General features: G+C 50.8%; 4 protein-coding genes and 1 pseudogene across 7 annotated transcripts; 3 read left to right on the forward strand and 2 right to left on the reverse strand.

Moving 5' to 3' along the window:
- The first annotated feature begins 3,149 nt into the window (after positions 1 to 3,149).
- On the forward strand, positions 3,150 to 14,254 carry ACKR2 (atypical chemokine receptor 2). Of its 4 annotated transcripts, XM_090284602.1 has the most exons (3): positions 3,150 to 3,444; positions 5,498 to 5,584; positions 12,455 to 14,254. In XM_090284602.1, exon 3 carries the CDS (start codon positions 12,484 to 12,486, stop codon positions 13,732 to 13,734), a length of 1,251 nt encoding a protein of 416 aa, XP_090140728.1. In that variant the 5' UTR covers positions 3,150 to 3,444; positions 5,498 to 5,584; positions 12,455 to 12,483; the 3' UTR covers positions 13,735 to 14,254. The 4 variants fall into 4 exon arrangements, with proteins under 4 accessions (XP_090140728.1, XP_090140727.1, XP_090140729.1 ...); XM_090284601.1 differs by lacking the exon at positions 5,498 to 5,584; XM_090284603.1 differs by lacking the exons at positions 3,150 to 3,444; positions 5,498 to 5,584 and adding an exon at positions 6,757 to 6,986.
- Positions 14,255 to 17,785: 3,531 nt separating this feature from the next.
- CYP8B1 (cytochrome P450 family 8 subfamily B member 1) lies at positions 17,786 to 19,809 on the reverse strand. Its single transcript, XM_090284599.1, has one exon. The coding sequence runs from the start codon at positions 19,344 to 19,346 to the stop codon at positions 17,841 to 17,843; it is 1,506 nt and encodes a 501-aa protein (XP_090140725.1). The 5' UTR covers positions 19,347 to 19,809; the 3' UTR covers positions 17,786 to 17,840.
- A 3,427-nt stretch (positions 19,810 to 23,236) lies between these two features.
- ZNF662 (zinc finger protein 662) lies at positions 23,237 to 33,472 on the forward strand (annotated as a pseudogene).
- Positions 33,473 to 39,864: 6,392 nt separating this feature from the next.
- Positions 39,865 to 74,997, forward strand: GASK1A (golgi associated kinase 1A). Its single transcript, XM_090284954.1, has 5 exons — positions 39,865 to 39,930; positions 40,181 to 40,339; positions 65,126 to 66,358; positions 72,734 to 72,856; positions 74,585 to 74,997. Exons 1-5 carry the CDS (start codon positions 39,865 to 39,867, stop codon positions 74,690 to 74,692), a joined length of 1,689 nt encoding a protein of 562 aa, XP_090141080.1. The 3' UTR covers positions 74,693 to 74,997.
- Positions 74,998 to 85,553: 10,556 nt separating this feature from the next.
- POMGNT2 (protein O-linked mannose N-acetylglucosaminyltransferase 2 (beta 1,4-)) lies at positions 85,554 to 93,428 on the reverse strand. Its single transcript, XM_090284589.1, has 2 exons — positions 93,161 to 93,428; positions 85,554 to 87,457 (listed from the first exon to the last, which is right to left on the reverse strand). Exon 2 carries the CDS (start codon positions 87,359 to 87,361, stop codon positions 85,619 to 85,621), a length of 1,743 nt encoding a protein of 580 aa, XP_090140715.1. The 5' UTR covers positions 87,362 to 87,457; positions 93,161 to 93,428; the 3' UTR covers positions 85,554 to 85,618.
- Between the last annotated feature and the right edge of the window lie 47,864 nt (positions 93,429 to 141,292).

Consider the following 141,292-nt stretch of genomic DNA (forward strand, 5'->3'; position numbering starts at 1 on the left):
ACAGTGGAAAATCCTGGCAACAGACAGACACCACTTTACCAAGTAGATCAAAGTTAACATTGTCACTCCTGTTAACATTGTCACTCCTGAGCCATACCGAAATTGTGTGCCTCTGGCATGATGTACTGAGGACACAGCATCACTTCTGGGGAGTCCCTGCCTGAATGCACAACCTCGATCTAATTATGAAGAAGCATCAGACCAAAATTTAAGGACATTCTACAGTTCTCTTCAAAACTGTCATCGTTATGAAAGACAAAGCAAGGCTGAGGGACTGTGTCATAGGGTGGACAGAGTCAGGAGCTACTACAACCAAATGCAACATGAGAGTCTGCTTTAGGTCCTGGACCAGAGAAAGGACATAAGTAGGACAGTTGGTGACATTTAAATAAGGTCTATAGGATAGTGAATCATTGTGTCAATGTTAATTTCCTGGCTTAGAGTATTGTACTGGGAGTTGTAAGCTGGCTGACAGGTGGGCAGAAATTACGTGCACTATTTTTTTGCAAGTCTAAAAATTAGTTTGGAATAGAAGTTTAAAAAGGGAGAGAGGGTATGAGGCAAGAGCCCAGGTTCTAGAACTTAACTGTTCTCCAGGATGGAACCAGGACTGTGGATTTTGTTGGGCAGCTTCCTGGGCCTTATTCTCCCTATTGGTGACTAGCGTTTGAACGAGAGACTTGCAGACCCACCCACTTCGAAGGTTCCCCTCCTCCCCTCTGTTGGAGTGAGAACCCATCAGAGGCTTGGTATCCATTCTAGGTGGCCTGTGGATCCCAGGGAAAGGCAAATGTCTAGGTGCCTGTGCACCTCTCTGGGAACATGCAGCTTTCACCACGCCTGTCTGAGGAAGGCACCAACATCACCACCAATATGGTCTGAAAACCAAGGCTCAGAGAGGTAAAGCCACCATCTCTAGGTGACACAGAAGGTACACACAGAGCCAGATTCAAGCCCCACTCTGTGTACCCCAATGCCAGTGCCTGTAACTACCTGGTATTATTCGATTACTGCTCAGTTCAGGGAGAGGCAATGGGCATTCACCAAGCACCTGCTGTGTGTCAGGTGAAGGTGGCTGAGACATTGACCGTGGACCCCAGAAGCTGTCCTGGCGGAGAGGTACCCTCATCCTGCCAAATACATAGTGGGTACTGTGTCCCCCACACACATTCATTCCTTCAGGCTCTGCTCCTGCCCAGACCTGAGCTCAGGCTGGGCCAGATATAGTCCTAATCCTGGGAGCTCCTGACCCAGCAGAGGAGCAGACAAGTAATCATGCAGCTAGATATACAGAGATATATGCTGTATTGGGGATGGCAGGGAGAGAAGAACGGGGAAAGAGGGGAAATGGTTTAGAAAGTCTAGGAGATGAGAAGACTGCTGACACACTGTGGGTGAAGCAGGCACTGCACTGCTTGAGGAGAGTTAAAGTTGAAGAAGAGCTGGTACAGGTGGAGGTAGGAGCCTGCTGGGGAGGTGTCAAGGATGAGTGGAGCTGGAGGTTGGGAAGGCTGCCCAGATTGGGTGTTACCCAACTCAAGGGCTTCGCCACTTGGGGTGTTCTGTTCAAGGAGGCAAGGTAGTTTAATTTACTTGCAGCAAATAAAGGAGACAGGATTTATAGCCAAAGCTCTGCCTGGGCAAAGAGAGGCTTAGCTATTCCTTATATACACTATTTGGTCAATTACATGTTGATTTCTTTGCAGTTGGCTGCACTCATCAGACTGAGTTCCTGTCAAGCTCATAGTATTTACAGCTGCATCTGCAAAATAATGTGCTACATTTTAACACTTGGCAAGAATATATTTAGTAAGAACTGCCCAGACTTTGAGACCCTTGTCCTACCTAACAATTCCTGAGACTTGTCACTTCTCATTCTTTGAGGGACTGGAGACAAGTGTCACACTTCTGTAACTGCTTCCTGCTGAACATGGGTGGAGTATGTCTTTGAGTTAGAGGAGTGAAATTCTCTGGCTGCCTGCTTATCAAAGTCTTGGGGTCCCTTAGGTTCTGGAATGCCTTAGAACAGGGGTGTATAAAGAGAGCACTCCTCTTAAGAGGAGACATGTGTCATAAGAGGCAAGGCAGAAATGGGGGAAAAAACAAAAGGGACCCAAGACTCTGCCTCTCAAACACACAAAGATACCAGAAATGGAGAAATGGGAAGGTGCTGTCATATTTGAATCTTCTTCTCGTGTGATGCAGGACACCGAGCCATAATTTTTATTCAGGAATCACTTATGGAGCTGCTAGGTCTATCCAGGACTTTGAAGGACAGGTAGGATCTGGGCAGGAAGTGACTATGTAGAAAGGGTGAGCTCAGTGGTTTAAACAGCAATCCCAAAGGGGGAAGAGGTACCAGCTATGACCGTTCTACACAATGTCCAGTCGGTGTCCCCTGGTTTCTCAGGCACGGTGATGCTTGTCATGTGGCTGAGTGAAGAGCTGCACCCCATAGGGCACCTTAACCTGGGGAGGGAGGACAGCTCAGGAGGAAGTCCAGACACAACCCTCTGCACCCGCTCTTTTGGGACAGTGCACCATAGAAGAGCCCCCTGTGATGGCAGGAGGCACTCCGGGAGTTACAAACGTGTGTGTGTGTGTGTGCACGCACACACACACAAAGGAGGAGGATAAGGCCGAGCCCACAAGGCCACGTTGTTCAGGCCCACACAGCACAAGGCCCTCTAGGATCAGACATTCTGTTGAGCCAGCTGCACAGCTTCAGCTAAGAGACCAAAGCCCTTCCAAAAATCGGCGTACAGGGCGGAAGTACCACTCACTTGCAATCTCTCAAACCCACTGCCAAGGAGGCGCTGGGATGAGCTTTGAGAGGGGGCAGGTCACCAGGTCTGTGTAACCCACAGGTTCCGTCCTTCACAGAATGTGGCTCCTCCACCCCCTGTCCCCAGTTTGGAACTGCTGGGGATCTTCCAGAGAGGTGTGGTTCGCGATACATGTTTTCCAAATTAGACTATTTGAGGGGGGTGGATGTTCCTTCCGGGGAAGGTTGAGGGGACTGTCATTTGAGCTTGACTCATTTTTTAATTTTTTTATTTATTGATTTTAAAGAGAGAGAGGAAGGAAGAGATGGAGGGAGAGAGAAACATTTACTGTAAGTGCCCTGACCAGGGAATCAAAACTGCAACCTAGGATTATAGGGATGACACGCTAACCAACTGAGCTGCCCGGCCAGGGCCAAGCTTGCCTTATCTTCAGTGAGAGAAATAGCTTGTGGCTGTGCAGCAAGGTGGGGCCAGGGCAGGCACAAAGGGGTGCCTTTCAGCCTTCAGTCAGGATGTATAAAGGATGTCATCCGGGGAGGGGAAGAGCTTAGGAAGAAGAGCACACCCTCTGCACTTCCCTGAGGAAGGAGGACCCGGACGCTGCTGCTCTCCTCCTGGGCACTGGGTGGACATTCCCAGGCAAGTGGATCTGGCTCGGGTACGTTCTGGCCACTTTCAGAGTGGGGTGGGCCCTGCCCAGGGGCCACAGGGAGAGACTGAATCCAGTGGCCTGGAACATGGGGGAATGTATGGGGAGAGGGAGGTGTCAACGGGTCACTGTGGAGCTTTCTCTCGAGGGCAACTGTTGGAGCAATTGCCCCAGCAGCTGGGGAGTCTAGTGGTCTGCTGGCCCTTTCCCCTGCTCTGAGAATCTGCTTTGTGGATTCTGAAGATCCCTGAGAGCTGGTATAAGATGTGGCCGGGTTACCTCCGGGCATTTGGTTTCCTCTTTGGACCTCTGTTTCTCCAGTTGTACTATGACCGGGACAGATAAGATGGTCTTTAAGGGTCCCCCTCCCAAGGCTAAAGATCCCCAGCTCTGTGATCTTCTGCATACGTCCACAATCTTTCCTTGTGCTTTCCATCCTTTCATGACTGCCCCCCCCCCAAGTTCTCAGCCTCTCCTTCTACCCCAAACAGTCCCAGGATTCCCCCGTATCCATGCCAGACTGAGCCAAGTGTCATTTTTAGGGCCTGGAAGGGAAACCAATAGTTATTGACCATGTACTCATTTCTTATAAAAACTCCATGAAGGAGGCATTTTATAGGTGAGAAAACTAAGGCTCAGAGAGCTTAAGTAATTTTCCCAAGGTTACTCAGCCGTTAAGAAGTGGACCATCTATGCTCTCTATTCTTCCATGCTGTACCATGATGCTGAGTGTACCACCCTCCCTGAAGCTGTTGGTTGTTTCATTTTGAGCCAGCATAACGCTGGAATACAAATGGAAGGAGCTTCAGAGGTAGAATTTCAGGCAACAGTGACAGAGGCTAAAAAGCAAGAACAATTTGGGAAAGATGTGAAAATCTCAGTTTCTTTTGCTGCTGGAGCTCCTTGAAGAGTCAGGCTCTAAAACTGCTTAGTTTTTATTTACTGAAATCAGCTTTGGGAGGAGGGGTTGCCTTGTGATGATTTACGACTGTCACAAACATCTGCATTTCCTGATAAGAGCCAGGAAAGTACTGAGTAATGTGAGGTCCCAGGGAGTGTAGGGAGCAGGAGGACCTCCCATCTTCCAGGGAGCGGGAGGTGCATGTTAATCAAGGAGACAGACTCCTGCCCTGCTGGAGACTGGGCAAGGCCACTCTCATCCAGCAAGACTCTGATTCTACACCTCTCCGGAGGTTTAGGGCAGCAGACAGGGCTCTGAGCATGAAAACAAAACATGATATGCCCAAATGGTCCCCATGGTTATTCTGGGATGAGGGTGAGTGGGAAGGGAGTGTAGGATTATGGGGTGTTTTTTTAGCCTCTCTTCTATTTTTTTCTTGTATTTGCATATTTTACATTGAGCATATGTTGCTATTGTGATCAGGAAAAATACATGTTAAAAAGGGAAAGAGAAAGAAAGTGTGTATTCAGTGGTCCAGGACTCGGTCAGTGGCCAGGGCTCTAGGGTCAACTCTGCCTAGCTTGTGGTGGGGCTCTGGGCTTCTTGTGGAACCAGGGAAGTGACACCTACTGCCTCTTCACAAGGGAGCCAGGAAAACTGGCAAGGACTGGGATGTACAAGAACACCAGGGAGTACAGAGCCCCATATAAATTTCAGGACTACTTACTGTTGTTCTCCTTGTGCGTTTTACATCGTACTGAATCCAATGCAGCGATCCACATGGTGGACCATGCAGAGAGCAGCTGTCATCCTGTGAGTCTAAGGAAAGGGCTCAGCCTCATGGTGTGGTTCAGGATACAGGCTCTGGAGCCAGCTGTAGGAACTTGATTTCCAGTCTTGAATCTACTTGCTGTGTGTCCTTGGGCACATGACTCCCCCTCTCTGAGCCTCATTTCCTTGTTTGTAAAATAGGAATAATAGTGCTGGTCCCATAAGGCTGTAATGAGCAGTAAGAACATTAATACACACAGATTTGGAAGACAGGACCACAGCTGACTTCTTTCTTTATTTTTTTCTTAATTTATTGATTTGAGAGAGAGAGATTTGTTGTTCCACTTATTTATGCATTCATTGTTTGCTTCTTGTATGTGCGCTGACCAGGGATCGAACCCACAACCTTGGTGTATCAGACGACGATCTAACCAACTGAGCTAACTGGCCGGGGCCGCTTGTTATTTCCTTTGAGAGGTAATGTAACTTAGTGTTTAAGAGCATGGACTCTGGCTTTCAGTTCATGCCTCTACTGCTCACTCTGTGACGCTGGGCCAGTTCCCTAACCTCTCCGTGCCTGTGTCCTCAGCTGTAAGATAGGGCTAATAATAGTGTGTAACCTCCACAAGCTCCCTGGCTGTATTTGTTTCATGGGTGAGAAAAGAGGCTGGCGGAAGTCAGGGGCTCCAGGACGGAAGTCCTGACTGTGAAGCATGGACCCCGCTCTGCCCCCAGTTGGTCATTCACGAGTTCTCTCCCTGCGGCCATTCCTGTGGCACTGGACTTCTTCCCTCTTATCTTCTCACGTGGCTGTCAGTTCCTTTTCCTGTTTTCCATTCACACACCATCAGCCTCCCCACCAGCCTTCTCTCTCGTCCTAAACGATAGCAGCCTGGTCTCCTGTCACTCCGGCATTGCTAGTCCCCATCCTTCACCCCTATTTTTTAACGAGTTAGCCCAGACTCTGGGCCTGGTTTCAAATCTCAGCTCTGCTGCTTACTAGCTGTGTGGCCTTGGAGAAGTTCCTTAGCCTCTCTGCGGCTATTTCCTCCCATGTAAAAGGGAGATAGGAACAGTACCTGCCTTGGAGTGTCATTGCAAGGGTGACATGAACTGATGCTTGGAAAGTCCTAAGAACAGAGCCGGGCCACAGTCAGCGCCATGTAAGGGGTGGGCATTATTATTGATGTTGTTGTCACTTACACAGTAGAGTTCAATATCTGGTGTTTTTCCAATCCCGGAAGGAGGAAAATAGAGATCCCAACACTGTCACCAGTCCCCGCAAAGGCAGGTTTTCTGCCACACGTACCCCAGCACCAGAGCGCTCTCTGTCACAGACTCCGGCCAGCAGTGTCCACAGCTTTGCGGATGAGACAGAACAAATTCACAAAGACTATGGATCCTGTGGAGAAAAGGGACAGAGGGACCACTCTCTAGATGAGGGAGGCGGCGACCCTTGCCTAAACAGGCTTTTGTTCCTTTCTCCTCGGGTTACATCCAAGAAAGTCATAAATTATCATACTAAAGATGCTTTAAATGGTTACTGCTTACCGATAAAAGAAGAGAATGTTGTGCGTGCAAGGGAATGATAAGGCTGGGTGAGCTGACCACATCTTGTCCTTGAAACAGCTCAGAATAGACCTGGAGAAGTTACTTCAAGGTTAGACGCTAAACATCTGTTGTTCTCAGCTCAGGGTGAGAGAGTTTTAGCAAAAGCAAGCTTTCAAACAGCCTAGACACAATGCAGGCCTGGTTCCCACGGGAAAGCCGATCTGCGGGCGTCGTTCCTGTCGTGTTCCGAACCAGCGCTGAGCTACATTCGCCACTGCCACACGGACCGGTCCCCTCTAGCTCTCTGCAGCCAGACGCTGTGGTCAGTGTGAGTTACTTCGCAAATCCTGCCTCAGCTTTTCAGCCACAGGCAGGCGGGGAGTGCCTGATGGGAATCCCAGAGGTACAGGTAGAGGTGGGCTGGTGTTCAGGCCTTGGGACTCCATTCCGCCTATTTTCCTGAGTGGCAGGGGGGCCTGAAGGAAGGAGTTGGGGTGGCCACAGGGCACATTCCATGACACTGGTCCAGGGAGGCTGAGTGAGCTGGAAGTGGCATTTGAACATGACTCAAGTCATGACTCAATCGGGGGCTCTGGGCGGTCACCCTGCACGGTCACGGGCTCCCAAGGCTGCTGGGGCAGAGCTGGCTCAGGCTGAGAAAACAACCTTCAGGAGGGTCTTGGCTCAGCTGCGTCCCGGGTACCAGCGGGGGAGGCAGAAAACCAAGGGAAAAGGAGGCAAAGGAGGGAGGAAGAGGTGGCTGTGCAGCCAAATTCCATGACTGTTTGATGAGTGCATCTCGGATGCCAGCCCCCTGCTGGTGCGTGCCAGCTCTGGGAGATGCCAGTCCATCACAGGGAGCCAGCGAACCCTTAAAAGGCGACTCTGCTGCCAGGAGGTCGATGCCGAAGCCGACAAGTGACCCTCTGTGAGTGCTTGGGGGACTGAGGCAGGGCTTGCACTGGGCCAGTGGCCCCGGCAGGCTTCCGGGAAGGGAGGGTTCAGGTTACATTTTAAAGGGTATGAGTTTTAAATTGTAAGGACGCCAGCACAAACGAGTTTCACTAGATGTGATCTCAAATGTTATTCTTGGTTTTATATTTTGAAAGCTGGTGTGGCCTTTTAGGGTCACGTTCGATATTGTTTATTTGCTCACTGGACTCAGCTGCACTGTGGCCAGGACTCTTTGCATGGGTGTGCTGAGGACACCTGAGAGGGGACCTACAGGTGACCCTGTCCTCAAGAGCTCTTGGCTCAGGAGAAGGGCAGCTGTGGGAGAGGAAATGTGGTAGGAGACAGAGAGGGTTTGGTCCACCTCCCTGGGGTCCTGGAAAGGTTTGTGCTTGTACGGGTTTAATGACCAGCTCTCAGTGGTTGCGGGCGGGGTGTGTGTGTGGGGGGGTACGGGGCACACACAGGAGAGAGGGGAAGCTCCAATTTGTAGCATATGCCATGGTGTAAATGTTCCCACCGTGGCCAATTGCAAGCTGCCAGCTTACCGTCACTGAATGCAGGATTGGTTAATTCCGTGAGTGTTGGCCAAACACCTCCCAGGCAGTGCGCAGTTGGCTCTCACAAGCCTGTCGGAACCGGCTCCAGGTCATGACCGATTTTGAATCTTCTCTGCCACTCGTTGCTGAGGCCAGAAGTCCCACTCTCAGAGGCTCATCCTTCAAATCCAAGTTTGGTCCATGTTGAAAGGGGAGCTGGGAAGGAAGGGTCACCAGATCTACCTTGTATTGTTCGGGCCATCTGATTCTGGGCCCATCATTGGCTGATGCAAAGTTGTGGACAATGGAGCGTCACCTCTCTAAGGGTCAAGTTTCCTCATCTGGAAAATGGGGAGCATAACAGTACTACTCCCCAGAACCATGGTGAGGATTCAGTGAGAAGTTGCAGTGCGTGTGCGGCTCACAGGAAGAGCTCGGCTGCCATGGCTGCCTTCCTGTCTGGATGGATGTAGCATTATCCTGTCTCTTGTGGTCTCGACTGAGACTTCTCTGAGAGGCCTTGAGATCCCCGGGAGGAGACTTGACTCTCTTGTCAGAGATTCTGGCCAAGTCAAAGCTGGAGCCAGCCCAGGCCAGCAGCGTCCGGAAGCCATCAAGAGAATGATGTTGTTGCATACAGACAAGCTGTGGTTTGCCTCTATTCCTTTGGCTTCCTTGGAGGGCTCAGCTGACCTTGCCCTTGCTATCCCTCCTTTTTAAAGCCTCCCTCTCCAGCCTGTCTATAGTTCTCTGGAGTCCCCCAAAGTTCCACTACAGAGCTTCGTCTGAGATTGCCTTACTGCTTGCTAATTCATACTCGGATGCAAATAACTGACACCTCCTTTCATCCCTCTTTAGGTGTTGCCGGATAAACTAAATGGATTCGGGCAATTTTCAGGCAATTAGAAAAAGTGAAAACAAGAAGAGGAAAAACCAGAATGGGGCTGGGGGGACAGTTCAGGGTGGGGTAACAGAGACCTAAAGGGCAGGCAGGAACACGGGGCTTGTGGCTCGGTCCAGCCACTGACTGCTCGCTGTGTGCTTTGTACAAGGTGTTCCCCTTCTCTGAGTCTTAGTTCCCCCACATGTGAGTTGAAGGAAGTGGACACAATGTACTCTTACTCCCTCAGTCTGAGATTCCTTAGTATATTACCTATTGCCACTGTCTCAGACACCATGAAATCAGTGGCTTCAAACAACACAGATTTCTTACCTTAAAGTTCTAGAGGCCAGAGGTCTGCAGTGGGTCAGCAGGGCTGCATCCCTCCAGAGGCTCGGGAAATGTCTGTGCCCTGCCTCTTTCTGCCCTGAGAGAATCATCGTCTTTACCTGCATCATTCTAACTTCTGGCTCTGTTGTCACATCTTCCCTGATTCAGATGCTCCCACCTCCTTCCTAGAAAGACCCTCGTGCTTCCATCGGATAATCTAGGAGACCCTCCCCGTCCCAAGGTCCTTAACTTAATCACGCCTGTGAAGCCCCTGTTGACACATAGGTGACACGTTCGCAGGTTGCGGGGATGAGGTTGTGGACATCTTTGGGAGGCCGATACCTGTGGACCGTAGGGAGGCTGCATTTTGCAAGAAGGCTCAGTAAAGCCTTTGGGGGCGTCTATGGTGGCATCTACAGAGGCTGTCCTGGCCAGCCAAGACCTCCTGAACCCAAATACACCTCTCTCAGATGGCCCCTTTTGGTAAGCTGGCGAGGTCAGACAGAGGCCAAGGGTGAGATGGGACTGGGGACAAGACACGGTTCCTGGGGTCTGAAGACCCAGGATTCTGCTGCAGCTCAGCCAGCGAGTTCCCATGTGATTGTGGGAAAGTTGCTTTGCCCCTGAGTGAAAAGGTGCTGCCAGTCTCTGCCTGGTTTGCCTCGTTGGACTGCTGCAGTGGGCATGAGGGTGCCTGGTCAGCTCCCATGTGTGTGCGGGGGTGTGGTTGCTGGTGTTGATGAAAGTGATGGGAGGGGCCGGTGGCCTCAGTCCCAGAGTGAAAGACAGGCAGGCCCAGAGAGGGAAGGGAACAGAGTGTTCTAGGTGCTGTGGCCCAACCCAGGGCCTGCTGACCCCGGTATCTAGCTTTGAGCAAAGCAATCATCAGAGTTGGTCGTTTGTTAAAGCAAAAGCCAAGGACTCTGAGAAACATGTCAGGATCAAGCCCAGTGCTGACAGACCAGAACAGCTCGTGTCTCATTAGCCACACTCCTGACTAATACGTTTTAATCAGGCCCGAGGGCTGAAGAACACTTTCTCCTTCCAACATCTGCAGCTCACGGACGCCCAGCACAAGCCATGTGTTGAGGGTGTCTCCTTCCTGCTGCCCAGAAAAGGGAGAGGCTCAGGGACAGGAGACACAAGCGGAACCAAAGACCAGGAATGTTCCTGAGGCCAGGCAGGAGCAGAGAAAGCCACCCACTCAGAGCTCCTGGCGTGGCGACAGGGTGCGTGTGTGATTTTTCCTGGACATCTGGCCCAGATGCCATGTGACAGGAGCCCAAGGGTGGAACAAGGAGTAGGAGGACTTTAGGGTTCCCCTGGGAGAGGTCCCGCCTCAACGGAGTTGGATATTGGCGTCAGCTGTGAGGTCACAGTGTCAAGGAAACCAGAAATGTCAACATTTATTTCAAAATTCTACCTGGAAAAAAAAAAAAAAAGACAAAACTTCTATCAGAAAGGACTGGGGAACGTGTTTATAACATCTATGTGAAAAGCTAAAGTTCTTACTATATAAAACCTTCTGTAAAAAGAGAATCCCACCCATTAAAACAAGAAATCATTCACAGAAATACAAATTGGCCTTGAACATATTCAAAATGCAATCTCATTTGAATCAAAGAATGAAAAATAAAATGCAGAGGAGCAGGTGGAGTTGGCTTGTGTTTCTCGGTTGGTGGCCCATTGTCATCCGCAGCCTACAGGTCCCACGCTGTGGCTGCACATGGTTGCCTGCTTGGGCCACGCGTTCCGTTTTCTCTCCTTGTTTCTCCTTCCCCTTTGGTGAACAGTCTCGTGTATTGCACATGATGTCTTTCTCTTCTGGAACACAGAACAGGATTGAACATCATCCTTGGTTCATGACAATCTCTTATCACTGGTTCATGTGAGGCACTCTTTCAAAAGTTACTTTTAATAGTGTAATCAAAGCTTGGGAAACCATTGCCCAAGAGGGAACATGACCGTGGACCATGACCTGCCCCTGTACTATGCCTCTCACTTCTCCTGCCCAAGCAGCTGCCATCTTGAATCCTGTGCCTGTTATTCCCTGGCTTTCCTTTTCATCTCTTTCAGCACCTATTTGTATAGAACATTTGTCTTAATTAAAAGAATATCATGTATATATTTTTGTGGGACTTAGAGATGGTAGACGTATTCCAAAGGCAGTAGGGTGCTGGTAAGGGGAGTGAGGAAGGAATCTGAGATGCCTCCCACATAGACGCAGGAGAGGGAGAGAGGCTGGTGGGAAGGTGATGGACTCAGCTCTGGGTAAAGCAATAATTTAGACTAACATTTATTGAATGCCTGCTATATTCTGGGCACTCTTCGTAGGGCTTGAAGTGCTTCACGTGAATATTTAAGCCTCACAAGAACCCCATGAGTAGGCACTATTATTATTATCGTTTTAAAGATGGGGAAACCAAGGAATGAAAAAGTTCAGTTGTTCTGAGTCTATTGACGTGATAGATCACACCTTTCTGCTGCAAACCTAAAAATTCTGGATAAAATAAAATATCAAATATAAAATAAAACATTGATCTAAAACAATATTTATAACTGAAATACTTTAAATAAGAGCAAGGGAAATTCTCAGGAGATGGAAGTAAAGAAGGCTCAAAGCCAGAGTGGGCACAACAGACATTGATAGATAAAACAAGCCCCACTGAAGAGAAGCTCTCATTTAAAAAAAAAAAAAAAAATCATAAGCTACACAAAGAATAGCTAAAAGCCACACACGGGGCAGAGTATGGAGACACCGTAAATAGGTGAATTGGTAGGCCAAAATACGAAGGACAAATCAGAAAGACAGTACCAGTCTTTTTAAATGATGAGGGAGAAGAGTAAAGAGAAACCATAATGTAAGAAGTGGATGCTATCACAGCACGTGAGGCTAGGTCACTTACCCAGCTGGCATAAATGGTCAGCGATAGACCTGGGCTTCCCACACTCGTGCCCATCCTTGCTGGGCTGCAGGTACTGATGGAGATGTGAGAAGGCTGTTGGACACCCCAGAGCAGGAGGAATTGGGTGTAAAGAGAGGAGGGGATTGCCTGGCTCTACCTGATTTCTCTCACACTACTCTCTGGTCTGCAGAGCTCCAGGACCAGGTGCATCTTCCCGGCATGGCGACCACTCCCTCCCCTCCGCTGCTGCTCACCACCAAGGTCGCCAGTTCTGAGAACAGCAGTTCCTTCTATGACTATGAGTACTACCTGGACCTGGGGGCCTTCATGCTCTGCAGGAAGGATGAGGTGCTGGCCTTCGGCAGAGTCTTCCTGCCGGTCTTCTACAGCCTGGTCTTCGTGCTGGGTCTGGGTGGGAACCTCCTCCTCCTAGTGGTCTTGCTCCGGTACGTGCCTCGCAGGCGGATGACAGAGGTCTATCTGCTGAACCTGGCTATCTCCAACCTCCTGTTTGTGGTGACCCTGCCCTTCTGGATCATCTCCGTGGCCTGGCATTGGGTCTTCGGGAATGTTTTGTGCAAGGTGATAAGCGCTCTCTATACCATCAACCTCTACAGTGGCATCTTCTTCATTAGCTGCATGAGCCTGGGCAAGTACCTGGAGATCGTCCATGCTCAGGCCCAACACAGGCTGAGGACTTGGGCCAAGCGCTGGCTCCTTGCTGTCACGGTGTGGGCTATGGCCCTGGCTGTCTCCATCCCTGATATGATCTTTGTGCAGACTCATGAAAACCCCAAGGGTGTGTGGAACTGCTATCCAGATTTTGGGGGGCACGGGACCTTCTGGAAGCTCCTACTCCGCTTCCAGCAGAACATCCTGGGGTTTCTCATTCCACTCCTCGCCATGATCTTTTTCTACTCCCGCATTGGCTCTGTCCTGGTCAGGCTAAGGCCCCCAGGCAGGGGCCGGGCCCTGAAGATAGCTGTAGCCCTTGTGGTGGCCTTCTTCGTGCTGTGGTTCCCGTACAATGTCACCTTGTTTCTACACTCGCTGATGGACCTGAAAGTCTTCGGGGACTGCAAGGCCAGCAAGTACCTGGATTACGCGCTGCAGGTAACAGAGAGCATCGCCTTCCTTCACTGCTGCTTCACCCCCATCCTCTACGCCTTCTCCGCCCGCTGCTTCTGCCAGTACCTGAAGGCTTCCCTGGCCACTGTGTTTGGACGGCACCAGGCACCTTGCCCTGCCCAGGCCCCGCTGTCCAGCTGTTGTGAGAGCAGCAGCCTCACTGTTCAAGAAGAAATGACCAGCATAAATGACCTTGGGGAGAGGCAGGCTGAGGACTCCCCCAACAAGGGGGATGTGAGGGAAAGTGAAGCCCAAGTGGCCATGCCACAGTCCAGTGGGAGCGGATGGGACCCAGCTCAGTTGGGCATCCACCCAGAGTCTTCTCTGCAAGGGCCTCAGTGACCGTGTTGCTCAGTGGTCACTTCTCAGTTCTCAACCATCAGCAGCATCCGCTCGCTCCTTCCAGGACATCGTACCCCTGAACTGCTGCAATAGTTGCCCAGCGGACCTCCGCTTCCTATCATCGTGTTCTTCTAGCATCTACTGGGTTGGCCAAAAAGTTTGTTTGTTTTTTCCCTTATCATGGCTCTAGTAATGCTTAGTTATCTTCAACTTCATTTGAAACAATTTTGTTAGAATATATAGACAGCTATCATATCAGTGTGCATTAAAAAAAAAAAAAACTTATTAAAATTGATGAATTTTCACCCTGGCTGGGGTGGCTCAGTGGATTGAGTGCTGGCCTGTGAACCAAAGGGTCACTGGTTCATTTCCCAGTCAGGGCACATGCGTGGGTTGTGGGCCAGGTTTCCCAGGTGAGAGAGGCAACTGGTTGATGTATCTCACACATTGATGTTTGTCTCCTGCTCTTTCTCCCTCCCTTCCCATCTCTCTAAAAACAAATAAATAAAAATCTTTACAATTGGTATATTTTTGTGCAGTCAGTTAAATATTGAAGATGGAAGAAAATACGCAACATTTCCAGCAAATTATGCTTTATTATTTCAAGAAAGGTAAAAACGCAAATGAAATGCAAAAAAAGATGTGTGCCGTGTATGGAGAAGATCCCATGACTGATGGAACATGTAAAAAGTGGTTTGCAAAGTTTCTTGTACTACTGACATTTTGGCCAAATAATTCTTTGCTGTGAGGCTGTCTTGCGCATTAGAGGATGTTTAGCAGCAGCCCTGGCCTCTACCCACTAGAAGCCAATAGCGGGAGACAGCTGACGTACTCAAAATATCCAGATCAATACATTTATTGGTGAAAATGGAAACCATGTCTTTTATTTTATGGGGAAAAAATGAACGGACATTTCGGCCAACCCAATACGCAGCACCCAACAGCCAGAGTGATCACAGCATCTTCAGCCTTCACTCCCATTTCCCTCAGAGAAACCCAAGGGCTCCCACCTGCCCGCTGCTCCTGTCCCTCTAGTTCAGCCAGGGAAATATTGTTATTTTCTTTACTATCGCAGCCTTGGTGGTGGCTGCAGGGTCTGGCGGAACTGCCTGGGGAACTGCCTAGGATGAAGGTCAGGCGCAGCTCTGCCTGGGAGCAGGGCTGCCCATCCCCCACCCTGTCATGGTGTGGGCTGTGGCCCTGCCTGTCTCCTGGCTCTTTCCCTGACGTGATCTTTGTACAGGTGCATGAAAACCCCAAGGGTGTGTGGAACTGCTATCCGGATTTTGGGGTGCACGGGGCCTTCTTACTCTGCTTCCAGCAGAACATCCTGGGATTTCTCATTCCACTCCTTGCCATGATTTTTTTCTACTCCTGCATTGGCTCTGTCCTGGTCAGGCTGAGGCCCCCAGGCCGGGGCTGGGCTTTGAAGAGAGCTGTAGCGCTTGTGGCCCAGTGAGAGCATTCAGGGCCACTGCCTGGGAAAATGTCTCTTTTTTTCCCCAGCTGCCTGGGATTCCACCATCGGCAGGTCATCCCTGCTTGCTTTGTTGTAAGCTAGCCTCAGAGAATAGACGTGGTGGGCTTTTCTCTGAGGGAGAAAAATATGGTTCAGAAATGGGAAATTGGGGACAGAACAGCTGGGTCAGGACAGGAAGTGACTGGATGCATCCCTGGGGGTCTCAGTCTTCCCACTGCCTGGAGGCCTCTGCCAAGGAAGGAAAGGTGGCCTTGTGGAGGGTGTCTCCAGCAGTCCCCAGGCAAGGGCGCTGGAACCACAAATGCCAGTGGTGGGAATTGGCCTCTGTGTGCTCACACCAATTCTGGGTGCTCACTGCTTCCTGGGAGGCCTGTTGTTATGGTGGACATCCTTGGCTGCAGGATGGGGCACCTGCACTCGCCCCACACCTGACCCACCAAGGCTTCCCTGGGTCCCAGGCACACCCTCCAACAGATCACAGGCTCCAGGAAGTTTGCTCTCGGTTGACGCCTCTTGGCCCTGACTCAGTGGATTTGGGCCTCCGGCTCACCCCTGCAGCCTGTCCATAGGCCAGTCTCCTGGTTCGTATTCCTTTGGGTGTAGGGGAAAGGATGGGATGCAGCACCTAGGTCTGGGCAGGGGCCAGGGGGCATGGGAAGGCCTCACCACTTTGCTCCGTCCCACACCCGCTCTGGCATAAGGCCCGGCTAAGTGGGGAGGTGGTCGGGCACCTCCCCATGGATGACTTCCAGCCTCCCAGACCCCTTCTCCCTCTCGTGTGCTCCCCACTAACTCCTCGCTGCGCTCCTGGCCCCTTGCGGAATAGGAGGGGTCACCCTGTGTTCTCCTAACCAGTCAAAGCTCTATCAGGCTCCAGGCAGATGCCTGGGCAGATGTCCCCACCCCAGGTCTGTTATCCTGGCAAAACTCAGGGCAGAACAGACAACCTCAACACAAAGGAAGAGGCCAGTCAGAGATGGGGGTTAAGAGTAGCAGAGAGAAAGCCTCACTGGGTGGTCCTTGCAGGGGGTCTGTGCTTCCGGGACCCCTATACCAGGCCCCCCAGTCACAGCCCCAGCCAGGGCCCTGCCATCAGCCAGCTGAGCTCTGGCAGCAGCAACCCTCACCCCCACACTCCCCCAGCCCCGGGAAGCATGCCTGGCAATGGGGGTTACCTCTAGTTCATATGCCTGAAAGCTGAGGGCAGACAGGGAGGGGAAGGAAATGATTTGAAGACATACAGTAAATTAGCCAGGACTGGAAGTCTGGTTTTTATAATTCAATCTACATCTGGGGAATTGAGGGGTCAGAGGTGAAGGAATAAGATTCCAAAGCCCTGTGGATTCCAGTGGTGGGGAAGGAGCGGGAGGAGAAAACCAGGACAGAGAGCAAGGACACATCACAAGGACACAGACAGACGGCACTAGGGGAGCCCCAGGAGTGGGAGCCCCAGGAGCAGGAGCCCCAGGAGCGGGAGACCAGGGGGTGGAATGGGCCAGGTCTAAAAAGGCTGTGGGGTTGGCAGTAAAAGCAAGCAACTGTGTTTAACAGTCAGTTCCACTAGGGAAAGCGGGAAACTGCGAACTGCCCTGCGTGGAAAATTTGAGGACCAGCTGTGGCAACACTTAAATGTCAGGTGTGTGAAGGGAATGGGAAGCCAGGAAATAAAGTAGTGACAAGCAGAGATGCTTTTGGAGAAAGGTCTCTGGCTCACAGGCCCAGCGTGGAAAGAAATACCTGAATAGCTCCTACGTGAAAGACCGCCTTTCTCCAGACCCGCTGTCCCCTGTGCGGTCACCACTGGCTGTCGAGCACTTGACCTGCGGCTGGCTGAGCCAAGATGTTCCGCAAGGGTAAAAAGTATGTACCAGACTTTTGAACACACAATACCCTGTACCGATGATGTATTATAGAATTGTACACCCGGAATCTGTATAATTGTATTAACCAATGTCACCCCAATAAATTCAATTTTTTAAAAAAGTACATACCAGATTTGAAGGCAATACTAAAAAGGAAATGTAAAATATCTTTTATATGGATTACACATTGAAATGTTAATCTTTTGGCCAAGTGGGGGGAAGTAAAATATATTAGAAAAATTAATTTTACTTGTTTCTTTTACTTAAAAAAGAAAATGTGTCCACTAGGAAACTAATTAAAAAGTACACATGCTGCTTGCCTTGTATTGCTATTGGATGACACTGTTTTAGAATACGACTTCCAGAAGACGTGGAATAGAACTGAGAAAAAACAAAATTGGGTCAGTGGGGGCTCACATTTGCGAGATGCTGCGCTCCTTGCAGTCCCAGCTTCTGCACTGCAGGAAAGGATGAGACATCCCAAACTGAGCTGCCGACACACAGTTCCCCTTCCTTCCCCTGGATTTCCTGTGAAAGGAGGATTCTGCTGAACCCACGGTGAGAGTTTTAAAGAGAGAATGACCAGCCTGCGAGGTGCTAGAAGGAGGCCAGAGAGCAAGGAGGACCGCTAGGACAGGGGTAGAGGGTGCCACAGAGCCACAGGGAATGGTCGTCGGTAGGGGTCGGGGGCTTCAGAGGGGCGAGAGGAGGCAGAGACCCCGCTGGTGCCCCTCTGGCCAGGCTGGCAGCCCCCTTGGCCACGCTCACTCAGGAGACCGCAGGCGGTATCGGAAGCGCACGTCGTGGCTGGGCTGCGTGGTGCCAAAGCCCCAGCGCTGGGGGTCCACAGGTGGCATAGGGGTGTCGGGGTCTACCAGCTCCAGGTCGAAGTGCGTGATCATGAGCAGGACAAAGAGTTTCATCTCGCTGAGGGCCAAGAACCGCCCGGGGCACATGGAGACACCCGAGCCCCAGGGCATGGTATAGTGGTGGATCTTTTTGCCTGCCTTGTAGAAGTCCACTTTTCGGCTGCCATCGGGGTTGAGGAAGCGGTCGTACTTGAAGGCGGCGGGCTCGGGGTGGATGTCAGGGTCCATGTGCACTGAGAGGTAAGGGAAGAGGGCCACGATGTCCCCACCGCGGAGCTGGTACTCCTCCCCACTGGCCATCTTCAGGGTGTGGTCACCATTCACCACCCTGAGCAGGGTGGGTGCGGCCCGCAGGCGCAGGGTCTCCTCCATCACGCTGTCCAGCACTGGGGTGCGGTTCAGGGCACTGACCTGGATGTCAAAAGACTGCCCAGCCTCCTGCCTGGCCTCCCCCAGCACCTGGGCAGCCTCCTCTCTCAACGCCTGCATGGCTTCCGGGTGCTTCAGGAGGAACAAGAGAGTCCAGAAAGAGGTAGGCCCCGTGTTCCCCTGGGAGGCCCAGAGCATCATGAAGTTGAACTTGTCCTGCATGGCCGGGGCGACTCCCTGCTCCCTCAGAAACTGAAGCATGTAGGCGATCCAGTTGCTTATGCCATCCTTCTCCAGGTTCTGTTTCACAGAGAGGGTCTTGTGGAAGAGGCGCTGGAGCCGGCCCACTTCTAGCCACTCCCGGGGCCCCAGCAAGGAGTAAACAAACCTGGGGAACAGGCGGTCATATTTGCGGAACTGCACAAATAACTCCTCTGCCTGGAGCAGGTCCTGCTCCGTGTCCTTTGTGTAGCCAAACAAGCTCAGGTAGCCAGCCTTGAACAAGACGTTGTAGCAGAAGTGAAAGAGGCCATCCTCATGCCAGCTCCTGGCATTGGGACGCTGGCCCATGGGCCCCAGGATGACCAAGGACAGGCTGTCGCGCATGGTTTTGTTGAGATCCTCCAAGCCATCGCCCATGAGATGCTTGGTGCTGGCCGAGTGTATCATCCGGTGGTCTCCGGGCCCTGAGTGGTATCCAAATACCTTGAGTACCAGTTTTTCTGCATACTCCACAAAGTCAAGTTTTCTCTTCACATCCTTGAGGATGGGGCCAAAGGAGAGGGGGTCCATGAGAAAGGTGAAGTATTGGCCCCCTAGCTGCACGGTGAACACATCCCCGTGCTTGGCCCGCATGTGCTTCAGGAATTCAAGCATGTTCTTCCGGAAAGCCATGGCATGGCCCAGCCAGGGCACGGAGCCCTTATCCAGGGGGGGCTCCTGGGGCCTGCGCTGCCGGAGCAGCCCCAGCAGGCACACGTACCCCACAATGGCCACCAGCAGGGCTCCCAGCACCGGACCCCAGAGCGCCATGGCTGCGCTGTCCCAGGTTAAGATCCGCACACGCTGCTCTCTGAGTGCTGGATAGCTGTAGGGAGGCCTTGACAAGTTGGAATGAAAGATCAGTCCACCCAGACTTTGCCCTCTGGCTGCAAGTTAAAATAAATAACCCTGGCGAGACAGTACGTGGGAGTGGAATTCGCCTGTGTTAGAGCCTGATCACATGGGCTGAGGAGGTTGGACCAGGAGGAAGCCTCTGGCTTAGGTCACAGCTTCCTTCACAGCTTCAGGCTTTGCTCTGACGTTTTCACCTCAGCTTCAGCATCTCCCCTACAAAGCCTCCGTTGACCCTACTCCCACCCCCACAGCTTACTGACCATGCACAACTTTACTTACTCATGTGCAATGAATAAAGTAGTTATTAATTAATTTGCTATCTCGTTCAGCAGCAATGCACCAAGCAGTAAATTTCACATCCACCCTTTCTTCGTCTGACTTCAGTCTCTGAGCCTCTGGTCTGGGGCCACTGGCCCAAACAGCTTGCACACTTCTCTAACAGACTGGAAATCTTGAAATTATGAAATGCCAGAGTTAAGCAATAGCTTTATTTCACAATGAGGTTCTAGTGTAATAGGGACTTTGACAGCTGCCCTGGCTGGGTAAGGTGAGTTGACTGTTGACTTGGGGCCTCTGTGAGATGTCAGGTCAGGTCCCAAGGAGAAAGCTGTGCCATTGGCTCTGAGGCTTTAGTCAAGCAGCCTAGCCCATCGTTGCAATAGGTGAAGTTCAGACTCAGTTCAACCACTTCTGATACCCACCCCCCAAGTGACTGTAACATTCTAAATGACCAGCAAACAGGGACTCTGTCTCCCCAGATAACCATAGGATTTCCACATGCCCTCTTGAATGAGTTCCCTTTGCCTTGTGCAGCTCCCCTCCACAGGAGCTGGAAATATTGACACTGCCTCCAGGAAGTCCTCTTTGATTGCTTAGAGCATAGCATGTACTCAGCACCATTAACTCTCTCCAGCCTTAGAATCCAGTCAGAAACTATGGGCCAATTCCAATGAGCTAAACTTTGTCCCCCAGTTTTTAATGGGTGGCAGCACCACCTTACATTCATTCTTATTTTTATTCATCCACTTACTCGTACCTAATCATTCATTCATTCCCTTCTTCCTTGGAACAATCCCATCTATCCATTCAACAGATATTTACTGGCCACTTACTGCCAGAAATTTTGCTACAACCTGAATGAGACAGACACAGCCCCTGCCCTCTTAGAGTTTATGGCCTAAGGAAGGGGAAAAGATATTAAATCATTACCCAAAGAAATACATAATTCCAATTGCGTTAAGCGCTGCAGAGAAGAGCAGAGCGCGAATGGGGTGGGGAGTCAGGAAGGCTCCAGCAATCAGGTGGTAATAAAGTAAAGGCCTAGAGGATGCCAAGGCCAGGTCAATGGCTGTTGTGTGTGGTGGTGGTGGTGCTACAGGTGGGGTGTGCGGCTCAAAGCATGCGGCAGGGTTGTCCTGAGGTACGAGGTGCACACCATCTCTGGGGCCAGTCTGGCTGCAGAGCTGGCCTGCCCCCGGAAATCGACCCACCCGGCTGCCCCACCAGCCCTCCCGAGGAGTGGACTGGGGCCAGAGATCCAGAGCGAACAGGTGAAGCCGCGACATGCTTCTCTCTTCCATCCTTCCGCTGAGGCTGCACGGAAGGGTGGGGACGACATTACGAAGAAGGGGAACAGGGATCAACGACATGCGGGGGCTGGGTGGGGGGAGGCTCCGGGCGTGCTAGAGGGCCGCGGGCCCAAGGACAGGAGGCGCGGTGACGCCCGCGCGCCTGCGTCTCTGGGCTAGCGCTGGGCGCTCTCTGTTGGTCCTCTGGGATTTACACCAGCGCACTGTGTACCTGTCAGTTTGTCTGCAGAGCAATCAACAAGGGAGCGGGGTTGGGGCGGGGCAAGGACTGGCACAAGGGGTGCCTCCTTCCCTCCCATCACCTCTGTTTCTAATATGCGCATTGAGCGGAGCCACCACTGGGAGTTCTCATCTCATACGCCCCGCCCCCCGGGGGGGGGGACTTCTTTGTTTTTCGTCTCATTTGCACCTTCCATGGTGAGGAGTGGGGTGGGCTGAGTTCTCTAGACCGGGGACAAGGGGTCTCTGGTCCCCTCTGATCTCGTCTTCTCAGTCCATACGTGGCTCAGAACTCGGAGCAACTGGGCACCGACCAGAGAGTTCCGTTTACCTGCTGTGGTTCCTGTAGTGGGGTTCCCTGTAGTCAGTCCAGCTGCACCACCTGTACCCCAGTCTTGTCTGCCCTGTGTTCCGATTCTAGATTGTATTGACTGCTCCTCCAATGCCTGCCACTTCCCGCCCATTGCCTGACCCCCAGGATGAAATAAACGGAGATGCAGGGGAGAAATTATTTCACTCTGCCTTTCGATCAGGTAATAGTGTCACTTAACTTGGGGGGTGGGCTTATTTGTGGTTCCTTTCCCTTCCTAATTCTCAAGGTTCCTTCTTTTTTCCAGGAACTCCTTCAGGGCAGCTGGGTCCTTGCCAATCTGGCCCAAGGTTAACTGTTTCCTAGTAAGCATCACATACACCTGTGTTAACCTAAAAATAAAAGCCAAAGTGGGAGGCAGCTAGTGTTTATTTGGGATCAGACAATAGCTATTTGGGAAGCACTGATTCAGGCAGAAACCCAAACGGTGTTCCAAGTATGGGGTCAAGCAAAGGGGAATCATTACGTGAATAGAAGTGACTGAATGTACCAATGGATAATGGCCAGAACATACAGAAAAATAGAACTCTGACCTTCAATCTTCAGCAACCAGTCTAGGAAACCAATATAAACCCTGTACCCCCTAAAAGCCGGAATTTGACTAACACGCTCCCTCAGCCAATTACATAAGAGCCAGTTACATAAGATGTTTTGCTCCTAGGGTAACCCTCATGTCAACAATCTCCAATGAGACCATTCCTGAAGCCTTCCCCCATTTTTTTTTTTTTTTTTTTTTTTTTTTACAGATTTTATTTATTTTTAGAGAGAGGGAAAGAGAGGGAAAGAAACATTCATTGGTTGCTTCTCTCCTGCCTCCAACCAGGGACCTGGCCTGCAGCCCAGGCATGTGCCATGCCCAGGAATCCAACCTTTTGGTTTGCAGGCCGGCGCTCAATCCACTGAACCACACCAGCCAGAGCTGAAGCCTTCTCTTTTTTCCACTATAAATTTTTCCCACTTCTCTGCCTACTTTGAGTCTGTGCCAAATGTAAGTGACTTGGCTATAATAAACTCTGAATAAATATAGTGTTTGCTTCTTCTCCTACGGGTGGTCTCTCTTTATTCCCACAACTCTGTTTTAAAAGTTTAACTTCCTGATGTGCTGTGTGATGCCTAGGTAAGCCATTTCCTCTTTTGGGGCCTTACTTTCTTCAACTGAAAAACTGGTTCAACATTTGTTTTATTCAACAAATATTCCTTGGCATTTAAAGAATTTGGGTCCTAAGAGGTGCTGGACGTTGGGTGGATGTTAGAGGCACACAGATGAACATACCAAGGAAGAAGTCTGTTCTCTGGGAATGGAAAACCTAGTAAAGGAAGGCAGGTGCATGAACGGGCGTAGTCAAGTGAAGCATGTACTGCTCTATATCAGCATCCACCCTACGAGGGTGCAGGGAAGTGGATAAGGGTGGTCAGTGGGAAGAGGGACAGGAAAGGATTCCCAGAGGAAGCCTCTCCTCCGATGCCAGCTCACGCCTGGGCGCGAGGCCGCTATGTCAGGCCCGCCCCGGTCCGGAGCATCCCTTACTGACCCTGGGTAGACCCCAGGAGGGCCCGACGCATGTTCACTTCCCCAGTGGGTGGCCGAGGCCAGGGTGAGCCAGGCACATTGGGGCCCTGCACTCAAGATGCTGCCGGGACAGCCCTCGCCGGCCCGGATGCGCCGGGTGAGTGCGGGGCCGGCACCACAAAGCTGGCTCGGTTCTGCTGGGGCTCTAGGCCCAGATAAGAGGCGGAAAGGAGGCAGTGCGGCGACCGGGAAATTGGGGTACATCCCAGAGTGCAGGGTCCAGAGGAACAGGCAGGGGCAGAGTGTATTTCACAGCCCGCAGGCTGACGCCTAGGGGAAGCACACGTGCAGCGGCAGAGGTGTTCACAGCGCTGCGCGCGGTGACGAATGCCCAGAATTTGACACTGGCTTGAAGAGTTGGTTATGTTTGAGGTGGGTCTTGAAATGAACCTGAGTTTGCAGGCTCCGGAGGGAGGAACGGGGTCTTCAGGCAGGGAGGGGAGCTGCAGGCCCAAGGGCACAGATCTGGGCAAAGAAACGGTTTGGCTTCCTAGCAGGATAGTGACGGGATAAAGGATAAGGGTAGTGGCTCAGGAGATGATCCTTCCCAGGTAAACTGGGCCCCTGAATAGCGAATGGAATTGTTTACGGAGCCTAGGATTGGGACTTTTTTAGGCAGGCAAAGGTGAGCCAGCCTAAGCCTTTGAGCCCCAGAGTGCAGGGTGGGTTGTTGTGGGGACTTTATAGGGCATGGACTGACATGAAATGGACCAGGACAGATGCCCCCATAGTATGGAGATTGTGATCCTGATTGAGGCAGTGGTTGGGAATTAGAAGGAATTTTGGTGGCTTTAAGTTAGTGCTGTTGTGCTTCCTAAGAGGGTGAGAGAGAAAGGCAAGAAAAAGTGCAGGAGCTCTCGCTCCCAGAGATACAGAAAACCAGGGCATTGAGGCTGGCATTGGAGAAGAAAAAGCGGGGTGGGACATCTTAAAGTGGGGGGGGGGGGTGCAGAGAGTGAAGTCAGTGTTTGAGTCTGCCCTGTTCAGTAGTTTCCAGAGCAACCTGAGTCTGTCCTGTTGAGTAGTTTCCATAGCAACCTGAGTGTTCTGAGGAGCCCTTAGCTGCCTCTTTGGCTGGTGGCAGTGACTTGGAGGGAAGGAAGGAAAAGGGTCCTACCTAGGGGCAGAAGGGGTGGCAGGGGTGAGCACAGAACGCAGTGTGGCACAGTAGGCGGGAGCCAGGGAGCCAGACAGGCTGGAGTTCTGCCTCAGTTCTGCATCTTGGAGAGAAGTGAACCTCTGAGCCTTGGTTTCCTCTTCCATAAAATGGATCTAAGAGCCTCACAGGTCGTGAGAATCACACAAAGTAATGATGTGACGTGCTTGGTGCAGGCGAGGGTTGGTGACCTCTGAAGGAGGGCCCGTTGTGGAGAAAGGATGGCACCCACAGCACAGACCGTTGTTTCCGGGATAGAGGTGAGAAGGCAAAGCCTGCAGGGACTCCTGAAAAGGATGAGAGGAGGTTTGCTGGCGTAACCACGAAGAGACATGAGCATATCGATGGCTGATCGCTTTTATCTTGGTAAGTAGGGGGCAAAAGCTGCTGACAGTCCCTTTAGACATTCAGCATCCCTCACCCAGTGCCGCTTCGTGCCTGCTCTAAGCCTTGCTCCAGGCTCAGTTGGTTGGAGCATCGTCCCATAACCAAAAGGCTGCGGGTGCAATTCATGGTCAGGGCACGTACCTAGGTTGCTGGTTCGATCCCCAGTCAGTGTGGACCATACATGTGGCTCTCTGGTCCGGGAGGGTCTGGGAGGCAACCAATCAATGCTTCTCTCTCACATAGATGTTTCTCTCTCCCTTCCTCTCTTTCTAAAAGCAATGAAAAGCCCTGGCTGGTGTGGCTCAGTGGATTGAGTGCTGGCTTGTGAATCAAAAGATTGCTGATTTGATTCCCAGTCAGGGCACATGCCTGGGTTTGAGGGCCAGGTCCCCGGCTGGGGGCCCATGAGAGGCAACCACACACTGATGTTTCTCTCGCACATCGATGTTTCTCTACCTCTCTCCCTTTCACTCTCTCTAAAAATAAATGAATAAAATCTTAAAAAAAAAAAAAAAAAAGCAATGAAAAAATGCCCTCTAGTGAGGATAAAAAGAAGAAGGAGAAGACGTTTCAATAACCCTGAATCGAATAATTACTATTCCTCAGGGATTTCTGGTGGGGAACCCTGGCAATCCTTTAGGCCCAGTACAGAGCTCTGCTGCTCCCAGTTTCTTAGCAAGAACTCTGCCCCCTTATTGCCTCACTGGTCCCGTTCCATCTTCTTCCCACAGGGACATTTTTGTGGTCATGGTGGGACTCAAACTCTGTCCTCAGCTTTTCCATCCTCACAGTTCCTTGCTAAGGCTGTCAGTCTTTCCATGTTAAGAAACTCCCAGTTCAAACTGGCTTAAACAGTAAAGAGGAATTTATTGTTTCCTGTAACTGGGTTAGTTGCCAGGGATCAGAAAAAGTAATATATGGCCCTTATCCCAGAAGGGCTCACAGTCTAATCATAGGACATTATATGGACATGTCTAATTACAATAAAATGTGATGCTATAAAAGAAATGTAAGATTCTATGAGAACAAAGAGGAGACAGTCTGCACAGCTCTGCCTGAAGTAGTTTGGGGAAACACTTTTCGTGGCAGCCCTGGGATTGGATTGGATGAAAAGACTGCGCTTCCTTTTTGTGTTGAAAAGTATGAGGTAGATTCTCCTCGCTACTCTCCTCTGTGTGTAACGAGCTCAGGTTCTGCAGGTGTACCACAAAGCATCCTGGATTTCTGACCAGGTCTTCTGCCCCGAATCCGGGTGTGTTCTTCTTGTGTTATAATGTGGACCACCTGGAAGGAATCCTGACTTGTCCTCTTTAGATTTAATTGAATTACTTCCGGAGAGCACCCCTCCCCTCATGCTTGGTCTGATGCTGGGATTCACAGTCCTCGGGAACTCTATGTCTAGTTGATGCCTTTTGCTTTTGGTGGCTTATTGTATGTTAGCTCTGTGTTGTCATTTCAGCCAGGCCAGGGTCTCTGAGACACAGGGGTGGCACTTAGAAATGGATACCACTTAGTGACTTTAGTCGCTCTGTCATGGGTAATGATGACATCTGCAGCTCTGATTTCTTCTTTCAGAAGGTGTGTTGAAGAGTGGGGAGAAAGAAGATTTTATTCTGAAGGAGGAAATTTTTGAGGAGCCATGGGATCACATGGTGCTATCAAGAGGACCCCGGTGGTATGGCTCCCAAGGATTCAGGTTTGGAAAAACCTGTGAAGAGGAGGAAAGCAGCTTAGGAAGATGGTGTGCCTGCCCCAATGGGGGAAGTGTGGAGAACACTGCAAGCGATATTGTTGAAGTGATTGTCAAAGATGAAATGATCTCAGTAGAAGAGAGTTCTCCTGTTAACACCCACCTTGTTCTGCATCAGAAAATTCTAAGTGAGCAGGTATTCTGTATATGTGAAGAATGTGGTATATGTTTTGATCAAAATGAAGACTTTGATCAACATCAGAGAACTCATAATCGAGAGAAGGTGTATGGATGTAAGGGATGTGGGAAGACTTCCAGCTTTAGATCACATTGCATTGCACATTAGAGAATTCACACTGGGGTGAAACCCTATGTATGTCAAGAATGTGTTAAAGCCTTTATTTGGAAGTCAAACCTGATTCGGCACCAGAGAATACACACAGGAGAGAAACCCTTTGGATGTAAGGAATGCAGAAAGGGTTTTCGTCAGAGCACCAGCCTCATACAGCATCAGTGAATCCGTACCGGGGAGAAACCACATACATGTAAGGAACGTGGGAAAAGCTTTACTCGGAAACCAGCCCATCTTCGACGCCATTGAATGCACACTGGGGAGAAGCCTTACGAGTGTAAGGATTGTGGGGAAGGCTTCATGTGGAACTCGGAGTTCAACACCAGAGGGTTCACACTGGGGAATAGCCTTGTGAATGTAATGACTGTGGAAAAAGTTTCATTTGCAAGCCACACTTTATTCAACATCAGAGAATCCACACTGGGGAGAGACCCTATAAATGCAATTGTAACAGAACCCCTGGGCTGCTCCGATTGAAACAGAACCCATGGACTGTTAAGTTAGGGGCCCGATTGCCCGTCGCCAGAATCATAACTCTGAATACCAGAGTTTGGTGAAAAGAAAAAGAATTGTTTATTCACACATAGTCCTGCCTCCCCCTCCCAGACCTGGCCAGTCTTAGGAAAGTCAGAAACACCATTTCCTACTTTCTAGGCACAGTTCAGCTTTACCAGTAGCTGCCAATCACTCAGTTCTGATTGGGGAGGTCCGTTCTGTGCTGTGGTGCCCTCCAGCTCTCAATGCAGGACCACCTGGATTCTCAGCCTCCTTGTAAACCGCCTTCTTCCTGCAAACCGCATGGATCTCCTCTCCTTCTCAAAACCGCATGGCGAGAGCCTCTTAAAGCAGCCTGGAGGCCTCCTCCTCCAAGCCACCTGGAGGGAGCGCTTCTTAAAGCAGCCTAGAGGCCTCCCTTAAAGCAGCCTGGAGAGACCCGCTCCTCCAAGTCACCTGGAGGGAGCGCACACTAAAATGTCCGCAGCTGCTTATCTATCCCTGAAGAGACCCTGTCCTCTAGCAAGGCTGGTCCCCCTGTTACAGAAAAAGGGGGGTCCAAAAACAAACCCCAGAGTTTGCAGCTGAGAGATAGGGAAAAGGAAGCAGCTTTCAGGATGACTGCATGCCTGGGGCTAGTGGCTGGAAACTTTGTTGCACAAAGATCCGCTTTGAAACTTCCAAGGCTCAGGAAGATGGGAGGGGTCTTGGACTGTGGGCTGGTACGGAAGGAGCCTACAGAGCCTGCGTAGGGTTCTGTGAATGGTCAGAACTGCTTGCAACACCCACTGTGGCAGAGGACAGACGCAGTCAGGGATATATATGCGGCTGCGGACATTTTAGCTCTCTGGCTCTCGGATCCTCCCTCCATGTGGCTTGGAGAAGCGGGTCTCTCTAGGCTGCTTTAAGGGAGGCCTCCAGGCTGCTTTAAGAAGCGCTCCCTCCAGGTGGCTTGGAGGAGGAGGCCTCCAGGCTGCTTTGAGGAGAGGAGATCCACACAATTTGCAGGAAGAAGGCGGTTTACAAGGAGGCTGAGAATCCAAGCGGTCCTGCATTGAGAGCTGGAGGGCACCACGGCACAGAAAGGACCTCCCCAATCAGAACTGAGTGATTGGCAGCTACTGGTAAAGCTGAACTGTGCTTAGGAAGTAGGGAAACGGTGTTTCTGACTTTCCTAGGACTGGCCAGGTCTGGGAGGGGGAGGCAGAACTATGTGCAAATAAACAATTCTTTTTCTTTTCACCAGACTCTGGTATTGAGAGTTAAAATTCTGGCGGCAGGCAATCGGGCCCCTAACTAAACAGCCCGTGGGTTCTGTTTCATTCGGAGCAGCCCAGGGGTTCTGTTACACCCCTGTTCAACCAGGTTCATACTAGGCAACATTTAGTTGAGCACCTACTGTGTGCTAACCATTTTACACACATTCTCTAATTTTTCTTTCTTTTTTCATGGGTTTATTTTATTTTACGGTTTTTATAGTACAGTAGTCCCATTTTTCCCCCTTTAATTTTTCTTAATCTGATTAAGATAGATACTCTGATTCCCATTTTACAAATGAGAAATCCGAGGTTGAAAGAGGCTATAAAACTCATTCGGGCCTATCTGACTCCAGAGTCTACTGTTTATTTGTGCACATTTCTGCTTCTACCCCTTTTTATTTGCTCAGGTTTCCTGGGTTAAAGTTTTCCTTCCTCATCTAAGACCCAGCTCCTTGAGCAGAACGCACCTCTCTTCCTTTTCTATATGCTTGTAAGCAGTACCACCCAATGTGGTATTTAAAAACGTGCTGTCTTACATTTTCCTAATGGCCTCATGTCTGTTAGTTCAGCTAAATGGCTCTTTGAGGACCAACACTTTCTTTCTTTTATGTTTCCAAATACGTTTCAACTCCTTTATTTTAGACTAGATATAACATGTCCATGATAAGAAAAAAAAAATGGCAGTTGCATTGCCAACTCCAGGGCCACCTCTTCCTCGAGAAGTTGCGGGTCCCCCTGAGGTCACCAAGGTAACCTCAGGAAAGTAGCAGAGGGCAGCCTGCGCCATCTTGGGAAACCTGACTGCCCTGGTAAGAGAGTTCTCTGGGGCCAGGAAAATGTACACCCGATGGGAGATGAAAAGCTGTAACTGAGCTCCGCGTGGGGCATCATGGCGGCCTGCGCAGGAACGAAACCAAGAGGACATCCAGCAGTGTGGACAAGGGACGTCCGCTGGCCCGGCCGGGACAGTCTGCGAACGGTGTGCGAGGCTGCGTGGCAGGCTGCTGCTGGGGTCTGGCCTCGCGGCCGCTGACGCTTCCTCATTCGTGGTGGCTCTAAGAAGGGCCACAAAAAGGCACTGCCGTTTTGACGTCCTGGGGTGTTCTTGGGTATAGAGCAAGATGGCGGCTGTATTGCTCGGCTTCCATTCATTCAGCATTTCGGAGGCTCCTCTGGGCCGAGGCCTCCGCCCCGGCCAGTGCACGCCAGCCCCGCAGCCCTGTTCAGCTCTCCCGCCAGGTTCCCGACTCTTCTTCCAGGTCCCGAAGGCCAGGACCGCCCAGCGCGTGGGAGACCCGTCGTGGGGCGGCGGCTGGGCCTGTCCGGGCAGGGATTGGGCTCCCGCCTCCAAGGGGAGGGGGCACCTCCGCGGGTGCTGCTCTGGACTGACAGCTCCGCTTCCGGCTCCTGCCTGAGACTTCGCCCCCTTTTGAGGGAGGTCACGTGGACCAGCGAGGTGGGGACCCCTGGCTGCTGACCCCGGCGGCTGGGGAGGAACACAGCCACTCATCTCGTCCGCCCGTCCTCTTCCCGAGGCTCCTCTCGCGGGAAGGAGAAGGAGGAACCACCGAGACGTGGGGTCCTCCAAAAGTACTAGAGAGAGTTTCAGGGGCCGTGACCGTTGGCCGGTCCGTGGGCGGAAGTACTTCCGGCGCCGCCGTTGTTCTCACGTGACGGTTTGGGGGCGGAGCCCAGGGTCTCGTGCAGAACCGCCGTCGGTTGGGAGGCTGCGGAGGCCGGTCAGAGCCCACGGTGAGCGCGTCTGACTCGGTGCGAGAAGGACGGGGAGGGCCGCCGGGGTGACGAGGGTGGCCACGGCTGCTGCTGGGGTCCCCATCCCAAGCCCCGGGCTCGACTCTGGCGCTGAGAGGGGGCGCTGGCAGGCCCCGGACGCCAGTTCGTTTTGGTACCGACGCACGTTCGCGTGGGTGGGCCCCGAGCTTCTTCGAAAGTGTTAACCGCACCCCGGGACAGGCCTGCCGTGGGCAGCACGCCCCTCGGTCGCCACAGCCGCGCTCGTCCCGGCCGTGGCGACCCCAGCCCGGCCCTGCGGCCAGTGTCCAGCCTCGGGCTCTTCCTCCCTGTTCAGGGGTCCCCGGAAGTCGCCCGTGACCTCTGTGTGTACCCACCCGGCCCGGCGTCAACCGCATCTGGAGGCTGTTGGTGGCGCCGGAGCAGTCAGAGCCTTGAAAGCACCGAAATAGTTGTTTTTTCCCCTCCAGGATGGAGGCCACTTAGTTCACAGGTCGGAGGCTGGAGCCCTGGGTTCGGAATGGCCCCTGTGAATGTTTAATCTAAAAAAAAATCTCCTGGGGCGGCACGTCCACCAAACACCCGATTTACATCTCGTGTTTGGTGTGCAGTCGCCTGCGTCCGGTGTCGGAGAGCGGGAAGGCGTTGTTGACCAAGTTGCGCTCACATCCTCTGTTTCTTCTCGTCATTACGTTCCTTTAACCTTGGCTCAGCGTCAAGACCTAATTCTTAGGGTTCCTGATCCATCGGATTCGACACGGGGCCGCTCGCATTAGTGGGGTGTGTTTCGTGGCGATTGGCTCCCCCTGGACTTGTAGTTATGCTGCAGCTGTGCTTCTCCCCGTGGAAGAGAGTGTGTGTGTATGTGTGTGTTGGGGGGCAGGGGGGTTGGTTCTGTAGGGTGGGCTGTGCTGCCCTCCTTTCAGGTGGCTGGCCTTTCACCGATCGGCTGTGCAGGTCGGACCTTTCTGCCTTTGTCTACTATGTCAGTAATACTAAGAACCCACTGTAAGGTGGGCGATGACAAAGGTGATGACAATTTCACGATTTCAGAGAACCGGAGTCCACAGCTACAAGGGGTACCCGCTTAGGATGAATCACTGCTCTGGTCACCCCCGGACGGAAACCGCTGGGGAGTTTAGCAGCATGTCTGCCCTCTCGCCACTGGGAGAGGAGTCGCTGATACAGGACGACGACTCAGGAATAGCAGTTCACGTGGTCGCGAAACAGGATGGGTCCGATGTTGTGTGTGGGAGTTGCGGTCGGCAGAGTTGCTGTTACTAACGCTGCTTTCTTTACCTTCAGCTCCTGAGACTCCCCTTTTCCCAAGACCAGAATAAAAGAGGTCAGATCATGACAGCGAGGCCCCAGGTGAGCCGGGTTTCCTCTGCCTCTGCACGTATACATGTGTACATACACGTGTACTTATATATGCACGAATACTTAGTATATACCCATGTAAACATACGTTTTTATATATAAACATATAACACACATGTATGTAAGTTTACTTTCTCATTGAGGTGTAACTTACGAGTATTTATAATACAAACCTGAACTGTATAGCTCACTCTTGAGAAATGAGACACCTGTATGACCATCACGTATATGAAGATGTAGAATAGTATCAGGACTTCCACAAGCTCCCTCAGGTGGCATTCCAAACAGTCCCCCCTAAAGTTGACCATTATTCTGTCCTCTGCCACCATAGCTTAGTTTTTTTTTATTCTTGAACTTCATATAAATGGAATCATTCAACGAGTACCCTTTTGTATTTGCCTCCCTTTGTTCACCATTATGTTTATGAATTTTACCCATATTGTTACACATAGCAGCTCTTTTTCAATGCTGGATAGTTTCCCATTATATGATGATGTTTTATTTATTCATTCTTATGTAGGTAGACATGTTGATTGATTTCAATTTTTAACTACTTGGAATAAAAACTCTGAAAGTTCTCGCAGAGGCATTTTGGTGGACACATGCACTCATGTCTCTTGGGTGTATCTTTAGAAGTCAAGTTGCTGGGCCATAGGTTATACATTTGGTTCGTTTTGGTAGACGCTGCCCAACAGTTTTCTGAGATGGTTGTTCCAGTTTATATTTTTACCAGCAGCATATGAGACTCACAGTTGCTCCACATCCTTGCCAGCACTGGTTGTCATTCGTTATTGTTATCTCATTGGAGTTTTTAAAATTTCCTTTTCCCAGATAAGCAGTGATGTGGAGTACCATTCCGTATGTTTATTGGCTCCGTGGATCTCTTACATGAAGTCCTTGTTTAGATATTTTGCCCATTTTTTATTGCATTGGGTGTCATTTTTTCCTCCAAGCTGTAGTTCTTTATTATGGATAGGAGCCCTTTGTCAGATATGTGTATTACGAAATATCTTCTCCCGGTGTTTGGCCTTCTACTTCACTCGCTTAGTGATGTCCTTTGATAAGCAGATTTTCCTCTAGCTTATCCCAGGTAAGCAGTGTTTTCTCGTTGGGTCTCTCTAACCTCACTCCTTCTGCAGTGACAAATCAGAGCTTTGTGCCTGGGGTAGAGGACAAGGAGGCGAGAATGAGGGAGGAACTGGGATGAAAGGAGAATAGGGAAATGACAGGAAAATGAGCAGCCCAAGAAGTCACCCAGCTGTATCACATGGGGGGGAGGGGCTCAGAGCTAAGTGTCAGCTGTATCACCTATGTTAGTTCCCCTTTTACGTATGTAATTTCATGCCCAGGCCCAAGCCCAGCTCCGGTATAGTAGTCTTTTCGGAGGTCACATGTGTTTGGAAGCTCAGTAGAGATGTATGTGGTTCTAACCGGCTGGCTGGCTGCCTTTAATTTGCATCCTCTTCCTCCACACCCTTCGTGTTTCACACAAAAGCTCGTCAGGCACACGAGAAACCCAGCACTAAATGCTTTCCATCGTAGCTGCCCCTCGCAGGCCTCTCCTTGACAGTTTTGACCGTCACCCAAATCCTGAGGTCTGGAAGAGTGGGAACCTGTCGTTTCAGGACCCAGTGGCCTTTGACGACGTGGCCGTGTACTTCTCTGCGGAGGAATGGGCCAGCCTGGACCCTGCGCAGAGGGCCCTGTACAGGGACGTGATGCTGGAGACGTACACAAACGTGGCTGCCCTGGGTAAGGCCTCTGCCCCTGGTCTCTGCCTGGGCCCTCCGAAGTTCAAGGGCTCGCCTACACCTCTTAGCTGACCCCAAATGGCAACGTGAAGAGTTGCCAGGTACAGAGAACCCTGGAGTCTCTCTAACCTACAAGAGGGCTTTCCTTCTTTTTCTACCATAAAAGCTGCCCTCCCTTCCTGTCTGCCTTAGAGAGGTGCCCTCACCCTGGCATTGAGCCTGCAGATTATCGTGAGAGAGCTCAGCCCCTTAGGCTCCCTGTGGGACTTGCTCCTAGGAGCCATGTGTCTGTTGTCCCACAGCGGGAGTTTTCCATCTAAGCAAGACGGTAAGAACTTTTGTTTCCCTTTCAATAGAAACGTGCCTCCCAGAGGGTCTCAGGCTTCCTTGGGAGCGACCCCTCCTGTCCCTCGTCAGTGTACCTCTAGCTCAGAGGAACTCTGTGACTCCCATCCTTGTGTTTGCCTTCTTCCATTCAAGCTCCAAGGCCCACTTTCAAACCAGCTCTGATCTCTCAGCTGGAACAAGGGAAAGAGCCGTGTTTCCTGGAGCCACCGGGAGCCCTGGCCAGGTCAGCAGACCCTGCAGGTGAGTTAAGCAAGGGGCACCCTTTCCAGCTTTGTGTCTGCCTTTGCTTTTATTTCATCACAATGAGATGTGTGACCTCTGTGCCCAGCGTCATGGAGCCCATTGGGGTCCCTGATCACACTCTTTCTGACTGGTCTGTTTTTCACTGCTTCCCATCCCTTTTCACGCCCTGGGATACTTTGCTCCCCTGGGCCGAGGGTGGTGGGGGGTGGGGGGCGTGGGATGGAGGTTGGGCAGTGGGGGTAGGGGGTAGAAACAGTTTCTAAATACTTTACTGTTTATGTATGATCACCTTTTTCCAGTTTCCCCCAGTTTTACAAAATTGGTAAACTGTGTGATGTTATCTTGTCTGCTAATCAACAGAACAAAATTTTATTTTTGCTTTTCATGATAATTAATATACTAAAATTTAAGATCATTTTTATGTTAAAATACTTTAAGGTAGCTTACAGGTATTATGATTTTTCTCCCCTTCAGGCTACTGCTCAAAAGTAAGAAGTTGTATCTACTTAGCTAAAATGATATCACAAGCAATCAGGTTACAGATTCTTCAAAATCGTCACCTCTGGGAAGACAGGGGAAAGGCTTAATTACCTTTACCAGTTTTCAAAGTAAGGAGTTGATTTAAGAGGCATCTTAAATGATGTAAAATATGCATTTTCTTTTTCTGCTAACACATGGCTTTGCAAAGTATTAATGTTTTTTTTGTTCATTAAAATTATTCATACTGATATACAAAGCTTGCTTTCGTGTGCTTTTTAAAAACTTTATTGCGGTATAACTCACAGACGATTCGATTCACCCCTTTAAGGATACAATTCAGGGGTAGTAAGCATATCCACAGGCTGTGTGAGCATTACCACAATCTACTTTTAGAGCATTTTTTGTCACCGAAAAAAGAAGCCCCGTGTCCATTAGCAGTCACTCTCCGTTCCTCTCTCCCCCACACTCAGGTTCAGGCATTCACTTAATTTACTTTCTCTTTCTATAGATTTGCCTGTTGTGGATGTTCAATACTGATGGAATTATACGATATGTGGTTATTTCCAGCTGGCTTTCACTTAGCATGTTTTCAGGGTTCTTCCTCTGATATCATGAATAGCGGTAATGATAACAGATGTTGTTGCCTCATTTCCATTCTCAATAATTTCATTATTAAGTATGATCTTTACCTAAAATTTTGTAGATAGTCTTTATAAGATGAAGGGAGATTCTTTTGTTTCTGATTTTGGTAAGTTTTTCCCCTTAATTATGAATTAAGAAATAGAAGAAGGTTGAATTTTATCAAATGCTGTTTCTAAGTCTATTGAGATGGTCATATGCTTTTTCTCCTTTAATTTGTTAATGTGGCCAATTACATTGATATGTTAATTCAACCATGTATTCTTGAAATAAACTCATTTTTGTCATAATAACCCCCCTTCCCCTTTTTATACATTTCTATATTTGATTTACTAATATTTTATATAGGATTTTAGCATCCATATTTATGAATGAACTGGATTGTAAATTTTTTTCTGTTCTCATCAGGTTTTGCTATCAAGGTTGTGATAGCCTCATACAATGACTTAAAATATACCTTTTCCTTCTGTTTTCTGGAAGACTGTGTAAAATTGACATTGTCTCTTCCATGTTTATTTGATAGAACCCTTACTGAAGGCATCTAGGGCTAGAGAATTCTTTGTAGGAAGATTTTAATTAAGATTCAGCCTATTTAATAGGACTATTTTAGATTTTCTTTTTTTGTTTTCATTTTGGTAAGTTGTATTTTTCTGAAAAAAGTTCCCTTATCCTGTTAAAATTTCAAATTTACTGGCATAAACTTATAATATTTTCTTTTTAATTGCATAATATTTTTCATTTGTGATACAGGTTATTTACAACTTCTCATGTTTCTTGGATCAGTCTTATTAGACATTTAACAATTTTATTTTTCAAGGGACCAACTTTATACTTTTAATCTTATTATATGTTTTCTATTTTATTTCTCCTATCATTTTTACTATTTTATTCTTTCTATCCTTTGTTTTTTCTTTTTGGGTGCCTACTGGTTGAGCCTAGTGCTTAAACTCATTAGTTTTCTAGCCTTTTAGTTTTTCATATATGAATTTATAAGTTTCCTGGGATGTACTACTTTATATCTTCAGGTTTTATTATTTTTATCATTATTCAGTTCAAAATACTTTGTAATTTACATTGTGATATATTCTTTGGCCCATGAATTATTTAAAGGTATATTCCTTAATTTCTAAACACATGAGGATTTTCTAGTTACCTTCTGTTACTGATTTCTAGCTTGGTTGAATAATTATCAAAGAATATATTTTATATGACTTCAGTACGTTGAAGTATGTTGAGATTGCACAATATAGGCTCCATATTTGGGAAGGTCCCTTAATTAAAAAAATATATATTTTGTAAGAAAAAGGACTCAAGAACATGGACAACAGTGTGGTGATTGCAGGGGGGATGGGTAGAGGGGAAGAGGGTATAAAGGGGATAAATGGATATCAGAAAAATACAATAAAAAGTTAGAAAAAATAAAATATCTTGTAATTGTTGGATGCAGCAATCTAGATAGATCGAGTACACCAACTTTGTAGTTTGCTGATTTGTCTAGTTACCGAGGTTATGTTCTAAAATCTCATTCTGTGCTTCTGGATTTGTCCATTTTTCCTGTGTGCTTAGGAACCTTGAGGCTGTACTTCCGGTTGTGTATAGGGCCTGGTGGGCATGGGCAGGCATGACCGATGTGTGGGTGGGTGGTGGGCAGACCCCATGCCACTGTCTGTGGTCCTGAAATATTGTGCTCTAGGTCCTTTTTTTTCCCCTTTTAACATGGACTAATGAGACTTACTGTTGACCTTTGCAGGGATTCCCAGAGTAGGAGGGGAAGCTACAAGTGCGGGAGAGAGGGGGAGAGAAACAGGAGAGGTCAAGAAGGCAATGCTGCTAAAGGAGGAAGAAAAGAGGCTGTTGCATTGACTGTTTTCAAATATTCCCAGTTGCCAAGAAAGAAAGAACTTGGGAAGGAAGGTTTGAGGGCTTTTTCTGTCCTCTCCCTGCCGAGCCTCCAGCTGGGCCTTTTGTGTCCTTGGGCCCAACAGGAAGTGTAGCTTCCTGCTCCGCACACCTGCTTCCTCCTCCTCCAGGTGTCAAGGGCCACCTGCTCCTTCCTCCCTGATAGCTCGAGTCACATCACTTGTTCCCACACTTTCTCTCACCTGGCGATCGTTGTGGGCAGGGGACTGTGTTAGTCATCTTTATCACCCTAGCCCCTTACATGGTGCTTGGCACATCAGAGACGCTGGATGTTGAATCAAGAAGTGAGCAAAGTGATTTCTGCAATCAGTCGATACAAATATATTGTACAGTTCCATCACTAACGTATTTAAGTTTATTCTCTTGAGTCAGGCATCGTGATAGGTGCCAAGATTATGTCTGTGACTAAGTGAGTCATGGCACCTCCTTGTATTGCTCAGGAAAACCTACAAGAAGAGAGGCAGCCGTGTGCAGTGGAAAGCAAGGACTTTAGCAAGAAACTGTTTCATGAATCCTACCCACATGGGAAGAGCAGCTGGTGGTCAGCAGAAGTGGGGCAGGCCTTTGCTCCAGGTTAAGGTCTATAAAATGCCCCTGGCGAGAGGGCTGAATCAGAGCCTGTCAGGAAGTTAGGAGGCTCTGAAGGCACAGTGGGCACATAGTCAAAGATTTTTTTGCCGAGGGACAGATGGTGGGATCAGCTCTACTGACCGCCCTGTCTTAGTTCTGTCTCCACCCTTGTGAAGCTGGGACTGACACAGAGCTGGGAAAATCCCAAGACTGAATCAAAGCCTTCGACAGCTTCCCTGCGCAGTGCTGGCCACGCGGGGGTGCTGTTTACTTGCATTCCTCGTTACTGCAAGCATTTCTCTGTACCCTTGGTTCTGCCACCGGTTCTGCCACCAGCCTGGATGCGCGTCAAATCCTGCCTGCCGGCCCTGAAGCCCAGTGCGTTTCCTCCCCTGTATGCCTTCTGAGGAGACTGCTTTTCATGTCCGTGACAGCCGTTCAGGATGCCCATCACCCGAGTTCTCAGGATGCACCTTCAGATCTTAAATGATGGAGTCAGCTGAATGGTGTCTGCTGACCTTGAGAGGCAGTGACTGGCATGCTGAGCTGGTACTGGCCTGCCTTCCTCCTCTAGAGTGCTGCCAGGGTGCAGGAGCAGGGAAGGGGACCGCCACTGCTTTATCGAGGGCTCTGTGGGCAAGGCTGTGGTCAGGGTGCAAGAGAAGAGCTGCCATTTGAGGAGCACCTGTGAGGTGTTAAGCTCCTTAACATTCATTGTCTATTTAAACCTTTGTGACATTTCACAAGGTAGGCATTAGTCCCGTTTAATAGATGAAACTGAGGCTGGAGGGGCACGTTATTTGTCTCAGGTTATACAGCCCAAAGTGGTGAGATTCAGTTTTATACCCGGGTTTGCCTTTCCACAGCTCCCAAGTTCTCTTTCTTCGTGTGATTTGTAAGATGGGGCCCCTCCTTTGTAGCATTTATAACTAACTTAGGGAGACAAGAGTCCTAAGTATGTTTAACTTTAGAAAAGTCATGGAACTTAAAGGGGATGGAAGAGGGCTACTTTTATTGACATGGAAAATGGTCACAATGTGTTGCTACGTGAGGAGAAGCAAGCTTGAGAATCGCAGGTTAGCCTTCAGTGGAGGCAAACATGCCCCCTGCCCAGGTCACCGGGGCACGGGAGGCTTCCCCTGCTTCCTACCAGTCGCCCTCCTTCCAAGGGTGCACCGCTTCTATCAGATACTATAGGGCCATCTGTTCTGCATGCAAAGAAAATAGTTCAGTATGTACACTTTGATGTTTAGGTGCTTTCGCCACACTTCGTCTGAGACCCATGTTGTTGCATGTAGCAAAGTCCCTTTAAATTTGCTGGTTGTTGTTCCACTGTGAATGTACTGCTGGCTGATGGGCATGTGGGTGATTTCAGGTTGGGGCCGTTGGGAATGGAGTGACTGAACACCCTTTTACATGTCTCTTGGCTGACGTTTCCACTCCTCTCCGGAGTATTTGCGTTGTTTCCAGTTCGGGACCACCGCCCATCATGCTGCCATGAGCATTCCTGTACCTGGCTTCGGTGCACGCCTGTAGGCCGTTCTGTTGGGGGCGGGTCTGGGTCACAGAGCATGTGGGTATTTAGTTTCAGGAGATAGGGTGTTTCCAGCCCCGTGGCATGTCTTGCCTGTTGATGACATTCAGCACCGAACACAGGGTGTGGGGCAATCGTTCCCTGGATGAAAACGGAGAGGGCAGGAGCAGGGGGACCGGGACTGAGACAGTACATGACACAGGTGGTCAGCGTTGTAGACGTGTTGAGTCAGAGTCACAGGCACAGCTAATAAGGATTCTCGTTACTTTGAATCTCGGAAGGTAATATTTCAGCCTGGTTCCCAGGTTCTCCCAGGGAGCCCTACTGCTGACCGCTTGGCTGCTTAGGGACACTGGTCTCTAAGAGGTCCAGGCCCTGGGTAAGGTCCCTGAGCTGTTAACAGCAGAGCCAGCCCCCAGTCCAGAGCTGTGGGGTCCACGCCCTGTCCTCTCTGCAACGAGGAGCATGCAGACTCTTAGGTCCTGGGGACATTGTGCACAGCCCACCCTTAGGTGATTCGGGGGACACGAGGCACTGTCTGTGCTTCCAATAACGGAGGGGTCGGTGTCAGCCGTTGACCCCAGCTCCCTAAAGGGGCCGCGGGATGCCGGTAAAAAGGGCTTGTTTCTGAGGGTTTGTCGGGGAGAACGGTGGTTTGGGCGACACTCAGATCCCTCCGAATCGCCTCGGACTCAGCGCACCCGCACTCCGTGGCGGCGGGATCCGGGCGATGCGCCGAGCCCTGCGCGCGCCGCAGGCCGCCTCCCGGGCTCATCGGCGCGCGGCGGGCAGGACGGTGCCCTCCCAGCACCTGGGCCCCTTTCGCGGCTGCGGCTGGGCCGCCCGGGCCGGGCAGGGCTTTTATTGTGAAAGGAGCTCCCCCCTTCCGTGCTTTCGGGGAAGCGGGGAGGCCGGGCCGGGAGGAGCGGCTGGGACTTTTGCAAACTCTGCACAAGTCCCTGGCTGATCCAGGTGGCTCGGGGCTTCCGGGGGGCTCCGGCAGACCCGCAGACCCCGTGTGCAATCACCCAGATCTCCTCTAACAGTTCCACCCACGGAACATCCCCGAGCACAGTGCATGTCCAGGAGTTGTCGTGGGGCCACCCGGCCGCTGGGGAGCTGTGGACCTTCTGTCCGGGAGATTCACGTCCAGGGAAGCCTGGCGAGCCGCGGTGCCAGGGGCCCCGGTGCGGCAGGATGAGCTGGTGAGCGGACTGAGCACCGAGGAGCAGGTCCAGCCACACCGTGGGGGACATGGTAGGAACGGCTGGAGGGGAAGCGCTGTGGAAAGGTAGGGTGGGCACCCAGACAGGTGGCTGCGGGCAGGGCAGCACCCATTGTGGGTACATGTAGCCTGCAGGACCTCTGGGGCCAGAATTGTTCCCCGACATTTCCATGGGAGCGGTGGCGGCCTTCATTTCTGCATACAGGCCAGGAGCAGTCAGCTGTGCTGCTTCCCGGGGCGGGCTGTCATTATGGACCCGCACACCCTGGTTTCACCGTAGCCCCCTTTCAGCTCTGCACGAACTCCGTCCAATCCACAGGGCAGGAGGAGAGGATTCTGGGGGGCACTCAAGGCTGCCTCTGATGGGTGTGGCACCTTGGAGTCACTTTGTTCCACTGGAAAATGCATGTGACTTATATTGTCTTCTATAACTTAGCCGTGTTTGAATATTAAAAAGCAATGCCCTGCATTCATTACCAAAGAATCACATCGGCCCTAGTAAGGTTCCAAAGCCTGGCTCCCAGTGCTCCGCCCCATTTGCCTCCCTCTGCCTCCAGGACTGCAGAGCAGGGGTGGAAGCGCTGGTCAGTCTGGGACGTCTTTCATGAAGCTGGGGACCTTGTGAAAATAGCTCTTCCACTGATGGAGCTCGCAGACACCAACAAGCAGAAAAGATAGATATTTTGAGAATGTGACGCAGATAGCCAGGCACTGGCTGGAACCAGCAAAGGAAGAGGCAAGGGGCTGGAGTCCTTTGGAGGAACTTCAGTTTCCTCCTCTGTAAAATGAGACATTGGACCAGATGTCCATGAAGGCTCCATTTAGCCCCAAAATTAGGTGGTGAGAATAACGCTGAAGTTGAACTCCAACCCTGGCAGTGACCTCTTCTTAGCATGGACAACTTAGAGGGTGTGAGGAAGGAGGGGTTCTCAGCTCTGGTTCTGACTACTCCCCAGATGAAATCTGGGGGTAGGGGTGCAGACCATGGAATTTTTTAAAGGCTCCCCAGATGATCGCAGTGTGCAGGCAGGACTGAGAACCACAGGCCTAGAAGGCTGAGGGAACAGGGAAGGCTGGGGCTCAAAACCGCACCTCCCCAGGGATCCCAGCCTCTGTAGAGTGGCTACTCCTTGGTCTCAAGTCCTAAAATGGAAGGCTTTGGTGAACTTCATCTGGGAGATGATGCACGCTACATGCACCTCTTGGGGAATCCTTCCATAGAGAAACCTCTTTAAACTCATTAAAACTGAGATGTGAACTTCGCCAACTTGTATGAATACGGAAGTCTTTGTCCAGTAATTCCTGAACACTGTTGTATTGTGGATCCAAGGTACATAAGATGGGAAAGCCTGAGTCAGAAATATAAAGGTGCCCTAGCTGGTGTGGCTCAGTGATTTGAGTGTCCGCCTGCAGGCCGAAAGGTTGCGGGTTTGATTCCTGGGCAGGGCACATGCTTGGGTTTCGGACCAGGTCCCCAGTCAGGGGCATGTGGGAGGCGACCTACTGATATATCTCTCTCACACATCAATGTTTCTCTCCCTTTATTTCTCCCTCCCTTCCCCTCTCTCTAAAAATAAATGAATACAATCTTTAAAAAAAAAAAACATATAAAGCTAAAAGTCTGGAATCCTTCAAGGACTTTTTGCAAAAGTCAACCCTGAGCTGCAGGACTTGAGGGCATTTCTGATCATCCTGAAGCAGGTGTGGGTCTCTGCCAGGCTTGGTATGTAGATTTCTAAAGCTAAGATCGGACATTCACTGCTTTTCCTTACAGTGACGGTGGGAGACTTGATGCATGCCAAAGACTCTGAGCTTGGAAGAAAAATATTGATAGAACTTAAGGCTATTACTGCCAAATAATAAAAAAAAAGTTTTCTTCCTGATTCTTGGGGCAAAATATAATTGATAGCCATCCAGCCAACCTCTTTCTTCAGGTAACCATGGTTACCATTGTGATGCATCTCCTACTCTTTGAGGAGTGTTTTAAAGAGTGGAAATCATACTGAATGTGCAGATGTACAGCCTGATTTGTTTTATTCACCTTTTATCAAAGCGTGTTTCCATGACGACATCTCTAAAAAGAATCTGCGTGACCATATTTTTAATGCTCAGTACCAGGATTTTGATACTCATCTCCCTTCTGTGGACTTCCCACTTTGGGGCTGTTTTCAGTGGCATGTGGCCAGCTTCTGGTTATCCACGGACATGGGGGTCTGAGGGCCTGGCCCCGAGGGAAGCAGGCAAGCTCACAGGAACAAATTGCTTCAGCCTCTTCATCAAAGATTTCACTGCAGCCAGCCACCCTCAAGCACCCAGAGTGTGGGAGGCGTCAGTCTCCAGTCTGGGCTGTGGGCATGTCATTAGGCAGGTGCCATGAGGAGAAAGAGGGTCCCAGGAGAGCCCGACCAGAGAACCAAGAGCTGAAATCCCTGCAGGTTAGCTCGGGGGAGAGTCTCCGGGTGAAGGAGCTGAGTCCTGGGAAGGAATGTGACCTCAAGGTCCCCAAGAGCCGCCTAGAGCCTCGTTCTTCCTCTCCCCCGACCACCAGCATTCGGGTCCCATCACCCACACAGTGGCCACTTCACATACTTGAGACATTTGGTGCAGCTTGGAGTGGTGGAGAAGAGGCCCGGCTTTGAAAGCAGACGGGGTGTGTGCCAGGCTGCTTCTCAGGCTCCTTAGCTGTAAAGTGGGGTGTTAATAATGGGTTGCTACAAGGAGCAAATGGGATCACAGAGGTGAAAGCACTCAGAGCCCCCAAGGTGCTGTAACAATGAGGGTTTTCAGAGGACCCACAAAAATAGGTTTCCTTTTCGCCAGGCCCGGAAGCAAACAGGAGGGAAGTCACTGTGCCAGTCCAGGGACTCTTCTCTAGGTGTGGACCTAGTGCAAACAGTTCCTGTTCTAAAGTCGTGTTCTTGCTGCTCTAAATGTCTCTTTTCCCCAGGCAGGAAATACCCAGTCTGCAGGGGAACGTTTGCCCAGTCTTTGTTCCCTGGGCCTCCTTGCTGGAAGAGGAGGCAGCCCCCACTCAGCCGCAGCCCCTGGGGTCTAATTACCCCGCACAGGTCGGTTGAGTCCCTCAGGAAGTTAAACCGGTTTTAGCATCAGAACTGGGAATCCAGGCTTCCCTGCGGTGGGCCTGTGGGAACCCGACACCCCCTCTGTCGTGGTCACGCCCCTCACCTGCAGCTCCTGCTGTGGACGCACCGAGCCAGGTGAGCACAGGGCAGGCTGTGCGCAGAGGGTTTTAAACAACGCACTGACCCCAACCACACCAGGCAGGAGCTGGTCCGGAAACAGTGGGTTAGAAGTGGGGGTGCAGTGGGGGTTGGCCTCACAAAGAAATGAGTTCCTCAGCTGTTTCAGGGGCCAGCGGAAGAAATGTGCTTCAGATGGGCCTCAAAGATGCTGACAACCCTCTCACAAGAGGCCAGGGAGGTCCAGTCCTTTCTCTGCGTCCAAGGTACCAACATGGAAACAGACTGCCTCAGGTTTCCTTGAGGCCCCGGTGCTATGAGCGACCCGAGCTGCCTTTGCTTGGAGGGCTTTTTGATGTGATTGCTAAAGTGTTTCCATCTGGGGCATCTGGGGTACAATCCCTGTATTGTCGGGATGTGTTCATACCGGCCGGTGTCTTAACAGCCTGACAGTGAGGATGCAGCAGTGGTTTGGGGGTGACCCCAGACTGCCCTTCTCTGTGTGGACCCCTGTGTCCCCCCTACAAACACAGACACATATTCCTGGAAGTGGCTGGGGGTCTGGCTGTATTCCCGAGGGCCTGGCGCTCCAGACTGGTCGCTGATAGGAAGCTGGAAGGTGCTTTAAGGTAGCAGCAGCTGGCGAATGCAGGGGGACGGAGGTGAGAGAGAAAGGGAGGGAGAGGGGATGTGGAGGGTGAGGAAAAGCGGGCTGCCTGCTGGTCTCCAGGCCTTGATGGTTCCAATGACCATGTGTCTCCTTCAGGCAGGGCTCTGGAATTCTTGAGAGGCACGTCTAGAATGCCACGAAAGGGGATTTCACAATCCACGCACCAGTGTGTTTTAGTGCTCCCTCTCTTCCTGCTGCCTTGCCATTCAGCCATTCATTCAGCCATTCATTCAGAAAATGCCTGCTTTAAGCCAGACACTGTGCCAGGGCAGAAGGAACAACAATAAATAACTCAGGCCTGTCCCCAAGGAGTATGCAGTCTAGGGATTCTGCTTGTGTGCACCTGCGTGGGTGCGTATGTGGGGCGGAGCGGGTAGTAGGTTCAGGGGACAGGGAAGCACAAAGAACTGTTTCTTTCTTCTGAGCTAAATGCTCAGATGAGGATGCAGAGAAGGGGGAATCCTCATGCTGGATGCCCCCAGCCTGAGGAGGGAAGGGGCGTGGGGGGCCCAGGACAGGAACAGCGGGTGTCTAAGGATAGCCGGGATTTTGTCAGACGAAGAGAAGAGAAGCCACAACACATCTGTGGTAGTAACTAAAACACAGAACACCCTGACAGTATCAAGAGTGACTTCACTTTCTTGTTCAGGCAGCGAGATAGACAGGCCTCCCTTGCCCGCCTGCCTCCCTCCTCTCTCCTCATCTTCACTTCTGTTTCTCTTATGTGTCCCTCAGTCGCACTTAGGAGTAGTCATGATATAGAAGTAACTTATTAAAAAATGATATCAGTCATTTTAATTCTATCAAACAGATAATTATGTTCTGTTCTTAAGAGCAATGCTGACATTTTGACATTTCCCCCTTAACCCTCTGAATTGGTTTTGCCTTGATAATAGTAGAGATAGGATTGGTAGAGCCACATGCTGAATGAGGACAATGCTGTTTATGCCGCTTTGCCACCTGGCCCTCGGTCCTCCGTGCCCTCTGCCAGCCGCGCAGCCACGCCGGGCCCTGTCCTCCTGGCCACAGGCCCGGCTGCCCGCCCTGCTGGAGGGTGGGGAGGGCTGCGGTGCCCCCTCTCACCCAGCCCAGCTTCCCCAACAGCCGTGGGCTTGGGTTTCTGCTAAGTGGCGGTGGGAAGGGGCTGTATCACATGCTGTTTACTTGTGGGCAGTTTTTGTTTGGCTTTCGAGGGTGTTTGCTTACAATGAGCAAACAGCCTCTTCAGAACCATCTGGAGAATTCAAATCCTCCTATCTTGGCTTGGGCGGCAGGTTCGTGGTTCCACAGTTAGGAGCCAAGTCGGGTAGGGATTTTTCCAGAAACACCATCAGCCAAAAAGCTGGTCAAAGGCAGCAGAGGGGATAGGGCTAGAAGAGAGGAAGGAAGAGGAAAAAGCGACCGCTCAGCCAGGGCGGTGTGCATGGGAGATGGGGAGAAAGAGGCTGAGATGAAGGCGCTGGCCTGTGGAGGGCCTCCCACCTATGGGCGCCGCGCTGGAGCAGACCGACAGGAGCGTGGGAGCGTGTCCGCGGGGGCCCGGGCTGCGCTGCGCTGCATTATGAGTGGGGTCTCAGCAGGGCGCTGCCCTCCAGAAGAGCCCGGCTGGCAAGGGCTGACCGCCACTGCCTGTCTGCACGCCCCCAGCCCAGGTCAGCGCTGTGCTCCGGCCGGGGGAGCATGGGCAGCCGGACAAATGGCTCGTCCAGCAGCGGGCCTTGCCCCTGCCCAGGCTGGTTTTGCACCAGTGCCGGGAGGTGACTTCTGGTGCACCTGGCACTGGCAATTCTCACAGTACTTGTCAAGGTTTTCGAAAGTGGCCTTAGTACTTTTAAATGCTTGGGAATGTGTTTTAGTGGGAAGGGAAGGCCCAAATATAGTCAAACCTGTGCCATCAGAGGGTCACAATTACAGAAAGGGCCGTGTCCACAAACCCCTTCATCCTTTTTCTTAGAGGAGATGAATGAAGTCCAGCCTCCGGGATGGTTTGGTGGTGCCCAGGGCAGCTGCAAGGGTGGACCACAGCACCCTGCTCTGAAGCAGGGGTGTTTGGTGGGGGGAAGGGCTGGAGCCAGACCCCAGCTGTGCCCGGGCCGGGTGGGGGCGTGGGGTCGCACTGCCTGGGACACCTGGGTCCTGGGGAGGTGGAGGCTGCAGCCGGTTGGAGGACTGGAGGCTGGGATGGCCAGTGAATGGGCCATGTGGACGTCCATCCCTGTGCTGGGAGGTGGGTAGGGGGGACACGTGGGCCTCTTTCTCGGGGACAGAGTGGCTCTGTCGTCTGTCCACACAGAAGCCCAATGTGCACCTCTGGGGGGACCTGGACCCTGGCTCAGGAACTGGCCGTTGGCAGTGGGTGGCCTCCTGGACAGCACAGCATTCCCTCCTGGCCGCCCGCACCCCCGGCCACTGTCTGCAGGTCCTGGTCTGAGTTAGCTCACTGAGTTCTCTCTACCCCCCCCTCACTACCCCAACTGTCCCCCCTTCTCCCAGTGCCCCAGAGATCCTGTTGCAACTACAAAGCTGCTATTGTATTTGCTCCTGCAACTCTAGTCAAAATCCCTTTGGGGAGGGGGCGTGGCTGGCTGGCTGGGCAGTGCCCCCCTCTTTAGCGGCTTTGCTGGCAGTCAGGAAAGGCTGCTGGCTCCTCGTTCACACGCACTCATCTCCCTGGCAGGGGCCCACAGCTCGGCACTTGGTCCATCCCTGTGCTGGGAGGCGAGGGGGCGGGACACACGGGCCTGAGGCGCTGAGAGGGTGAGGGGTCATCCGAACTGAATTCAAACTCTGCTTAGCGCCTTGGGCAGGTCAGAGAGCGTTGTACCTCTCAGCCTCAGTTTCCCCAGGAGGGTAACACTGCCGCCTCGTGGGTTTGTGTGTTCCGTGTTGCAATGAGCATAAAGCACACAATAGCCATTGTCACAGCAATGCGCTCAATTAGCGGGAGCTGTGATTACATTGTCCCTGGACTGCAGCGGGGGCTGGAGGTGCAGCAAGGCCTGGGCCCCAGGGCAGTTAGTAGGATCCTGCTGGGGAGCTTTAGGGGGAGCGTGAGTTGGGGGGCAGCCTTGGACCCTAGCTCCCACGAAAAGGGGATCTGGATTGGAGGATATGTGCTATGAATGGTCAGCTTGTGGATCCATCCCTGTAACCGTGAGCTAGAGAAAGATGGAATCAAATGGTTGATGTAAAAGTGCACCTAATTCGAGGTTCTTTTTAAAAAAAAAATTAGTTTATTTTCCAGTTCCATTTGACATGCAATGTGATAGTAGCAGCCGTTGTGCAACATAGTGATTAGGCATTTACATACCTTACGAAGTGATCTCCCCAAGAAGGGTAGTTAGTATTTAAGGTTTCTTGAACTTTACTGCAGAAAGGATCCATCTTTGTGTTCACTAATCTCTGCCTGAAATGCAGCATTTCCTCAATAACGCGTGTAGGCGCTCGCCACGGGGCCTGTGACTGACAGTCACCAAGAGGAATCAGATATTTTCCGTCATGGGCATGGGAACAGATACTTTGAAATATAGTCTTTACTCCTCACTACTTTGAAAGAGCCTCTGCTATCAGATGTCAGCACATCTTGTTACTTAATGTGCTAGTCAAGAAGCACGGGTAATATTACATCGCAGATTTTGTTTTTAGAATATTTTGATAACTATATTTCAATATAATTGGTTGCCTTTGTAACCCTATGGCTTTTATTTTATCCGTTAAGAGAAGGAGCAGCAGCCTCTGGCACTAGAAAGATTCAGAACCCTGCTTCTGTGCATTCATCTGCGTGACCTGATCCTCGGGGCATGCTGAGAGCCCCCCCTCTTTGCCTAAAAGGGTCTTTCCCCAGGCTCTAGTCCAGGATCATTAACAAAAAAACCTTTAACAAACCTCTACTGTGTGCTGAGCGTTGGAAGATAATTTCCCCTCAATGCTAATAACAACATAGGTTTGCGTTGGGCTTTGTAGCTTTCTTATCCATTATCTCGCTGAATCCTTAGTCCTTCCCATGTTAAGGCTGGTGCCATTAGGCCCGTTTTAGAGGCCAATCCATAGGGCAATTTAGAGTTCAGGGTTCATGAACGTGAAAGACGTCAAGGTGGCCCCTGCAACCACACGTGGGATGCTCTGTCCACTCAATCCACCCGAAAATGCTCCCCCTTAGATGTAGCCCTTTCATTTTGATAGCTAGTCTTTGGAAATTAACGTTAAAAGTCAATAACCTTGGAAATCCATTTCTTGTCTAGAATGTTGCCCTGTGCGCCTGGGTCCTAGGAGTATCTTGTTTAGATCTGGGAGTGGAAAAGGCATGCAGCCGAATTGGGAAGATCTGCATCAGGGGAGCCCTGGGCAGAGGGCAGCCTCGGGGCCATGAGGGCAGGGGGTACAGGCAGTCAGGTGTGTTGGAGCCAGGTGTGGAGGGATCAGGAAGGCCAGAGTTTGGAGGGAGAGCCCAACTTGACTCTCTTTTAAAAAAATGTGTCAAAAGATTTTATTTACTTAATTTTAGAGAGAGGGGAAGGGGGGGTTAAAGAATGGGGAAGAAACATCGATGTATGAGAAATATATCAATCAGTTGCTTCTTGCATGCCCCCAACTGGGAACCTGACTCGCAACCCAGGCATGTGCCCTGACTGGGAATTGAACCAGAGACCTTTTGGTTCACAGGCCAGTGCTCAATTCACTGAGCCACACAGCCAGGGCCCAAGTTGAGTCTTTTTGCATTCCACTTGGGGGAGTCTCCAACACATAGGGCTGAGCCCCAGGCATCTCACAGCACCTCCATGAGGAGCTGGGGTGTCCCCGTATCTGGAAGCCCCGGACAAGACTGCCTGGGACTGTGCCAAGAGGGCACATGATGGATAAGCAGGCATTTTCTTTGTATCGCAAAAGCAGAGACCTGCTTCTCCTCTCTGACTGGGAGAGGGTCCCCATGGCACGGCGGGGCACTCCTGTTGTCTTGTCTTTAGCTGCAGCTCCTCCTTGGGGAGACGTGGCGCGCCCTGCAGCACCCAGGGCGGAAAGGACGCAGAGGGTTGCTCACGAGCCGTCTCATGGTGGGTCGCCTCCCATGTTTTATATCTAAATCTCTGCAGAGCCGCCCACTGCGGCCTTCTGAGATGACGCAGGTGTTCTCTTCTGTGCTGCGCACCGCGGCACTCCCTACGCACAGGGGGCTGCTGAGTACTGGAAATGGGACTGGTGCGACCAGGGGTGGGCGGTTTTAATTGCGCGTAATTGAAGTGCAAACAGTCGCATGTGGCTCTCACATGGGACAGGGCAGCTCTGGGCCAAGAAGCTTAAACGGGAGAGCGGCTGGGGCCCAGGCCGTGACACGCGTGATGGAAGAGAGCTCAGCGTCATGAAGGAAGTCAGGCTGTTGTTTTCTCAAGTTTTACTGAGTTGTGCTCAAAGAAGGTTCATCTTCTGTGGAAAACAGTAAAGCAAGTGAGGTCCCAGAGGCAGCCCTCCTCCAGGCCTTATGTGAAGAAGTCCACTCGACCTGCTGTGACCGGGTGGATGTAAAGCTAAGGCTGAGGTGGCTTCTTGTCTACGTGTCCTTAACGGGCTCAGTCTCCCTGTTGTCACGAGTTTGGTCAGGAAAGGGAAGTGTGTCTGGAAGATACGGACTTGCCCCCCTCCCACTCTTGTCTGGGGCTGTGTTCTGGCCTCTGAGGGGCCAGAGAGTAGAAATCTCTGGAAGGCTGGGCAGCCCAGAGAGAATGTGCTTAATCTTTCTCAGCTGTCCCCACTCCCTCCCGACCCCTGCCTGAGAGCAAAATGTATGGCCGTTAAATACAAAGGCAGCCAGAGAAAAATTCCAGCAAATGACAGGGTCTCCAAAATTCCGTCTCTCTGCGGTGTCCCACACTGGTCTCTTGTGAGCTGGAACAAAATGGTAATTCAGTGACGGGAGTGGAGAGGGCTCTGGCGACCAACAGGGTCACCCCAACGCCTAACCAGCATAGAGACCGGAGCCCTGCCACCAGCAAGCGGAGGCAGAGAGAAAGGACACGATGCTCGACTCCCTTCCATCTGGGAGAAGAGGGTCCACGGCCACTTGTAGGGCTTGCGTTCTCCACACGGGCTCAGGAGCCCCTGCCACAGAGGTTACCCGTGGGCATTGTCAGAAAACGATCACCATAGTAGTAGGAACAGTGACCCTGACTGACCCCGACTCTACACCAGGCTCTGTTTTGAACACTGTGCCTACAGCAGCTCGTAAAACCCTTGCGGTGCTTAGTGGAGTGATTTTGTATTCCCGAGTGACAAGTCACATTCTTTTCCCACCAGAATGTCACCTTCATAAGGGGAGTGACTTTTGTGTTTTGTGCTTGATGTATCTCTCCTGTCAGGAGCAGCGCCTGGCTCAGGAATGGCTGCTCAGTGAGCTGAGGAATGGACCCCACTTTGAGGGAGGTATTATTCTTATCGCCATTGTACAGATGAGGAAACTGAGGCCCGACGTCCCACAGCAAGGATGCCATGGAGCTGAAATCAGCATCCAGTCTGGCTCTGAGCTCAGCGTTAATGGGCTGGTGGTGGTAGGAAAGCCTGGTGAGCTGCCCCCTCCTCTGGGTCTGAAAATGAAACTTGGTAACCAGCTTGGGGGCTGGAGAAAGGTCGTGGTGAGCAGGGTTGTCCTGGGGGCTCATCTTTCAGTTGGGGACCTAGTGGGTCCCTCCAGGACTGTTGGGGTGTTAGGTGCTCAGTCCCTTGCTGAGCCTACGCCTGTAGGCTGTGGGCCATCCCCACTGAGCCTGAGGACCTGTGGCCTCCCTGGAGAATGTGCGCAAACTCCAAGAGGCTGTTAGTCTTTCTGATGACAAGTAGGTTACTCTGTCCCTGGAGCAGAGGGCGGGCGGCTGCCTGCGCCAGGGACCTCGTGCAGAAGCGCACATTCCACACTCCCTGCGTGTGCTGAGCGGTGAGTCAGAGCTGGGCTGGCACATGGGCTGGAATACTGTTCCCTCTGCGGCGGGGCCGCGCGCCCCGTGATGGGCGGCCCCACAGGCCAGGGGTCCTTGCTTGGTGCACGTGGTGCCGAAGTTTTTCTTCCTGCCCCCTCTCCACCCTGTGTGACCTGCACCGTGGATGACACCTGCAGCTGCCTGAGCAGAGGCACAGGAAGGTAGTTCTGTGTGTGACTCTGTCTGGGGATTAGCAAAGGATCCTGGGACCCAGCTGCCGGGTCTGAGGGTGGGCAGGCCCTCAGCAGGCCCTGTTGGCCCCTCTGCTGGCCTCCGCTCCCTGCTCGGCAGGGCTCCCTCGTGGCCTGACTATTCTGCTTTTCAAGCGGCGGGTATTATGTGTGCAGGCTGCTGTTTTCTTGAGAGAGTAGGGGAAGGTGGGATTGATAGACAGATATGGGGTTCACAGACATGGGGAGAATCTTCAGACTGGAAAACAAGACATTCTTTTCAAAAATGCACTCAGGGGCAGCTCCGACCCAGGGGCAGCTCTGGGCCTCACTGTGCAGATGCTTCTCCCAGCTGCCCGTCACACGAGTCCACGCAGGGCCGGCTCCTCCTTCCGGCTGACATTCATGCATCTACTGTGAATCTGGGATAATTGTCAGCATTTGACAGTTATCTAGTCTACGTTGCATAACCACCCTGTAAGCTCGGGTCTTAGGTTGGCTTGCCCCAGAAGCAGACCTTCCGACAAGGATTCTAGTGCAGGTAGTTGATGTGGGTTGGGGTGAAACCTGTTTGGAAGGCAGTGTGCCTGCTGCTACATTTTCAGGACCACGCACCTCCCTGCCAACATGCCCCTCTGTGTTCTGGGCCAACCTGGTGCACACGGGTGCCTCTCCACAGCCAGCCCCCTGCACCCCCAGCCGACCCCAGGGTGTCAGAGGGTGGACACCTCCTTGGTCTCTTTCTAGCGTGCCCTTAACACTTCTGGGTAGCTGAGGTTGTGAGGACCGCAAACAGGAAAGCCCGTGCGTGCTTTGTAGATACTTTCCTTATGTTTGTTGTCTTAGGGCGCCACGCCCAGGCAGTGAGCTGTCAGATCATCCGACAAGCGCCGGAGTTCTGGACAATCTAGTTTTCATTGTATTTGGGGGCAGGATGTGGCGTGGAAGACACTGAAGGCTAATTTCTCCTACTTGTTAGTTTTGCCCTTTGAAGTCTCGCCCTGGACCCATTTCCTGAACTACAGTGCACATTTTCTTGAAGACAGGGAAAGCCTCCTGCTTTGGGACCCCATGACATCACTGCGCACTGGTGAGGTACCCAGGAGAGGCCTGTCACGGGAGGAAGATGGAGTGGGGCCCATGTTCTCGGGCCAGGAGGTCTCTCTCCTCGGCTCCGCGTCCCCTTTCCACCTCTGCCCCTCGATGGCCGACCCCCGTACCACCCTCAGCCCAGCAGATACTCCACTCCAGATGCCCCGGCATCAGACCTGCACCTTGGCAGAACTCTGTCGAACCAGGCTCTGGCGTTGGGAACCAGTCCAGAAAGCCTGCCCTGGGTCAAGTGCTGGACCAAGTTTCACTTCACGACCCAGAGGAGCCAAGTGTAACCCTTCCAGTTCCTCTCCTTGGTGGGACTTGGGGGTCCGCAGTCCAGGGAAAGGGACTCTTCCTTTTAACACTGGATGCAACTTAATCGCAACAGCATGTGGTCCCATCCAGCGTGGACTGGGCTTGGCCCAGCCAGACCAGGGCGGGAGGCCAGGATGGAGGAAATGGAGCCTGAGCTATGAAATATTGGTCTGTCTCAGTGTGGCTTGCGCAGCCCTTACCAAGTATGTGGCCAGGGAGGCAGGGCCTGTGTATTTACTCAAGGACACGAAGCTGAGACAGGGAGACGCTGACTTCACCCCTTTCGAAAGAGGAGCGCTGAGGTTCAAGGTAGGGGCCACTGCTCACTTCCAGGAACACCTCGTTTCTCCTGGAGCCTCAGTGAGAAATTAGAGGAGAGGAAGGTGGGGAGATCCCGGCATCGGGGGGACCCCGGGACGCCAGTGCCTTTTCTGTTTATGTGGCCAGTGAGAGGCGGTCCGGCTTGCTTTGGAGGCAGAATTTCTGAGGGCTGGTTGGATCCTCGGCTGGCTGCTGCCGCCCGTGGGCCCTGGGGGTCTGGTCTGCTCCCTCCAGCGCCCGCCCTTCCCCCTGAGATTGTGTGTTTCTTCTCAAGGCTTCCTCTGCGCAGCTCCCTGACCTTCTCTACAGTCACTCACGCCCTCCTTTCCTCTCCGGCTTCTTCTAGAAAGGACACCACGTAGAAACTTGGTTGGTGGGAAATCTGGTGTTGATCACCAGACTGGGTGATCGGTGGGTCTGTTCCAACCTCCTGTTCCGCAACCCCCGTTAGACGGTCTGGCGTATTTCTCAAGGCGGGTGGTCTCAGAGAACGAGTGGGCTACTGGAATTTTCCAGCTCTGTGGTTTTATTTTGTTGAGACAAAAGACTCAGCATCTGTTCTAACGTAGGAGGAAACGTGGAGAGTGTGTCAATTTTTTTTTCCTTATGGGATTTTCAAGGGTAATTTCAATCGGGACTTAATTTTTGCCTGATTTGCTCTATTAGAAGCTAACAGTCCCGTGAGCTGGAGCCCCGTGGTGCTGCAATTTTACACTCACCGTTGCGTTTGACTTCACAGTTGTGTTGGTCCAAGGGATCTGGCACAGTTGAGGTTTTAATACAGCATTTCTCAAACACTCTGTGGTCTCCTCCAGTTCCAAGGTCCTCTCTGTCCCCAGTTCAGAGCTGTGCAGTTCAATGTGGCCGCCAGCAGCCAGCAGCCATGGGCTAAAAGGTGGCTGCCCTGAACTGAGATGTGCCGTACGTGTAAAATCCACATCCAATTTCAAATATGTATTAAAAAACACTGTCAGTAAAGGGGAAAAAATTGGAACTACTGTAACAACATAATCAATAAAATATACTTAAAAAAAAAAACACTGTCAACTTTCTCATTACTAATTTTTATATTGATAACATGTTGAGATGATAATATTTTGGATACATTTAGCTAAGTAAAAACATTATTAAAATCAATTTCATCTGTCTCCCCACCCACCGTTTAAATGTGGCTGATGGGACATTTAAAATTTTATGTGAGGTCAAGATCATGTTTTTATTAGTCAGGGTGGAGGCAGGTAGACAGTGGTACACAGCAGAATCTCATTCTTCAATGCTTTTATTCTTTTTTATTTTTAAGTATATTTTAGTGATTATGCTGTTACAGTTGTCCCAATTCTTTTCCCTTTGCTCCCCTCCGCCTGGTACCCACCTCCCCTGCAGCAATCCCACCCCCCTTTAGTTCATGTCCATGGGCCGTGCATATAAGTTCTTTGGTTCACCCTTTCCTATATTATTCTTAACTTCCCCCTGTCTATTTTGTACCAACCAATTATGCTTCTTAGTCCCTGCACCATTTCTGCATTTCTCCCCCTCCCCACTCCCAGCTGATAACCCTCCAAATGATCCCCACACCTATGATTCTGTTCCTGTTCTGGTTGTTTGCTTAGGTTATTGTTTTTTAGATTCAGTTGTTGATAGTTGTGAGTTTGTTGTCATTTTAATGTTGATAGTGTTGATCTTCTTTTTCTTAAATAAGTCCTTTTGACATTTCATATAATAATGGCTTGGTGATGATGAACTCCTTTAGCTTTACCTTGTGTGGGAAGCACTTTATCTGCCCTTCCATTCTAAATAATAGCTTTGCTGGATAGAGTAATCTTGGTTGTAGGGCCTTGCTTTTCATCATATTGAATACTTCTTGCCAGTCCTTTTTTGCCTGCAAAGTTTCTTTTGAGAAATCAGCTGATAGTCTTATAGGTACCCCTTTGTAGGTAACTCTGCTTTTCTCTTGCTGCTTTTAAGATTCTCTTTTTATCTTGAACCTTTGGCATTTTAATTATGATGTGTCTTGGTGTGGTCCTCTTTGGGTCTAGTTTCTTTGGAACTCTCTGCTTCTTGAAATTGTATGTCTATTTCCTTTTCCAGATTAGGAAAGTTTTTCTTCATTATTTTTTCACATAAACTTTTGATTTCTTGCTCTTCCTCTTCTCCTTCTGGCGCCCCTATGATTTGGATGTTGCTATGTTTAAGGTTCTCCCAGAGGTTCCTAAGTCTCTCATTTTTTTCAATTCTTGTTTCCTCATTCTGTACTGGTTGACTGTTTTTTTCTTCCTTATGTTTCAAATAATTGATTTGAACCCTGGTGTCCTTCCCTTCACCATTGGTTTTGTATGGATTTTCCTTCGTTTCATTTAGCATAGCCTTCACTTCTTTCCTTATGTGTCTACCATACTTAAGCATATCTGTCAAGCCTGTGAGCATCTTTATCACCAGTGTTCTGAACTCTGCATCTATTAGGTTGGCTATCTCCTCATTTGTTAGGTTGGCTATCTCCTCGTCACTTAGTTCTCCCACTGGAACCTTGATCTGTTCCTTCTTTTGGGCCATACTTCTCTGTCTCCTCATCTTGACAGGCTCCTGTGTTTGTTTGCCTCTGTGTCTTAGGTAGAGCTGTTGTACCTGTTACATTGTAAGGGACAGAGCCTTAGGTATTTGTCAGTACAGGCAACCCGTTTCACCATGTTGTGGCACTGTGTGTGGGGGAGGGGTCAGAGAGGGAACAATGCCGCTTGCTTAGCACTCACCCCTTTTCCAGGCACTTCTCCCACTTCTGTATGGGACTGGCACCTCTCTAGCTGTTGCCTTGGCTGTTGTTCCAAGAGTGTGTGGGTTTGCAGATGTTCTAGGACCATGGGGGCCCTTTAAACAAGTGGAATCTGCTGAGAGACCAGCAGTTTCTTCCTCCACCCCAACCCCCACTGGTTTGCACAGTGAGAAGCAAAGAAACTTTATTTTCCCCGGCCCTAGGACCGTGAGCTGTGAGGTCTTGTCTGATGCTGGGAGCACTCCCCAGGTGTCCCTCCTGACTTTTTAAAAATGTGTGACTGTGCCTTCTGCTGGCCTGCCACTACCGCCGCTGTTGCCGCCACCACACCGCGTCCTCTCCACCCCGGCTCTGCCCCTCCTACCTGTTTGGATGAGTATTTCTTCTTTTTATCTTTGCTTGTTGGACTTCCATGCAGCTCCATTTTCTGGAACTTCTGGTTGTCTCTAGTTTTGAGGTTGCTGTATTTCTTCTTAGTTATGGAGGGGGATGCAGTGTGTCTGTCTAGGCCTCCATCTTGGCCAGAAGCCATTCCAATGCTTTTATTCTTGAAGGTCACACTTAACAATCCCCCCGCTCCTTGTTTCCTGATCCTGTTCTCTCATTTTCATCTCTAAACATTTGAGAACTATAGGTGTTCACGAGACCCTGATTTTATTTGTTTCATGTGTTTCTGAGAAGACACTCTAGGCTCTGGACCTCAGTCTTGGTGCTTCTCCTGATTTACACAAGAAAATGTTTAGTTTATTTGGTACCATAACCTCTTCAAATTACCTTTAGTTCACCGAGGGAAAGTATGCATAAAAAAAAAAAAAAAATAGGTGAACACGGTCAAGCTCAAATCACTCCAGGCCACAATCATCTTGCGAGTGAAGAAGGCAGACTGCTTCTGGGTCACAGGTCTCCAGAGTGGGGCTCCCTCACCTCAGCAGGCACGCTAGAGAATCTATCAGGATACGATATGAAAAATTAGAGCTTCTGGTTACACTTATGTTACCTAATCCTTTTACGATTTTTATTTCTTGTTCATGTTTGATAATGAATATATTTACATAGCGCTACCTGCTTATGATTCATAAATACTGGGAAAAATAATTTGTAAAAATTGGTATGTCATCAGCAGGTTTTGACATCTCTGGTTCAAAGAAAGTGACTTCACCCCATAGTGGTAATTTAACCCCAGCACGGTATCCGTTTGGAATATGTGCACTTCATTCATTCATTCACTCACTCATACATTTATTGAGGACCTACTAGGTAGTTGCTTTGGTGATATTTGGTGGCAGTTGTTTTGGACTCTGAATTGGTTGTTTTCTCTGCCTGCCTCATGGAGGTCTGTCTCTCTGCTTGGGCTTGGCAAGGTGGCTTTAGTGCTTAGCATGCCTTCTCTGAAGAGAGATGTCTGGGTCAGGCTGTGGGGAATAAACTTGATGATTTCAAGTGAGAGCTGCCCAGGTGGCCCCGAAGAGGGTTAGCTGCTCAGAGCGAGGGCTCATTGCTCCTCACTTTGAGGTGATACCAGGAGGCTGAGCACATACTCTTTACCCACAGTCCCCTCAGGCATCTGGATTCACCTGTCCAAGGTTCCTTTGATTAATTAAGTCACAAGACGTAAATCACACAAGAGCCCACACCCGGTTGTCCTCTTCCTTCAAGATGATAATTCATTGGATCACTAACCATAGCTTCTCTGAGTTGCTTTCTCCTCATCTATAAAACATGAGAGTGCCTCTCAAAGCATTTTCAGCTTTGATCATTGTTCATTAATTTTTTCTAGGGAAGACGAGGACTTGAGTCTTTTCCCACCTCCACCACACACACACACACACACACACACACTTCTCATCATTCATCTTCCCAATATAAGTAGATGGTAATTTTGGTTAGATCAGTGTTTACACAATTATGACTAACAAATTGCCACAAACTTGATGGCTTAAAACAACCCAGATTTCTTCTTGTTTAGTTCTTGATTCCGGAAGTCTGAAATGAATCTTCCGGAGCTAGGCTCAAGGGTACTTCTGCTCAGCTCCTCCCTGGTCCTCTTCAGCCCTGGCCTCCTGCTGGAAGGAGCTCTGTGTTCTAATCCCCAGATGTAAAAGTACCTCATAGCATTTTATGTTCCAAATAAAATACAGCCAAATAGGCTGAGTTAAAATGTCCGTTTCGATTACTGTTTTTGAAAAATCACTTTTCTTTTGGCTCAGTCTTTGCCAAAGCAATTTCTTGAACTGCTTTTCTTATTTCCATGAGGGTGTGGAGCGTTCATTTGGGTCATAGATTCCTGTCATCTCCAAATGTGACATCCCTCTCCTTATTGTTTTCATAACTGGTTTTTTCTCGGGCTCTTCTCCCTGTTCCCTTTCTTCCTCTGACTGAGAGCCGTCACTCTCTAAGATGTCCTTGGGATTTTCTTTTTTTTTAAAGAATTATTTATTTTTAGAGAGAGTGGGAGAGAGAAAGAGAGGGAGAGAAACATCAATGTGTGGTTGCCTCTGGCACGTCCCCAACTGGGGACCTGGCCTATATCCCAGGCCTGTGCCCTGACTGGGAATTGAACCGGCGACCCTTTGGTTCACAGGCTGGCATTTAATCCACTGAGCCACACCAGCCAGGAGATGTCCTGGGTCTCCATCTCCATCGCAGCTCCCGAGATGGCCATTTGTCCAACTGGAAGGTCCCCACCATGTCCCCAGGTCACTGCATCCCTGAAGTTAGGGAAGCGGCAGAACCTGGGCAGACAGCCAGGGACTCCATTGCTTGGGGAACCTGGGATTCAAATCTGAGCCTCAGGAGGACTTGCCATAACCCCTGGCCCTGGGTCTTCAGCCCCCTCTGTGCTATGTATCTCCGAGTGCCTTTGTCTGTTCAAAATGCTTTTCTTTCCCTGTGCCAAGGAGAGCATTCACAGGGGGCAGTTAAGGAAGGGTGAGGAGGAGATGAAAAGAGAGTTTTACTTTCAATGACTTTTTTCTGTCCCGAAGAACCCGCTGTGGACCACCGCTTACAAGCCTGGGCTGCCCTCTCCACTTTGCACTCACTGATGCTGCAGGTCAAGACTCTGGAGCCCCAGGAAGGTGTTGAGAGAGGCAGCAGAACCCCAGGATCCTTTCCCACACTTTGCCCCCTCCCTAAACTCCCCTCTGTCTCCACAGTTCTTGAATCTTCCTTCCTCATCCTGTGCTAGAGGAATGCGCTCTGGGGAGAATTCACATGCTGTACTGCCTGGCGTGGACTCTAAATCTTAATCTCTATGGTTGTAAAATCGCCACCTTTGTACACACCTTGCAGGGTTGTCAGAGTGCCTGGCACGTGGTATGTGCTCGGTAAGTGGCCGTTGTTAATAGGATCTGCGGTATTCATCTCTCAGGTCAGACCTGTTCCGTTTCCTGGCCGCAGCCTTGAGAACGCCGGAGCTGAAAGGCAGTTGGGCACCGTCTGGTTCTGGAAGGAGCGGGAGGCATAGAAACCTGCCTGGTTTTGAGATCAGGCCTGAGACCTGTTTCAGGAAAACAGATCATTGGAAACCTGCTTCTGATGTTGCCTCTCAAGATGCCCAGAGCTGAGCGCATCCCATGGTGGCGTTTTCTCATTGACATCCTTCTATTTAATAAGGCAGGACTGGAGATGCGACAACGGTTGTTTTTGTTTTGGGAGAAAATACAATGTAGCCTGAAAACATGCTTCTTTTCCCTCGACTTGTGCAAACAAGGTTCCGCCTGCTCTGATGCCATCCAAGCATCATTTTACAGATGACCTGCCCAGTCCCAAAGAGGTGACCCTGCTTGGAAAGCAGGGCCCACCCCTGAGACCCAGTGTACGGCTGGGGCAGCCCCTTCCCAGGGCTGCACAGCCATTAGCTCACCGGCTCTGGGGCCAGACTGCCTGGGTTCACGTCCTGCTGGCGCCCTTGCTAGCTCTGGGAGCTTTGGGTCACGCCGATTCTCCGTGCCTTGCTTTTCTCACCTGTAAAATGGGGTAATAAATACCAATGCCTACCTGGTAAGACTAGCATGCAGCTTGGATGAGAAAACAGAAGTAAAATTCTTCAAACAGCCCCAGACACATAGTGAACACTGTATAAATGTTACTTACCATTCTTTAGTCTAGTTTTTTTTTTTTTTTTTTTCCTTTTTCTTTTTCCTGGAAGTTGGCCAGGCCAGAAATTGCAAGACAATAATTCTTTCTTGTCTTGAAGTTGCTGATGTGGAAGGGAAATTGCAGCTCTCCAGTGATGCTGAGCAAAGCAGCCTGGCCGGGTGGTGGCCTAGGAGACAGGCAGCCTGGGGTCCTGCCCTCGGGGGAGCAGACAGCTCCGGCCTCCCCAGACCCAGCAGATCTGACTGGGAGAGGGACTCTGTGTGCCTGGAGAGTCTATTGGACTGTGCCTGTCACCTTTGCCCACAGAGGCCGGAGCCAGCCCGGCTCCCCCTGCCTGGGCCCTGACTCTGGGTTCAGCCAGGAGAAACAGGGTTTGAGCAGGCCTAGTCTGCAGTGTTCCTGACATGCGGCTTTAATCCAGCCCTCTGACAATATACTCACATATTCCCCCTCACCCTGGCCATGGTTATGAAAATTATTTGACTGATTTTTTAAAAATGGAACAGATACTGCAAATTCCGAAATCTCTGTCAGTCTCACTGAGAGCCTGAGTAGTGAAGAATCAGTGGTCAGCCAGTGGGGCTGTTTAGAAGAAAACAGAAGTCAGGGAGCAACACAGAAGGGATGGTCACACCTTTAGTGATGGCTACAGAACCAGAGCCAATCTTGATTTTTATTGCACACACACAGCACTGCCACCATCACTACCATGACCACTACCATCACCATCACCACAATCACCATCACCACCATCACCACCATCATCACCATCACCGTTATCGTCACCATTATCATCATCATCATCATCACCATGTGGCTTCCCTTGGCCCCTTCTCCCGCCCAGGAAACTCCCACCAAGAAGCACTCTACAAGTGCTTTGTAATTTTGTCTGTTTTGATGGGGAAGGAACATGTGGTCTCTGTCTCCTCTCCCCCTTTGCAGCCCCATATGTTATCTGTCCTCCATGGCAGGTTAGTGGAGGACCAGGTTTTGTCATCTTTTGTTGACATCGGGAGTTGAGAAAAGACGGCTTTGCACCTGTCCCTGACATTGGTTCCTCTGCAGCAGCTGGTGGGTGTCAGTGTTCAGAGCAGGGCATTCTGGGAGGTGGTCCGGGGAAGGGGCAGCTAGTGCCCCAAAGTGAGAGGCCTAGTCCTGGCTGGATTTTCCCAGCGTAGAAGAGCATTCCTTTCCCCGTGACCCTTTAGAAGCGAGAAGGTGTCCCCTGCTGGAGGTTACAGTACAAACTGTAACCAAGTCTTTTTCTCCAAGAGCCCTTGTATCTCAAACTGTCTCTGTGCAAAGGCCACCAGCATGTGTTGGAATTTTTTTTTAAGTTGTTCTCAAAAAACCTCTCTGGTTTCCTCTCCCCTTGCCATCTGCCCATCTTATGGGGACACTGGCTCATGGATATATCTGTGACCAGGCTGCATCACTGTCATCACAGCCTGAGCCCCAGCTGAAGTGGCAGTCCTTATACCCTTATCAGTCAAGGGAAGGACACCGCCCTTTATCGCTAATCTGCATTATTGTTCTTGTGTTTTTTCAGGTGAACATTATAATGCGATACTATATTACACAGTGTTCACAGCTGTAAATCCAGGTACCATCCATCCCCACAGAATAAAACAGCCTTAGTGCTATCTGGCCAAGGGCCCTCATGGAGCCCAACAGAAACCACCGAAAGGTCTGCATTAGCTGGGTTTCGCTGTGATGATGCTGAACAAGCCCAACATCTCAATGGCTTACAACGACCTGCGCCTTTATCACGGTTAGAGGGCGGGGGCGGGGGGTGAGTTCAGGTCTGCCCAAGGTGCGTCACGTGGGCCACACTCCTCTCCTGGCGGAGGACAGGTTTGCCAGGAAGCCAGTCACCCCACACAAGCACACTGAAAGCCTCCACTGGGCGTGGCATGCGTTACATCCCCTCACGTTCCATCGGCCAAAGCAAGTCAGGTTGCCGATCCCAGGACCGCGGGTGGGGTGTGCTCCACCTTCAGCGCAACGTGGCAAGATGAGAAGGGAGGGCAAGCAGCGGGGAAGTAATTCCTGCTCTGACACTGTCCTTCACTTCATGCTTAAGAGTTGCCTCTCCCCAGGACGGAGGCAACGGCAGGGAGTCTGGCGGTGGCTCCTGTCCCCAGCCCAGCACAGCACCCCCAGCTTCTCAGTGGACCCGGCTCTTTATCCCTCTCCTGGCTCCCCTTCCCTCCATGGCTGGGGCACCAAAACCCGCTCTTGCCAACTCTCGGGCTTTTCCTCCGGCCCCTCCACGTATGTCCCGCCTGGCTCCTGCCTCTCCTCTCCTTCCCGCACGCCTTGAAGCCCAGCGACTCCTTCCTGTTCGGTCCTGGGTATCTTTGGGTAGAGACGTTTCTCACGGTCAAGGTGGCCTCCTTCTGGTTTATCGTCGGCAGCCGTCCGTCTCGAGAGACGATGGTGTAGCTTCTTAAGAGTCTATCTGCACCGCCGAGAATGGCTGTGCAGTCCGACTCGGGAGTGACACGGTATCTGTCTCCTCCCGTGTTGAATCGACATCTTGCGATGACGCTGGAGTGTCCTCTCCAGTGAAGCTGAAGCTACAGAGCCTGGGCAGGGTGATATGGAGGGTCTGCTGTTGCCCATGCTGCAGACCCCCCCTCTCTTCGCAGCTGAAGGGTCCAAGGGAAAGACGGAGTCAATACAGCTTGGCTTCAGGTGTGGTTTAATGACGAAAGGGTTCCTCTTTCTGACTACCTTGTGTCCTGCTCTCAAATATCTGTACTTTTTTACTCTGACATTACAATGTACCCAGGGGTTATTTTTCAGATCCCAGAAAGGCGGGGGAGTTCAGAAAGCAAAGGCAGGAAAATCCTGATCCCACCACTCATTTAAATGCACCCGACCCTGTATTGACCCCTTCCCGTATTTCCCGTGCCAGCCCTTGGCAGGAGGAATGATCTTACTCTCTCCCATTTTGTAACTGAGGAAACAGGGCAGAGAGGAGGTATAACCTGCTATTGTAACACAGCTCAGAGGGGCAGAAGCCGGTCTAGAACTCTGCTGTGTCTTGCTCAAAGCCATGTCCCCCGCAGCTGGGGGTGAATGTGACCGCTGGGCCAGTGGGCATCTTCACTGAGGAATTAAGGGGGAGTATTGCTAAATGGGTGGGAGGTGGGGGATTTGAGGACAGAGGAGAAAAGGAGCCGTTGTAGAGCCAGGGAGTGAAGGTCCCACCGTCCCCTGTCCCTCCCACCACCACCACTGGGCAGAAAAGACCGCGTGGGTCTTCAATGGGGAGAACTGGGGAGGTGGGGCGGGTCAGCTGGGGCCTGGGCGGCGTGGGGACCGATGGCTTCCGCCAGCAAACTTTCTAGGATATTGGATATCAACCCCTTTCTCCTTTCCCTAATGTACTCTATTATTCAGCTGAATAGTTCTCTTCATAGAATTTTTTTTTTCAGTTTGATCAAAGCTGCTTTTCTTTTCCCAAAGCTTTGACTTGGGTGGCCCCGCGGGGACATCTGCTCAGGGCTGTTTTGAACCTTTCTCTCTGCTCAGCTGCACACTTGCCAGCTTCCCCAGGTTGTCTGAAGCCAAGGAAGCTCGAGAGAGGGATCAAAACATTCTGTCTCCTTGAGACGTTTTTAAAAGATGGTTTATTTTTCCCCAGTGGAATCCAAACGTTGGAGAATACAGATTATGAATCCAACTTGAAAACATTTTTCTTTTTAGAAGGAAACAAAACAAAACCCAAACAGAGTCTTTGTCCATGGCTGTTTCTTTTTATAGTTTTAACTGAAAATATTGGCATCCTCACCAGCCGTGTGAACCCAGACAAATCTTAGTGCTCTGGACTTTTCGATTTTCTCATCTGTAAAATAGGAATGATATGATTCCCGTTTCTGTATGCTCGTGTGAGGATTAAAGGACCTCCTGGCTGATAGGAATGAAAAGGTAACATCAATGCGAAGGAGTGGGACCCAGCACTTCATCTTTTGGGGTCTCCTTTATAGAAATCCTTACTCTCTCCCCCAGAGCTGCATATACTGAATATTCAGCGCAGCCTTGTTTGCTATCATCAAAACTGGAAATGATCTAAATAGCCTTCCCGCAGAGGAATGGGGAAAGGAATTCTAGTGTATTCCCTGGTGAACTATTACGCGGCCCTTAAGTAACTCCACGTTGACGAAGACAGATATGGAAAAAGCCTCCAAGCATGTTGTCATGTCAACCCAGGCGAGTTGTGGAATGATCACCTCCTTTATGCTAAAATAATTAGCATGTGTAGTAGACTGGGAAATCGGTACAGCCACTATGGGAAACACCTTACAAATAGAACTACCATCCGTTGTAAGTTGAATAGGTTAGAGTAAGTTCCGACTCCAAAGCCCTGCTCCCTCCACTCCTGGCGGCTCCTGTGTGCCTTCCTTCTGGTGACCCCACAGTGCCCAAGCATCAAAGGCCCAGGTTTCTGGGCCCCTGGCTCTGATTGAGTAGTTTTGGGGTGGGGCCTGTGGATTTGCCTCTCTGACAAGTTCCCAAATGATGCCGTTGGTCCCGGGGTCATGTGCTGAAAAAAAAATTGCTGCCCCAGGGTGACCTACAGAGCTGGTGACCAGGCACCCAGCTTCCTTTTGAGCAAGAGGGGCAGGCGAAAGTTGGAGACTGCTTCCACGGGCAAGGTCTTGGTCGTGTGGCCTTGAGTCTCCCCTGCCTGCAGGGAGGCTGGGCAAGAGTCATCCATAGCTGAGCAGCCAGTGCCCCTGGTAAAGGGAAGGGTGTGTTTGTGGGAGACAGCTAGGGGCCTGCACGGTGGCCCTGGACGCACGTGGAGATCAGGAGAGGACCCCCACTCAGCCGTGGGGACAGATGTGGAAGAGACTCTTATGGTGCTTGGTGATCAGTGTCATAGGGTGGTTTATTCAAGGGGAAGCCTCCATCTGCCCGCAGGTATCAGCAGAGGCTCCCAGGATGCACGCAAGCAAGCCACGCTGTGCAGCAGGGCGCTGGCCCAGGTGCCGGCCTCCCTCGAAGGCAGCTGGGCGTCGCTCCGCCTGGGCTCTGCCATTTCCCTCCGCAGGCACCCAGGATGGGCCTTCCTTCGCCACCCCCACTGTTGTGTGGGTTGCGGCTGACATTATCCCAGGTCTCAAATTTTCCTTTTCTGCCCCGTCCTCCAGGCATCTTGGCCGTGGAGAAAGCTGCGTGGCAAGAGGCGGCTGCTGATGGCACTCTGCCTCTTGATGACTCTGTCTGTGATGGCTGTCACCTGCTTCCCCGCACAGCCTCAAGCTGCCCTGGAGCCCCAGAGGGTAACCGGCACCCCTGCCCCCCACAGCCCAGAGGCTCTGAGCTTCCGGGGAACGCTGAGGACAAGGAGCCTGCGTTTCTGGAGAGACTGGGCCCTGCCCAGGAGTTCCGTCCCCGTGTGTGCTGAGGAGCAAAGCCACAGAGGGAGAGGGGACAGCAGCTGGTCCCCAGGAGGGGAAGGCAGGCGTGTAGGACGGGTCAGGATGGACATTGCTTTGGCATCTCTAGGAGATTTGAGACTCAGTACTCAGCGTCTCGTGCTCCTGACAGAGGATGAAGTCAAGACTCCAGGAGCCAAAGACCTGCGACCCCCTTGGAAGGATGGTCCCATCGGGGAGGCACAGAGTGAGACAGGCGTCCTGGCCAGCACCCTCACAGGGCACCGGAGAGCTACTGCAGGACCGACTCTCTGGCCCCATCCAGGAGCTGGGAACAGAGCCTTGACTGGTGGGCAGAAAGCAGGGGATCCCATCCCAGCCACAGGGACTCGTCGGTGGCCTGGCTCTGTCGGCGAGCTGCAAGGATCCATCTGGTGTGCTGCTGAGACCCCAGGGCCGGTGACTGGCTTGAGGACCAGTGGGCAAGTGCCCCCATGGCTCACAGAGCATGATGTACAGACCCTCCAGCTGTTGGCCCAGGGGGAGGTGGTGGGCAAAGCCAGGGTCCCCGGTCATGGGCAGGTGCTGCAGGTCGGCTTCTCCACGGAGGGGGCCCTTCAGGATGTGTCTCCTGGACTCGGCCAGATCTGCTCCCAGGGGCTCTGTGGCCTGATCAAGAGGCCTGGGGACCTTTCCGAGGTCCTGTCTTTCCACGTGGACCGCGTGCTGGGGCTGCGCCGGAGCCTACCTGCCATGGCCCGGCGCTTCCACAGCCCTCTGCTGCCCTATCGCTACACAGACGGGGGCGTGAGGCCCGTCATCTGGTGGGCCCCTGACGTGCAGCACCTGGGTGACCCAGATGACGACCAGAACTCTCTGGCCTTGGGCTGGCTGCAGTACCGGGCCCTGCTGGCACGTGGCTGCGGCGGGCCGGGCCAGGTGCCATGCCTGGGCATCCGCCGTGCCGAGTGGGCACGCCTGGCCCTCTTCGACTTCCTGCTCCAGGTATGAGGGGCTGGGCCGGGCGGGGCTGGGGAGCAGCACAGGTGGGGGACAGCGGGTGACTCTCCCACCAGGCCTTGCGTTTTGGCCACCCAGCACCGAATGTAGTTCTTTTTCAGCTTCTGGTTTATTTATCCAGTCACCATGTGCTAGAGTCATTCGTATCAGCTCCCAAGAGCTGATGGTTAACCTTTACAGGAATGTTGTGACCTGGTTGTGAAACACAGGCATTTAAAAAATTAAATTATATAAACTAAAAATAATTATATTGGCAGCAAAGGTAATAAGCACTCAGAACTCATTACTTCTTGATTCTTTTACAGCATTTTTCTTACCTGTGCTGTTGAGGCTATTAGCGTCTCTCTAGTAAATACTACGTAAGGGTGGCTACAGTTCCCTGCCAGCTTTATACTCAGTCATGTTGGTGGCTTGGAACTGGCCCAGGTGGCGCTAGTCACGCCATGCAAATCAGCAGAGGCTACATAGCAGGACCCCTGGGGATTAAACATTTATCAGCACACTACTGTTCTTAACGTTACACCCTTGACTCAGCAAGGACTCAAGATGGTTGTGTCCTTTAAAAATGACAGAGGGAGAGGGGGCAGGGGGCTGGAGAGAGAGGGAGAGAGAGAGAGAGAAGTGATATCTATCCATTCCGGGCACTGAAGGGTGAGAAGGAAGACACAGGGCAGCTGAGGTCCCTGCTGTGCCAGGAGGTAACCTGGGGTTTCAGGGGACCCTGAGAAGGGGCTGGAGTTTCTTGGACCCCGAGTCAGGGCCCAGGGGCCATGGGGACTGCAGGCATCAGGCGTTTGCTGACCAGCTCGGGGTCACGCTGTGGTGCAGATTCCACGAGTCTCCAGGTTTCCCTACCAGGACTGTGCCCAGGTACCCGCCGAGGTCACTGCTGGCCTTCTCTGTGTTGCGTCCGTCCCCTGCTGGCGTTTTGGGATTAGCTCATAGATAAGTTACTTCCGCTTGAATCCTTGTCTCGAGATCTGTCTGTGGGAGGGGGTGCTGGATCCGGTGGTAACACTGACCTCGTGTGGCTTCTGTACGCGAGATCCTTCGTGAAATGTACCCAATACAGCTCCTGGTAAATCACGCATGCTCAATAATAAGCAAGCACTGCCCCCAACACTTGACACAAATGAACTCATCCAATCTTCACGGCAAACATATGAGTGAGATACTACATTTTCCTCTATGGTAAAACTGAGAAATGGCGGCCCGGAGAGGTGAAGTGACTTGCCCAAGGTCACAGCTGGTGGAGCGGAGACACAGCCTGGATGACCTGACTTCAGAGCTCCCCTCTGCATCAGAGTCACTCTTCACCTGGCTATGCCTGAGGGCAGGAAGAGGGGAGCTTTGCAGGGGTGCTCTGGGGCCTTGAGATCCGAGCACCTCCTTGCAAAGCTCCGGTCCAGCTGATGTGCACACAGCAGCTTTCTGCTCCACACAGAGGCCCTCTGTCTGTCTCCAGCTGCCCAGACCAGCTGCGGGGATGGAAGTCTCAGCAGCCAAAGCACACACAGGTGGGGTGTGTGGTCAGATGCAGCTCAGCCGGCCTCTTGCCGCCTTTTCCCTGGTCTGCTGAAGACCGGTCAAGTCACACACTCCTGTCTGCCTGACGCTGCCTTCCTAGAAACCGTTGGCAAGTGGGGAGATGCTGGCCTGTGGGTTTCCCAGCACAGGCCCAGGAGGTACCTTCTGACCGGGAACTGGGTACAGATTCTACATACATCCCACTCTGTGGCAGGCTTGCTCCTTGGCTTTGCTTGATCCAGCATAAACCCTTGTTTCCTGTGACGAGGCAATGGTTGCCACGTTGATGGTACTGTCATCAAGAAGGACCTGTGTGTGCCTGTATCATGACATACCTCTTGCCTGGACACAAAATATGCAATCACTGCACACATCCACATTTCTTATACCCCCACATGTCCTCTACTTTGCAAATCCTACATGGCACTCTGTATTAGTTAGTTATTGTGGAGGTAATGCTGCGTAACAAACCTCTCCAAAACTCAACAGCTTAAAACACCAGCTCTTCATTTCTTGCTCCAGAGTCTGTGTGTCAGCTGAGCTCAACTGAACCTGGCTCCTAGCTGGGGGGTGGGTTTGGGATGGCTCTTCATTTCTCATTCTGAAGCCCTAGCTGCAGGAGCAGTACCACCTGGGCAAACCTCTTACCGGGAATGGGAAAAGCCCAAGAGCCCGACCGAGCTTCAGGAGCACATTTAAAGACTCTGCCAATCTCTGCTAATATTCCTTTGGTGAAAGTAAGTCAACGGCCAAGCCCATTGTCTGGGAAGGGAAGCAAGAACACTCTGTCCAGAGGAGACAGGGGGAGAGGAGAAAATATTTATTGGACGACAGTCAAATCAATCACACGCACATCAGACAGACACATTGTACACTTATACATGCACCCTAAAGCCCACATGTGCTATAGCTACCCACCTGCGCACACACGCCCTGTGGTGCCCACACTCTCCTGTGCACAACTGAGGCTCAATCCTGCTGATATCTCTGGGGGAGGATGTAGGACATGCCTCAGAGCTGCTCCGCTGGGGGCCAGAGAAGCCTGCTCTTTACCCACCAGCTCCCATGTTACTTGCTGAGATAGCTCAGGAGGGCGTGGACCTGCTGGCACTTGTAGCCTGGCCCATGTGCAGGCCAGCCAAGCGTGTTCCCACACCCAGCAACGGGCGAAGGCAGAGAGCCCAGGCACTTTGTCTAGGAATTGTGAGTGCCAAGGGGATATGAGTGCGGCACCTCCTACTTATAATGGTGTGGGGTCGAAACCAAGTCTCGGCAGGCCAGTGTTCCCGCGTTTCGGGAGGCTGGTTTCTTCTGGGGGAGACTGGCCCATTTCCTCCCCCGGGACCCCATTTCAGTCATTTGTGATCCCGGGCGTGTTCCTTATTTTGAGTCCGAATCTATGGCTGCCGTTCATGGGTACCCCCGCTGGCTTGGTTTACCTGGGACATCGGCTGTTCTCTCCGTCAGAGAGGAGCCCAGATTTATGACCACTGCGGACCGCTCGGACTTCCAACCAGAGACGTGAACTATCACAGCAGCTACCATTCCTGACGTCTGACGTCGGGTGCAAACCACACATGAACTTATTTAAGTGCCATGATAGACCCAAGAGACGGGTGCTGTGCTCCTCCCCATGCGTCGCAGATGGCGCGGCCAAGCATGGTGGACCACATGCCTGCCCGGGCAAGACCTGCCTGGACAATGGCGTTGGGAGGGTGGCACTGAGCATCGTTCGTATGTTTAAAAGTGGGACTGAGATTAGGCTGAGGTGTGATCGGCAGAATTCTAAGATGGTCCCCAAGATTCCCTTCCCCAGTACTAACCCCTTCCCTTGAGTGTGGGCAAGATCTGTGCATCTGATGGACTAGCACTCCAGCAATTAGGTGACTAACCGTGAACTCTGAGCTGATTGAAAAAGAGGTCATTCTGGGTGGCCGGGAGTTCATCCCGTGAGTCTTTTAAAGAGGACAAAGCAGCTGAGGGATTTTCCTGCTGGCCTCAAGGAAGAAAGGAAACAGCCACTGTAGGAACTGCCAATGGGCAAGGGAGGCCTCTGGGAGGACGGCGATTCCCCGGGAAGTAGTCCTACAATTTCAAGGAATGGTTTCAGCCAACAGCGTGGGATGAGTTTAGGGGAAAACCCTGAGCTACAATGAGAGGTGGCCTTGGCCGACAGTTTGAGTTCGCCTGGTGAGACCCTGAGCAGAGAACCCAGCAAAACTGTGATAGATTCCTGACCCACGGAATCTGTGGGATGATGTATGTGTTCCCTTAAGCCACCAGCCTCCTGGGAACGTGTTACGCAGCAGTAGGACGTGACTTTATGAGGTGAGGGAGGACCCAAGGCGCACACATGGTAGTGGGGTTCCCTCTCAGGTGAGGACCCTGAACTGCAGGACCCTGAGAGGCGGCCTCCCCCGCTCCTCCTGCCTCGCCCTAATTCTGTCTCTGCTTAGACATTTAAAAAAATTTTTTTAATTTCATATTTTTGCCCCACTTTCCTTTGGGTTCTTGGTCTTTTAAAAAATGGTTTTAAGAGCTTTTTAGAGTTTGAGGAAATTATTCTTTTGTTTTCATTGTCCCGCAATTATTTATCTCAGGTTCAGTTGTCATTAAGCTTTGTTTACAGTCTTTTTGCTGTGTCGAAATTTAAAATTTTTTATGATGTTAAAATTATTAAGCTTTTCTTTTACGACTTCTAGGTTAGTATATTATATTTTAAAAGGCCACCCTCACTTCAGGTGATTTAAAAAACTCTCCCGTGTGTTTTCATATACCTTTGATCCATCTGGATGTTATTTTGGAGTAAGAGATAAGGTGCAAAACAGCGACTTTTCCTCTCAGAAAGTAGCCCAAATGTTCCAGCACCATTTGTTGAATTGTCAGTCTTTCCCGCAGTCTGAAGTATTACCAGTTTCCATGTGTATGCAGGTCTATTTCTGGACTCTCTTCTGTTCCAGTAAAGAGTCTATTTATATGCCAGAATCACACTGTTTTAATTACTGTGCTTATATTTTATGTTAATAACTAGCAGGGTGTGGTCTTCCTCATTGCTCATGCTTAGAATTTTCCTGATGTTCTTGCATACTATTTTCATGAAACTTAGAGTCGGCTTGTGACTCCCTTCTTCTTCCCAGGTCCTTTTGGGATTTTACTGGAATCAAATTAAATTTGTGCAGACTAAGGTAGAGAGAATCTACACCCTAAAATACAGTCTTTAGCCAAGAGTAGGCTACGTCTCTCCATGTATTCACACGCCTTGGAGCATCTTGATGATTCCTTCAGCTGTACCCTCACTTTCATGGTGGGTTACTCCTGGGTATTTCATCTTCTGTGGCTGTTGAAAATGGGACCTTTCTCCTCTTTTATGATCTGGCCGGTAGCTCTGGGTCTGTGTGAAGGCTCTTATCTCTGTGTATTAGTTGGTTAAGGGCCACTTGTTAACTTCGCTTTCCTTCAACCGTTGCTCGGTTCGTCCTTGGTTTTCCAAGGTCACTATCCTATCATCTGTTCTGCCTTCTCCTGGCCTCTTCTTCCTTCCTCTTACCTCATGGCATTGCTGGTGCCTCCGGGGCAGTGGTAAGTGTTAATGGCATGATGGACGGGACTTGTTTCTGCAGACTTGGGGCAATTTCTAGTGTCTGTGCTGAGGAGGATTCATCTTTTAATGGCTGCTGGTGTTTGTGTGGATGTTTAAAATTTGGATGAATCTACACAAGTCTTTTTAGATAAGACCTAGTTCTCCTCCACTCACCTCCTCAGAGCCCATCAACCGCCTCTTCATCCAAATCCTAAACTGGCATCTCGACTTCTTCCTTAGGCTTGGTGCAGGGGGTGCATCCAGACGTGCCTCCCGAGGGCCTCTGGGAAGATTGCCCTTCGTCAAGAGGCCCCAGAGGAGAGGGAGAGTTAGAGCAAGTTTTCTCCCCCATGCCCTGACCCGCCACCCCCCCCCCCCAGCCCCACCAAAGCCTCATGAAATCTTTAACAGCCACCTAGTCTGTGTGGGACCAGCCCCCTGCCCTCCTGGGAGAGAGAAGATGACCCCAAGACAGCAAGCCAGCCCAGCCCAGAGCCACCTTTTCCACTTAGAAGGACCCTGTGGCTACCACATTGAGGGAGGGTTCCTGGGGGGTGGGGGGGATAGGCGAGCAGGCACATCTGGCCACTCTTCTGGAATCCACCAGGCCCAGGTCAGTTTTTTAAAAAGAGGGAAAAGAATCAGCTCCTGAAGGGCTGTGGCAATGAAATTTGAACTTGGTCTCGTTTGGTTGCTAGTCTGCTGTTGTTTAAACTGAATTTCTCTTAAGTGGAAAGAAATAACCAGAGTGCGTGGCGCAGTAATCAGACTGGCAACTGGGCCCGGCCCGGCCGTTTCTGTTAGACATTTAAGTGGGTGAAGATTTGGGGACGCCAGCAATGCACGTGTCCTAGGCGCCAAAATTCCTTGTGGCTCTCTCTGGAAATAAACACAGCCGCAGGATGAAATCTTCAGAGAAGGGCCTGGAGTCCTGTGCGGTCCGTGCGGGGTAGACACGCAGTCAGGGTGAGACGCCCGGGGCCTCATCAGAGCTCCGGAGCAGCCACAGATGAAGCTGTGGGTGAGGCTGGAAGCCGGGGCTGGCTGCGGGCGTGAGCAAACAGCTCTTGGTGTGCGGGGCGGGCCGCAGGCCAGAGGAGCAGAGCAGAAGCCCAGTGGGAGCCGAGCTGGAGTTCAACTACAGAGCCACCGAGGACTGTCCCCAGTGTGCGGCCCAGGGCCCAGGCCTGGGTTCTGTGCCTGGTGGAGACGGCACTGTGCCACCCACCCTCAGGGGACGGGTGTCCCCACAGGTCCATGACCGCCTGGATCGCTACTGCTGTGGCTTTGAGCCGGAGCCCTCGGAGCCTTGTGTGGAAGAGGGGCTCCGGGAGAAGTGCGGGAACCCGGGCGAGCTGCGACTGGTCCACATCCTGGTATGTCTCTTTGTCACCCCGACTCCCGTCTTCCTGTCTCCTTCAGAAGAGGCTGTTAGGAAGTTTCAGAGGTCGTGTGGCTCTGGGGTTCCCAATCCTTTTCCCTTTAGCAGCAACAGAAGTCTTTGAGTGACACATAAAACTGGGAGGAGCGGAGCTTTGAGAATGGGGCTGAGGTGCTGGGGTGCTGGGGGTGGGGCAGGAGCACTTTCACCCACTCCACTGTCCCCAAGACATGCCAGGGAGTCCAAGGGCTCCTGGACGCAGAATGTGAGCACCCCGTGTCTACTCAATGTCCCCCTTTTGCCAGTCAGTGTGCACACTGTGACCTGGCACGGGGAGGGCATTTCCAAGGCCACCTGGCTGGTTGGTGGCAGTGACAGCTCTCTCCTAGGACCCTGATGGCTCACAGGCGGGTGCTGATCAGAGAAGCACTGTGCTGCCCCCTGTTCAAACGGGAGCTCAGGGTGGGGAGCGCTGTGCTGAGGCCATCAGAGAGAGGGAAACAAGGAGCAAGGTGCCGCCTAGGCAGCAGGGGCCTCTCCCCTAGGGAGGCCCAGTGCCTGTCCTGTCCGGCCTCACCGCGGGCCAGCTGCTTTTGGAGGGTGGCTGTCAGCATGGTGTCCCAGGCTAAGTTTCAGGTGGGCTACACCAGCCCGGAGGCCAAGGCTCCTGGCAAAGTCGCTGGGTGCTGGAAATGCTCCATTCCCTGTCCCCAGAACAGCTCCGCCCTTTCTTGGTCAAAGGTAAGGCTTTCTGTCTATCATTTACCCAGGTGGGCAGCCATTTAACAGACCCTTTAGTCTTCTGAGGGAGGAGTCACCAGGCTTCAGAGACACATGATCCCTGCCCTGTGGGGAGGGGTGAGGAGGGAAGGGACAGAGAGGGGGGAAGCCGGGGTCCTGCAGACAAAAGTTCATCATTTGTACCTAGGCCAATGGAGAGAATTATGGGAAATTACCGTGAAGTCTTGGAGAATGCAGAGGAACGGGGTGTGTGCATAGGGTGGGGTGGGGGGTGGGCAGAAGAGATGGACTCTTATTCCCAAACGCACCGTGGTTGGAAGGTGCTAAAGAACTCCCTGCCGCTGATTTTAGTTTTGAAGAGGTTTAGGAGGCGCTGAACTCTCCTCCCATGGAGATGGAGCCGGGTTGGTGGTCCCTTAGGACGAGAGTGTCATGTGTTCTCAGTGATGCTCGGGGTGACGCCCGGGGGTGTGGGCACCGGTGTCGGGGCGGTGAGCTTGCACGGTGCCTGATACCCTGCAGTCCTGCTGGGCAGTGTAATCTCTGCACCTGCCGATTCCCACCCACGATCCTCACCCCTTCAGCCACCAGAGCGAGACTCTGTCCCTCTGCCTTGCGATTTCGCAGGATGGCTCTGCGGCTTGGTCCCGGTTTGAACCAGCCCTTTATGTCTTAGCGGTAGGACCTTGTGCAAATTACTTCTTTGTGCCTTTGTTTCTCTAAAACGGGCTCACGCTAGTGGCCCCTTCTAAGGTTGCTGGGAGGGCTCACTGGGATGGTGCCTGGAAGCGCCGAGCAGGGTCAGCCCTGGGTCAGCTGACCGCTCGGCACCTGGGGACCACCTGGATTGGTAGCAGAGTGGATGGTGGGCTGACAGCTCAGGGTCCCCCAGCCCCTTCATTCACCCTGAGAGCGTCCATGGGCACCAGCTAGGCTGCACCGTCGCCCACCTCTGCCTCTGTCCATCCTCTCCTTCCTCGAGGTCCGGAGCAGTGACCCGTCTCATCTGGTCTACATCGATAACGCCGGCAACCTTCAGCGGCCCGAGGACAAGCTGAACTTCCGGCTGCTGGAGGGCATAGATGGGTGAGGCTCAAAGGGGCCGTGGGCAGGTTCTGGGGCGGAGGCTTGGCGGCCCTGCTGTAGACCGTGGGACCTTAAACCCTGACTGCTGAGAGGTCTGCAGTCCATCCTCACACAAACGCTGTTAGATCTGAGCCCCGGGAGGGAGGTAGGGCCCTGGGAAAGCTGAGAGGGGTTAGAGCCAGCAGGCCCTTCAACTCCTGGATGCAGTGGTCCCACCCTCAATATCCAGAGGGCCCCCTGGCCCCACGGAATACCAGCTGCCCTGCTGGGGTATGGGCAGGCTAGCCCCTCCCTTGCCCCAGATGGAGGGCTGGCTGGCATGGCAGCCTGTCTTCCCTGCTCAGTCCTGGCAGGCAGCTCAGCCTTCCTAGGACTCTTCCTGCCATTTGCCGGGCAGTGCACCGGGCAGTGCACCGGGAGGGCAGAGTCAATTCGCCCGGCAACTCTGTGGGATGGGACCCACCTGGAAGCTTTATCCCCTGCCTGGTTCCACAGCTGAGCAGGTGGAAGGGTCCCTGATAACTAGTCATCGAGGGTGGGCGGCCCCTGGGACTTTGCAGGCTGACCTTGCCAGGGTTCCCCAGCTGTGTGCATTCCTGCCATCTGGCTTTGCCTGTCACCGAAACTCTCTGAGATCACTTTTGCTTTTCTTTTCCGTACTGATGTTCGGGGGACGTTCATCCAGGTTTCCCGAATCTGTCGTGAAGGTTCTCCAATCAGGGTGTCTACAGAATATGCTGCTCAAGTCACTGCAGATGGACCCGGTGTTCTGGGAAAGCCAAGGTGGGCAACAGGGGCTGGAGCAGGTTCTGCAGACCCTGGACCGGCGAGGACAGGTCCTTCTGCGACACATTCGGGAGCACAACCTGACAGTCTTCAGGGACGAGGACCCTTGAGCCCCGCACTGCCCTGGCAGGGCCCTCGCCCCACTGGTGGGGGGCTCACAACACAACCTGGGTGAAGGAGCACCCGGGCGGATGGCCACATTGCCTTGGGTTCACCCATCTTGAAGACAAATGGGAAAAGCCAGAGCCAAAGGGCTCCCTGGATGTCATGGTATGCGTCACCTGCCTGGGATGGTGGATGGTGTGGGTGCTGGTTTCCATCTAACCCGTTTGTTTCTGCCTTCCCGGCTCTGGCCATTTCCTTCCTCGCACCAATAAATACATTCGAGAATGTTCTATGGACTGTTCTATGGACTGTAAATTTGTGCATCCCACATGCATATGCAGAGCTGGACAACTGTGTATGCGTGTGGGTGTCTGTGTGCAGATGTGTGTAAGTCTATGTGACATGGGTACATGCCCCCACACATATACGGGGTGAGCCTACCTAAGGGTCTTCATTACACTGGTGGCCTGGAACTGCTCGTGCTGACAGTCAACTCAGGTCTAAGAAATGACACACGAAGCACTTCGTCTTCATAGACTTTAGCTGTTCAGTTCCTGTTCAGTTATGTTTTTGATTTAAGAATTATAGAAGTAATACATGCTCACCAAAAACAAATTTGTAAATAATAGAAGCACAGAAAATAAAACCTAAAGGAGTCCCAGAAGCTTCCTAGAGATGTGCACGTGTGTGTTTTATTTACACTCACACTACATGCAAATTAGACTCTAATAAAAGGCGTATCATTCACGTTTGTCAGCTCACTGCTTTTACTTTACTATGTTTTCTGTGTCAGCCACCTGGGTTGACCCAAGTCTTAATTTTTTTTTTAATAGGGAAAGTTTTCTTTTTCAAGATTTTATTTATTTATTTGTTTATTTTCAGAGAGAGGGGAAGGGAGGATGAAAGAGAGGGAGAGAAACATCGATGTGAGAAAGAAATATCCATCAGTTGCCTCTCTCACATGCCCCAACCAGGGGGCCGAACCTGCAACCCACGCATGTGCGCTGACCAGGAATAGAACTGGTGACTTTCTGCTTTGCAGGATGATGCCCAGCCAGCTGAGCCACACGCGTCAGGGCGACCCAGTTCTTACTGATGAGTGCATGGAATAGCAAGGCGGGGATGTGCCGTGTTTTATTTAGCTATTCTCATTACGATGAACATGAGGTGGCTCCAACTTTTCACCAATTATAAACAGTTCTACCACGCACATCTTTGCATGGTGTGCAGTGAGCTCTGCTAGCTGTATTTGCAGAAGTGGATTTCTGCATCAAAGCGTATGCATGAGTATCTTTTGTTGTCGAGGGACACTGCCAACTTGCCCTCCCCCATGGTGGCGTCAGGTTATACTCCAGCCAAGACGGAGGGGACGGATGTCTTCCCACCACCTCGCTAGGACTTGCTATGCTCAAACTTTTTCTTTTTGTTCAACTGATAGGGGAACCTACTTTTAAAACTGCATTTCCTTGATCATGAATGAGGTTATCTTTTCAATGATTTACTAGTCATTTGTATTTGATTTTTCGTGAGTTGTCTTTTTCTCTTGAGATGTTTGTTCTTTCCCTGTTAATTTGTTAGAGATCTTTGAATCTAATTAGAGTAATCAATCTTTCCCCTGTTAGTTATGTTGTAAATATTTTCTTCCCGCCTGTCATTTGTCTCTTGATTTTGTTTATGCTGTCTTTTGCCAAGTAGAAAATTTTAATTTCCATGGAGTCAAATCTGTTTTACTTTCCCATTAAGTCTTCTGAGTTCCATGCTTTCGTATTTCAAGATTATTGAAATAATCTCCTATGCTTTATTCTAGTATTTATATAGAATTTTTTTGACATTACTTTCAAATAAGAATTTTGCATTTTTATTTCACAACTGTGTGTATGAATGTGTGTGTTTTATGAAGACTTTTCATTATTTTTGTTGTCTTATTACCTTGCTTGGGATCTCTGGGGTAAAGTTGAATAATAGTAGCAATAGCAGGCATTCTCATCTTATTCCTGACTTTAATGGGAATGCCTTTGTAATTTCACCTTGAGTATTATCAGGTTTAAAGAAACAGTTTCTGATAAATATCCTTCATTAAGTTATGAAAGTTTATTTTTATGCTTAGCTTTCTGAAAGACTTTTTCAAAAGTCAAGAATGGGGATTGAATTTTATTAAATGCTCTTTCAATGTCTAGTGAATGCACAGTTGCATAGTTTTTCTTCATTATTTTTTAATGCTGAGTCATCTTTACATTTGGCTGAGGTATATTAGTCTTTTAGGAACTTCAGGATTTAATTTGCTAGTATTTTATTTAGAATCTTTGCATATATATTCATATGTGGCCTAAGAGTTTCCTTTTCTTTGCAGTCCATGGCTGTCTTTTTATCAAAGTTAAGTGGACCTCAAAATGGGTTCACAATTTTTCACCTTTTTAACACTTGGGAGCAATTTAAATAGAAATCATGTACGTATTTCACAAAGGTTGGCAGCACTCTCCCATAAAACCATCTGGGCCGGGTGCCTTTCTCTCTCTAGACCTCTTAGAGCCTTTTCAAGGTGCTTCCAAACTGATGTGGGAGAGGGGCAGTTCGGGGGTCAGGGGCCATAGACCTGCAAACAGCTCTCATGCCTCCATATTCAGTGGGCACAGGATGTCCTGGGCAAGATTTAGGTCCCGGGGAGGGAGAGTTTGGCTTCAGAAGGTTCAAGTGTTTCTCTTAAGAGCATCGATACATTTGTCTTCCTTTGAGTTCTTATATTTTCTCCTTTCCCTTTTTTCCTTAGTTCTCTGCTAGTGTAGGGGCTTCAGCCATTCCTTGTAAGGAATCCCAGTCATCCCCTAAGGGCTCCATTGCCTAAGGCCTGTGAAAATTTGCAGATGTCTGCTGCTAGCATTAAGTAATTGCCTCTTTGAGGCTTTTCTCTTGCAGAGAATCCAGCCTTTTTGCAGTTGTCTGTCCTGCAGAGAATCCGGCTAAGCAGCCGACTATGACTGAGGATAACCCCGTAAACCTTGTCCCTGTGGTTGCCAGATGTCATGTACACACCTACCTGCAGCTGCCCACCCCCCACCCCCACTTCCTACCAGGGCCGTTTTCCCGCTGAAGGAAAAGACCCTATATAAACCCTGCCCTAAACCCCATTTGGGGTCGGCGCCATTTTGGAGGCTTGGTCTTGGACCAGCTGCCGGCAATAAACCCTTTGCTTTTCCTTATCCACTGTCTCCGAGGGGTTCATTCTCGCTGAATCTGCCATAACACTAGGATACCCTTATCAGGGGATGCTGTCCCTTGTGGACTCGACCGGTGTCCATTTAACAGCCTCCGCTCTGCTTCTGTCTGGAGTTCCCCCTTCCCTCCCTCCTGCCCGATGCGCCCACCCTCAGCCAGAGGGGGGAGCGAGACACTTGTCACCCTAGAAAATGTTAAGGGGAGAGGAATGTGGAGACACATGTCATTGCCAAAGCAGTATCAGGGCTTTCCCATCTCTATTTGGGTGATCTGTATTTCCGTTCTGCTTGACTATGAGGCTCAGAGTTAGAGGGTAATGTAGGTGAAGGCAGCTGGCCAGTGCCCCACAGGGAGGCAAACTGAGCCACATCCCAGAGCAGGCTTCCTTGACACGGAAAAAGGTCTGGGGGCCGCCTGGGAAAGGAGGGGAATCTGTCCAGTCTGTGTGGGATATGTGTGGGTTGGCGTGTGTGTGCAGTTCCTCAGCTGGTGCCCCTTGAGTCCCTACCTTCTGTTTCAGAAAGTCTTTAAATATTTATATATATCTATATCGTTAAAATTTTTTTTCTAGTTTTGCCATTCAGAGGACTGGACATGAATGCGGGGGCTGTGGGTTCTGGTGTGAGGTTAGGACCTGACCTGTGTTCACAGAGAGCACCCAACTATAATAACCACTAACATTTAATGACTAGTGACTATGTGCCAGGCACGGTGATGGTGGTTCACATGGTTTAAAGCATTTAACTCCACCACAACCGAATGCATAGCTTATTATCTCCACCTTACAGAGGAGGCACAGATGGGTTGAGTAACTTGTTCAAGGTCACCCAGCTTGCAGGTGAAGGGCCAGAATTCAAATCCATGCAGGAGCTGTGCTAACTAGTCTTGAGCCCAGGGCCACCACTAAAAGATGCTTCCACCACCCTCTCCAGCTCCTCTGACCCCCACCCCCCTCCACCCCCGGATTCAGAGCTGATGGCCCATTCCCTGGAATGTGGAGCAGCAAACTCTGGCCAAGCACATTCCCATGCATTCGGCTCCCTGCCCACTGCTCTTTGCTTGCGAAAGTCTGCTCAGTCTGTGAACTGTGTCTTTCCTGCAAAAGTGAAACTTCATCTACTTTTTATCCTTTTTAAAAAGCCCTCAGCCTCCGTGCATGCTGCTTGCCCCGAGCCTCGCCAGCCGTTACTTCTGGAATGAGAACAACGTGCCAAGTGAAGCTAACTGCCTGGGATGGGGATCAGGACATTCCCACGACGTTAGGTGCTTCGCGGGCAGGCGCTGCCGGGGTCTGCAGTGCAGGGGCTGGGGGTGGGCAGAGTGTCTGCTTTGGCAAGAGGCCTGGCAAAGGGCTCCGGTGAGGCTGTCACAGCTGCAGGCCACTAAGCTGCCGACTGGCCTCACTCGAGGCTTGACGCTGTTCCTTTGCACCTCCCCCCCCCAAAAGGCTATTCCGAGGGAAAAGATGGCATTTCCAAGCAGTTAGTAACAGAGGTTCATGACTCTCTAGGTGCCATTCCGACAGTCCCCAAGCTCTGCAGATAGAAAGCTTTTTCATCCGGCCGGTGCCAGAACTCTGCTTCCATGCCGCGTGGGTCTTCACATTTCACTGCAGGGACTCCGCGGGGTGCAGTTACTGGGTGTAACCTCAGCCCCTGCTGGGAGGGTTGCATAATACCTGGTACCTTTCTCTACCTGAAAAATTCAGACTCCTGAATCATCTGCCTTCCAGGGTTTGGGTGAGGAATTCCAGAGCTGCCATAACTAATTTATTAAGGCCCAGGTGTGATGCTAAGAGCTTGACACAGAGGACTCCCTGAATTTCCTGAATGCCTACAACCACCCCAGCTGCAGATCCTCACTGCAGATGAAACACCTCAGCTGGGCAGAAAGTGAGTTGCCTGAGGCTGCACAGATAAAGGTGGCAGTCTGCCCGTGAACCAGGAGAGCAGCGCCGGGAATGAACTGAACACAGACAGTGACCTCCATGCCAAGAGCTTTACCTGTGTTCCTTATTGCAAAGCTTCAGAACCACTCCAAGTAGGCTTTGTTGCTCCCATTTGACAGTAAAGGAAACCGAGGCTCAGAGAGGTTGAGTCACTTGCCCAAGGTCACAGAGCAGGTAACTGGTGGAGCTGGGATTTGAACCTGGGCTTGTTTGACCCCAGAATCTCTGCTCCTACCACTATTCCTTCCTTTATTCTTTCCTTCCTCCCTCCCTCCCTTCCATCCTCCCTCCCGTCCTCCCTCCCTCCCTCCCTTTCTTCCTTCCCTCAATTCATTCAAAAAGTCTTATTGAGCAAATTTCCCCAGAGAACATACAATTTGGAAGGAATTAGAGGCCGTGTGCTGTGGTGGCCACATGTTGCAGATGCTTGGAGACAGGCCCGGTTTTACATGCTCCATCTGGTTGTCAGAGCGCGTGTCCCGGCATTCTGCTTGGAAAGCAGGTCCCTGTAATTGAGGTTGCAGCTGTGGGCCAGAGGAGGTCAGAGGGCAGGGCGAGCAAGAGCTCTGCCTGAGTGGGGGAGGGGAGGGAGACCTCGGTGAACATCCTCAGAGTTTCCCCTCGGCCTGGGCTTTTGAATGTCCCACCTGCACGCCTGAGGCTCACCAGCCAGCTCAGGTAAGACACTTCCATGGACACTGCCCTTTCTTCCCCTTGAACCTGCCCACACTCTGCCCCAAGGCAGGAGGACAGATTTCTTATGGTCACTCTGAGGGCTAGTGTGAGGCTCCCCCTCCTCTGCCCTCTCCCAGTCCTCTTGGTGTCACAGGCCCTCCTTCCCCGCGCCAGAGGCCTCTGTGGGCCCACCTGGGCTCTGGTTAGCACTGCTCAGGGGATGCTCGTTTGGGGGTTGGGGTCCGGTAGGGCATTTGGGTATGGGGGCTGGAAGCTCTCTGGGGCTGAGTGGGAGAGCTGGGGTAACCGCTGGTTTCGTCCAATGCACACAAGAAGTCAGTGGGTCTCTGAGGAAGTGAACCAGCGAGGGAGGCACCTCTAGGTAGAAACTCAGGTTTCACTCAACAGCAGAGCCCAAGTTCAGTTTTGATCCTGGGGACGTGGAAGGTGACGGGCTGGGGAAAGTGCGGATGGAAGGACTGTCCACCTGGGGGGCCTCAGGGAGGAGATGGCAGTCGGAAGCCCAGGGAACCTCCGAGGTGGTGGGATAAAACTGTAGGGGTGCTGGGATGGGACAAGCTGGGCTGCCTTGTTGATGGAGAAGGCAGCCCACGTGATGCTCGATCTATCCGAGGAGCTTCCTGAGCAGCCCAGCTGCCAGCTCCCAGGCTCCCACCCGAGTCGATCTGTTTAAGATGCCGATTTAAAACAAACAGCATCGAGAAATAATACCCTTAAGGTTAAATGTGCTTTAATAATTCCTATACAATAACAAAGCAATCTTGCCTACTGAATTTCTGAGGTTTAAAAAAGTGCAAATACGGGGATGTTGGGTAGGGGCGGGGTGCACATGGATGGATGTACAGGTATCCCCCGTATAACACGGCACTTCTACAATGGTTTGAGAATTGGGGAAACCCCCATACAACACGGTACCTCTGTAACACGGTTTCGCTCTAACACAATATGATTGTAGAAGGTACCCAAGAATTGCTGGTAGAAGAAGAAACTATGAAGCAGTTTTGGGGGAAATGCCATCAGGAATGTGCCAAGATAACTTAGGGGATGACAGCACTGATGAGAACGAAGAAGTGAAACAGTTTATTCTAAAAAGGGTAAAGAAAGGCCTAGACTTAGCCAGAGTTAGTCATATTTCTTAAAGGAAGATCCTTGCACTAAAGGGAGCACAAAGTTTAAGAGAAAACTTCACAAGTGCTTAGCACCGTATAACGAAATTTATAAAGATCTCTCGGCTAAAAGCAAGCATCTAAAATATCAGATTTTTTGCAAAAAGTAGAGCACAGAAATAAAGATAATGCTGAGGAAAGTTCAGAGGATGAGGATATTTTGTCAAAATGAAAATGCATTCAGTTAATGGAGCTTGGTAGTGATGATGAAGAAAACATTCCTTAATTCATATTAATATGTAATACTTTTGATGAAAATTGCTTTAATAAAAATATTTCTCTTAATTATAAAAACATAATAGTTTTTTTAAAAAATGTTTGGAACCTAACCCCCCTTTTTGTACTAGGTCTTTGTTTCGTATAACACGGATTCGCCTAACACGGCCTTCTTTAGGAACCCAACCACCCTGTTATATGGGGGTTACCTGTATTTGTCAAACTTGTGGACCTACGCCGCAGACCTGAGTATTTCACCGTAAGTTAACTAAACCTTGATTTAAAATATATGTTAAACACAAAAAGCAGCAGCAGAAGAACTAGTGATAGTGCTCTCGAAGGGTGGGCGTAACCAGTGCCGGCACTTGGGGAAAGGGTACCAATTCCTTTGTGAGTCCACACGTGGGAAGTCCTACAGCCAATCAGAACCTTGTTTTCAAAGAGTAATGTTTAGTGACCCGGGCAGAAACCCACTGGTTCACGGACCAAGGAGCCATGCCTGGGGCCCCTAGCTCCCGCTGCTCAGACACAAACCCCCACACCGCGCCGTGCGCGCCCCCTTGTGGGGACAGAGCACCGTCCACGAGGACCACGCCTGGCAGCAGAGCCGGGGCTCCGGGCACGGGGCAGGTCTCCTAATCAGGGAGCTGGAGGGGACACACACGGGGTTCTCCACCCTTGAGCTGAGCTTTCCCTTTGTCACAAGTGCAGCGTGGATATGTAGTATGTAAAGTGCATTAACCTCCAGTGTAAGCTGATGCTTGCATACAGGGACAGCCACACCGTGTAACCCGCACTCAGATCAAGACATGCCCCACCTCCCAGGCTGCCCCGTGTTCCTCCAGGCTTGACCCCCTGCCTAGTAACCAGGACTTTGACCGCTACTGCCAGAGATTGGTTTTCTTGTCCTAGGACTTCATATAAATGGAATCCTATATTGTAGTATGTATTATTTTGGGTCTGACTTGTCTGCGAGATTTACACTGGAGCATGTACCCAAAGTTCTCTTTTTTCATTGGGTCCTTTGCGTGAATTGATCTGTTGGTGGACATTTGGGCTGTTTAGTTTTTTGTCTAGTACGAGCTGGGGATATTTTATACCTGTCCTTTGATGACATCGATACTCATTTCTAGGGTATTTATCTAGAAGAGGAATTGCTGAGACATATGGTGGCTGAGACATGTGTTCAGTTTTAGTGGAAAATGACAAATGGTTTGCCCCGCCTCCACCCCCCCAGCAGGGGCTGAGACTTCTGATGACGGTCTGAGATGGTGGCAGGTGGAGGGTACAGTTAGGGAGAAAGACATTCTGGCTAAGAAGGATGTCATGGAGCTCCATGCCAACCACGGAAACGTGCCCCTCAGATCTCCTGCCACGAGCTGGAACCAGCCTCGAGACTACCCTCCTCACCGCGGCTCCCAGCCAGTGACCAGGACACACACCCAACAGACAACTGTGGCTAAGAACCCGGTTATCCTGGTGCACAGCTCTCGGAACGGAGCTACAGCTGAGACTCGCTCCTTGACCCCCCTTTCCCTCTCTCCCTTGCAGAAGTGAGACTTGCAACAGCGTCTCCCTTTGAAGAAGAGGCTGAAACTCTTCCTCCTCTAAGGACAAACTTGGCCTGGGGTTAACCTTCTGGCTCTGTCTCCATGGAAGCCAGAGAAAAGCGGACTGTGGGGTGTTCATTCAGGCTGCTGGTGACCAGCTGGACCTCTGCTAGATAAGCCACGTGCGGACTGGAGGGAACTCAACACCGTGGAGGACATCACAGCACAGGCTCCCTGAGGGGCCCTGGGGACAGACTGTGAGTTGTTTAAGTAATAATGGCTCCTAGGGGGCTTCAAAGCCAAAGTGTCCCTCACAACGACCACTGTGGGTCTCCCTCATCACCCTTGAGCAGTCGCTGGGTGGGTGGGTGGGTGCCTAGTGCAAGAGTGTGGCCCCCGGACTGGTGTGAGGACTCCTCTCCTGCGGAAGACAAGAGCCTGACGGGGCTGTCACTCTGCCGAGCATCCTGTCCTATGCCAGGGGTGGTCTGCCACGGCCTTGTGAGTGCTGATGTCCTGGCGGACCCGAGCTGCAGGGAGACCCTGCTCTTCCTCACCGCAGCCCTGTCCCACCCACTCCCAGGCTTCGCGCCCACTCAGATGGAAATGTGACCTTCGCCCAGCAGTCACGGCGAAATCCAATCAGCCGGCCTCACTTCCCAGTCCTGGACGCCGTCCCACTGCCACACCATCTTGGTTGACATTTGGGACTAAAGGGCACCTCCCAGCCCCACCTCCTACCGTCCAATAAAAAAACTGGACCAAGATGTTCATAAGCATTTAATGTGCCCCTTTACTGGGCTACAGGCGCATTTTCATGGCGATGGGAGCTGACCAACCACCCGCCCAAACCACCCCACGACTGAGTGCCTGCAGTTTCCAGCAGCCTGGGCACCAGCCTGGAAGGCTGGGTAGGGCACAGCTGACCACTCAGCCAGAGGTTCCTTGGGGCTCTTCCTTCCTTCCTTCTCCCCCCCCCCCCAAGGACCTTCTCCAGGGGTATGGATGCTCAGGACGGGAGAAGGGGACAGGGGCGGGGCCGTCCCCTCATAACAGCACAGAGGAGTGCTGCGGACCCCACACCCCAGATGCCGTAAAAAGACACAGAGGCCCAGGCCTGGGGCAGGCCTGCTCAGTATATAAACGAACAATCCCCAGAAGCCACCCTGGGCGGGGTGGGGGGTGTTAGCGGGCCCAGGGACCCTGAGCTGGAGGAGCCCCCCTCCCGAGGCCTGGCCCCGGCACGCTCGCTACGTGCTGCACACCAGCACGTCTGCAAAGGGTCCCAGGAAGAGCTTGTTGAAGATGCAGCGGACCCACACCAGGTAGGTGGTGAAGGGCTTGATGTTCTCGGTGAAGGTGTGGTTCTGCAGGGCAAGGATGTAAGGCACGTAGGTGTTCTCCCCCTGCTCCTGCAGCCACACCTCGTACTTCACCTCCCTCACCTTCAGGTACCTGAGGTTCCACGGGATCTGCCAGGAGACGGTGAGGTGGGCCTCGGGGGCGCCCCGCCCCGATGCCTGGCACCGCGCCTCCCGCACCTTGCCCGGGTAGAGGCCGACCGTCCACTTCTGCTTCCGCGGCCCCGGCCGGCCCTTCACCACGCGCCGGATGGTCTGGATGAGGGATGGGATGTCCACCTTGGTGTCCTGGTAGATTCGGAACAGCCACTCGGGGTTCCGGCAGCAGAGATGTCGCGGGACCTCCTGGCTCTGCCGGATACGGGCCTGCTCAGCCTGGTCTAGGTGGGCGATGCCCCCCTGGTCCCAGGGCCACTCAGGGTGCGTGACCGTGTTCTCTGGCACCATGTTCCGCCAGGCGACATAGCGAAGGTCCATGCCAGGCAGCGTGGCCAGCGTCTTATAAGGGGTGTAGTGGTCAGGATTGACGGCGTAGGGGAAGAGCTCCACCACGGTGGCCCCACGCGGCAGGAAGAGGGCCGTGACCAGCTGGGCCCCGTGCATGCTGACCAGCATGGAGGCGTTGCTGACCAGCCCCACGACATCGGCGAAGGCGTGGTCCTCCAGGGACACCGTCACTGTCTTCATCTGGAACTCCTGGGCCAGCGCCAGCAGCAGCTCTGCCTCATTCAGGATGAGTCTGTTCTGGGTGCGGCTGAAGACCAGAATGTACTCTTCTCCCAGCGGGCCCCCGGCGTGGCTCACGTTCAGCTTGTCCGTCATGAACCGTGCGAACTGCCGGATCTCGTTGCCGGAGACGAGGATGTTGGCCTTCGGGCCCTGGGGCTGGACGAAGCCGTACTGGTACCAGGTGGTGACCTTGGAGAGGCCCACGAACGCGTGGGAGAAGCACAGCAGCCGGCCCAGGGTCTTCAGCTGCGCCCGCAGGAGAGGCGGCTTGGGGCTGAGCAGCCGGTAGAGGTCGAAGTGCGCGCCCTCGCCCCAGCCCTCCATGAAGAAGAGCCGGGCGTCGCGGGCCAGGCCGGGGAACTGGCGCAGGGTGTAGAAGAGCGGCAGCAGGTCGTCGTGGAAGACGTGCATGAGGTTGTCCGGGTTGAAGCGGTTGGCGATGAGGGCCACGTCGGGCACGAACACGGGCCTGGGCAGGAAGCGCAGGGCGGCGGCCGGCAGCTCCACGAAGTTGAAGTACTGGGTGTTGTGGTCCTCCACGGTGGACAGGTCGAGCAGGGCCGGCTGGAAGCGGCGGGAGCCCAGGTTGGGCAGCATGACGGACGCGTTGCCGTGGAAGAAGAGGAACTCCTCGGCCTCGCTGGAGTAGCAGAGCCGCTTGAAGCGGCAGAGGCGGTCGGTGTGCGTGCGCCCGGTGCACACCATGTGCGTGCCGCCCTCCATCAGACTCTGCAGCGCCGCCGGGTAGTCGGCCCTCGCGGCCGGGGCCGCCTCGGGGGCCTCTGTGCCCAGGCCCAGCTCCTCCTCCAGGCGGGCCGCGTGCTCGCGCAGACGCACGTGCTTCCACAGCACGGCCGCCAGCACGGACACCAGCAGCGCGTTGACCACGGCCGAGAGCTGCATGCTGACGCCACCGCGGGGCCCTAGTGTGACGACAACGGCCGCTGGGAAGCGCCACAGGCCATCCCTGCGGGCACGCGGCGCACCGGCTGGCAAGGCCTGCAGGAGAGAAGGAAAGGGAACGGGTGTAGGCACAGTCTGCCCGCGACTGTCGCTGCGCTCGGCTCTGGGTCCCGGCTACAGCAGGGGGCGCGTGCGCCCTTCGGCACAGCGGATGAGAACGCTGTTCAGAAGCACTTGCTCCCTGAAGCCCACTGCTTCCGCGGGACGGTACGCATGTCCAGACCTTGGCTTTGGGCTTGGCCATATCACTTGCTTTGGCCAAAAAAGAAACAATAAATAATCAAATCACTATTACAGTTGACAGAATTCTGGAGAGTAGGAGGCATAATATTCAGAAAAGATAAAAAAAGTAAAGCTCTCCTGGGGGAGGGGGGTGAGAGGCAGATTGTGCGGCACAAGCTTCTGCACGTTTTGCTCTGATCACACACAAGAACGGCCTCCAACAGAAAGTAAAGCTAAAACCAACATGCCCAGGGCCCACCAAAAAGCAAGACCCCCAGGAAAATGAGGAGAGAAGACGAAAGACCCACCTCCAACCTGAGGGGGTATCTCAGCCCCAGGCACTCACCTCTCCATGTGCCCCTGCAGTGAAGGCAGGCTGGCAGCAAGTGGGGATGTGGGGAGGGGACCCCAGGCAAGAAGGCAGCCAGGGGGTCCCCTTGGGCCTGGGGGTCTGTGTGCAGTACCAGGCCACTGAGCTCAGGCCTTGGGGTAAAGTTTATGGGAATGAGGCAACATGGGGGTCAGGGGCCAATGGGCACCTAGGCAGGAACCAGACTCAGAGACTGGGGATTGGAGAGGACTGTTTGTCACTGGATGCCGAGCCCTCTGCCTATGCCCCGAGGTCTGCGGGCCTGCAGGCAGCATGAACATGGGGAGCTTCCCTGGGCCCTTTAGGCTCTCAGGTACCCTCTAAGGCGGGGGGATGTGGAAAAAAAGCAGGTTTGCTGGGGATGACAGAACACTTGCTGGAAGCGGTGTGGTGTCCAAGCACAGGGCCCTGAGCTCAGAGCGCCCAGGTTTCTAACCTGACCACTTTGGGCCAGGCAGCTGGCACCGATGTCTGGTGAGCACAGAGGCACCCCCACCTGGCCCCCGCTCCCCAGTGGGAGAGCCCTGAGGCGTGTTCACACCGGCTCCCAGAGTTCCCTAAAGGACCAAGCAGCTGCCCACAGTGGTGGCAGGCCTGATGCACACCCTGTCCCTGCCCCTGTCTCCCTTCTCTACTCCCCCGTCGATGTTTATTGGGGACCAGTGCAAACAATCTCCTTGCACTTGAACCCTTGCCTCAGGATCTGCTTCTGGGGCAACATTAATTATACAGATGCTACAGGATTTCACCACCGTGGGGACAGATGGACAGCCACCCTGGGGGAAGTCACCCAAGTGATGTAGGAGAAAGCCAGCAAGCACGGGGACAGACATGGTCATTACAGAGGGACCCACATCCCCCTCTGGGTCCCCACCACCCGGCTGCTCTGCATAAACCAGTAGAACTCAAAAGATCAAGCAAAATCCTCAGAAAGGTTTTCAAAAGAGGACAGATGGAGGCAAAGAATATATTATGAGACCCCTAGTTCTGAGGAGGATCCAAGAGGCTGTTCCCCATCATCACATGAGATGTTCCTGGATGACAAACATAATTCCCTGGGAGAAAAACCCAAAATGGTGAACAAACGGGCCAAGCTGCTTAGTGGGCAACAGCCCCAGCTACGCCCCCTTTCTCCGGGCCAATTTTCACTGTCTTGGGTCTACTAATGCCTGGGCTGCGTGACCTGGAGACCCAACACCCAGGTTGCGGCTCAGAGTAATTGAATAAGGGTCTAGCAGGAAAGTGGCCTATGGTACCTGCTTGTTATCAGTCTGCTTGGGCTGCCATGGCAAAGTCCCACAGCCTGGGGGGCTTAGCAGAAATTTATTTTCTCAGAGTGCTGGAGGCTGGAAGTCCAAGGTCAAGGTGTCAGCAGGTTTGGTGTCTCTGGAGGCCTCTGACCTCGGCTTGTTCACTGTGTGTGCAGAGAGGGACCCAGGTCTCTGGTCTCCCTTCCCTCTCATAAGGACCAGCATCCACGCTGGCTCAGGAAAAGGGGGGGCTGGCCCCTGGGCAAAGGGTGATGGATGCTACTGCCCTCTCACTGTGCTGGGCGCCTGCTTCGCGCCAGGCCTTGTCCTCAGCCCTTTTCCTGCCCCTTGTCATCGAAGCCTCACAAAAGCCCTCCTTGCAGGCACTGGTACCATCTCCACTTTCTGTGACTACGAAAAGGAGGCTGAGTGGAATTCTGGGCCTTGCTTTAGGTCTTACAGCTCAAGCAGGGGTAGCAGGATTTAAGTCTGGGTCTCATTCCAGGAGGCCTGTTCTCCAGCACTACGCTCATCTGCCACCAGACTTGGAGGGACAATTAGTGACAGAGAAGCGAGGCAGATCTCAGAGCAAAGAGTTTTTACCACTTGAGGGCAGAGCAGGTGTGGACGGCTCTGAGGACGCAGACCCACGGGCCTCAGCCGTAACTTAGCAACCCCAGGCCTGCTCCGTGTAATGACGCCCCACCGCCAGGCACAGAGCTGCCCATGGTGGCAGGAGGTGCAGGGCCACTCTCTCCCCCAAGGAACCTCTGGGTACACCTGCTGTGACTGTTATTATCCCACCTGCCCTGGTGCTGTGTGGGAGGGTTAGGGCGTCCATTTAGAATGACAAAACGCCACTTTTTAGAGCTAAAGAAGCCCTTAGAAACGATCTGCTCCAACTCAACTTTAGAAAAGAGGTCTAGAGGCGGTGTGAGCCCGCATAGGCAGCCAGGATTAGAACAGCAGTATGCTGCCTCAGCCCGGGCTCCTCCTCCCATCCGGGCTCCTGGGTGGCCTTCGTCCCCTCCCAAAAGCAGACAGCAGGCCCATAAAGAAGAAGACAGCTCTGAGATCCTTCTCAGCCCCTAAACAAGCCCCCTTCTTCTCATAGCCAGGCTCTCCAGGTCTCACTGCATTGCCCCCCCCCCCCCAAACCTGTGGGTCCTTGCTTCAGCCACCTCTTCCTGACACTACATCTCCCAGACTCATATGGTGGACAGCCTCCTCCAGCCTCACAGGACCTCAGACAGGGACAGGAAACACACAATCAGGTTGCTGGGTCCTGCCTCTGCTCTAAGTGGTATGAGAACAACCCCGGCCCCAACGGTGTGGTGCCGGTGCCGGCTGCCCCCCGGGTCACCATTGTGCTTTAACAGCTGCACAGACCGGGAGGCGGAGAGTTAAATGGCACCGGTTCTGGAGCTGAGACGCCAGGAAGTGAGCGCTTGTCCTGTCGCTTAGCAGCAGCAGGACTCTCAACCATCATCCCTTCTTCTTCTTCTGACATACAGAGAGCTGTACAAAATTAACATCTACAACTTGATGACTTTGGAGATACCTACACACTGTGAAACCACTGCCATGATCTATATACCATAAACCTATCCATCCCTTCCCAAAGGTTCCTCCTGCCCTCTTAGTATTACTAGAACATTTTTGTGATAAAACACTTACCACATAAGATCTAACCTCCGAGCAAATTTCAGGTCTATAACAGTAAATACATATAGTTAACTACAGGCACTAGGCTGTACAGTAGAGCTCCAGAGTGTCGTCTTCTGTGTTCCTGAACCTTTGTACCCTTTGACGGATGCCTTCCCGTTTCCCTTCCTTCAGGCCCGACAGCCACCATTTCGTGCTCTGCTTCTATAATAGTCTGACTATTTTATTTTAGATCCATCATCTAAGTGGCATCACGTAGTATTTGTTCTTCTGTGTCTGCGTGGGCCAGTTCTTGATCCCTGCCAGCCTCCATTTCCTGGTCTGAAAAACAGACACGACTGTACCTACCTCTCAGGGTGACTGTGAATTCAAAGAGATGATCCAAGCACAGCACACTGCCTGACAGTTACTTTCATACTATTATTCTTAGTCCTAATAATGATATAACAACTCCCATTCACTGGCTCTCCCTCTCCACCAGGCACACTATTAAGTCCTTTACGTGAATTATCTCCTTGATCCATTTCACATTTGAGGAAGTAGGCTCAGAGTCGTTAAGTGAATGGCCCAGTGTCACACAGCTATTAAATGGTGGGGCTGGGATTCAAGCCCAACTCTGGCTCCAAAGCCTATGATGACATTTGTGGGTCCCCCTTTCACCTTCATCATTTCATCCCAGCGAAAATGCTTCTCGGATGATGAGCAGGTCCCGGAGGGGAGTATCTACTGACAACCAAATGCAGAGTGATGAGGATCCTTGGGGAATGAAGCACTTGGTAATTTAATTTTCCCGTTAGCTCAATACATTCACTAGAAGCCTTTGTTTCTTGCTATATATTTTCTAAAGCAAAGCTGGGAGCAAGGGCTTGCCAACCAGCGGCCAGTCTGAAAAAAGCTGCAGCTGCTTTGATAGCCCACCACATCAAGACCACCAGGATGCCCACATGGTTAGGGTGTGTGGGAGCCCAGCCACCAGCACCCCACCATCCTCTTTGCTAAGAATCTCCACTCTCCATTTTTCCTCACCCTCTGGGGGCCCAAGCCTCAAGAACTGATGGGCTGGCCATCCCTGGGGAAGAGGGATGTCCTTTCTTGGCTGTGCCTCCGGCAGGGGCTCAGATTCCCCATCTGTGATGTGAAAGATGAACTGGAGAAGCTCCAAGAGCAATGAGAGCCAGAGAAGGCAGCTAGTCCCAGCACAGAGACAGACCTGGCTCCAATGTCACCTCTAACATCTTCTGTCAATGGCAAGCAACCACAGGTGCTAACATTTGCCGAACAGTCATGGTGGACCAGACTCCATGCTGAAGACGGGTCCGGATTATTTAATTTAATTGCCACAGCCACTCGGTGATGGTGGTACTTTTGTTTTCGTTTTGCAGGGGAAGAAACAGGCTCAGAGAGGCTAAGTGACTTGCTTAAGGGGCACACAGCTGATAAAGGAGAGTCAGGATTTGAATGCCCGGCACGTGCAACAGCACACATTTAGTGAAGGAAGGCTGTTCTATCTGTGCTCTTGGCCACTAAGTCCAGTAACCCTACCAGGCCGGGCCTCCCCTCCCCCACGAGTAGGCTTGGGGGGTTGGTTGGCATAAAATTAAAAACCCTGGGCGCCCACCACCAAGTGGAGGGTTTTGGCGTGAGGACCTCAGACCTTGACAGAGGATTTCCATCAGTGACTCGGAGACAGGACCCTACCCACGGGGTCCAGAATCCACCGGGTCCCTCCCAGGCACTGTCAAGCAGGCGTGACAGGCTCTTATCAGCAGACACACAGTAGGTGCTCTGTTAAGCCCCAAATAGCCCAGGGATCGGCTGCAGGCCTGTCCAGGTACTGCCTTCAAAGAGAGCTCGGGAGGCCGAGGCCCTCTTCGCACACCTCACCTGGCTCCCGGGCACCCGCGTCCCATGCGCACCGTTACCTCCCAGGCAAAGGGATTGGGGACCCGCTGCCAGTGCCTGCCCCGAGCTAAGGGCTTCGGCGTGCGCGCCCGGGCCCGCCGCACCAGGACCCTGCGGGTCCACCCCCGTGACCCCTGCCCACCTCCCGCGCCTCCTTCAGCCCGCATCCCACGTCACTCCTCCGTTCTGCAAACTTCCCTCGGCTCCCCTTCACCCAAAGGCCCGGCAGCCCAGTCGTCCACTCCCCGGCGAGGTCCAGGGGCCCATTACACAACTCCAAACCCAGCCGGGTCGCGGAGCCCCCGCCAGCCCCGAGCGCGCGCCTCTCACCCGCAGCCGGGGCTCCGCGGAGCTGAAGCCACCTCCGCCTACGCGTCCAGGAGTGCTTTCTGCGACGACAGCTTTGGCTGAATCCGCCGCTGCAACACCGCCCGGGTGCCTGCTCCGATCCGGGGAGGCCCAGGCACGGAGCACAGGCAGCTCCGCGCCGTCCGGTCTGCCACCGCCGGGCTCGCGGGCGCCAGCCACGCGCCTGCCCGGCCAGCGAGCCCGGCGCAGAAGTCCGTGCGTGTGCGCAGGGTCCCGGCTACAGCCCTCTAGCCCTCGGCCATAACCACGCCCCCTTTACCCACGGAATCCTGGGGATTGTAGTTTAAATAGGAGACCAAACCACCTGCCCATTCCGCGGGATCCTGGGAGTTGTAGTTTGCTTCGGGAGAGGCTGTTTCACTTAGTGTTAAGTTTATACAGTTACGGGAGTTCTGATAATAAATTAAAAATTAAGCCAACAATCAGATGCTATTTATAAAAATCAAATTAAGTAATACGTTCACGCCCTTTAAAACATGTAGTATGACAGGTTACTTAACTACAAAAGCACCATTCTCTTGTGCCTGCCTCCAATCTTCGCACCCTCAGCCTAACCCATCCTGACCGTCCAGCTCCTCGGGGGCAACCAATCCCAACACTCACAACTGCTGCATCGGGCATTAACTGCCAACGCTTGAAATATACATATGCCCTATTTCTTGATTAATGAATTTTAAGCCTCTTGACTTTTTGCTAGGATAGATTTCAATTTCACTCTTTTATCTTTTATATTTATCGGTTTTAGAGAGAGTGGGGAAGGGAAACATGGATTTGTTGTTCCACTTAGTTGTGCATTCATTGGTTGATTCTTGTATGTGCCCTGACCAGTGATTGAACACACAACCTTGGCTTATCCAGACAAAGCTTTAATCAACTGAGCTACCTGGGCAGGCCCTATTTTGTTGTTAGTTTTAAAAAGCTCCTGTGTTGAGTATATATATATGGTCCTCTACAAGAAAGCCAATGATAGGTGGTCAGCTGATGAAAACAGGCACCAAAACAGCTCAAGAGAGCAGCCCATCACTGGAGGTGGGTGGGGATTGTGTTCTGGTCAAAGCAGAATCTTCTGGTTAGGATCCCAAAGGACATGACCTGTGAGTCCCTAGGACCCAGTTTGCAGACAATGATAATGTTTTGTTTTATGAGTCCATCGTGTTTTAAAGACTATTCTGGCACTGGAATATTAGGTAGTGCTTTACTTGTTGGCAGAAGCTTTAATATACTGGAAGGAGCAAGTACTTTCCTTTTTAGTAAATATCCAAGGTGGGCTGGGTAGCTGGCTTTTTGAGGTCTTGCCAATACTTTCAGTAAATCAATAATATGTATGGAGCACCATGCTGGGTTTGGCGTTCCTTAAGGCTGAGTCCTTCTCTCTTTCCCTGGGGTCACATTCCCTTTCTATTTCTCCATGTGAGTGACTCCCTGATCCATACATCTAGCCACAAATTCCAAATCCATATTCGAGGTCAAATTGCTTGGAGCGTAGTACCACCTGGTTGGCCTGCCGGCCTCTTTTTCTTTTTTTTTCAAAAAGATTTTATTTATTTATTTTTAGAGAGAGGGGAAGGGAGGGAGAAAGAGAAGAAGAGAAACATCAATGTGTGGTTGCTTCTTGTATGCCTCCATCTGGGGATCTGGCCCACAACCCAGGCCTGTGCCCTGACTGGGAATCAAACCTGTGACCATTTGGTTCTCAGTCCGGTGCTCAAGCCACTGAGCCACACCAACCAGGGCTCCTGCCAGCATCTTCAAATCTATATGACAAACATGATGATGGTAATGCTGGGGATGGTCTCAAAATATATCTGCAGATTATTTTACTCTCCTTCCTTTAAAAGGTGGAGTCGAAGTCCCTTTCCTTTGAGTAACTCAGTGGCAAAACTTAATGACTCACTTCTAATAAATAGAATATGTCAGAAGGGATGTGCTATGACTTCTGAAACTAGGTCATAAAAATGATACAGCTGCTCTCTCTCCCAGTGTGTGTGTGTGTGTGTGTGTGTGTGTGTGTGTGTGTGTCTGTGTGTGTGCTTTTGGAACTTAGCCGCCATGCTGTGAGGCAGCTCAGGCCTCTCTTCACATGGACCTCTCTGTGAGGCCTCTTGAATGTCTTCGTCACCAGGTGGTTTACTTCCTCCCAGAGCAAGTGATCCGAGAGACGGAGGCAGAGGCACACCATTGTGACCTAGCTTCAGAAGCCTCAGAAGCCTCCCACACTGTCTCTTGTGCGGTATTCTAGCGGTCACATAGGTCAGCACTGGCTCAGTGGGGGAGGGGACCATGCAAGACTGTGAACACCAAGAGGCAAGGATTGTTGAAGACCTTCTTGGCTACCGCAATGATAGCAAGAGACGCCATCTGTTCAGTGTCTATTACGCGCTTGGCATTAAATGGAAACGATCTCATTGAATCCTCATTGCAACCTTACCTAGTAGATCATTTTTGTTACTAGTTTACACAGGAGAAAACAGGCTGAGAGTCATTAAAAATCTTGCCCAAAGCCATGTAGTTAGCAGGTGGAGGTGCGAGGGGCAACTGCTCAATGTGACTCCACCCCAGCCTCTCCTTTCTCTCCCAGGGGCTGAAGCCTCCACCCCTTTTCACCCCTCTGGCCCCCTCTCCCTCACTGCTGCCAAATTCTATAAATGCCTTCAGCATTTCTTCTCCTCCTCTTTTCCCAACCTTGCTTCCACTGTTCTGATTCAGGGGGGTTCTATATGTATTAGCTATTTTAAAAACAAACAAACAAAGGTTAAAAAAAAAGTCCATGTCTGTGTAATTAATGAAGAAACTGTAGCGACCTGTTATAACTTGACTCAGTTTGAAACCTGTGCATCGATGAGGATATTTAAAAGGAACCCTCAGGTTCAAAGCGAATGGAAAGGCAGAAAGCCAGACAATCTCAATGGCATCTGCGCCCATGACTGAGAACGTGGCTGTTCATGGCCAGGACTCATGAAGACCATCGGGTCCACCCTTCATCCTCAGAGGAAGAAGCTGAGACCCAGACAGGGGTGCGGGTAGTGCTGATGGAAATGTTCTGCTTGTTGGAGGTTGTCTGCCTGAGGACACTCTCAGGCCACTCGGTTACCCTGTTGACAGCAGGGGTCTCTCCGTACTAAGAGGGGCAGCCGGTGGTGCTTAGATGGCATCTCGTGAGTCGGGGCTGCTCAGGGACTCCTGCTTGCCTGTCTGTAAAGACACAGCACCAATCGCTCAAAGCAAAGTGCTTCCCCTGTGGCTCTGTTCACCGGAAGCTCCTTCTCAGTGAAAGCTTGAAAAGATCCCTGGGAAGCGACTTGTTGGAGATTTGTATGGGAACAGCCCCATCTACGGGGAGGAATAAAGCCTGAGTTATCATCCAACTGCAGCTTTGTCCTTTCTGAAAATTAATGGGGCATTTGGAGAAGAAGGGCTCCAATTGTGCTGTTATCGACACGGGGGAGAAGGGATCATTTTTCCAGCCCTGAATGTTCAGGCACGGTCACAGTGGAGTGAAGGTTTTCACCGGAGAGCCATCCCAGTGATGTATTATCAGTCTGCACTGTGCATTAGTGGCAGGGAACCCCCATGCTGAGTAGAACTGGTGCCCCTCCCCCGCCCCTCTCCTCATGGAGACACCAAAGGCCTCTGCACGTCACCTGGGACCTTCCCTTCCGCCTGACTCTCAAGCAGCACTCCCCCACCTCTCTTTCCCTCTACCCCTGGTCCCGACTGGGGGTCCTTCTAAGCTGAGGGAGGCATTTCACGCAGAAACAAGCGTGGTTTGGAAGCCCTTTGGCATGTGTTCCTGGGAGGAATGTCAGCAACTTGAAACCAGAGCCAAGTGCAATCCCAACACAGACGGTTCAGCAGGACTGGAGTCTGGGGGTCTTTCCCCGGCGGTCTCAGGACAGGGCTGCGGGTTGCTCCCTGGCCACTTCCTCTACGTGCAAGAGCCTGGAGGCCTCTCCTCTTCCCTAGCCTCCTTCATTCATGCCATGGACATTGTCCCCACTCTGCATTTGTGCCACGCACTGTGCTGAACACCCAGGATAAGAGAGAGGCGGGACTGAATGGGTGTGGCCAGCAAAGCAGGGCCTGGACCTTGCAGAGCAGTGACCTGGAAGGTACTGCGGCGGGAAGCAGGGAGAGGCATTTAGAAAGACCCCAGTGGAATTCAGGAATGATGCTCTGAATAATGTGTGGTGAGGGAGAAGGGGCGACTGGGTGAAGGGAAGGCAATCTGCCGGGGAGTGGGGGTACCGAATGTTAGGCATCTCTTGTTTTAGTCCCCCCGCCCCCCTGCCACCCATTCTCCTTGTGGCCATGCTCCCTGGAGTTCTTATGGAAAGCCAACCTCCTACTGTAGTCCGTGTGGTTTCAGTAGGCTGGCCTTGTCCCCAGGGCCAAGGGTCCCACATCACCCAGTCATGACCAATGACAGCAGTCCAACCCCCTGACCACAGAATTTGGCTCAGAAGTGGGCATTGAGCCTCAATTCCATGACTTGTGTGGTATCTTCTGGGAACGAGAAACCCTTTCCTCTGGGTCATGAATGGTGTGGGTTTGGATATGCCAGGAGGAACCTCAAGGTGAGACCCTGTGGGAGAATAAAAGAATGGAGGCAAGAGATGAGGAGAAAATGAAAGAAAGTGAGGGACCCTGTGAGCCCCTGGATCCAGCCAGACCTGAAGCTAAAAATCCTGGGCTTTTCAGGAACATGAACCAATCCATTTCCTTCCTTCTTTTCTCTCTCTTTCTCTCCATCCCTCTCTCTCTTTCTTCTCTTCAAGTGTGGTCACCATCAGAGTTAGGAATGAGCCAGGCCGACAGAAGTAGGGTAGTGGAAAAGGGCAAGAAGGCACTTTCTCCCCTTTCCCATCCTTGAGTTCTCAAAAGAAAAAGCTGCCTTCAAAGGGGTCTAGGGTGCAAAGAACGACAGCTGAGTGTGAGACTGGGCCACAGTGCTGCTTGTAGTCTCTGGGAGAACAAGGAGGGACCCCACAGCTGGGGAACAGAGACAGTGAGATCAGAGATCAGAGTGCCACCTCAGAGCATGCATGTGGCAAGGGCCAGGGGACAGCAGCTCAGGGACAGTCCTCACCATGCAATGCCCAGGGGCAGAGGAAGGGATCCTCCTACTGGGCCCGGGCAGCACGGGGACTTAGCCTTTCTATGCACTACTTGCTGGCTTGGTGTTGACCGTATGTGCTGTTTGCTGGTACTTGAACTTGGCTTTCAGACTGAACTTCAGCTCTTTTATGAGTGGGCTTATTGGAAGACAGCGGTTGGAGTTCAGGCTTTGAAATCAGGCAGATCTAACCATGCACTCTGACTTACTGTGTGCCCTTTTTTAAGCCTCAGATTTTTCACTCTGCAAATGGAAATCACGACACTGTGTAGGCATGATGACACAGACGTCAGCTGGGGGCTCCCTGCCCCTTGAGGATTAGGGGCAACTACCTGGACCTTTACCCCTCCTTGCGTCTGAGGACCTGGTTGGTCACAACGCAAGGCCACCTGGGACTTCATTGTATTCCAGGGACTCAAAGCCTCATGGTTGCTCTTATGGATCAATGCAAACAAGAAACTTTCCCCTTTTATTGGTTTTCCTCAAAAAACTCACATAAAGCATTTGTAAGAATAACAGAGGAAGAGACTCTCCTGAAGACGTGCACGGGCCATGGAGCAAACCATTTCCAAACTGGGGACTCTGCGTCTGCCCCACCAGGGGGCCTCTGCTGCCTTTTCTTTCACTCCCTGCCTGGCCTGCCTGTGCTGCCTGCCTGCCTCCCCTCCCCTCCTGTGCCTTCGGCCCCTCCAAGGCAGTCCCTTCTCTTGGTCTGACGCTCCTTTCTGAAGCCTCAGCACTCACTGGGCACCCAGGCCCCAGAGCCAGAGGAGTTCTTACAGGCAGACGATGAAGTCCACTCTGGCTGGCGTAAGCGGAAGAGAATTCATTAAGGAATAGTAGGTGACTCGTGGCTGTGCTGGGATGATGGAGTTACACGCTTTGGACTGGGCTTCCAGGAGCAATTCCTGCCACTGCACTGCCGAGCAAACTGCTGCCTCCTGCCCCCAGGATCATGCCACCCTGCCATGAGACGGAAGCCAGCACCCACTACCCCTCGCCTAGAGAGACCAGAGGTAACACCTCATGAAGGCTCGGTTGTTTAGCTGCCCAACAGACTCTACTTTCTTTTTAAATCACGCAAACAACCTGCTCTGTATCACATACAAGTCTAGCAAGAGAACACCAGCAGGCTGGGATCGCAGATAGTTAGTTTGTGGGGGCCCAGTTACAGGCAAGTTGACTTGCACCCAGAAGCTGTGGGACAGCTCACTGGTGGAGGTCTCCCACTGAGGTCGAGAGGGAGCCTTGGGTCTCTACTGCTACCTGGGGAAGAGCCTTCTTCAACAGTTCTCTTCATTCAGAAAATGCTCTGTGCAATATATCACTTGGGGGTGTTTTGGGGGATCTTCAATGCTTATTTTCAGATGACAAAAACCTTGGCATTTGGGTCAAGTTTCATCCATCAATAACAAGGTTGAAGGCTTGCTGGCTCTGCTTCCCTTATTTGGGGGAAAAATTTTCTAATCTGATTGAATCTACCTGGTTCACAGCCAGACTGATGGGGGCAGTTGCCTGACAGGCAGTCTAAGTGATTCTGGAGGATAAAGAGACCCTCTGTTTGTCCTGCTGCCATTGCAGCGCCATCGCTCCCTCCCTAGGTCACAGTGCCAGCCCTAGGCCTGCCTTTGCGGGCTGAGGGCCAGGCTCTTGACCTTGATCTGTCCCATATTTTGTTCTTCTGTCAGGCACGGGATCCTGGCTTGTGTAGGAGACATTTGTGAGAGCAGACATAGACATAAGGTCAACTTGGGCAACGTGACCTAAAGAACCAAGGATCTTACCGGCACATGAAGAGTCACCAGTTCATCCTGGAGATGGGGGAAGAGAATTCTTAAACCAAAGATAGCTTCTTAGAGCAGAAAAGTCCTTCTACTACAGGCTGCTCATTTTCCACACCTGCCCCTTGAAGTTGCGCACATAGAGCCCCCCCCCCCATGTTCCTTCCCCAATTCCAGGCTTCCAAAGCCCAGCTAACATGCTAGATCCTTCAGTTCAGGCCTTCCCCACCGACAGGGCTCTCTCAATGCCCCCCGCCCCATGCCTTTCATGCAATGTATCGTTCTCTGAAGGTGGGTTCCCCCAGAACAAGAATTCGAGGGCAAACAGTTTATTTGAAAGGCGGTCCCAGGAAGCTCCAGCCAGGGCATGGGGATGTGTGGCAGGAAGGGAAGGAAGCCAACGTAAGGTGAATTAATGCCACCACTGTGGGAAATGCTGGCTCGGGCCCCCTGGGGAACTCTGGAGACTAGGTAGACTTATCCCTCATGGTCATCTCCTGCGAGTGAGGTAGGAATGAAGACTTTTACCTTCCAACTCTCACTCCTTTTGGCAGGAGCTGTTTCTAGGAGTCTGGGTACTTTCTTCTGCCCGACACCTGTGGACTGAACATTCCAGAGAAAGCCCTCTGACAGAAGATCTCCCTGGTCCTTTTCTTAGGAAGTCTTCATTGTGCAAGGGAAGGAGGAGGGCTGAGGGGATGCGGGCAGGCATGGGAAAGCACAAGGATGGGAAAATACACCACTGTGAAAAGATAAACCACTTTCTTTTTTATATTCTCTAAAGTCTCTATGATTAACTCAGAATGCACGTCACATTTTAGTCGTGGAAAACATCTGAAGGGGTGCAGAGCAGGCCTCCTCAAGATGCGCTCCTTCGGCGGGTGGATTATTTGGAGCTGAAGGCAACAGGGGCCTTGGGAACTCACAAGAAACTCTTAGTTTTCCCTTAAAGAACTTAAATTAGGGGACTTGCCCATAATAAAAATGATCCCAGATAACTTTTTATGACCCATCTATAGAGCAGGGCAAATTTCTAATGACTGAACATCTGCTCTTCTTATCATTCTTCCAATGACCTTCCAACCCTCAGAAGGGCGAAGGGGTCTGACCCCCAACCTTAGCTCAGAATGTTCATTTATCTCTCATTCCCCCTTTCTGTCCTGAACCTCTGGTGCACGTGGGGTCTCTGACTCTTTCATGTACGCAGCCTTCCCTTATGTGCGTTTGTAATTAAATCGGATCATTTTTTCTTATTAATCTGTCTCATGTCTGTTTAATTATTAGACCAGCTGAAAGAACCTAGACGGGTAGAGGAAAGTTTCTCCCTCCCCCATACATGAGTTTAAAAGATTTATGGATGCCTTACTCATTAAAAGCTGGAAAAGCTCTCTTGCCTATTCAGACTTTCTACATCTACAGAAGCCTGAGAACACGAGGAAGTAACTGCTTGCTTCCCCAGGGGACACCATAGACAGGCGCCACGGGGGTGGGGGTGGGGGTTGGGCACCCAGCAGTGGCTTGGACACAGGTCCCCAGGAAACCCAACCTGCTCATGCTGCCGATAAAATGACCCCTGTGACAAGGTCTCCTTCCCACAGGCTTATACTACTCAGGAGGGACACGTTGGGAAGTAAAAGGGTTTTTGGAAAAGCTCCTGTGTTGGCTTGGCCAAAGCAGTAATAATATGTTCATTGTGGGCAAAAGTGAAGGCCACGGTGAGCTCAAAGTGGGCAACTGGCAATTTAAAATTCCCCTTAATGTCACCATCCAGAGCTCCACAGTTAGCTTTGTGCTGCGTCACCTTCCAAACCCTTTGCTACGCGCGGTTACGTCAATGCGCAAGGTGAGGTCATACTGTGTACGTGGTTTTGAAACCTGCCCTTCTCACTCGCCAATAGGTCAGGAGTGTTTGGGGAAGAGGAATATTCGGGAAATGACAGCAATTCTCCTGAGCATCACAAATAGCTGGGAATAAGGTTGCTGACTCATCTGTCTCGGCCCAAACCACTTTCTTTAAGTGCCCTCAAGATGAATGCAGAGTTTTAAATGATAATTTTCTATTTTTAATAAGCTCATGATTGTCTTCGTTGCTATAGGCGCATGCTTTCACCCTGTTCAAGATTAATACATTTTATTCCATTGGGGTGAGTCTAATTATACCAGTAATGTGAGCTAATTGCTCAGCCTTTCGGATCCTAGGGAAATTATTCATTTTATAGAGGCTGAAGAGGCCTTGGCAATGTTTTACTCTGATCCTCTTAGGGATCAGAAAACTGAGGTCCAAGATAGATGGAACTGGACTAGCTCCAGAAGGCTGGCAAACGGCACATCTGAAGTCCCCAGAAATAGTTAGCACATTTTCCAAATGCCTTTGTCTTATGGCAATAGCCTAACCAGAAAGATCTGAGAATGTTGCAGCCTTGAGACAAGGCAGGGACCCCACATGTGAACGTTGAATTAAAGACACCCTGGCTGTATCCTCCAACTCTGTGCAGGCACCCTTACAACCCCGGTAGCAACTCCGGTCATGGGAGCTGGTGACAGAATAGGATCCCTGAGCTAGGCTGGGGTCTGGTGAGGTCAAGGCTAATGGAAAAGGGAGAGGAGGACGAGTCTAAAACTAGGTGCAGGAGGGTGTGATGAAGGCAAAACTGGAGAAGCCAAATGACTATCCGATTCAACAATAAACCAGCGATGGGGGCTTGTAACCACAGAATCGGAGAGGACTGTGAGGAGCAAGGAAAGGCCAGGGGAGAAGGTACTGGATGCTGGAAGTCTCTTTCTGGAGCACTAGTTCTCAATGGGTTGTCCCCAACTGGTGGCATTAGCACCACCTGGGTACTGGGGCCCCATCCCCGAGCTACTGAATCAGAAGTTCCAGTAACAGCAGTCTGTTATTATTATTATTTTTAACAGCCAGCTGGGTGATTTGCGTGCATTTTTAAGTTTGAGAACCACCCGCCCAGCGCAGTGGTTGTCATTCCCAAAGTGGCACGTTTTAAAACACCCACGCCTGGGCCCGCCCTCAAACATTCTGATTGGACCGTTCTGGGGTAGGATCGCAGGTGTCATTTCCCTGCCCTGAAGTTCCCAGGTGATTCCAATGTGCTGCCAGGGATGGGACTCATGGAGGCGCATGTCACAGGGTTGACCTGGCCCCTGCTGGGTTTCCATTCTGGATTTTGGGGGGTAACTTTCTGCTGGTACCAACAGGGATAGATAGGCGATGCAGAGAAGGATTCCTCGTCCAGAAGCCTTTACGTAAGGTTCCTGGCCTTGGCCTTCCCTGTAGCTTCTTCCCTCCAGCCTCCTCTCCACAGAGCAACCTGGGCCGTTTCAAAGGGGATGATGCCTCCTTACAACCAAGGGAGTAATGTAGCAATTACACGTGTCCAGTTTTCCTCGTGTCTCTTTATTAATCTCCTCCTGGCTCGTTATCTTCAACTGCCCTCCAGTCAGATGGATAATCCTTTGACTTAAATCTTTGGGGGCTTTGTAGCATCAGGGAGAACGAAGCAGGTGGTCACTGTGTGGGGGGGGCAAGTTATGATGTTTATTTGATCTACAACAGCGTAAAAACCAGTTTTCATCAAGGTAGGACATACAATTGGAGAAAATCTGGACACACTCTGGCGTGGCTCAGGTTGAGGGCTCTGAATCACGCCGGCTCGAGCAACTGGGCCTGGTGCCCATGTGTGCCTGTTTGTTCCCGCTGACGTGACGCGAAATTTACACGTCTTAGCATGAGACTATCTTGCTCTCCTCCAGTATTTTGATTTTCAGTGGTGGTTGATCGGAGTCTGGGTTTCTTGTAATTACTTGAAAATTCTGTGAAATCAGAAGTCCCCCTACCCCGTCCCCACCTGAGCAGTATCTTAGGAGATCTATACCTTCAGTAGCATCTGTATCTACTTCTCTTATTTTTCTTTCTGCTGATTGGTCTCTCCAGAGAGCTTCCATGCGCCCTGTCTTCTTTCGCCTTGGCTCAGAGTCTCTGAAGAGGTTCAAGAGGAGGCACCGGTGTTCTAGGGTTGAGAGAAGCAGTGGTCTCCCCCGACAGCAAATATCCAGGACAAAGGAGAGCCGCTCACATGTTCTCCTGCACAACCGTCTCCCCACCCCCACCCAGTCGGATCGCACTACAGCACGCCGGCCTTGGACTTCCGCCTATTCTTGCTAGTGCCTCTTGCTCCCACACTAGGCCTAGGCTATCTTACTTCCAGGGATCCATGGAAAGCAACCCCCTATTCTATCTGAACCTCAGAGAACAGCTTCAGCTGCCCTGCTGATGACTATGCCCCCTGAACTCCTTTCTCGTGAGTTCTACCCTCAGAAACATCCTGAGCTGTGTCTCCTTGGTTGTTGCCTTTATTACTTTTCTGGGGGTCAATTGCTCCAGCCTACCCATTCTTTACACCCCTCTTTCCCTAGTTCTCAACAATGCTCAACAAATATTTATTGGCTGTTTGCTCTTTGGCAGGCCTTAAACCTGCCTTAGGGGACACTGTCCAATGGTGAGCAAGAACAACACAGTCCCACCATAGTGGGGATCACTGTCTACTGGGGTCTCTTGAGAGACAATTCAATAAGCAGATACAACACAAGGTGTGATGGACATTAACCCAGGCCGGTAGGCTCAGGCAGGAGGAGTTCCCAAAGGAACTCCCATAAGAAGTGCTATTTAAACTGAGAGGTGACGAATAAGGAGGAACTGGATAGATGAAGGGAGCTGAGGGGTGGCGGTGAAGAAGCGTGTGTCAGGAAGAAGGGACAGGGAGTACAAAACCTGCCAACGAGTCAGAGAGATCTTTAGGGGATGGACCGAGTCATTACGGCTGGAGCACAGGATGCAGCCGGTGAGTAAGGAGGCTGCAGAAGTAGACGGGGGTCCATCCTTTGTATTGGTTATCTGCATGACAAACTCCCCTCAAACTGAGCAGCTTAAAACAACAAGCCGCAGCATCTCACAGCTCCTACGGTCAGGAATGGCATCCCTTTAGCAGAGTTTCTCTAACACGTTTGAGGACCATCTGGAGGTCCTATTAAAAGGCAGATTCTGAATCAGTGGGTCTGGGGCAGAGCCCAAATGAGCACACTTCTAATGACCTTGCACGGGACACGGAGGCAGCTGGTGTGAGGACCATACGGGAGCGGCCACCTTAGATCTCTGCTGTCCCATGTGGTACTTACCACACACATGTGGCCACTGAACACTTGAAACATAGCCGGTGAGGCTAAGGAGCTGGGTTTTTTACTGAATTTCACTTCCTTTACATTTAAGACTTAAAACACACTCAGTTTGTTATTGAAAAATTTTAAATATGTTTGGATTAACTCAAGTACATGACTTGACAATTTCAACTGCAAATTTTATGAAATCTTGAGATAGATCAAGTATCTCTGATAGGCTTTAGCAGCTGAATTGAGAAGTACTTTAAGTATAAAGTACACACAAGAATTCAAGGATTTATTATGAAAAAAAGAATGTAAAATATCTCATTAAGTTTTGTACTAGTTACCATTTGAAAGGGCATTTTGGATATATTTGGTTAAATATGAGTATTAAAATTAAGTACACCTGTTTCTTTTAACTTTTAAAATGTGGCTACTAGGAGAGGTAACGTTACATGTGTGGTTCCCGTTGCTGGCTTTCACTCTGCTGTAGATGACGGGAGATGTTATTTCTTACCTTCCATCTAAGGAGAATTCCTGAGAGTGGCTCGCGGTTTCACCATTTGAAGAGTTGCTCTCCGCTGCTCCCCGCGCATGGGCAGATGAAGGCATGGGAAATTTGTGTGATTTGTCCCGGGACACTAGGCTGGATGCTGGCCTGTATTTAAAGAGGCCAATGGCTCCCCCTTTCCCTCACCTGCACCTGTCCACAGGCTACACCTTGCTGGGAAATGCTATTAATTCTCATTACTTTTCTAACCAGGACAGAATGACAAAAGGGTGTGTCTTAAAGGCACGCAGCCTAACGAGCTCAGAGCCCAGGCTGTCGAGCTCACTTGCAGGTTCACCTGTAACCATGACAACTACACTGATGCAAGTTGCCATGGAACATAATTTAACCTGGACCAGATTGTAAAAAAAAAAAAGAAAGAATGGAAAAAACACTCAGCTTTGTCTCATGGGACTCTCGGCGATGGGATCTCTGTCGATATGCTCTTAACTACCATACTCATTTAATTACTTTTCCTTGTGATTTCCCTGGGGAAGGTGTTTCTGCCCAGAGCGATTTCCTGGGAAGGCTGGGGAGTGTTTGCATGGAAATGGTTGGTGTTAAGAAATCCAATGGCTCACATGACCTTGAGCAGGTCCTGGGTGGGAAGAATTTCACCATATTCCCTGAAGCCCATCTTATTTCCACTTTATTAGCTCGAATGGGGGAATATCAGAGTCCTGCTTACATTTCAGAGCTGGAAGGTGCTCAGATGCTAAAGTAAGAGAGGGAACTGAGCCCACCGGGGGTTTAGGTCTTGGGTCTATACAACCGGAATCAGGGAGGCAAGAGAAGCGGGGAGGGTATAAGAAGGAAAGAGCTACAATCAATGAAATAACGGAAAAACTCTGTCCTCTTACAGTTAAATAGAAAATACCAGTAATTCATTATTTCTTTTGTTTCTTTCTAAAAAGCAGTGTTCCCTAGCTCTGTTTGCTGAAAAGGCCTAGAAGCAACGAATGGCCTTCATGCCCGAATTTCAGTCTCTAAATCCATTCCCCAGCAGAATCAGGGCTCCTTGAGAAATGGCCAATTCCACACCTGGGGCAGAAAATGTGCCAGAGGATCTGGGACATGTGGTTATGCCGGAAAATGAGGAAGATGTCAAATATTAATGGAATCTTACCAAAGGCACACAGGGGTCCATTTGAGAGTCTCCCACTGGCTAAAAACGGAACAATTTGGACATAAAAAATTAATGCACTAGACTGAAATTGCAATGGATGTAATTAACATCCATAAGATTATAATGATACTTACAAGAAGAACACTTTACTGGTCCATCCTTGGTGGTTGCCAAGGATTCCAATAAAAAAGGGGGGATGGGGAGAATCAAAACACTTGTCCTGAGTCTTCTGTGAGACCTGTTTTGCAGGGAAACCAAAGAGTTGATGAAAGTGCTTTGTAGGACATTCCAGCTGGTGAATGCAGATGGAAAGATACAATTAGCAAATCTTTTAGAGTAATGTACGTAGGTAACAATCATCAATGTACGCTGAAACCACTGGGTGAAATGTCGATGAGGAACTTCATAAGGAATAGATCAGATCCACAGCACCTCAACCCACTGGTGGGTCTTAGTGTTACTACAGGTGGAACAACCAGACATCAAATACGTAAATCAAGCAATCAGTATTTGCTGCAGTTGCTACTGCTGCATCACAATCCACCTCAAATTAGTGGCATAAAAGTGACATCCGTTTTATTATGCTCATGGATTCTGTGGGTCAGAAATTCAGAGAAAACGCAGAAGAAATAGATTGTCTCTGCTCCATGATATCTGGGGTCTCAGCTGGGGAGGCTTTGAGAGCTGGCGTGACCTGACTATTGGTGTCTGGAACCAGCTAAAGGCTGGTTACTTACTCACCTGTCGGTGGTTTGTGTTGGCTGTTGGCTGGGCTCTCAGCCAGGGCTGCCAGTCACAACATCTACAAATTCGGGCCTGGGCTTCCTTGTAGCAGGGTGGCTGGGTTCCAAGAGTGAGCATCTCGAAAAAGTCAGGCAGAAGCTATGTCAACTTCTATGACCTAGTCTTGGAAGTCACAAATGTCATGTCTACAATCTTCACAAGTTTGCCCAAAATCAAGGGGAGGGAATATGGGATGGACCCAACATCTCAATGAGGGAAGTATTAATGTCACTTTGGAAGAAGAGAAGGTGGGTTGAGAGGTTTGCTGTAGTCATCTGTGGGAAAGTACAGCCTGATGCAGTATTTACTGAGCATCTACTATGTGCTTAGCCCTGTTTCATGGATGATAAGAGTTACAAGATAGAGCCCCTCTCTTGGAATGCGTGTTGACTGGGTGGGGGCTTCATACACTCCCTCTGGGGCTGCTTCCTGACTCACAGTGATTCTTCTCTGAAGACAGTCCTGACATATAATAGCCTGTGTGTGCCACGTGACCCATCCTCTCGGCCATCGTTGATTGGTCCAGGGATGGACACCTGACACAAGCAAGGTAAAAAGTAGCTCTTCCTGGATTTCTCCAACTGGTTCTAAGAAAAGCGAGGAGTGCCAGACCGTGAGCAGACATACACGATGCCTCCTAAGGCCTTGGCTCAGAACGGGCTCTGACCCTTTGCCTGTCTGGCCATGGTCAAGTCTGACATCACCATAGCCCATTGTGAGGTCACGCAGCAGAGGGAGGCAGCAAGAACTAAGAACAGAATCCTGGCTGCCCCAGTCATTTGTGCCCTCATCCATCTGTCCGTGAAGAACTTGTTGAGGACGTGTCTGGCTGGTGCTGAGGCAGGAACGGTGAACAGGACAGGCTCCCAGCGCTCAGCAGACTCCCAGTCCAGTGGCAGGGAGAGCTGATAGCAGTTACAGCACAGGGCGGGGCGTGAGCTGTGCCTCCCAGCATCTGTTCTTCCTTCCAGTCAGCACCCCGATTTTCTTTGGAAGTTGCCTCCCCGGTGAATCCAGGGTCAGTCGCTTTCTCCTGAGTGACATGAGATGGTGGATGGAGCCCACCCGTCCCAGGGCCTGCACCTCAAACGGACGACCAGGTCTTTCCTGCGGCCCTCTTCCCACATCTGGTTACCCCGCTTCCCGTCCGCACTGGAAGAAATCTTATATTCCATTTCACTTACGTCATTCAGCTTGATTTTCTGCTCTTTTAACCGAATCAAGATCTGGAGACAGGCTGGAACCGGCAAGAGGCCTGAGATCCAGACAACCCTACAGGAGTCAAGGAGTGCGAATCTGTAAGGCTAGAGGGCCATCAGGTCTCAGGGGGCAGGGGGAGACGCGCGCCCATGTGATGACTACAGGAGGCCCTGAGAGGAGTTTCGGGGGCCACCGCCTTCCTTCTTACGCCTCTGGAAATCCTCCCTTAAGCGCTGGGGTGCACCTCCCCTGAATTCCTGCAGCACCGGTGCCACCTGCCTGCTGCCCTCTCCTGGCACGCCTTGGGACTACGATCACTGCAGCCGGCGGCTGCTTCTTCCTCAGGGCTGTTTGTTCAGCCACCCCATTTTACACACGAAGAAACTGAGGCCCACAGAGGGAAACGACTTATTCTGGGTCTTAGGCCACGTCAGTGGACTTGAGCTTCCAAACCTGCAGTCACAGATGATCTCCATGGCCCATGATTACCTCCAAACTGGCAGAGCAGGGCTTGCCTGCCCCCAGCATGCACCGCGCCCGCACCCTTGGAGTTTGCGCGCATTACAGACATGTCTACAGTCAGCCATGGGATTTGGGCTGTCACTACAGTGGCTATTTATCATCCCAAACCTGCTGGATTCCAAAGAGTCTAAGCCCCAGGGGAAGAATTAAAGGACAAATAAGCAGAGACCTTGTTCTTTACTCTTCAGGGCAAGCCTCCAATCATGGGTACTTCTAGATCCGAGAGATACAAGGAGAAGGAATGGGGAGCTCCAGAAGAATGTTGGTGTGCCGTTCTCCACCCTTTAGGTAACCGGGTTACTGTCCCGAAGTATGAGACCTGAATGGCAGCCACAGGCCTCTTGCACATAGGCATGAACTTGGCCTTTCTCCTTTGACCCTCAGGCAGGGCCTGGCTTGTCTTGTGGATGAAATGAAATATTTATGGCCTGCGGGGTGCTGAGGGTGAGGTGGGATCCCCCTGGAAGTACCAAACTGCTGAAATGTATCAGGCCAGGTAGAAGCAGCCATCCTTCTGAAATGGTGATTATAAATCCCGGGCAACAGCAACCCCCAAGTGGCCGCAGTTGGCGAGAATAAAGGGGAGGGAAGAAAAGCTTTCTGCATTTAAATGAGGATTTGGAGGTCTTGGATATTACCTACTGGGTAGTAAGAGTCTGCAGGAGGAGCTTTGAAACTGCAAATGTACATTGTTGGTCCCATGAAGGATTTACTATGGTGAGGTGTGTCCTCCAGGCTGAGATAGATCCAGGACTCAGTCCACGAGCAGAGAGAGCATGTGTAATGGGGGGGAGGGCAGAGCAATGGTGGCCACAGAGGGGCAGGACGAAGGCGTGAGTCAGCTTCACGCCTCCACTACCACAGCTGTAAAATTCAGGAGGGTGGCCGAGTCTGCTTGCTCACTGCCAACCCTTTTCCATGTCTTCCTGGGTACACAGCTACACCACATTTCCCAGACTCCTTTGCAGATAGATAAGCTCACACGACTGACTTCTAGTCAGTGGAACAGGAGCAGCATGCTCCATGGCAGCCTCCCATGTGTGACCCTTTCTCTATTCCCCTGTTGGCTCAAGGTCAATGTCCAGGGTGACCTTGGGAGCTACCTGAGGCAGAGCTGCTGTCCGCCTGGGTCCCTGGGTTTGAGAAGATACCCCCCATCCACCTTGTGGGGACCGCAATCTAGACACACCTATTTTATACTATTACACACGTAAGGTATATGCCTTTCTTGTGCTAAGTCTCTAAAGTTTGGGGGGTTGCTGCAGGCAGATACAGTAATATAAGAGGCAAGCCCCCAAATTGCTTGAAATTGCTTTAAGTACTGAGGGAGAGTGATCATGGTGACATCACCGGCCATTTGTGCAAACCTCGCAGGTCCTCAGGGACATCCCCACCTAGCAGGGACGCAAGCAGAGGAGACAGTATTACCTCTGGTTCCGCAGCTGCGTATGGTGAGGCTGAAAGAGATACAGTAACTTGCACAGGTTGGCACATCTGGCAAGTCCTTTGTCAGGACTTAAACCCACGTTTCCGAAACTTGTGTAGAGTATTATGTGCAGAAGGGCCGCCTTACATGTCACATTAGAGGCCATATCAGAACTCTACCCGTATTAGCATGATCACTTCCAGGGGCAACATCTGCTCTGTCTGGGGGCTGCCTACGGGCTGCTGGAGTCCCCTTAGCCTGTGCATATGGCGAGCTGGAGGCACCTGGTGAGAGCTGGAGGTGCCTAGAAATTCACACCCCTTCAGGGGTGCAGGGGTATAAATGCTCTTGCTCTCCCATTCCCAATCCAGACACTCTGAGGTGTGACCTGCACTGTCCCAGGGTCCCCTCTGGAATGGAGCTGAGTGAGAGCTTCCAGGGACTTTGCCTGATACTGCAACCTTGCACGGCCTTCCTCCTGCCTGGTCACCCTGTCCCACTCCCCTATTGGTTTTCCTTAACACACTGCTTTCCCATTAATGCTTGTCAAGGGAGTGTACCCTAAGCTATTTAAATAGAGTGCACCCACTTCCTTATCAAGGGGAGGAAGCTGGTGGCAAGTAGGGGCAGAGACATGCTAGAGGTCCCAGAGAAGAGAAGGGGGTCAGAGCCCGGGTCCCTGAGCGTCACCTTATGCTCTCTGGGCTCAGACCTGAAAGATGAATATCGCAGGCAGAGGGAACAGCTAGTGCAAAGCCTGTAGGGCCGAAATGAGCTCTTGTGTGCTGAGAGCATTTATGAAAAGGGGTGATAAAGGCCCTTTCCTCCAAGGCCTGGTCGGAGGGTCAGTGAACCGGCCATGGCTCCTGCTTCACCCCGAACCTGGCTCGTTACATCTGGAGGGAAATAAAGTGACGACACCCTGAGCAAGCCCAGCGCCTCTTGGGTGGAAAAGACATGAGAGACTCCCCACCCCCAACACACCCCCTAGGCAATTGCCCCTCCCAGGCAACCCCCACCGCACCCCCAGACTCAGCATCCCCTACTCTGCTTTAATCCCCACTGAAACTGGCCTGGTGTGTGCATGTGTGTGTTGGGGGGGGGGGTGGTGGTTACTTAAAAAAAATACTTACATTTAAGTATTGCTTTGACAATAGCAAAAATAGTGAAAGTCACCTTGAACCCATCTTCCAGAGTGTATTTCATTCCAATCTTTTAAATAATATTTTCACTTAGTTGACAAATCACTATATATGATTTTTTTCTCTTTCTACCAATTCATTTATTTTCCTGGCCTGCCACTTCCTATAAAAATTCTAACATATGCTAGAGGAATTTTCTCTTACCTGAGGTTTGGAAATAATTCAAAATGATTCTCTAGCCATTGCTGGCTGAAACATGCGCTTTATTTTATGAAACCTGCCACTCAGAATCAGGGTCATAGAATTGAACATAGTCTGGGGAATGCAGATTGACTCTTGCTATAACAAAAATCCCTTTTCACAAAGGATTGCTACAACACCAACATGCTCGTGGAAACCCCAAATGTCCACAAGAATGATGCCTCAGTGTCTTTTCCCTCCTCTTTGCTTATTTGCATTTTCCAGTTTTTCTACAATGAACATGTGAAAACTTTTTGTATAATAAAAATATTTTTAAAATTCAGTAAGAGGAAAAAGAGGACAAAGAAAAGGCCAAGCATCCTCGTGTGTCACAGGATGATAAGAAATGTTCCATGAAGAAATGGCCCAGTGAGGAAATAAGAAACACCGAATAAAACAAAGTTAACTGGATTTCTTCCCTGCAGGACTTCTCAGAGTCTTTAATACAGGGGCGAGTACCATGACCTTTAAGAGGGTACTATAGCTAGCCACATTACCAGCCTTATTCAGTCTCTGGACTCCTCTTGTGAGGAGTATCCCTGCCCACTGATTATCTGCGGCTCACACCGTGGAAAACCCTATTCCCCAGCACTGGCTGTGTGCAGAATCGGGGAAGGGCACTGGGCCACGTTCTAATGTGATCTGTGTAGGTGAATGAAGCCCTGTTTAGGGGGCGAAATTTGAGACCACGTCAGCTCTCAGAGCCCTGCAGCCCCACTGGCAGACCCAGAGTTGTGACCAGATCCATTGTGGATTTTATTATCAACGAAGACATCTGGAAAGTAGAAGGACATCCTTGGGCATTTGGTTAGGAGGGTTACTGAGCTTTGGGTTCAGCAGGGACTACAGGCCTTGAATAAACAGGGGGCATATGTCCCTGAGTTCCAACAGCATAAAATATGCCTGCAAACGGAAGAGGGCGGAGGAGAATAAAAGTCTTAATGGGGAGGGGTTGCAGCAGACAGATCAGTAGCTGCCCATACCCCTTGGGGACTCAGCGTGGCAAGGGCTGGATCTGTGTCTCAGTTGAGGACCTTCTGTGGCCAGTGATGGGCTTTCTCCCTGCCCCGCACGCAGGACGACTCAGGTGCGTAGTGTACACGGGCTCCCAGAACTCCCCAGTGGGCCGAGTGGCCAGCTGCGCATAGGGGCCTCTGGTTTGATTAAGCACCTCTTCCTACCGCTTTTTCTTCCCTAGGAAACAAGATATGTCCTGCAGGGATTTTTTGTAAGAAAGGCTGTTTTCCTGGGTGCCCATAATTCAAACGTAGATCCGCACCCCTCTAGCGCGTCAAAAACAGTTCCGTCCTGTTTCCGACAGAGGGCAGTATTTAGTTTTCTGTCGCAGCCGGAGAGATTCCTGGGCTTGCAAATGACTCCAGCTCAAAATAAAGAAAAACAAATTGAAATGAGGATTGTAATCACCGTGAAGGGAATGAGAGGCTGTGTCAGCGTTTCCATGGTAAACGCCATCTTTCAGAGACTTATCCTCCCAGCTGTAAAAATACGCTTTTCTGCTGGGATTTGGCAAGAGCAAGCCTTCAGCCGCTGACAAATCTATATATTGTTCAAGAGGCTTCTTTCAATCAAGTCGGAAATGTGACTCTGTGGCAATGGCACAGAATGTCCCTCTGCTCCTTGTGACAGCTGGCTGTGCCCGCTGCGTCCCTGCCAAGTCTGCTCAGACCAGCTCCTTGGAGTGGCCCCTGGACCTCTCCAGATGCTGCTTTGCATTTGGGAGTGGTTACCCGGAGGAGGAGGCCTGGCTCTTTGTGGAGGTGAAGCAGTGGTCCTTATAGGGGCCTGTCTGTGGGGCCGCGGGGTGGCCGTCAGTCCTGCTGGGAGTGGGACTGGGGAAGGGGAAGATAGGGATTGGCCAGCTCTTGGTCCTGTTCATGCCTGGGTCTTGTTTGTTTGTTTGTTTGTTTGTTTACTTCTTACTGAATCATAGCAAAAGTTAAGTGAAATACCTTACAATAAAATAAATAAAAAACACCCTTCAGGCCTTGTGCTGGCATTGTAACTCGCCTGTTATTCTTCCAAATGAGCTCTCCCCTCCCCTGTTACATGCCATCCCACCCCTCCCTTTGGCTCAGTTCCCATGGGTCAGCACCTTGCCTCAGTGACCTCTCACAGGGCTGGCCCCTGGCTGCCCTTGCACTGGGCCTGCCTGGGTTCTGCTGGTACAAACCTTCTCTCTCTGCTACTGAGCTGGTTTCTTTGGAAATATCCTTACCCTTTATGCTTCCTGGCTCTCGCCCCAAGGCCATCGCACCCCTGGGCCAGTGACTTCAGAGCTTCTAGCAAGAGTCACCTCCGGCCTTTCCTCTGGGCAGAGTACAAACACTTGTTCCTGGCCTCCTGGGCCTGGACTTGACGTGTAAGGGCTCAGCCTGCTTCCCTGGAGCAGGTTTGCTGGGGATTTCCAATTAATAAGTTGTCAAATAGGAAAAAGAAGTCACAAGAACCAACATCTCAGCCGAGAAAGAAATTAAATTTCTGGAAGTTGGCCCAGAATAAGGATCAGGTATTTTTTTCCACAGGAGTTTGCACTTGGCCGAGCTCAGAAGGAGCGATCAGCTTGCAGGGACTCAGCCTAGAGCTGGAGGCAGGGGCTCAGTACCCATCATCCTGATGAAAACAATCCCGAGGACACCCGGCAATTCTCAATGAAGCATCTCTAAGGGTTTCATAAGTAACAGCGACTCCTCAGACACCTTCACAGGCAGGCAGAAAGGTAGGCAGGAGGCTTCTGTCTTCGGAGATGGAGCTGCCGAGCTGGGGAGTGATTTATCCGAGAGCGTGAAATGCCGGTGACCAATCAAGGGAATGCTTTTCCGAACACCTAATTGAATTCACAGTTCTTTGATGCTGACAAACCACTTATTTGAAACAACGCTGACTAACAGCATTTATCAAGCCTCGTTTATAGGCTGGGCCCTGGGGATGATGCTTTGCATAATTCATTCTCAGATTATTCTTATATGTTGGTATTATTGATGCGCCCATTTTACTGATGAGGAAACCAAGGTTCAGAGAAGTTCCCTAATTCACTTACGTTCCACAGCTGGCAAGTGTAGGAACTAAGATTGGAATGCGGCTCTCTCCCTCCCCAAGCCAGTGCCTTCTTTCTGTTCTGTTCCTCAGTCTAGCAAGCAGTTTTAAATACATGTCAGCAACCTCAAAAAATATTCCTGCTCTCTGATGCAATAATCCCATGCCTGGTAACCTAGTCTCATGAAATAATTCTCAATGCGGAGTAAGTGTGTTAAAGTTCAGCATGGCTAGGAACACACTGGTGTGTGCTTCTCTTTTCCCCCACATCACCCTGAAATGACAGAAGAGACACAGAAATAAAAACGAATCTTAGTGGTTGTGGACAGCCAGGAGGAGTGGGATCAACATCCAGAAGATTGAAGTTTCGAGAAATATATGACAAGATAAGAAAAAAATGATGATAAAGTGAAATGGAAGCTATAAGGGCCATGAGACTAGAGGCGCAACCATCACAGGGTGAACTCCGCCAGCGGAATTCCAGAACAAAGGGAACAAGCACCACGTGAAAGGGCGTGCTCAGGATAGGTGGCAGGACGGGGGAGCTAATTCCTCTCCCCTGTCCAATAACTGTCCCCTGTACCCCATGCCCCTGAGGCCAGCTCCTACACCAGCCCCTAGGGTCCTTGCCCGAGGAAAAGGGTTCTCATAGGTGTAAGGAAATGTCCTCCAGCCACCGACACCGTTCAGCCCGTATGCGCGTCTGTAAATGTCTCCAGAAAACCGAGAATTGGCAGGCAGTTCAGAAAAGCTAGAGCCTGAAAGAGGTACAAAAACAGAACTGACCCCCAAGAAAACAGAATTAATATCTAAAACAAAAAGAATCTTGAAGCGATTTAAATGAATATCCCAGAGAGAGGTAAGAGAATATCATATCCAGCTAAAACTAAAACAAAGCCTCTATGAAAAAGATAGACTTGGAGCTCTTGGGAACTCAAACTGTGATTGCTAACATTAAAAAAAAACACAACAAGTGAGCTAAATAGACAAATAAGTACCAAATTAGAAAGCTGGATGATCACACTTACGCGATTCTCCAAAAGTGTATTAGGAAAAAATAAAGAAAGAAGGAAATGCCATCTTTTCCAAAGTTCAGTGATATGAAATAAAAAAATTTTTTTAGTGTATGAGTCCCAGTAGGGAGAACACAGAGAACGGATAGAAGAAAATATAAAAAGATATAGTAGAAGAAAATGTCCTAGAAACACTTCAGATAGAAAAAAGACCCACAGAGAACTGAGCAAGAATACAAACCAAGCTTCTAAAACTCACTTTTTTAAGAAAGGCAATACATCTAATAGAAAAATGGATAAAGGACAGAGATCATTTACAGACCAGAACTTGAAAACACATGGAAAGAGCTCAATCATACATATCATTAGGGAAAGGAAAATTATACATTACACCCATCAACGTGGCACCAGGAAAACACACCCTAATACCCGGCGCTGATGGTGAGATGCCGGGGCAGTGATTTCACACACATCTTTAATCACAGCCTTCCAGGGGGCATCTTGGCAGTAGCTGTGAACATTTTGAATGTAATTCAGCACTTACATTTTTAGGAATATATTCTGCAGGAATATAGTCACTCCCCCACATCCACAGATATATAAACATGGATGTTTATATGGTGACTATTGGAAATCAGATAAGTGTTCATTAACAGAAAAGTAAATAAATTGTGGTTTTGTGAATTAAATTATGTGCACATTATGCCCACAGGCACACAGTATGGACTTCTATGCAAAACACACGTGAGATTTAAAGTATCTTGTTACACACCAAAATTAAAATATCTCATTAGTAAATGCGTACTGAGTACATATTGAAATGATAATATTTTGGATACACTGGATTACATAGAGAATATGAAAATCGAGCCCACCTACTTCTTTTAATTTTTTTCAAGGTAGCTACTGGAGCACTTAACCGTTCATATGTGGCTCACGTGGTATTTCCGTTGCACGGCGCTGATGGGAATTCAGGGAAACTGGCGAGAGAAAACAGCCCTTTAGTTTGAAAGAACAGATTATGGCTCCCAGACTTGGGAGAGACTTAGAGGCAAGTGGGAGCCCAACTTCTGGTACCAGGAAGGAGAGAGAAAAGGGAAAGCAGCAGAACAGGCTGAGGGCAGGCACGGGTGGCCCAGGCTGGGTCTCGGGAGAGAGGCCCGCGACTGGAGACCTGGGAAACAGATGGCCAAGAAAGGATCCCAGAGTCTCCCCTGAGGCAGGGCCAGCGGTGAGCTTGTCCAGCACTGAGGCCTGTTGATAAATTTTAATTGGTTCCTGTTCTGTGCAGCAGTATCCCTCTCCAGTCCCCATGCCCCAAGGACAGGCGGTGGGGGTTAGGGCGCTGTTTCTGCCCCCACAGAGCAGAGCAGGTGAGGACAACAATAAGCCAGGCAATGTCGGGGGGGCCAGTGGTGAGGCGGGAAGGTGGGGAGCAAGGGTGACGGATGACGGGTTGGGTGATCACGAGGAAAATGATGCCCAGAAACCCATGGCGACATGGGCAAGGGCGCTGGAGAGCACGCGGGGATGTGCAAGGCAGCTCCAGATGTTCACTGGGTTCTCAAGGGCACGATTAGCCCAGCAGGGGGTCCCACAGAGGGACCCTAGGCTGCGTTACACCAGGACACTGTGATAGCAGCGTCAGTTTGAGGAAGTGGAACCCACACTAGAGAAAAAAATGGAAAGATCTCCAGATGCACCGTCGGGTGATCCGTGGAGCCTGGCCCCTGGCAGGCATGCTGTGCATTCTCCTTGGGTCCCTGCTGGGATACCTACACCCTTCTCAGCCTGCTGTGTCTCTCAGGAGGCTGGATTGTAAATGCACACACAGGCCGTCTCCGTGCCCATGGCTTCAGATAGGGATTGGCCTGGGTGCTTGCAGAGGAGCCAGAGGGAGGGGTGAGAGTGGGTGATTAGACCCTGGTTCCTTCCCTGCAGCATTGCGTACGTTGGCCTTCTGCCTTGAGCCCTCTCCAGAAAGTGTTTTCTCTTTTCTTCTCCGTCTTTTTCTTCTCCTTTACCTTCTTTTCCTCCTCCCCTCCTCCTTCTTCTCTCTCTCCCAGCATCAATCCCTGCAGGCCTAGGCCTCTCACGATCACCAGCACCCCTGGGGTATGGCACATTCCTCATTGCTTCCCCCACACCCCGTCTACACCTTCAGCAATGGTCCTTATTAACCCATCTTCCGTCATCCAGCTGCATTCTGCTTCCGCCGGAGACCCTGCCTGATACACAGGGCGCGCCATATGCTAACTTTTGTGCACCTGAGGAAAGAGACAGAGTGAATTTGAATTTGCACAAAGAACTTCTAGAAGGATGCATAAGAAACTAGTAAAGGGCTTACCACAGGGGGTACTGGGAGGAAACAATGAACCAGGAATGAAGCAGGATTTCTCGCTGTGTCTGATTTAGGTTATTTTATTTATTTTTGAACCATGTGAATTATTGCCCACCAGACAAAATTAAACTGGAAAAAATCTGCTGTACCCACGTCTGATTATTTGGGGGAGTCAGTTGAATCCTGCCCAGACCTTTCACAGAGGAAGCTCCAAATCTTGAGCCGGAAAAGCCGAGACGCCAAGGGAAGTGGTTTCTCCGGGTTGGCTCCGCCAAGCAGGGCCACAGCCAGCAGCCCATCTGGTCTCTCCCTCCTCCTGTCCTCCCAGGGTGCCGGCCTCAGCCCCCAGTATCCTAGAGCTGGTGCCATGGGATTTTTCCACTGACCAGGAGAAAGAGCAAAACCCAACTACAGACACTAGAAACAAGGGGGCCCCTGAAAAGCAGCCCCTCTGGAGACACAGCATCAGCCCCCCTCATTCCCACCTTGAGAGGCACTGTACAGTCTGTGGTTTTTGCTACTGGAAACTTCCAGAAGGCCCAGCAAGAGCCTTTGGCTGATTTGCCATGTGAAATGCAGTGCCCGCAGCCTGAGCTTGGAGAGTGTTCACCTTTACCCACCCACCCCTCCCTGCTTGTAGTGTGTCCCCTGGACCTCTGGTGACGGTGACACAGATGCAGAGCTCAGAATCGTATACCGGGAGAGGCGCTTCCTGCAACCTGGACCTCACCCTTGCTCCAGAGGACATTGGTCTTTGCTGTTTCTCCTCTGCTTTGTGGGACAATCAGAAGAAAGACCATGGGAACAAAGTTCACACTCACACGCTCCTTCCCTCATTGATCCTCCCAGTCACCATGACGAGGCAGGGAGAGGCCAGTGCTATTGCAGCCTTTCAGCCACGACAGAGGGGTAATGACCTGCCCCATGTCATGCGTGAGTCATGAGCAGAGCAAGGTCTAAACCCTGGTGCAGCGTTCTCCCCTGGCTCTCAGCAGTGAGGGAGGAGGGAGAGGGCAGGTGTGCACGGTGCTCTGGCAGGTTCTCTCCTCCCTCCCTGCCCATGACCAATTGCTCGCTATGGAAAGGTACTCAAACTGCACACACAGATCGGCCTCGGAGTTGCCTAAGGGTGTGAATTCGAGTTCAAAGACAAAGACCTACCTCCATGGGTCTGCTGCTGCCCAAAGGCTACCATCAGCCCCGCTTTGGGGGTTTGGTTAGTTCATGGCAGCGTGTCAGAAGTGAACACCTGGTGCCAGACATTTGAGAAATACTGGATGAGTGGCAGCCCATGCGCTCCTGAGGCATCGCCACTGGGCCTTGGTCAAATGTCACCTCACTCCATTCAAGTGTCTGTCAAGATGAGTCCATCAGTCCCGCTGAAATCTGGGCAGAGACTGGGAATGGGAAAGTCAGCTTTACCTGGGTTGGAGGGAGTCCCGGGAGAGGTGGTGCTTGCTCATCTCAGAGGCAGACCCTGGGGCAGAAGGAATCCCGTGTGAGGCAAGGCTGTGCAGGGGGACAAATGAGACTCAGGTTCTTAACTGCACACCAGGGAGCACTAAGGACAAACTGAGCCTCAGGCTCACACTTAACCCGGTGGAAAGCTTATCCAGTCAGTCCCATTTAGTTCCCCTTCCCCTTGTGCCAGGCTCTGGGCTAAATCATTTTCATGTGTTTGCACTGTGTCCAGATGGAAATTGAACACCCCAGAGTGGGAACGGCCCAAGTCTGCTTAGCCAGAAATGGCTGAGCTGGAATTTGAACCTCTGTCTGGCCGGAGCCTACATGTTCCCACTTCCCAGAACATTCCCGCACATTTACCCACAGATCGGGAACAAGTGTGGGCAGGGAGAAGTGAGGGCGAAGGGGGACCAGTTCCGAGGCAGAGCGGAATCGGTGAGGCGGGGCGTAGGAAATCCTGCCGTCTGCACGCACACGGAGCTATTCTAATGTCAAGGCCAGGATGCAGCGCAAGGGAACGGGAAAGGTGAAATGTGGCTGCTTTGGCAGCTGGCCTTTAGAGTATATTTGTCATCGCCAATTAGAGCCCTGGTGAATATCTGGATCTTCCTCAATTAGCCTTTGACATTAAAAAAAAAAAAAAGAAAAACATTAGGTACCAAAACAAATATACTTCAGGCTTTGTGGCCAGAAGTCTCCTGACCTCTGAGACCCAGGCTGTTCCCGCTCCTCTGATCCCTCCTTTTAATGAACTTGCTGGAAGGAGCTCCAGAGAAGATAAAGGGCAACCAAACAAAGGATGGGGGAGGAAGGCAGGTCAGCCGAAGTTCATCACATTCCACCTTGTCACCCCTCTGACTCTCTTCCGTCACCCTGCCCCTGTCTGGTTTTAGATTAGCTCAGCGGCTGACCCAGGGAGCACCATGCCCACCTCTACTAGTTAGGAGAGGCCCCTGCTGACTCTCGAAAATGCACTTGCCTTTGTCACATACAGAAGGCCCAGAGCTGGCCGTGAGCTCAAGCCCTCAGGTGCCCAGCACAGGGCAGGGGTCTAGGGGGCACGCAGGGGGCCCAGTGTGGAAGCTTGTCTGTCTGCACCCACCTCCTTGAAGACCCTGTGGCTTTAAATACACTTTGCTTTTGAAACTTGAATTTGTACCTCTAGCCTCAGCCTCTCCCCAATCCCTACGCTGATTTTCTCGACATTCCGTTTGGTTATTTATCATCTCAAGCTTCATGTTTTATAACCAACTTCTGATCCCTCTTCCCCACCTCCCGGTTCCCCCACGGTCTCCCCATCTCCCCACGTCTCCATGCCGCTGGGGAACCTTGGGTCACCCTTGGCCTTTCCCATCTCTCATTTCTACCATTCATGCATTTATTCATTCAGCACTGAATTGTTCACCAGGGACTGAGGGACGAAAGCTGTCCTCACCCATCAGAAGCTTGTGGCCCGGGAGAGGGCACGGGGCAGTGAACAGCCTGGTGCAGAGAGACGTGAGGGGCTCCGATGATTATAGGGGCATGTCGGCGTGTGCCCGCAAGATGCTCCCCTCCCCTCCATGTGTCCCTCTCTGTTTCTCTCTGTCTCCCTTCTTGTCCCCTTTTCCCTTCCTCCTGTCTCCCAGTGACAATCTGTCCCCGTGATCCAATCCCCCCAACACACACACCATTTTGTGTCTCTTCATTCTCTTCTCACACCCTGCCTCCATCTCCCCACGTATTATCACCCATCCCTCCAAACCAACGAAATTCTCCCCACTTGGAGGCCAGGGGGGAGCAGCCAGCCCAACAGACAGGACCAGAACTAGAGTGGGGGGCCAGAATCATGTCAAACACTTCCCAGGGAGGGGGAGAGGCCACAGATGATAATAAAAGTCTTGCTTGCTGCCATGACAACCACCATCATTCAGCCACAATCCCAAGGGCTTGGAGACAGTAAAATCAATCGGATGTTTATTTCCCCAGCATGACCAGCATCCCTAAGGAGGTGGAAGCCAAGGAGGAGATGCCTTGGGGCCTCCACCTGTCCCTTGCAGGGGAACTAGGGTGCTTGGCAGGAATTGGCTCTCCTTTCTCCAAGCTGCCACCAATTGTGACATCACTCTGAGCTGTGCCCTTTATCTGTCAGGTTAGCTGTGGCCATTGGCAGTTCACTGGGAGCTCAGGTGAGGAGGCCTGTCCCAGGTTGAGGTGAGGGGGTCCTGGCCCGGAAGGCTCAATGCAAACAAGTCACCCGGATTATGTTTGCGGCTGCGAAGGTGGGAGGCGGAATCCCACATGACAAAACAGGAAGCAGCTTCGTTTCTAAGAATAGAGTCTAAAACCAACGATAGAAAACTAAGAATAATTAGTGGGGCTCTTGTTCCAGCTGCAAAGTCACCCAGCTAGAGGTTGACCAGGTCTAGCTAAGAGGAGGCCACGAAGGGCTTTGTCACCACTCCTGTTCTAGGTAGCCAGTGACTGTGAACATGCGTGTTTATAACGGGTTTCCTCAAGCTGCCTTGGGAGCTAAGCCAGCTGCACAGTCATGGGGCAGGTTGCTTCTGAGAGACAGGTGATCGCCGTTTCCAGAGAAGCTGCCACCTGCTCTGAGGCCACTGGCAGGTGCTGGCGACACACAGGGTCCTGGACACTTGACCTCCAACTTATTCTGCATCATGAGGATGACTAACGAGGCTGAAGAGCAGCAGGAATCAGCACTCTCCCCACACCAGGTTCCTCCCAACTCCCAGATGCTCTGCAGCCTTCCAGGGTCTCTGCACTTAATATTGCCAAGTGCCAGGAACTCAGACTGTGTGAGACACTCATGGACGTTTAAAGGTATAAAAATATTGCCCGGGATGTGTGGCTGTCATAAGGAACCTCCTTTACCACAACCCACCTGTGCCGGGGCCCTGGGGAAGGGGGAAGGAGTTGGTTAAAGACAAAAGGTGAGGCGGCTTCCGGTCCTATTCAGTATGACACGTGGTTCAGAGCCAGGCAGGCCCTTGTCAGTTTGACTCCTTTATTGGTTAAATGGAGCTTGATCGGTGTTCGGATCAAAGAAAAGCTACTTATCCCCACTGGAAATTTCCTTCTAAGTCTCTGGCATTGTTCAGCAGGGAGAAGTGAAACAGAGGCTGAATTTATTCACGCACAGGTGCATCAAAGTCAAAACGTCGAGGAAAAGGCTCAGAACCTCAGAAGCCTCTCTGACCCAAGGCGTCCAACGTTTCATATTTTCAAAATTCACAAGAGAAGGGTGAGTTATCCAAAAAAAGAAAATTTACATTAACTTCTGTTTAAACGCTTCCAGGCAAAAAGTCTGAGGGTTCAGAGCCCTCTCCTGTGGCTGCCAGGCAGGCGGGAGCCTTCAATGTCTGCCTCTGGTTTTCCATCTTGTGGTGAAAGTCTATTTTCTAACTGGGGGTGCTGACACCCATCAGCGGGACAGCTGCCTCCCCGAGCTGACGGCCTCCGGGAGAAGGAGGCTGAATATTCACATCCTAACGTCTCACTGATTCACCACACACCATGTGGAGCTAAAAACAAACAAAAACTGGCTTTGAAACAAATGTCATTGGGTCCTGGCCAGGTGGCTCAGTTGGCTGGGCATTGTCCCATGCACCAAAAGGCTGCAGATTCCATCCCTGGTCAGGGTGCGTATGTAGGTTGCCGGTTTGATTCCCAGTCGGAACACATACGGGAAGCAACTGATGGGTGTTTCTCTCTCACAATGATCTCTCTCAAATCAGTAAGCACATCCTCGGGTGAGGATTTTTTAAAAATGCCACTGGAAAACAGTTTGGCAGGTTCTTAAAAAGTTACCTGTACACCTACCATATGTTTTAGCCCTTCTGTTCCTAGGTATCTACCCAAGAAAAAAAGAAAACACATATTTATACGATGACTATTACATGAATGTTCATAGCAGCTTTATTTGGAAAAGTTAAAAACTGAAAGTCTATCAGTAACGAATAAATATAGTATAAACAAACAAAAAAACCAAACTGTGGTATAGCCAATGCAATGGAATATTACTCAGCAATGAAAAAGGAGAACCTAGTGATATAGACAACATAGATGAATCAAAATAATTATGCTGAGTGAAAGAAGCCAGACAAAAAAGATTTTATATAAAACTTTAGGAAATGTAAACTAATCTTTTGCAACTAAAAATCAAATTCATGGTTGCCTTGGGAAGAAGAGTCCAGGCAAAGCAGAAGAGGGATTGAGAAGGGACATGAAGAAACTTCTTGGGGTGAGAGATATGTTCACTGTCTTGAGTGTGGTGTGGTTTCATGTGTGTGTGCTGTTAAATATATGCTGTTTATTATATCAATTATGCCTCAATAAAGTGGTTGTAAAGATTAAAGAAAAAATATTTCAAGATGTAGTAACAGGGACTAGATATAAACTCCTCCTTAAACAACTAGAAAAATCAGAAAAAAAACCAAACACTTTTCAACAATGGACAATAAATAGTCAAGGCAAGATTGTGCTCTCTGAGAGAAGAGGAACAAGCTGAGTCTTATCATGGGACCAGTTCACTGCCTCAAAGAACCCCAGGAAAGCCTGCTGGTCTTGCAGAGTTGAGGCAGAGTTCAGAGGTCTGGGATGTCAAGGTAGCTCAATGTGGCAGGGCAGAATACCAGAGAGGAGGAGGAGGAGTTCTGCATACAGAGAAAACTCCAGAGATTGTCAGATAAAAACCTCAAGGCTTCGATCTCTGATCAGAGCTTTCATGTGAAGACATTCCTCAAGGCAGGGAGAAGAACCACCTAAAAGGCGCAGAGAGATCCTTCTGGAGAGCCTTCAGGGCTGGAAAGAGTTGCTATTCTCACCAGCCAGAGTGGAGACCTTGCAGTATACATGGGTAGCATCCTCCAAAGGCTAGTGCCTTAATAATAGGGCGAAATTGATCCTAGACTAAACGTTGTTCTGGACCCAGCATAACAAAGTTTAAACGTAAGCCCTGAAAAGATCAAACTGTTTTCAAGTAACTGTACCAGAACAAAGTCCAATACTCTTTCAAGAGAGAAAACAAAACCCAATACCACCAACTGCAACATTTCCATTACCTGGCATCTAGCAGAAATTACCAGGCATGCAAAACATCAGGAAAATATGGCTTGTAACCAGGAGAAAAAAGTAGAAAGAAGCCTAGAAATGGCAGCGATGATGGAACTAGCAGGCAAAGATATTAGAAAAGCTATTATAAATCTTAACCAGAGTTTCAAGGATGTTATAGAAAAACATGAACTCAGTTATGAAGAAGTAGAAGATATTAAAAAAAAAAAACCCAAATGAAACTTCTGGAGGTGGAAAATACAATATCTGAAAAACAAATCGTGAACAAAATTTATCATCTCGTTGATCATAGAACTTGCTTTCAGGCTACGTGATAATTGAATCATCACTTCCTTACAGCCTCCGTGGCTGGAACAAACTCAATATTCCATGTTCTCACAGTGCCTCCACCTCCTCTTCAAAGCACCTGCCTTGGCTGTAATATTTTTATTATCTGTAGGCTAGACATTGCATGTCTGTCTTCCCCACACCCTGTAAGGTCCATGAGGCAGGAGCACGTTTTTCTCACCTGTATGCCACTGCCTGGAACAGTGCCAGGCAGGAAGTAAGCACTCAATAAATACATTTAAACATATAAATTCCTGTAATCAGCTTTGTGATGGATTCATTCAGCAGCTCTTGTTTATTTATTTATTTTAATTTTATTGCTATTCTCTTACAGGTGTCTCCATTCCCCCCCCTTTGCCCTCCTCTGCCCAGCCTATCCCTTTCTCCCACAGTCAGTCCCCACCCTCTTGTCCATGTCCAAGGGTCATTCATACCTGTTCCTTGACTTGTCCCTTCCCCTTCATTCCTCCCTTATCCCTCTCTCCCCTCCCCTCTGGTCGCTGTCCGTCTGTTCCTTGTCTCCATGCCTCAGGTTCTGTTTGGCTTGTTTGTTTTTGTTCATTAGGTTCCTGTTATAGGTGAGATCATACGGTATTTATCTTTCACCGCCTGGCTTATTTCACTTAGCACAATACGCTCCAGTTCCATCCATGCTGTTGTGAAAGGCAGCAGTTCCTTCTTTCTTTCCGCTGCGTAGTATTTCATTGTGTAAATGGACCACAGTTTTTTTATCCACTCATTTACTAATCCACACTTAGGCTGCCTCCAGCACTTGGCTATTGTAAATAATACTGCTACGAACATAGGGGTGCATAGGTTCTTTTGAATTGGGGTTTCAGAATTCTTCAGATAAAATCCCAGCAGTGGAATCATTGGATCAAAAGGCAGTTCCATTTTTCGTTTTTTTGAGGAAATTCCATACCATTTCCCACCGTGGCTGCACCAGTCCGCAGCATCACCTCTGACTTCCTTTCCCAGGGCGCTGACGCTGGTTGACCATGTCTGCACTTCTCACAGGGCCTCGGACAATGTGCTTCCTGCAGGCACTGTGGAGTCCCTGAATTAAGTGTGAACAGATGAGTCACTGAGTGACCTGCCCCCAGTTGCTCTACCCTTTGGGTTCCTCATCTACTCAATGAGGTCGTTGAAGCAGATGACCTTGAAGAACTCTCCCAGCTCTGATGTTCCGGGATCCTACTGTGATCTAGTCTCCAAGAATGCTGCCCCCACCCCCAAGAATTCTCACCTAGCGTCCAAGCTCTGCCAGCTTTGAATCTGGGCTTCCTGAGCGACCAATAGAATGGGATGGAGAGGAGAGATGACATTGTGGCTTCTGCATTGGTCTCCTGGATCGCTTGCTCTAGGGGAGGTCATGTCATGAGAACACTCAAGTGGCCTTGGGAACAGGTCCTCATGGAGATGAACTCTGGTCTCCTGCTAACAGCCATGTGAGTAAGACATCTTGGAACTGGCTTCTCCAGCTCTAGTCAGATCTTCAGCTGCCGGCAGCCCCAGCTGACATCTGACCTTAACTTTGTGGGAGAATGGAGCCCTCTCCACCAGCCACGCTGCTCCCGAGTTCCTGACCCACAGAATCTGTGGATGATAATAATTGTTTACTGATGTTTCAAACCACTAAGTGTTGGAGTAATTTACCACGGAGCAATAGACAGCGAGTATACTGGAAGTGAAAGCCGCCCTTCCTCTTCTCCATAATTACTTCTGCTCTGAAGAAAATGCTAAATCATTGTGTAAGCTAAGTCTCCAAAACAGAAATCTTCCCTAATTTGGGGGCCTGGAATCTAGTCGAAAGACTAAAGGAATACAGAAGCTCCTCTTCCCTTCTTTTGGCCCCAGGAGACCACATGCCCTGCCCCCGCCCCCCATCTCCACTAAGCTCCCTCTGTGTTCCTTCTTATCCTCACCAGCCGTTCCTCACTCTGTTTTCCACAATTTCACTCCCGCTCTGCTTCTGACTTTCTAGATGACCTTGGGACACATTTCCTGTTCTTCTGAATGAGTTTTCCAAGCTCCATAATTAGTCTTGAATGCATTCAAAGCACGTGTGGGCCCAGAGCAGGTGTTGCATAAACATTACTCTCTGCCTTTATCCACGTCCTGCAGAGAGCAGAACCTGAGGAAGGATCGAGGTTAATTCAGTTAGAAAGCGCACGGCCAGGGCAGTGGAGGTGAGAAAAACAAAGGAAGTGAGACAAGAAGTCAAGCAATGGATGCCATGTGACACACGAGTCTTTTACCCTGAACAGAGGGGACACCAGGTTCACTTAGCAAGGGGCCTCTCTGCAGTGGCTGGAGGAAGAAATCGTGGTTCCGGATCATTGAGGGGAGAAAGGAAGGTGGAGAAATTGATCTGCCCTGCTTTTCTCTGCTATCTTCTAGGTCAATAGCCGCCCCATGGGAAGCCAGATCCCTTGGTTTATCCAGAGCCCGGTGTCTGCACAGGGAGACAGGCCATCCCCCATGATGAGGGATTTCATCCAAGTCCCAAAGTAGAGGGCATCCAGGAGCCATTGGGCCACCAGCCAGGAGAGAGAACAAAGTCACTGAACAAGCTAAGGCGATACACAAGAGGTGGCCCATACAATTCCTGTCTCAGTATCTTTTCTAATTCCTCGGATACTAACTTGCCTGCGCAGGCACAGAAAAACCTGGATTCTGGCTCTGACTGCATCAGCTCCGCAAATGTGTGGTGTGGGCGGAGCTTCGGGCCGGCCGCAGGCTCATGTGAGCGGCCCCTTGCGGACTTCAAGACAGATGGACGCACTCACATCCTGGCAGGCGAAATGCAAGACTTCCTCCCTCCTCTGCCGGCTGGAAGGGAGGCCTTATTGCTGGTCAAGGGGCCTCTGAAACAGCAACATTCGCCCACCAGCTTAGAAAGCACAACTTGATTGAGTTGAAGCCTTTGATCAGGCACTGGTTGTTTTAGACAAAATGAAAAGGCCCTTAATGCTCTTGTTTCTTCCTAAGAAGAGAGCTGTTTCCTCCCAAGTTTTCCGAACTTTTAGAGATAATCCCGGGAAAGTGGCTGTGAGCAGTAGATGGAGATCTGTCAGAATTTCGGGTGCTGAGAGGTCCCGTCCAGCTCCCATTAACAGATGAGGATGGATGACTGGATGGATGGGGGGATGGGTGGGTAGATGGATGGATTGATGGTGAATGCATGCGTAGATGGGTAGATGGGTAGGTAGCTGTATGTATGTATGGATGGATGGGTGGAAGGGTGAATAAATGGATGGGTAGAGAGGTGGGTGGATGGGTGGATCGGTAAATGGGTGGATGAGGAAGCTGCTCAGTTTTCTGGTGTCTTAAGAGCATTATGCAGGCATCCAACACCCTGAACGGCGCCTTCCAACAGGCAATGAAGGAAATCATTGGGTTTTTACTGTCCTGAATCAGTCTCTGCAACATGCATTCTTTTTTTCCTGTCCCAGACACAGCCACCCCCTCCGGTCCCCCTCCCCCAGCTTGTTATCAGCTTCATGCTGTCTCTTTGCATTAAAGTGACAAGAAGCAGCACAAAGCTGACAAGAGGAGGCTGGAGCCGTAATCTGCACTGACATTCACTGCTGTTACCCACTTACTGCCTGGTCAGCCAAATAGGAGACTTGTCTCATTTTGGTCCCAGGAAGAGAAATGACAACGCTGTTCTATGTCTTCCATGCAAAACGAAGCGCAGGCTGGTCCTCAGGTCCAAGTCCTGCTGGCAATGCCCACCTGCACCCTGGGGGCTCCAGTATTGTCCCCCTTCCCTCTGGCTTGAAGTGCCTTTCAGGGGTGGATGGACACAGTGCCATTCTCTCAGCTGGTGACAGTACTGATCATAGGTTGTCAAGGGGCCTCAGAGGACCCTCTGGGGGAATTAAGTGCCCCTGGGAAGTCAGATCCCAGCTGGCAATACCTCAGCAGCGCCCCCTCTGCCTCCCTATCCCCTCTCTTCAACTCCCCCCAGCTGGAAGCACACTGGGACCAAAAGAAAGGCCCCTGAGAAGCAGTATCAAGGAGCGGCCCGTGGGCACAGTCTGCTTTATAATTTACAAGGCCCACTACGAAGTGAAAATGTGGGACCCCTTGTTCAATAAGGCAAGAATGTCATTTAAGGTACAAAAATGCAAAGCTCTGACCTTTCTTCTGATTCGTCACGTAATGCCGTTCTCAGTAAAAACTAATAGACAAATAACAGAAATATTACAAGCATGCATTTACCCTTTGTCTTTATAGTATACCATGACCGTTTTTAATGCATATGTAAGAACTTGGAACCCAGCTGTGGAATCACTGAAATGACACAACTCCTATTTCCTAACTCATCAGGCATGTATATGTCATTCCCGCCAGAACAATGGAAATGCTGCTTAGAACTGTCCTGATTTTACTTCTTGATACAAATTTTACCCACGCTCCCTACCTCCACCTTTCTGGTGAAGAGACAAGGACTGGCAGGAAAAGAAACTGTGGGTGCCCTATCTTTCCCTTTCTCTCTGGCATCATTTGTGGTGTAAGTGGTCAGTTAGTACAGGGAAGCCACAAAAAGAATACGGCAGGGCTCCTGGCCCTTCTTAGAACACGGTTACCTTCTGTCTGCATTTGAGGCGCTCTGTGGCCGAACAGAAGCATGGCGTCTCTGGGCTGCCGGTGGTGGCCCCCGCCTGCCCTCCCCTCTGAGCCGGCCGCTTTGGGTCTCACTGAGCTCTCGCGTGTTGCGTGTCCACTGGAATTCTGTGCTCATAGGGTAGCGCAGACGCTGTAGGGGGCGGAGCAGCAAGGAACGGTGGGCATAGTTTACACATCTCTGCTCGTGTGCATGCTCGTTGTCTCCCTGACTTCACCTATGAAACACAAGTTCGATGATAAAATTCATATGAAATGCAAGATGCTGATAGCAAAGCATTAAACTCCATGGAGACCCTTCTGAGTGCAGGGCCCTGCGCAGCTGCAAAGATCTCACGCCCATGAAGCTGGCCCCCCTGTCCAGGTGGGAACCTGGGAGCTGGGACGTTGAGTGCCTACGACGACCAGGCCCTGGTGCGGGCACTTGGTATATATGAACCTGTGGAATCCTCTTGACAATCTCACGCAGCAGGGAAGGCACTACCCCAATTTTTTTAGATACAAACCTTGAGGCACTGGGCGGTTCCATGACTTGCCCGGGGTCACAGAACACGCTGCAGGCAGAGCTGAGGTCTGCCCCTGGCCTCAGCCGTCTGGCCCTGGGGCCCAGGCTCCTGACCACTAGGTGAAACTGCTTCTCGGTAAATCAAGGAAAGAGGAGACTGGAGGGAGGCCACACACTTCTCTTTCCCTTGAGGGTGTGTCCAGGTCTACACGGATTGCGGTGTCTTTCCCTTCAAGTGGGAAGCCATGACTTTGCTCCTTTAATACGTTACCTTTGCTCAAGCCCATGTCAAGGGGCTTATGGACATTTTATATATATATTGTGGTTTATTTTATTTAACCTTTATTGTATTTTTTTTTACCATTACCCTTTAGTCCCCTTACACCCCTCTCCCCATGGTAATCACTATATTGTTGTCCATCTCCCTGAGTCCTTTTTGCTCAATCCCTCCACCCCCTCACCTGCCCCCCCATCCCCACTAGCTGTCACCTGTTCTCCATCTATGTTAGGGACGTTGTAAAGATGTTGTAGGAGATGAAGTTCACGGGGGGAGAACTTGGAGTCCACTGGATCTAAATAAGTTGGAGGACGGCAGCTGGGGATCTGAGCAAGTTTTCCATCCCAGCCGCTGTTAGACTTGGGAGTGGGGAAGTTGAGAGCAGGAGTCCAGCCAGTGAAGCCTTGGCATGACTTGGGGTGTGTGTGTGTGTGTGTGTGTGTGTGTGTGTGTGTGCGCACATGACCCAGCTCTGCCTCCAGGCCACGTTCTTAGACACTGTGTCCCTTCACCACCCCCATACCTCGTCCTTCTCGAGGTGACTCAAAAATGGTCCCCACCCGCCTCCTGGAAAGGCATCGCTCAGCAGGTTCACTGGGTCAAAGGAAAAGCTCTCTGCGTCCGGAACGGCAGCCTGCACACGTCAGTAGGAAGGAAAGACAGCCGGGACCAGGAAAGTGACAACTCCCTGTTGGTGTTTGTGCAGGTCGGAGAGGGCAGCAGGGTCAGGGAAGGGCGTGGAGGGCCTGCAGAGTAGTGCACAGAGTGGGGAAGGGCATGGGAGGCCCGCACTTGGCACCAGGTCCCCGGAAGGTGAAGAGATAGAAGCAACAATGCCAGTAGTTTTACATGGGCCCTGACTGATGTCCCTAGCCCTGTTCAGCCATCTGTATGACCAACAAAGCTAGGCACCCTTGTTCCCAAGCAGTGTGTGCCCTAAGGGGTATGTCGGATCGGAGCCACGTCTTCTCTCTTTGAGCGTGAAGGTTATGGACAGAAACCCCCAGATCCACCGGTCACAGAGACTTCTGTCCCAGTGCTTTAATACCCGGCTTGTTTGTTTGTTCGTTTGGTTGTTTTTACACGAACAATCCTGCAGTCATTTGGGAATTAAAAGCAAAGCGTAACAAAAGTATAGCCGGATATCGATGACTACAGGTTGGACTGGACTTGAAGAGAGGACATCGGTGGAGGGAAGCCAGGCTGAAGGAGACTGTTCCCATCACTCTGACAGCAGCAGTGGGCCGCTTTCTCCAGCCTGTTTTTCATTTTCCCAGAACGCAAAAGGCTTTCTCTGCTTTCTTTCTATCCTCCGGTGTTCAGCGCCTTCAGGAGCATCACAGTGACCAGACAGCAGGGGGCAGAGCTTTCCTCCCCTGTTTCCTTTTGGGACACGAATGCTCTGTTTCTCCCTGGACATATCGTTTGGAGACCATAGAGGCATGTATTTGATGCATGATGCCAATGTCATGTGGTGATGTTAATGTCACACGGTAGACGAAAGAAGACAGGGAAGAGGATCCCAGCAGTTAATTGCTGACAGTATAGAGCAAACGGCAGCCACTTTGTCAGTGGGAAAGATACAAGAATTCCCCAAATGGCAGGCAAGGGTTCCCCTTACCCCCTTCTCAGGGGATTTTCTTTTTCTTGGTTCTCTTTTTCATCTTCAAGAATGCTCCTGGTCCCAGGGCAGAGGGACAGTGATTGTTGCTCCATCACAACATAAAGGTCAGGATCCTGTTACAAAGTACGTTTTGCGGCCCAGATCAAGTTGGCCAGACTCGATTTCTGCTGAAGGGCAGAAGAAAGACTCTCTTCCGGGTGTCGCACTTGGCCACTTTGAGTGAGAAAAGGTGGATTCTTGGGTGTAAGAGTATGTGAAACCGCAGATACAGTCTCTTGTTCCTCTCTTTACACACAGGCAAACGGGACCCCACAGCGTCAGACGATGCCGGGCCTGGAAGGGGAGTTCAGTTAAAAACCACCCATTTTGTTTACAGTTTTCTGCTCATATCATTTTTGGGTCTCCAGCAGACTTGTGTGACACAATATGATTCAGTTTATGTTTACGAAAGTCAGAGAAGCCGCTTTCACCCTGGCTTGCGGGTTTCCAGATTTATTCTGGCTTTCACGCGGGAGAGCTGGGGTGTTGAATGCCAAGCAGTTGGAGGTTGGCCCCCTGGCTGGCTGACCCCCATCTCTGAGTTCAGGGAGGAAGCAGCACTTGGCTGTATGGCCACTGTGGGCCATTCCTTTCAAGGTGCTGTGGGTTGCCACGGGAACAAGGAGGTCTTCGTGTTAAAAATAATTTGCTCCTTCTTTGAAAACAATCATGTAGCTAATTACATACATGAAATGGCTAAGAACAGCCTATATATTTTCAGAAGCACTAAAGTTGAACGATCTTAGTTCCAGAACGTTTTGCTTCTGTACCTACAACTCAATAGACATCTAGGAAAACCGAACCTCTGTCAATAGTTCCCGAGGGAGGGGAGCAATATCCCAGGGTCGCCTCAGTTACCTGTGAATGTGCTTCAGTTCCCTCCCTTTTAGTCTTCACAGCAGGGGCCTTGCAAGGGTTGTTCTTTGCAACAGTGTTCAGCTGATGACTCAGAAGGACTACTCAGAGCTGTTGAAAACCGCCTTGAAAAGAAATGCTGAACAGTCTTCTGTAGGTTCTACTAGCAGAGTCATTAGTAGCCCCAAGCTGGAATAAATTGGATTGGAATCAACAAAGGAATGTGCTGTTTGTGGGTAGTGTGAAGGCAGCTTCGCTTCCCGCTGGAATTCAGAGACAGTATTTCCCAGGACAGGGAGGACCTCCGTGGGTCCAGCAGTCCCCAAGCCCGTAGGAGTCTGTAAGAATTACAGGATTCAGGTTTTCCTCCTTTTAAGATGCTATTACGTGCATGCAATCCAGTTGCTGTTCTACTTGAGTAAACTTCCTCATCTCATCATTTGTATGGCCTGTATCAATAATTTGTATTTTATTAAACCAATCTATAAACAGAAACGTTTTTACGGGGGGAGCGGTGAGGAAACATGGCATCTGGCAACCACGCCTTGATTCAGTTCAGCCCCTGGAGTCATGGTGTGGTACGCGAATCTCTCAGTTTGTAATTTGCCAGCTGCATTGAATGGAAGCAGTTTTCATTACATCTTTCCTATGGTTCAGAGATGTCTTTTAGTTTCCAAAAGGGGCCAGCTTCACATAGATTCCGCGAGGGCCTAATACACTGTCTCTTGAGGTATTGGACAGCCAAGGATGAAGTCTAATGGTACAGCAAGTTATTTTTACAGAAGCAGATTTTATATTCATGACTTACCTTTGGTAGATGTCAAACTAAAAGACACCTTTGCGTCTTTTTTCTTCATAATACTCACTGACCGCCTGCCTTTGCGATTGGTGTTAAATCGATTATTTATTAGTTAAAGGAAACATACTAAGCTTAAGTAAGTCTTCTTTGTAGGTAGTTAAGAGATGAATATTTCTTAAGCAAATATAGAGCTTATAAATGTATTGAAATTCATTAGTCATTATTTATAGGCAAGAGAAGATCGACATGTCTTCACAGTGTGTAGTGAGAGCATTTTAAATAGTAGAAACGGTTTTCATTGGGCAACTTTACGTTGTTGGTATGTAAGTTTAACCTCTGTAAAAATATGTAGCTGTTGTGTAATATCAAATGTAAGATTCCATTTGAAAGCCACTTCCAATGTGAAGGGTTTTCCATTAATAATTTAAAAAGAAGAAGAAGAAAGAATAATTTGCTCCTTAATGGAAATGAGCTCCCTCTAAAGGAAAGTTAACTGGGAAACCATTAGAGTCATGGCCAGCTGCGGTCCCCACCCCGCCCCCGCCCTCTCTTCTGCTTGCCTGGAGGTCTTCATTTTGATGATCTATGAGGTGTCAGCCACAAGGTCTTGTGCTTTGCTGCAAAGTACTATAAAAAGGCAGATGTATGACTGTGTCATCCACAAATACCCTAGAAAGTTAAGTGTTAAACCAATGTTAATAATAAATGTTTTACTCCCAAGCAGGTTACAGCAATATCACCAGAGCCCTTTCAGATATAACAAACCAATAAAATCTTGGAGTGCACAGGGACCCCTAACCCTGTCCTTATCCTTATAGTACAGTCCAGAATGTTATTAAATGCCATTCCATCTTGTCTCCCAGAAACCCTTGAATGGGAGAGGGACAGCCCCTCCCAACATCTGAACTTGATCTCTACAGATGGGAAGTCTTGGGACCAGAAAGTCCCCAAGGAATGTAGAAATGATTTTTTTAAAAAGAAACATGGCCACTGACCCACACATGGACTCAGCTTCCCTGCCGCCCCCCACCATTCTGCTACCAGAACCCCTTGATCTAGGTCCTGACCTCCCATCAGAGGGTACTATCTTCATCATTTAGCAACCGCTGATCTTGACTCCTGGGTCCTGCAGGGGTTTGACTGAAGATAGCTCTTCTTAGAAGAGGAGAGCCTATAAGAAGGGCCATGTGCTTGTGTGCATAAGAATTTGAAGCTTGCTTTATAGTGATCCACAGGTGCGCTGTCTTTGCTCAAGAAAATTCCAACCTGAAATTCTATATCCTGGTCCCCGTGGATGTCAAGTCCTGACTGTCCCTCGTCTTCTAGTGCTTCTCATACAATAGTAAGATTGGTCGTTGTTGCTATTTGGTTGGGTTTTTTTTTTTTTTAATGAGAAGATCATTCCTGGTGTAAGAAAAAGTCACCATCATTAGCCAAATGTGCCACGGTCAAGAAATCAAAATACTCAGATTTCAAGCTGGGTCCCCCAAAGCAGCCCCTGAGAGAAGACTCGAATGACAGTGACTCCTTAGGAGGTGATGTTGATGTTCGGTGTCCTGCAGGTGGAGAAGCAGGACTGGGGAGGGAAGAACAAACAGGGACATGATGCTATGCTGAGTCCCAAGGAAGGGGACATGGGCACGGTCGCTCAGGGGCATAGGGTAGGTCACACCTAAGCACCCCTATCAGGGATGAGGGAGCTAAAGAGTTTTGAGCCCCTGCACTCCTCCGTCACTGGTCAAGGGCTGCTGGGCATGGAATGCAGCCAACACCTCCAGTATCCTCTGGGTCCTCCTCTGACAAGGACACACAGGCACTGCTGGGAGCATAGGCACCAAGAGCGCCCTGTGCCGGGAAAGACAAAGTGATCTGAGCGTGTGTGGCATAGGATGGCCCGCAACTGCTATGCAGCCCACCCACAAGAACATATAGCAGAGGAAAGAACCCGAAGTTTACTTCCAGGTTCATTCCTGTTCATCGCTCATTCATTCATTCAGCTAATGTTTGTCGAGAACCCATTATGTTCTAGTCATTGTGCTAAATGCTGGGGATTATTTTTTCTCAAGAAGAAGGCTAACAGGGTAATAGGGTTGACTGGTGACCACGTACTCACATGTCCATCACCTGGCTCAGGTTTGGAGCCAAGTATTCCTAACTTCTGTCCAGCTCTGTTCCATGAAGCTCAGCTGGTTCTACCTCGAAGAAGTGCTCTGTATAATTACGTAATCCAGGGGTTAAAGGCTGGGCTCCTTACTGTTAGCACGGCACCTAGAGATCCCTGGATAAAAAGCACCACATGAGTGCAAGGTATTATTAGGAATAAAAGTGGCATTTAATAACACCAAAATAAATAAGCTGACACAGGAGTTTTGCTCTATATAGGGGGAGAGTGCTGGGTCCCCTAGGCCCTTGATCTAGGAATCAAATGCTCCCAGCAGCTATAAAACATTTCTGTCCTGCTTTGTCTCAGGACCTGAGGATTTTTCTGGCATGCATGCTTTTGGTAAGTGCCCTGCTGATTCCAAGGAGTGTGGCTGTGTGGGCGGCAGTTCATCTACAGCCCAGGCAGATGGGGTACTTAAGGTCCCGTCCACCTATCGCCCATGACCCAGAGGTGAGGGCCAGGAGGGAGGGGACAGGGATAGAAGTGAGTGGGTGGAGACAAATAGCAAAACATTCCTCATTGGCTGGGTAAAACACTTTTGGAAGCGTGCAAGCCGTCCTCCTGTCCCTCCATTCCTAGGACCAAGGACTTGAAGACCAAAAGCAGGCCCTCAAGGTCGGGCAGCCAGATGCTGAACAGTCTTTTAGTATAAGAAGGTCTCCAATATCTCAGGGGCTGTACTTACCCTAAAAACTTCTTTGTTGCTTTTATGAGATTCAGATGAAACTAGGCATGCTGTGTTTTTATTTGCCAGAGTTATTTGGCGACTCTACCCCCAGGACTTCACCTGAAGGACTTTACGCCTCTAGCTTCCTGCCCAGGTGAGGTCACTATGGAGGACCCACTTTTAGGCCACCTGGAAGTCTCAAACCTCTCCAATCAAGCCATTTATATGAAGCCAACGATCTCGTTTTTTAACACAGTCCTTCAACTGTTCCTGGAACTAGGAATGTGGGCCCAGACCTGTTCTTTCACTCACATGTTAGCCCTTCATGCCAAGCAGAAGGCCCAACCCCTGGAGAAGACAGCAGACGAATGTGCCCGAGGACAACAGAGGCAGAGAAATGACCAAGGTAAGGCTCTCTGAGCAGGACCCCAAGTTCCAGGTTCCTTTCTCTCACCCAGCTCCTTGGACGTTAGTCTGTGATGGGCTTGCCTGAGGCGAACGAAGAAGTCAAACCTTGCTTTATCTTTCTACCTACGACAGTGAAAAGCTTGACTCAAATTAAGTGCCACCTGCAGATTTGAAAGCCATAAGGCAGTACAACCATCCGCGAACCTCGAAGTTGTCACTCCTTTGTCCCTGAGCAGCCCTCTCCCAGCAGTTCCTCCCCTGGAGGCTTCACACGTTTGGGACTGTCAACACAAATATGGCAGGTGAGGCAGGTCAGGGCAACACAGGTGGGGGGCCTGTCTAGAGCGAGAGGCATGGGGATAGAAATCCGATATGGGGCCCAGCTCTTCCCATCTGAGCAAGCTTTTAGGAAGTAAACCTGGAGCCCGATTCTGGATTTGAGGGCCACGGTCTGGGATGTATCATTTAAGGATCCCAGTCCCTGACTGCCGTGGGTACTGGCAGAGGACACACATTCATTCCATAAATCTTTACCAAACATGGACAATGTGCCAGGCCCGGTCCAGGTGCTGGGGACATCTGGGAAAGGCAGACACGGTTCCGGCCTTCATGGGGCTTACATTCCGGAGGTGGTGGTGTCAGACGGTGACAAGTGCTCGAAACACAGGGACAGAAGGAAGTGGTAGGAGGCAGGGCTGCTTCATGGAGGGTGAACAGGGAGCTCTCTCTGGCACGGAGACGCCTGACAGCCAGCCTTGTGTCCCATCTGGGGCTCCGCTTCATAGGCAGAGTGCCTGCAGAGCCTTAGGTGGGAACGAGCTTGCTATTTGAGGGGTGGCAGGGAAGTCAGTGTGTCAGCATGGAGCCAACATGGCAACGTGGTCCGAGCACCAGGCAGCCTCAAGCCATGGTCAAGAGTTTGGAGTTTACTTGAATTGTGATGGGGACGCTGCTGGAAAGCGAACCTTAGTCCAGGTTCTCACCTGTCCTGTAAAGGTCTAGGAAGAAAGGGGATACAGACTCAGGCCCAGACTGGGCGAGTGGGGAGCACACAGAAACCGTCCGTCTCTTTGGCCTCTGGAAGCGGGCAGGTGCGGCACCTGGCTTCTGCCTCCCGTCTGAAGCTTGGCTCCTGGAGCTTAGGGGTTTCCCAGGATGCAAAATTCTCTTCCGTGAAGCTTCATGTGCTTCCCCAGAAAGCTAGTAACCGCCCTGATCCAGTTTCAGCCCCTGCAGGAGTAATTTTTAGGCCCTTTCAATGCAGATGGGAATGGTCTGGTCTGTCTGTACATACAGACGGCCAAGGAAAGACGGTCCAAGTCTGACGTGGGGATGAGCAGAGCTGGGCCCTGGCACCCGGCCCACTGTTTTATACACCCAGCTCCTTAGACTTGGGAGAAGGTCGACCTGGGACTTGCCTGGGGGCCAGATGGAAACACTCAGACCAGTGGTTCTCCAAGTGCGTTCCCAGACCAGCAGCATCAGCATCAAGAGGGCATTTGTTAGAGATGCTAAAGCAGAAACTCCGGGGTGCAGATCAGCTTTCTGTTTTTTTTTTTTTTTTTTAAAGATTCTATTTATTTGTTTTTAGAGAGAGGGGAAGTGAGGGAGAGGGGAAGTGAGGGAGAGGGGAAGTGAGAGGGAGAGAAACATCAATGTGTGATTGCCTCTCCCGTGCCCCCAAGTGAGGATCTGGCCTACCGTGCCCCCAAGTGAGGACCTGGCCTGCAACCCAGGCATGTGCCCTGACTGGGAATCGAACCAGCAACCCTTTGGTTCACAGGCAGGGGCTCAATCCACTGAGCCACAACAACCAGGGCAGCTTTCTGGGTTTTAACAAACACTCCAAACAATTCTTAGACTCAGTACTAAGTCTGAGAACCATTGCTTTAGAGGAAAGCTGGGCAGATGGTAAAAAAAGAAAAAAAAAAAATCTTGCCTCTGCTGAGACCCGACTCTGAATGTCAAGTCGACTCATAACCAATGTCGCCCCAATAAACTTATTTAAAAGATATATATTTATATATACAAAAGTCAAATCAAAGCACGAATAGAAACCTTCAGGGCACAGGGGTCTGTGGTGCAGCCTATGTCTCAAACCCAGCCACCCACAGAACCTGATATCTGAGTTATAAGCTCATCTAACAAAACTCCACCATGAAACATACTAGCCAAGAAGGAACTCGGGCCCTGGCTGCTGTGGCTCAGTAAGCTGGGCGTCGTCCCGCAGAGCAAAATGTCGCTGGTTTGATTCCTGGTCAGGGCACGAGACTGGGTTGCAGGTTCAGTCCCAGTCAGGAGCATGTGAGAGGCAACCGATTGATGTTTCTCTCATATCAATGTTTCTCTCCCTCTCTTTCTCCCTCCATTCTTCCCTCAAAAGAAAGAAAACAACAACAACAACAACAAAAGGAATGAACTCGGGCTATTTCCCCTAACCAGATTCCAAGGTCATCGTCTATTCTTGGTGCACGCTGGATACATCAAGAGCATTCATTCATTCATTCATTCATTCACACACTCTTAGCTGCTGAAGGTACAAAGATAATAAAACATCTCCACCCTGGAGGAGCTTGTATTAAGGAGAGGAGTATGGACTGTGAATGAAACATTACCGTGCAGGGTGGTAAGTGCTACAAGCATGCTCTGGGTTGGGGTGGGGCTCCTCGCCCAGGGAAGGAAGGGGAGGGTCTCAGCCAGGCCTGGAGGAACGGGAACTGAGGGTGCGTGAGGGGTTAATCCACTTCAGCCAGTCTAGTGTCTGCATCAAATAGGAACGACACTTGAGTTCACATCCCTACCTTCTCCCTGAGAACAGATTGGTCTGCAGAGTCTAAATATACCCCTTAGCCTCTGTGGGGCACAGGTGTGTGCCTGGAGTGTCGAGAGGAGGAGACTGGAGGAGCGAGGGCACCCCCCGCAGTCTCAGCCTCCAAATTGCTCACTAGGGGCTGCGTTCTCAGCTTCTTCTGCCGATGCGGGTTCTTCCTCACTGACCGGTTGGCCTGCTCCAAAGTATTAGCCTACCGATCGACGCTCCCGAATCTCACTTCCACCCCATAATTTTGACCTTTTGAAAGTGCTTGCACTTGAGCAAGAAAGGACTAGGAATAAATCCCTACCCATACAATCAACGCTTCCATGTCATGCCTTAGCGATTCTCCTCACACCCATAGCGTGGCCTACCTCTGATCGCTTGTTTGTGCAGAATTATTTCTTATATCAGGCTCAGGCCCAAATGCCCCACCCTGAGTCACCCTGCTACGAATGGCTAATAATCAGGCAGGAATTTTAAGCCTCACGAATAATCAAAAATATGTCCCTGAATTACTGTTTTTCATGGACGGAATTAGCAATGCCTTGTTTTAAAGAAAATACTCACTGCTGGTGAGGAGGCTGTGAGGTGAACAACTACTACACTATCCTCAGTAATAGAAAGTGGGAGGTCTTTTCTGGAAAGCGACTGGCCAGATGTAAAAACTATTTAACTGTTAACTCATTAACCCAGAACTTCACCGAGACGTTTATTCTAAGGAAATATTTCTAAGGGCTTTAGACAAATATTTATACTAGCTATCATTTAATAAGCACATACCACGTGCCAGGCACCAAATATATAAATTATCACCCATACCCACAAGAATGTTCACCAAAACACTTTTTATGTTCATTTGTTTGTTTTTTATTGATTTCAGAGAGAAAGAGAGAGAAAGAGAAACATTAATTTTTTGTTTCCCTTAATAATGTATCCACTGTTTGATTCTTGCCTGCACCCTGACTGAAGACTGAGCCCACA

The sequence above is a fragment of the Furipterus horrens genome, unplaced genomic scaffold (genome assembly GCF_987537825.1).
Source record: "Furipterus horrens unplaced genomic scaffold, mFurHor1.1.pri manual_scaffold_7, whole genome shotgun sequence".
NCBI classification, from domain to species: Eukaryota; Metazoa; Chordata; class Mammalia; order Chiroptera; family Furipteridae; genus Furipterus; species Furipterus horrens.

Bases quoted from the DNA above. Each gene is read 5' to 3' on its own strand.
- ACKR2 (XM_090284602.1), top strand. From the start codon at position 12,484: ATGGCGACCACTCCCTCCCCTCCGCTGCTGCTCACCACCAAGGTCGCC.
- CYP8B1 (XM_090284599.1), bottom strand. From the start codon at position 19,346: ATGGCGCTCTGGGGTCCGGTGCTGGGAGCCCTGCTGGTGGCCATTGTG.
- GASK1A (XM_090284954.1), top strand. From the start codon at position 39,865: ATGCGCCGAGCCCTGCGCGCGCCGCAGGCCGCCTCCCGGGCTCATCGG. The intron at 39,931-40,180 runs GTGCCCTCCCAG...CTCCTCTAACAG, and splicing joins GGCGCGCGGCGGGCAGGACG to TTCCACCCACGGAACATCCC. The intron at 40,340-65,125 runs GTGAGCGGACTG...CCCGTCCTCCAG, and splicing joins CGGTGCGGCAGGATGAGCTG to GCATCTTGGCCGTGGAGAAA.
- POMGNT2 (XM_090284589.1), bottom strand. From the start codon at position 87,361: ATGCAGCTCTCGGCCGTGGTCAACGCGCTGCTGGTGTCCGTGCTGGCG.